Raw genomic sequence first — 143,790 nt, 5'->3', positions numbered from 1 at the left:
TAGCCCGAAGAGCACGTACGGACCCCTGCTGAGCCCATAGACGCTGGTGCTAGCCAGCGTTAGCGTAAAGACGATCAGCATGCTTGTGCTCATGGCGTAAAGGGCGCGGAGCAAGCAGAGACGCAGCAGGGCGGGCAGTGCTTGGCACCAAGCCTGAGTGTTGCGCAGTGAATTGTTGTGGGCTACGTAGGAGCTGTGCTCAGTCAGCTGATCGCTGGTTTCCATCGTCACGGCTTTGGGATATTGCAGGCGGATCAGTGCATCGATGGCCACCTCCTCCTCGCCCTGGATCAACAGCTGCACTGGCGACTCCACAATGAATACGGTGGCCAGGAAGAGTGCAATGGCCCCATAAACGGTACAGAGCACGCCCTGCAGCTGGTCCGCCGTCAGATCATAGTCCGGGCTCCACCTGACGCTGAACACTATCTGCATGAATATGCCCAGGGTGCAGCTCAGTTGCTCAGTGGCGGAAACGTAGGTTCCTCGCTTGTAAAACACCACCAACTCGCCGCCCGTGGACAAGGTGGCGGGCAGCGCGAGTCCGTTGGCCAAGCCATTGAGGTAGCGCGCAGCCATCATGGCCTCCACATTCAGCTGCGTCGCAGTAAATAGAATGCCGCCAACAATGGTGAGCATGCAGCAGAGTTGCTGGAGGAAGTGATACGCTTATCAGTTAGATTATCGACATGTTCAACTAGCTGTTGTACGTACCATTAGCAATTTGTAGGTGAGGCATCTGGAGAATAGAACGCTGAGCACGGAGCCGATGATGGCTCCGATGAACCAAGAAATCCGTAGATGCATGCAGATTACTATTTCGTCTGCCAGATTGTCGAAGCCTATACTCCAGGCTATGTTCATGCCGCCCGACAGGAAGATTAAAGCAGCTGTACAAGGAGTGAAATAAATTCATCAGATATGACAATGTATTTATTTATCGATTGAGTTTTCATTCTACAGGGAACTTGAAAAGCACTTTCTGACTATATAATTACATCAGATGTATGTTAGATACAAAATATAAATTATATTTCACAAATTATTTTGAGGCTTAATAGAGGACTCTTTCTTTTCTGATATTCAATGTGGGGACAGAATTATTATTATTAATATTCCAAATAGTTAAAGGTCTTGATTATAAATATATGCAAGCTCTACAAGGTAGTATTGCTTTATGAGTCATCAGAAATTGCGTTCCTTATGAATGAATCCACAAAAATAATGAGTAGCCTCGAAATCGATGGAAATACTTTTGACCTTCAATTTCCGTTCTACGAACTTGACTTGATGATTTAAGACTTACCGGCGCCCAAGGCATTCGCCTGAGGCTGATTGCGCATATCACGAATGCAACAACTGCTTGGCTGTTCATAGAGTATTTGGCGTCGTGGAGGAGACTCCCGAGCTGTTGGCTCGGGCAGTGGCGAGTAGCCCACGGTGGACTGCGACGTCGTTCGACGATATTCATTCTTTTGTTCCATGTCTATTGTGTGTATGTCCTTCTTCGTCGAGGCACAAGAGAATACTACGCGAGCCGAAATACCAAAATATTTTCGACTCCGAAGTGAACAGGTTTTGATAGTACTTATCCATTGGTAAACGTTTCTTATCGCACTGATTGATAAATGCTAAGAGTCCATACATAGAGTCAGTGGCCATCGTTATCACCAACCACAGCGCAACCCTTCAGCTTATCTATCGATGTTTGTATTGCGTTTTGAGTACATTCAATAGATAGCAAATGTTTCTCTTTGTAAACATAGTTAAATTCGTTTTTGTAAATTTGAGCAGGTGAACACCTGGAAGAAAGAGAAAGTTTTTGGAGTTACCTCTTTATCAGAGTTGAGACCTTTTAGATTATACATGTATTTATTTATACATTAACCAGTTTGCTATCTTTGGCATTTCCTAGCTCTGCTAATTGGCTATTGTTTTCATAAACTACTCTGACTCAATGTCTGTTTTTTACTAATTTAAAGTGGATGTTGCGACCTTTTTATTAGCTCCTAAGTTATTCAAAGAGACATACAAAATCATATTCTCAAAATAATAAAGTCATATTCTCTAATTTACCCACATATTTTTTTATACCCTGAACCCATTGGGAAATCAGGGTATAATGGTTTTGTGTAAAAGTATGTAACGGGCAGAAGGAATCATCGCAGAGCCCATCAAGTATGTATATTTCTGATTAGGACGACGAGCTGAGCCGATATAGCCCTGTCCGTCTGTCCGTCCGTCCGTCCCTCTGTATGAGTGCGTCGATCTCAGAAGATACAAATGCTAGAGAGCTGTAATTTGGCATGCATACTCGTATATTCCATACGCAGTACGAGTTTGCTTTATTTTTTCGAAAACTCATGCGATAACTTTTTTATCGAGAATAATCGAAAAATTAGATTTGTTTTTTTACTCTCATTGCAATACTATTTATTAGACGTGGAGACTTCAGATTTACTGTGTGTATACATATGATGAATACAAACATTTTGTAATCAACAGATTTTGGATACCAAATACTAGAGACTTGTGCTTTGGAATGTACACACATTTTGATTACGCTCTATAAATTTCAATAAGATTGCATGTCTACAATATAAGTTATTCATCAAATAAATTCTCATACTATTGCCCACACTGCAGCGCAGCCCAAGCGCAGTCGCTGCTTACTGCGCAATTGATCAGTTCCACTTTCAACTGATCAAAGTGCACGAAAATACGTATATATTGCTTGTGACAATAGCTGAAACCAAGTAAGTAAACTCTTGTCGTATACGTCTTGCACATATGCGGCAGCATGCGCCTTGCTCTTGATTCATGGAAGAAGAAGGTGAACGTGGCTGTCTTGCTGGTATTGAGAGCGTTTGGTAAGCAAATTATCTAATTATAGTCTGCTGCTTATAGTTGGCTGCTTTTCAATTTCGGCCCATATACATATGACTATTCGAGAAGCTATTCAGATATAGAGTATATTGATCAGGCAAGTTGCCAAATTATGAAGCGTGTTTAGGTTAACCATTTGCTTAAGCTATGTCCTGAGAGACAAATGTGCACTGGCCTAAAGTTAACATGATTGTTTGTTATACTCTGCTTTCTGCATGTACACACAAACATATAAGCGCATACATACGGCACTCTATATACTCCCGTTCTGCCGCTGCTTTTAGCGACAGAACTCTTTATGTAAACTTTATGTACTTAGGCTAAGGCAAAACCTTTTTGAATCGAATAAAGCATTCATTTATGAACACTCGAAACGAACAGTCTAGTTGTTTCCTTTCTTTTTCTACAATTGGTTCAAATGTGTAACCAACTGTGGTAAATTTACCATATGCTATTCAAATTAGAGAATTATATTTAGTTAATAAATATGTACAGAAAAGGCATGCGCAATAAGCTTATCTACATTAACAGTTCAATATAGATTACAATGCTGATTAGATAAATACTGATTAGAAATGCCACAAAGTGCTCGTCAAATGTTTTTAGGGGAATTCGCTCGTACAATTAATGGTTCAGGTAATCGAAGCTGCTTTCGACTTGAGCTTGGTCAAAGCAATCGCCGAAGGTGCTCCGAGGCGCTGATGGTTGTTGTTGTGTGTAGGCGTTGCTCGGCGTGCCTCTGTTAAGGTAGGGTAGGGCTGCTGAAAATCAATGGCTCGGACTTTCTTTCTCATTTGCTTGGAGGTTGGTGATCCAATTCTGCCAAGAGAAGCCCACTCCAGTGGCTCTAATAGTAAATATTTGTCGCCTAACAGCAGGACGTCCATACCTATTTTTTTGTTGATAAGTACTAATATCAAATGATACTAAATAAAAAATTACCTTTTCATGCGATTCGTAAGTGTCGAATCCCACTAGGAACGGACCGTATTTTATGACCTCATATCACTTTCTCTGATGGGTGGGGATTACCCTCCAATAAATATTAGCCTTTTCCGTGAATAGGAATGGTGAAACAATGTTTCATTTGTGTGATGCGATATTTGTAGATGCTGATTCACAGTAAATGAATATGAATATGAAGATACAAATATAATTTCACTATAATAGCAAGTATTTGGGATAATTGAATTAATTAGCTTTTATTTTTAAGCGTAAAAGTTCGTATTAGAGAATATGATAGATGTTGCTGATCGGATGGACAGCCCATTAAAAGCCCTTGCTCAGGAAACCCTTGAATTTTTCCTGTGATTCACGTAGCGTAGTTCGGCGGGTCTCTGGCAGACACCAGAAACCGAGCAGAAAGCCAAGCAAGCAAAGTCCAGCCAAAATGCAAAAGTAAAGCCCATGACCTGTACGGCTGTAGGTCACAGATGAAATGATAATATAGATCAGCATTTCGACAATGAAGGTGAAGGCAATGAAATGCTGCTTGACGCCAAGTGGAAATGCTTCAGTCAGATAGGCAGAAGTGCCCGAGAATGCAATGCCAGCAAAAGCTTGGAAAATACACACGAGGACAAATAAGGTATCCCAGACTGCGTAGGGCCAGTCCATGATTAATTTGGCAATGCCAATGGCCATGCCACCGCAGCCCAGGAGACCCAGAAGCGTAGGTTTCTTGCGGCCCGCAGACTCCACGCATAAGCTGGTGATGAAGGTTGGCACCCATCGACAGACGATGTATACCACGTATTTCCAGGTAGGTATGAATAGAGATATATATAAAGGCGGCAGAGGCATTATTATGGTGTAGAGCACAAACGCGGAAAGGCTCATGGCATTAAGGGCCCTTAGATAGCAGAGACGCAGCAAGGCTGGAATGGCCTGGGCAATGCACTGGCCAGTAGAGAGCTCTGCGTTTTGTGCCAGATAACGCTTGTGCTCCTCCAGCTGCACGAAAGTCTCCGTGGTCATCGTGTAGGGGCGCTGCAAGCGGCGCAGTGCATCAAGAGCTTGCTGCTCGTTTCCATTGGCCAGCAGCATCACTGGCGACTCAATGCACAGCATGCAGGCAACGATTAGGCCAATCAGTCCAAAGACAGTGGACAGGACCCCATGCATATTCTCGCCATTGAAGCTGGTGCTGGACGATGAGTTCCACGATGTCGTATATATGACCTGAACGAAGAAGCCACTCATGTAGCACATATGCTCAATGGTCGAAGCCGTCACTCCACGCATGTAGGGCACTGCGACCTCGCCGGTCAATGCCAACGCTGGGGCGAACACTAATCCATTGGCGATACCATCCAGATAGAGACTCGCCTCAACGGCTTTGATGTTGAAAGTCGTGGCTGCCATAAGGATTCCCCCGATCATCACAAGAAATGAGCAGAAGCACTGAAGAAGAAGAATGTGAGGTTGTATTTGATCATTTAGGCCCTGATGCGGGTATGCTTACAAAGACAATTTTCTTGGGTAACTTGTTAGCCAAGAAGCAGCTAAGCACGGCTCCAATGATGGCGCCTATAAACCAAGCAAGGCGCGTGTGCAGAGGAGCAAAAGAAAAATACAAACCGTGAAAGCCAATGCTCCAAGCAATGTTCATGCCCCCCGAAAAGAAGATGAGTGCAGCTGAAAATATAGAAAATTATATATAGTAATTGCATTGCAGGCGTTAATGGGTAGCTGAAAAGCCCATAATCACGTTAGCCAAGCGCAAGACAGATTGGCACTGTACATCTTATCTTGAGCACTTAGTTTTATGGCAAAATGACTAATTTCAGATGATTCAGCGGTACATACCCGCTCCCACGGCATTGGACTGAGGCTTGTTCCGGTTGTTTCGGTTGTACCAGCCACTGGGCTGCACTGTTATTATGGTGGTTGACATTTGTGGTGGGTTCGCTCCGTAGTTCTGTGGTGGAGTGGGTCCATAGGCGTGTGGTGGCGGCGGTGGCTCATAGCTCTGTGGAGGCGTCGCTCCATAGCTTTGTGACGGAAAGCTTGTAAAGCTTGGAGGTGGCGGTGCGCTACTCTGCGCAGGATATCCTGGTTGGGAATATGCTTGTTGTGGATACCCCTGCGGTAAGTATCCTTGAGGCAGAGACCCTTGCTGGGGGTAACCTTGTGGGGCGTAGCTTTGCGACCCAGCGGGTGGTGCCGAGCTGAAGCCATACGGTGGTGGCTGTGGTGGCATATATTTATCGTTCATTTCGCTATTGATGAACCAGCCTCAACTGCTTCGAATCACTGGTATTTGGCAACTGAAAGCTCAAGTCCACGGTCAGGTATTTTTTGTTAGGCGTTTGACGAATTCGGTACGCGGGACTTGATATGCGCTTATCGCTGTGCTGATAAGCCGCAAGGCCCGGAATCACATTCGAATCTTAAATGTGTATTGGTGACAACAGTGCCTATAAATTAGTTCATATAAAATAGTTAATACCACATTTGTGTAACCGCGCTCAAGTATAAATCGCGGCACTTCAAATTTGTCCAATTTGATAAAAATTCGTATCTGCTTTTATTAAAAGAGAACCTGACGGAACACATTGCTGGTCGACTAAACGATTCATTCAATCAATTTTGACTGAGTCATTATATGAAAAAAAAAATCCCGTTTTATATAAAAATGAGCTCTTCTCAATGATGGCCGCCAAGAGCTACGATCTTACTCGCTCATAGCTCGAGCTCTATAGAAAACTGAAGTTGGCCTGCAACATGGCCGAGTGGTGCCCCGGCTGTGGCTATTCCATCTGCGTCATGCTACTGTGCTTCTTGATCGTTTGCCAGTTGCACCCCCTGAAGCAGCTGGGGGTGCTCTATTTTCCGATCTAAAGCGCGAGATGCTGTCCTTACGCCGTCGACAGTGGAAGAAGATACAGCTTTCGCGACCCATCAATCAGCATATCGAACAGCAGCATCAGGCCGGCTATAGGCCGCAGCAGCAACAGTGGCAACAGTAGCAGTAGTGACAAGGTCAACGGCAACAGCGGCAAGCAAGGAACCGCAATAGGTATAGAGAACGGGAGCGACTGGAATATGTCGTTGACCTTGAAGATCGTCACAGCTGGTGCAGGGGCCGACGTTGACTTCATTATTCAATTGGCTTTTCAGTACTCGCAGGTCTATTGCGGTGCTTGGCGTCTTGACCATCTCTTCGTTCACTTTGGTGGCCGGGAATATGCATCGGCTAAGCCAATGGCTTGAGGTCTGCCTCACAGGATATTAAGTGATCGAATTTCTGTTATCGCGCCCGTCCGTGTTGCAAAACTATGAAAAAAAAAAAAATTGTTTGTTGTAATTAGCTTAAAACGACAGTGTAAGAAAAAAAAAAATAATGAACAAAATATTTCAAGATACCACCAGTTTGGTTTATTTTTTGGAGCATTTTCTCGGCCTTCTGAGATTGATTATCGAGAGTTTTAGTTTATTCAAGACTTCAATTTATGTAAACAAATAATTATGATGAGCAAAGGGAGAGTAGTGTCGTAAAGCGACTTTAATGAAATGGAATTTCCTAGGCTGGCATCTGTCTGTTAATATATGTATATATAATAATAAGATTTGCTAATGGTATATAGAGTATTATTGGAAAGTAAATTCGGGGTTCACATACAATTGATACACTTGATCAAAAAGTAAAATCTATAACAAGTAAGAGAGCTCTAGTCGAGACTGCTCAAGCAACTGATATTTCAATGATAATTCGCACATACACTAGTGCTGTAAAATATCATCGATGCATCGAGCATCGATGTCTTATTACCAATTTTAATTATGTTGAGCGAGTCATCGATGTTTTGCAAAACATCAGTATCTGCAATTGACGCGTTCATACATACGAACAGACGGACGGACGGACAGACAGACGGACAGAATACATATACTTTGTGGGGTCTGCCACGCCTCCTTCTGCCCATTACATACTTGTACACAAAACTATTATACCCGGACTTCCCATTTTCAATGGGTTCAGGGTATAAAAATAATAATAATCTCTTCTTGTGTATTGAAAATTATCTTTTAGTTTTATTAGTAGAAAACAGGTTCTGTCATATCATTGTTGTCTGTTTGTCTATTTCGTTTAGCTCAAAGCTCAAAAGTCCTCGTTGAACCACTTTCGTATCTTAAAGTGCGCCTTTGCCAGAGTTGTCAGCCTCGTCTCGGGTAAGCAAAAAATGCCTAGTAAGAAAAAACTCAAGGACATGCCCCCCAATACATAAAAGTAAATCGATATGTCGACGTGTGTGGGCGTCACCATACAACAGCCTATCCTGATCATCAGCTCAGCGATATAGACGAGCGCCACAAGGTACGGCTTGACGGCCAGTGGAAAGGCCTCGGTCAGATAGACAGCGGAAGCTGCATGCGCTACTCCTGCGAAGAATTGAAAGAAGAACAATATGGTCAGAGCAGAGACCATGCGAGGCACGCGGTCAAGCAGGCTGGCAAAGGCAATGGCGAACACGCCGCCAGCGAAGGTGCCGAAGAGCGAGGGCTTCTTGCGGCCACCGGAGTCCATCAGGAAGACAACACAGATGGAGCCGCTCCAGCGCAAAGTGCCAAACACCACATAGGGCCAAGTGTGCGTGTGGGGCGTTAGCTCCACGGCTGTTTCATAAAGAGCTCTCCATACGACGTTGGTTAGGCTGAGGGCGTACTGCGAGCGATGGGCGATAATCTTTATCAGGGGCACGAGACCCCGCTGCAGACTTTGCCACCAACTCAGGTCTCGGTTGGCAGCGACGTAGCGCTTGTGCTCGTCCAGCAGCAGGAAGGTCTCGCACGTCACTACGAATGGACGTTGCAGATGGCGCAGAGCATCCACCGCAGCCTGCTCACTGCGCCGCAGCAGCAAGTACACCGGAGACTCGACGCAGCAGGTCAGCGCCAGGGCCAGGGCTACAACACCATAGACAATGCTCAGCAGGCCGTGCACCTGGTCGGCCACAATGGTCACATTCCAGCCACTGTGCCAGATGGCTGTGTAGCTGAGCAGGATAAAGATGCCGAAATTGTAGCTCAGCTGCTCGAGGCTGGCGGAGAAGATGCCCCGCATCTCACAAACAGACAGCTCACCCACTGTGCTTAGCGTGGGCACAAAGACCAGGCCATTGGCTAATCCATCCAAGTAGCGGGCGGCAATGATGGCCTTCGGTTGCTCTGGCAACGTGAGGTAAAGCATGCCACAGATAAGCACCAGGCAAGAGCTCGCCACCTGTTGGCAGACGCACTTCGATTAGCCTCATGCCTTCGAGTAGAAGTTGGCCAAGGCATACTCACATAAACGGGTCGCTGTGGTGTCCGGTGGGTCAACACCGCGCTCAGTACGGCTCCAAGCAACGCCGCTCCGTACCAACAGACTTGCATGTGGAGCGTCAGTTGAAGCAGCTCCACATGCATCGAGTGCGCTGCAAAGCCGGCTCCCCAGGCCAAGCTCATGCCACCTGAAACGAAGATGAGCGAGCCAGCCCCGAGCGCGTTCCACTGCGGCTGGTTCTTGTGAGTGCGGCCTAGCCAGCTGCATTGGTCGGGATTGTGGCGTCTCTGCTGGTCCCGCTCCTGCTGGAAGGAGCCGGCCCGCGTTGCTGACTTATCGCCTGTCATTGGCGTACTACCAGGAACCCATTGATCCCATTCATATTTATAAGTCACGCACGGGCCGTCGTATATTATCAGCTTATCGCTGGCAATTACCATTTAGCGAAACTCGCTTCCGTTAAGCCCATCAATCCAAACACGAAAAATCAATATAATACAATATTAAGACTTTTAATTAATAGTGATATAAGCACGCATAAATATGCGATAAGCCAGCTGGGCGAGCTTATTGCGCTGCTGTCATTCAATTATCATGCTTTACAACAATTATATTTATATATTTATATTTATATGCTTAATCAACCGCTACAGCTCATAGCTAAGACTGTCAATTGACAGTAATTCTGTCATTCCTAATGACAAACCTTTGTTTTCATTACATAGATGTTGTCGAGCCTATATGGCTCAGTTCATATCCTGATGATATTATATGGCTTATACATATGTGTATAACCTATGAATTTTTTATTTGTTAAAGCACTTTCACGCTTCATAAACTATATATAATATTTGCTCAACAACTATATGCTGAAAATCAGCAGACAAAAATGAAAACAATGCAATTTTCTGTAAATTAATGAAGAATGTTTGCAGAAAAATAGTTTTATGTCTTTTTGTTTTTATGTCTTTGGTTTTTTGCGATTTGGCATGTCGCAGTACGACTAATCCTAGAGATGAATTGACACTAAAGCTAAGCTTAAGGCTTAAAAACTGTTTTAAAATTTGTTATTTATTTAAATCGAACAGAATAGTGTTTAAACAGAATATTTATATAATACAGAAAAATAGTAAATTCGAGAACACAAAGGAAGCTTTTCCTTATTAAACTACTTACCATATCATAATCATATCTCACATTTTATTGATAATGAGAGCATGGTCGTTGCGTTGTCAAGAGTTGATTAAACTAGTCACGCCGCCTTAATGCCACATTCACCTGGTGCTGCATTGCACTGCAGTTGTTTGGTTGTTTACGGCTTCGTTAGCCAGCCTCACAGTCTCGCGGCCAGCAGTCGGTGGCCTGTCGGAGTCATGCGCTCGTTCAATGGCCCGACTCATGGCAATAATGCCTCACACAGCGAGGCAAGTGGAAAATGGGGCAGAAACTTTTATCGCAGGTGCTTTTCCTGCCTGCCTGCCTGTGGAATCTCTCTCATCTTTTGCAGCAAATTTAAGCGATTTCCGTCCACAACTGCTGCAAAGCGAGGATAGGCAAACGTGGCCAGGCATTGGCATCTAAGTTTTCGACGAGCAACTAAGTTCGCGATAATGTTTGACTATGTGAGCACATGATACGCCCACAAGGCCTGCCCATGGCACTGTCCGGGGCGATGTGGGACTGCTGTGGGTCTGTGGGCTCACATTTGGCTGGCGTTAAAATAAATTTAATTTTATCGCTACATAAATACATGCTCAGCAACAGACTGACTCGCAGCTTGGAGCCGAAGCCAGAACTTGCAACCAATCGACTTTCCGGGTGACACTTCCGTAGAAGTTTCTTTGCCTGATTCTCCTCCTCGTATTTTTGTGTTTCGTGTGCTTGTTGGCAGTGGTTGGTGGCTTGCCACATTTTTACATTCATTTACCGAGCTACATCCCATAAATCCCATTGCTAACCTTTGAAGTTGGGCCATCGTTCGTCTTCTTGAATATTTGTAGATGCCTGTGCGGATATTAATTAGCCAGCTCGGGGGACTCATCGTACGAATTCGCATCATTTTTATGACCACTCAAGGCGCAAATATAAATAAATGTTTTATTGATCGACCATTGGGCCCTCTCTCCTCCGGTTGCCGGACCATTTTTATGCTAACACAAAATGGGCAATTTGCCGTTTTTAAAAGATTTACGACCTTCGGCCAAAATGCCTATCATAAACATTACAAAATCGAAACGCAACATAAAAACGAAACAGAAATAATAAACAAACAGTTTTCGTAGGACTACCAAAGATTAAAAACATATAGTATACGTTTTATTTATTATAATTTACTGTTTGTTAATAAATTGTAAGCCCACATTTTCCCACAAAGATTGTTGGCATGCCTTTGCTTTACATTTAAATGCTTTAAAATGATCAATAATGAGAGATATATTTTGCAAGCTTTGTTCACACTATTTAAATATTCCGATATAAATGCCTGTTGTGTCAATTTAACTAGCTTTCTTTATGATTGATTCTTGCTTTTAGGTCTTCTTTTGCAATAAGATTTTCCAGAAAGACGCTCAGCAACTGGCTTTGTTTGTATTCAACGAAATATACAAATAAAAGTGTACAATAGTAATACCATCGCAACGATAAGAGCACAGTCTTCATATTTTAAATGAATTAAGAAACTTAGAAAGCAGTATTGTATTAATTTTAAAATATTGCGTCAATTCATTATTACTACATATAAAAAAAATATTTTAATTGAAAAAATTTGACCATAATACAATTTTTACTTAATTGTACTAGCTTAATTTTATAAAATTTTTTAGAAAGTTCAAAACTCTTTAAACGAAAAGCTTATGCTACAAACTTATTTTGTACAGTTGCTAGCCATGTCGTTTAAACAGAGATATATATAGTTTTGCTAGTGAAGGATTACCTCTTTTTAGCAAATTCAATTTCCGTTTTACTCAGATTACCGAATATGCCCATCGCACTTCTTGAGCGAGTATTGAAAGAGGAGCTAGGAATCAGAACATATTGATTTCTTCTTTTTGGCTTATTCTATTTATATAATATAGTGGCGACCATTGACTGACAAATAGACATTGTTCCGCCCACTTAAAGCTCTGTCCCGTCATAAGCAATAAATCCAAAATTAATGTACTGAAATAATAATGTTTTGTAGTTTTCTTTTGTGCCCCAGGCTAAGAAGGGCATATATATTTTAGTTCCCTCTGCTCATCGAGTGCAGAGCTTAAGGCTGACTTGCTGCGAGCGCTGCTTGCGTCCGACGAGCTATAGAATTTTTATGTTTTTGCTGAGATTTACATGCAACCCAGGGCAAATTATATTTATGCAAATTTCAATGGAGTTGCCCAAAGTCAGATCACAAATTAATTTATCTTGAAAAGGCAACACAAATCCTGATTAACTTCCAAGCATGGAATATGCGACAGCATATAATAAAAAATAAAAACATAAGATGGCAAGAAGTTTGCCGCAAGGAAAACAAAACAATTGTGAAAGCCATCTACACGGGCGTATTCATGTGTGAGTGTGTGTGACTGTGTATGTGTTGGTTAATGCGTTCTAATAAATTTCAGCAACATTTGTACCTTTTTTGTGGGGCGTGCTTTTATTGTTAACACAAGACGGCGTGATGCCTACCGAATTCCTCGGCGTTCGCCTTTTGTCCTTGTTGCCGCCACTTCGTTGCTGTCTTTATTGCCAGCTATGCGGCTGCGGATCGCAGCGACTTTGCCATGCGCCATGCGCCATCCGCCAACGATGCCTGAAAAATGGCAACAATTCATTTGCAGTGCCCCCAGCAGCAGAAGGGCGAATCTCTCGTCAAAGCTGCAGCTCCGTGGCAGGCATCAGCCTCGATGTGGCTTATGTACGTATAGTTGTTAGTTCGGCAGGCCCAGAGCGGGAGTAGCAGCCGTTCGACCAAGTGATTTGTTTTGCTTCGTTTGGCAACAAATCAGAAGATAAACGACATTGATTGTGGCAAACGACATGGTCGCACCAATCTTAAGCCCGCCCAAAGGGTTGTCCTTGGTCCTTTAAGGCGCAGCGACTGCAGTTTGGCGCCGATAAATGTCACGGCGCTTAGCTCGGATGCCGCTCAAATTGTGAAACAAGATTCAATGTGAAGCGGACATGCAATTAAAATTGCATTATACTGACGGGCAAATACTGACGTTATTTTAGTCGTACCGCAACTGTCTGGCCAATGCAGCACGTAAACATTTTGGTAATCCCTTCGCTTCGCTCCAACTTCCAATGTAATTGTTGTTGCTCTAATTTAATTATGCATAACGAGCGACTTGGGCGCCTGGACGCCCACAGAGCACAGAGCACGCAGCAGGGCCAGCCAAACGCCAAACGGTTTAGAAATAATTGAAAACAATCGGATTAAAATGTGCACAGCGGTGGGCAAAAATTGAACCAGCCCAAGAGCCGGAAACAAAAGAAATAATCAACATTTATATACAAATTAAACAGGTCATTGTGCTGGTGCGTGTGCGCGTGTGTGTGAGTGTGAGTGCGGATATTGTGTTCGTTAAGACCAATGACCCTTGGGATTAGTGAGTGAGTAAATAAATGAAGGTCAGCAGCCCAGAGGCGATTATGTGCAATGACAAACAGTTGCTGCACGCCATGAGCACTTGACCCCAGAGAGAAGCCGCAGCTAATTTCACATTCTCCACTCAACCGTTGAGTAATTTATTCAAGTTCTATCTGCCTGCTTATGTGTATATGTAATTTGCTAAGCCAGCAAGCTCCTCTTCAGCTGACATTGACATTAAGTTCCCATCATACACATAAGCAATAACAAAGTTAAAACAATAAAGGCTTATGCGTTAACGCCTCTCTTGTAAGCACCTGCATTTCTCGAGGGTGAGTAAAGAAGGGGAGCGAGGCAGGGAGAGCAAGGGTAAATGAGTTTGGCATAGAGTTTGATTTTTGAGCTTGAGCTGCCGTCTTTCGTGGCGTATGAGCAATCTAATTAAATGTTATGTTTATGTTATAAGTTAAATATACACACACACACACACACACACATTTACACTTACACTTACATGCCATAACACACATCAGCACAAACATGGGCGCACTTTCAGTGTTAGTTTGCACGCCTAGGTGGGACTATCATCGCGTGGCTTTGTTTTCGGCTCGCATTTGACGAGGCACTCAAAGTCTTACGCATCGCTCTGGGGCCTAGGAAGAGTCATAATTTTTATGAGCACATTGCCTTAAAATAATGGCTGACATTATGTATGACTGGGATTATGTAGAACTTTAATCTTGAGCTACCTGGCATAAAGTTCAACTTAGTTGCTCAGTTGCCATGGCTTAAACTAATGGCCAGGAGGCAGACACGCGCTTACCCCGGCACATAAATCAATCATAATTGTCCTTGTTAACTACAATCATGAATATTACAGAGTGCATAAAGCAAATGACAGTCATGCCATATACAAAACCGCACATTCCGCCGCCCGCCCATCCGCCCATGGGACCATCCGCAATACGATCCTACGCCCTTCTCAGGCGCCTGACCCATTGTTCAATTGCTGCGTATGTGTGCTTGTGCATTTGGGTCAATTCGGGAGGCAGCCCTTCCCCCTGCCCTGCCTCCATGGCTTGACGTTTACAGGCTCTAACTCTTGTCCGGACTTACAGTAAATGTCAGACCGTAAGCAAGGCTCCTGTCTGTGCGACGAAAATACTTGGCAGTCTCAAAGACTCGGCTAAATAGATTTTAATTAATTTCAAACCCACAAAGCATTTGATAGCCTCACATGCTGCAAATGGAGCTCGGCCCGAGTCTGGTCTCTGATCTCATTGTTGGCGGTTACACCGCGTGTTTACCTTAGTTAATTGATTTTCTGTCAATGCGCTGATTTGCATAACAATTTGCTGACCGCTTACCCACCTAACTACCCAACCGCCCAACCACCTAACCATCCTTATCTCACCTAACAGGGCCTAAATAAAAAGCGACAGCAAAAGCGAAGGCCCCAAAATTGTGTTTAAACTAGTGAGTGCTTTAGTGTGTGTGTGTGTAACTACGGGAGGTTTGTATTTTTGGCTTAACGGCCTCAAAAAGAAACCGTGAACTGAAAATAAATCATTTTAAATGAGTTCAAATTAATTTTGAAAATTATTTAGCGCGATTGTTAGTTCGTTTGTGCATTGAACTACGAATTTGTGACTTTTCAATATGCGTGCGATACAGTGTGTGCGTAATCAACTGATGCATACATAAATGAGCCCGCTTTTATGAATTATTAAACTAAAGCAAATATTTAACCATGCTTTATGCGGCAGCCTGGCCATGAGTTACCCAAGAGGAAATCAAAAAAGGAATTCTATTCCAACTTAAACGTTTAATTGATTTTTTATAAATATACTCCAAATTAAAAGTTATATTATTTGCATTTAATATCAATTTTCAATAATTATAAAGTGAATAATCTTCATTTTCATCTTATCCCTCACATGATGAAGCAGAACTGGCATATTTATCTATAATTAATTAATTAATTAATATACTCGCTTAAGCATTTTTATCCCTATAGGGTATACCCATATCCGACTGTAAAATGTTCATTTAAATATTTCAATTTAGTAAGTTGATAAAAATCAGACATTTAAAGCCTGCAAACTTAAAAAAGCTATTTAGCAATTGGTATATTTAATATGCTCACATAAATTCAGCTGGTTTTTATAAAATGCATATACATAACGTAAATCTGTATATCTTAGTATTGTTTAATATTAGCCATTTAGATGTAAAGCATAATGGAAATTATTTATTTATCGATAATCTCAGATTTGCGTAGAAATTAAAACATAGTTTAAAGCAAATGTTTCTCTTACTCTACCTACATATATTTCAGACCTCAGTAAGTCCTTTGCATTGTGCATACGTAGAGCTATATATAGCTACGTCTGCTAGCTTCTGAAATCAGAGGACTTTGCCACGTACGCTAGGTGGCACGATTTGCAGCTCATTAGCTACCAGAGACAGGACACATGTCCAAACTACTAAACGGCGCTCTAAATCACTGGACACGACAGGACTTGACACGAACTGACTGCGACGGTGACTGCGACTGCGGCTGCGACTGCGATGGCGACAGCAAGTGGAAATGGAACTGTGAGGCAGTTGACTTGACTGCTCCTGGCACTGGTCCTGCCAGTGGCACTGGCTCTGCCATCGCCATTGCCCGCTTCAATTAGTCAACAATTACGAACGACAATACAAACTGGTCCGGTCACCGTCAGTCTGCAAGGGATCACAACAACACCGAGCTGAAGGCAGTCGGAGCTCAGGTTTTTCTGAGCACGGCCAGCTAATGGCTTATGAGTAGTCACGTGCCATGGACATATTTGCCGAAGAAGCCCTGTGCGTGTGGGTACGACTGTCTGTGCCATGATAATGTAGCACGCTAGATCGCGACAGCAGTGAAAGGAACAACGAGGCCAATTACCAGAGGCCCGACAAGTTTCCGGCTTATTTTTGAATAATTACCCAAAATTAAAAGTGTTGTCGATGCGTCGACGCCTAGAGTTGCCTAGTTGGCCAGATGAATGCCGGCAACCGAACGTGGGCAGGCAGCCTGGCTGGTAGGCTCTGGTGGGCCCTGTCATGCGGCGGCTTAAACTTTCGCCAGGCTCGCTCGAGTCCGTAATAAAGTCAAATGAATGCGCTTAATCAACACGCGTGGGCGTTAGCAGGAGGCAGGCAGCTCTTGTTCGGCAGACTTCTGTGAGGGTACAGCGCAGCAAGAATGTTCGCCCTGCTCCCTGCGAATTCAGCTACATAATTTGTTTACATGCTCTTTAAATTTCCCTAACCCGCCCACCGGTGCTGAAAAATTAATTAAATTTATTTTCACACACTTGGCGTCGAGCAGCTCGAATATATATGCAGATGATTTTATGCCTTCCAAAAATAAATCATATATATATATATATATATATATATATATATATATATATATATATATATATTTCTTTTATTGCAAGAGCAATAAACGCGGAGTGTAAAAAAGTTGCGTTTGCAAGAAGCTAAAAAGCGGGCGAAGAGCACAAAAGCCGAACTCATTGCCATTAAAAACGCATTATCCTTTGTGCTTCTTTTATTACTTTTCATTTCAAGAGCATTGAGATTAAGAGTGGGCAAGTGTGTGTGTGTGCTTGTGTGTGTGTTAGCTTTCTGGTTGCGTGTTTATGGGCTGTTGAGCTGTAAACGAAACACAGGACAATAATGTTATGTATAAAGGGCGAAAATGATTGCATATGGAAAGCGCGCGAATTGTTTGCCTAATAATAAATTTAGCTGGAAAACGCGGAGATCGACAATATTAAGACACGTCTGCCAAAATGGAAATCAATTGTCTTACGCCCGGAGACACAGATGGGAAATGGCAAAGCCTTAGACGAAACATATTTGATGGGACTTTTCGTGCTGCCAATTTGGGTGCCCTTTTTCGCTTGGCTGGCAAAGGATTACATTGGATTTTTATTTGATTGTTGGAATGAAAGCACAAATACAGACGGCAGGAAAAAATGGTCCTCCAGCCACGGAGCTGGCTCCGGGGAATTGCCAAAGTAGGGAGTAATGATTTACAATGCTGCCAAAATAGAATGTAATCCAAATGCGAGCTATCTGCATCGCTTATCCTAATGGAAATCGGGCTCTGCCGGATTATTAAAGCACTGTTAAAACACACAGGACCCGAGGGCAAAAATAAAAAAAGCAAAAACTCTTTGCATATAATTATACAAAACTGCCCATTTTTTAGTTTACCATTCCACAAATAGTTTTATCATACATCATATAACAATATTGTTTTATACCCTGAACCCATTGAAAATGGGAAATCAGGGTATAATGGTTTTGTTAAAATGTATGTAACAGGCAGAAGGAGGCGTGGCAGACCCCACAAAGTATATATATTCTTGATCAGGGCGACGAGCTGAGTCGATTTAGCCCTGTCCGTCTGTCTGTCCGTCCGTCCGTCCGTCCGTCCGTCCGTCCGTCCGTCCGTCCGTATGTTTGAACGCGTCGATTTCAGAAGATATAAGAGCTAGAGACTTCAACTTTTTTTTAAAATGTCCGTAAAAACAGCGCGCATATCGAGTTTTTCACTAAAAAACGATAACTCATTCCGATACTATTTTATCGATAAAAAACCTTATCAAAGATCACTTAAATAATTATATCTGCTACATCTTTCAAGCTAGATTCTCCAAATTTAAAACGTATATTAAGATGTATTTTAGACAATTTCGGTTTTTGTTAAAATTTATCCCCCACCCCTAAATCCACCCCCTCACCCACATCTTTGTAAAAGTCGTATATCAAATACTAGAGACTTGTGCTTCGGTATACACATACATTTAAACATCATGATTACGTTCTGTAAGTTTCATTACGATCGTACGTCTAGAAATTAAATTATTCAACAAATAAGTTCTCCTAATATTGCCAACACTGCAGCGCAACCCAAGCGCAATAGGTTATAAATTTATAACTCCTACATTTTTAGAGCTATAGTCTCCAAATTTTAAAAGTATATTCCAATGCATTTTATACAATTTCGGTTTTTGTTATATTTTGGATACCGGCTCCAAATTCACCAGAATCCCCAGTGAAGGTCAGATTCTAGTATAGCTAATTGTGAATGATTTGACATGTTTTTTTTAAATGCCAAATATTCAATAGAATATGTAGATCATATGCTGAAAGTTTCATTAAATTCGGTTTAGTCAATCGACGTTAAAAAATAACAAAATGTTTGGCCAATTAACAAACGCACGTGCTGTAGCAACAGCAGTTTTCCAATACGTGTGCACACATACATTCAAATATCTTCTAGCACATTCTTAGAATCACATCAGCAGTTAGTTTCGTTTAGTTCTGCTAGATGGCGTTGCATCAGTGAATCTATTTCAGTTTTGACATTGCAAATGAGAACAGAGGAGTGGCGTCATGGTAGAGGGCGCGGCGCTCGATCGCGAGGTCCCCGGTTCAAATCCTGCTGGGCGTATTGTAGTTTTCTTTTAATTGCTTCAAAACTTTTATATATTTGTGATTAAATTTCTCTTATATTTTTTCAAAAATCGAAATTGAAATTTTAACATTTTTATTAGTTTGGTTGTTCTTGCACATTCTTAAAGTCACATCAGCAGTTAGTTTGACTTAGATTTGGTAAATGGCGCTGTAGCAGTGAATCTATTTCAGTTTTGACATTGAAAATTAAAACAGAAGGGTGGCGTCAAGGTAGAAAGCGCGGCGCTTGATCACAAGGTCTCGGGCTCAAACCCAGAGCGTGTCGGAATTATCTTTTTTAATTGTTTCAAAATTTTTATTTATTTAATTAAATGAGTTTTCTATTTAATTTATATTTTGAAATACATCGAAATTGAAATTTGAACCATACTAAATGTGCTTTTCTATTAGTTTGGTTCAGGGTAGTATCTAGTCGAGCACTCTCGACTAGAGTTTTCTTACTTGTTTTTATCATCATATTGTATTGATTTTGGATAACCCTACATGGGGTTTTTTGTAAAACCTTTTTAAAGGCTTTCCCATATAAATGTTTCTATTATTAATATGTTTGTTTGTTAAATTATTTATATATTCACTCATTTATACTTAAATATTTCTGTATAGCCATTGAGCTCTTCTCAAACTTAATCTTATAACTGACTCTTGGAGTTGTTATATATTCCGATCTAAGTTTCGAAGGGCTTAATAACCGTTGATAAGGATGTCTTGGTCATATTTAGCACATATTTTTAGTCCGACGTCATATTGTCTGGAATGGTGGTCGTTGTCTTATTATTGCACACTTGGCAGTTGGCACGTGCATTGAAAGGTGCAAATTAAAAACGGTATAACTAATGGGACAATATTTGAGGTGATGAAGGGAGAACTGGGGGGATGGGGTCGCATGCAGAACAACAGCAGGAGATATGCGAAAGAAACTGAATTAATCGGCGACGCATATGAATTTATAATAAATGCACAAGCGAGAACATTTTGTGCAGCTGACTTTGAAATAAATTTCTACAAAAGACCGAAAAGTTGAGCTGCTCTGCGGGTGTCTACGGACTGCATGTGTGTGTTTGTGTGGGCAAAGACGCCATTCATAATACACCAGCATAAATTGTATACGGTGGTGAGCACGGGGTCGACGGAGCTGTACCTCGGCGAGCACTGGCTTGTTTTTGGCAGCCCTGTGTTAAGGTGCCACGTAAATTTTGGCTAACGATGCACTTTGCACGGGCAATTCGCTTGAGTTTGGGTGCGGCTGCTGCTGCCAGTGCGCCTCCTGCCTGGTGGCAGCCACAATCAAGTGCGATTCATTTTGTGCCACGTCAGCGCACACATGTGACAAAGCGGCCTTAAAGCCCGACAACAGTTGTTGGCTAGGGACGAAAACAATAGACGCCAACTATTTTTTTGCGTCTCCAATTGGCCGAGCCACTCTGGCTCGTTGCAAGGGTTTTCAATTTTTCAACTCTTAAAGTTGAGTTGATCATTTTTCTTCGCTTTGTTTCCTCACGCTGGAAGCCATGTCAAGTAAATAATTTATTTTATAAATTCTAAAGTAGGATTAACACTGAAATATGCAGATTTTCGCAGGCGCAGTCAAGTGTAGCTCGAAAGGGTTGAAAGCAACAGCTACAGCAACAGCAACAGCAACAGCAGAGCCATCAGAAATAGCATGACAAAACAAAGCATCGCACAAATCCCAAAAAGGTCAGTTAGACCTTTCGCCGAGCGAAACCTGTTCCTCAAGTAGATTAGCAACCAAACAGTGTTAAGCCTATTTATATAAATAAAATGGCTCCAAGTTGCTCTCGTCTAGCTGCTTTCGCTCCCCTTTGGCTGTCAACTTATCAGCAAATTAAATTGAGTTTGTTTTTTTATAAATGTAAAAACATTTCCCATCACTTTGCAGAACATCATGTCAAGCACACACACACACACTGACCGAATCACAAACCAACTTCCCTGATCAAACATATATGAGCTCGCTCTCTCATACTGCTTACAATTATTGAGTTTGTGTCAAAAGTTATTCACACTCGTGAAGGAAATACATATATAGATTGCAAAGCTTTGATTACCGCTCTATATATGGTATATAACATACATATGTATAACTAATGGTAGCTATATAGAAACTTTTTTTATATATTAATTGATTAATTATCTTTTAAGTGGACTGGACTAACTCAACTGATTTTTATACAAATTCGGCTGTTGATTCAAACTGGAATCTTTCGTTGAATTTAAATAACGACTTAATATGAGTAAGTAAATCCAAACCGAAATAAGCAGATTAGAGCCTGTCGCAACAAGTGTATTCAGTCTGCTCTGTATAAAGAAGGAACCGCAGTATAATACGGCTTAAGTATGTATAAGCTAATGAAGTTCCGTCGTTGGCCTTTTAGGGATAAGCTCTTGTGGGTTATCTTTGTATTGTCTGCTCTCAGGGAAAGATAAGATATATAAATAACTGAAGTAACCATATGAATTAAGCTGCATAATTACGTTGTGAAATGTTTTAAATTTATATTTAATTTAAAATCATGTATCAAAAATCATAAATACAAAACTTTTTATTCTTGAGAATTTTGATTATATTAAATAAACACCGCTTCCTTATTGGTACTGATCCAGATTCCAGATCGTTGTTCTCGCACTCAATTCGTATATAATGTTGTATAACATAAATAGAAATTAATAAATTATAATTGAAAAAAAATATATATATTAAACAAAAAAAAAATTTTTTTATTTTTTATTTTTTATTATACTTTTGTCTTATGCTAAATACAACATGGGTTTTTTCTTGTAGGATGTTTTTTTGCAACACGGACATGCGTAACAACAGAAAGCCGATCAGTTAGTAGCCGGGTAGCCAAATCTGAAGCCATTGGTTTAGCTGATGCACATTCCTGGCCACCACAGTGAACGAAGCGAGCGTCAAGACGCCAAGCTCCACAACAGATCTGCGAGTACTGAAAAGCCAATTGACTAAGAAAGTCCGGGGCGGCCTCTGCACTAGCTGCGACGGTCTTCATAGTCAACGCCGCCTTCCACACGTTCGCCTTCTGTATGTCTATTGCGGTTGCTTGTTTGCCGCTGTTGCCATTGACCCTGTCCCTGCTGCTACTGTTGCCACTGTTGCTGCTGCGACCTATTGCCGGCCTGATGCTGCTGTTGGAGATGCTGATTGACGCGCTGTTGAAGCTGTATCTTCTTCCACTGTCGACGGCGTAAGGACAGCATCTCACGCAGTAGATCACCAAATAGCGCACCCCCAGCTGCTTCTGGGGATGCCATTGGGAAACGTTCTAGCAGCGCAGCACCCTGCCGCAGATGGAGCAGCCAATGCTGAAGCACCACTCGTCCGTGTTGCAGGCCGATGGCAGACTTTTCTAGAGTTCCAGCTGCGATCGACTGAGATAGATTAGCTCTTGGCTGCCATCATTGAATAGGGCGTGGATATATGAATCTGTAAAATAACCTGTTGTTGAAACACATAGGAAATTAATATGTAAATGTCTGCAGAAATAATTTACAACTTTGATAAAAAAAGTCATATTTTTTTCATGAATGACTCAAAAATATTTTGGTCTCAATACCTAAATGAGTATAAATCACATTTGCTTATGTATTTATGGGGTGTCAGGTTTGTTTCACTATCTCTCTGATATTCCTCAGATAGTGATAATTGGAACGATTCAACGCTAGAGTTCGGGTTTTGTTGCAGCCAACGTGCGTTGGGCTATTATCGCAGAAAGGACGAGCATAAGCGAGTCCAATTGTCTAATTTTCATGAGTTTGCATATTGAACTTTTGTGCATTCATATTTCGTTGATATCTCTAAGCACAATAAATCAATTGAAGTAGCAAATTTCATATCGTTGTTTTGCTTATTTCTATTAGGTAATAAGCTTAACGAATTCATTTATAAAATATATGCTATTCATGTAATTTGTTCTCTCTTATAGAGTATGTGTTTTAATGAATAATTTCTCCAAATTTTAGCGATTTTATAATCCGTTGCCATCAATTTATCATTTAATAAACAGTGCTGCAAAGGTTAGATATTAATTGAAACACTTGAATATATTGGAATATGAATGAATTCACAACCATGAACTGGGGTAAATACTTAAATAAGTATGTGAAGATTACTACATCATGCTAAGATAGCGATGCTACTTCGATTCACTGATTGGCAGTGGCATGCGCTTGTGAGCGACGTCTTACACGCTTCGATTGCAGGCCAGTCTGGCACATTGACAACACATTCGCAAGGCAAACGTTGGCAGCTTTGCGATAGCGTTAAATTAGACATCAACTTGGCAACAAATATACAAGTCACTCGCTTGATACCCCGTAGAGTCTGACGCTTATCAGACAATGCAAAAAGCAACAACAACATAAGCAATAACAACAACTACAACAACAAAGTAGACGGCTACAACTGCAGCCCGTCATGTCGTTCAGCGCCTTGCAAAAACACAAAGTGCAGCGTGCACAACATTTTGTGGGCGTGGTCGGCGACTGCAGATGCTAAGGACTATGCAGGCGTCACGTCTGCGCCATGGCCACGCCCAATGCACGTTTCGCCACACGCCTCGTTTGCATAGCCAAGTGGCTTGCATTCATATGCCATTATCATAGCCAAGGCATCGCCAGCGCTTAAAACAAACAATGGCTCCCATTACTCAGCGCAAATGTATGACCAGAAGTCGTGTGTCTATGTTTACGACACAGTATGTGTTTGTCTCCTCTGTATGTGTGTGTGTATGTGTTCCTGGTAACACACACACACACTTATACATAAGCTACATTATGCTCATAGCCTATCTATCGCAGTGCGGCACAGATCTCGTTTAAGATGTTTGGCTTGAGGCGAATAGCCGCACGCACAGCGAAACTGCGACCCACGCACATATTTATCTTTAGCTACTGCAAACAGTTTTCCTTTAAAATATGGTCGATGAGATAAGACCGCATGTTTTTTTTTTTTTAGACTAAAAGTAACGCTTTGCTTAATGCCGCCTAAAGTTTTTTAAATATACATATATAAATTTAAAACTTACCTTAATTAACGGTAAACGTTGTGTAGAGGTAACATCGTGATAAGTTATAAAGACTTTTTCTATGAATATAAATTTTATATAAATTTGAAATACGTTTCTTAAAAAGCTTTAGTAAATGGTAAAAGTTACAAAGTGTTAATATAAAAAAAAAACAAGTAAGAAAACTCTAGTCGAGAGTGCTCGACTAGATACTACCCTGAACCAAACTAATAGAAAAGCACATTTAGTATGGTTCAAATTTCAATTTCGATGTATTTCAAAATATAAATTAAATAGAAAACTCATTTAATTAAATAAATAAAAATTTTGAAACAATTAAAAAAGATAATTCCGACACGCTCCGGGTTTGAGCCCGAGACCTTGTGATCAAGCGCCGCGCTTTCTACCTTGACGCCACCCTTCTGTTTTAATTTTCAATGTCAAAACTGAAATAGATTCACTGCTACAGCGCCATTTACCAAATCTAAGTCAAACTAACTGCTGATGTGACTTTAAGAATGTGCAAGAACAACCAAACTAATAAAAATGTTAAAATTTCAATTTCGATTTTTGAAAAAATATAAGAGAAATTTAATCACAAATATATAAAAGTTTTGAAGCAATTAAAAGAAAACTACAATACGCCCAGCAGGATTTGAACCGGGGACCTCGCGATCGAGCGCCGCGCCCTCTACCATGACGCCACTCCTCTGTTCTCATTTGCAATGTCAAAACTGAAATAGATTCACTGATGCAACGCCATCTAGCAGAACTAAACGAAACTAACTGCTGATGTGATTCTAAGAATGTGCTAGAAGATATTTGAATGTATGTGTGCACACGTATTGGAAAACTGCTGTTGCTACAGCACGTGCGTTTGTTAATTGGCCAAACATTTTGTTATTTTTTAACGTCGATTGACTAAACCGAATTTAATGAAACTTTCAGCATATGATCTACATATTCTATTGAATATTTGGCATTTAAAAAAAACATGTCAAATCATTCACAATTAGCTATACTAGAATCTGACCTTCACTGGGGATTCTGGTGAATTTGGAGCCGGTATCCAAAATATAACAAAAACCGAAATTGTATAAAATGCATTGGAATATACTTTTAAAATTTGGAGACTATAGCTCTAAAAATGTAGGAGTTATAAATTTATAACCTATTGCGCTTGGGTTGCGCTGCAGTGTTGGCAATATTAGGAGAACTTATTTGTTGAATAATTTAATTTCTAGACGTACGATCGTAATGAAACTTACAGAACGTAATCATGATGTTTAAATGTATGTGTATACCGAAGCACAAGTCTCTAGTATTTGATATACGACTTTTACAAAGATGTGGGTGAGGGGGTGGATTTAGGGGTGGGGGATAAATTTTAACAAAAACCGAAATTGTCTAAAATACATCTTAATATACGTTTTAAATTTGGAGAATCTAGCTTGAAAGATGTAGCAGATATAATTATTTAAGTGATCTTTGATAAGGTTTTTTATCGATAAAAAAGTATCGGAATGAGTTATCGTTTTTTAGTGAAAAACTCGATATGCGCGCTGTTTTTACGGACATTTTAAAAAAAAGTTGAAGTCTCTAGCTCTTATATCTTCTGAAATCGACGCGTTCAAACATACGGACGGACGGACGGACGGACGGACGGACGGACGGACGGACGGACAGACAGACGGACAGGGCTAAATCGACTCAGCTCGTCGCCCTGATCAAGAATATATATACTTTGTGGGGTCTGCCACGCCTCCTTCTGCCTGTTACATACATTTTAACAAAACCATTATACCCTGATTTCCCATTTTCAATGGGTTCAGGGTATAAAAATATAATAATAAAAAAAAAATAAATAATTTTCAAGCGCAACGTTTGCTTTCCAGTTTGTGTTTGGTTGAACAAAAATAAAACATTGAGGAGAACTTGTTGAATTTGACGTATTTTAGACTGCCGACTGGGCTTAACAAGATTTTAGTTTCAAGAGTTGCCAAATTGAAAGTGATAGTAAAAATATAAGTATAAAAATAAAATCAATGAACTGATTGCTGAGCTAAAAACTAATTGCAAATAAAGCACATGAAAATATATAAAGAGCTCGTAAGATATCGATATCATCAATATCTGAAGATGGGTACAAGAAGAGTGGGAAAGAATCTGCTCTAAGGACACACAAAAAATTACAGCCATTATACCGAAACTTCTAAGGGACAATATTCAAAATAAGGTACACCATACTTTTATTTTTAAATTTTATTAAGTGTAGAACCGGTACAAACAAAAACAGGACCAAAACAACACAGGGAGGTAAATTTATAAATGAGCCGAACCCCATACCGAGTTATGGGGAATTTAAGATGTGGAGGTTTTACTATTATTCAATAGTTTTGGAAAATCCTTGCCGCTTGAGTCTTCGTAGAGGTCTGGCAGGTAATAGACCTCTTGCAAGTAGGATTCGGTGCCTTAGCAGTCTTTCACTGTACCTGCATGTATGCCGGTCAATCTGCTCTTCGACAGTATGCAGCTTTAAATCTTTGTGTAGTGTGGATCCGCGTACATACCAGGGACAGTTAGTTATCTGACGAGATACTCTATTCTGCAATAGTTGTATTTTTTTTGTAGTTGGAATTGGCAGCGATCCCCCAAATCTGCACACAGTCTATGACGACATTTCTTGGCTGTCGCTTTGAGGTTTGGCGCAAAGGTGAGGCGCTTGTCCAAAATGATGCCAAGGTATTTTACTTGTGACGGCTGCTCCAGGGCAACCCCCTCTAGGTGAATTGAATGCGTCTGCAATGCTTTTTTAAGGGTAAACATGGGTTTGTGGTTTTCAACGGATTCATTTTCATGTTCCACCGTTTACACCATGCAGCAAAGGCTTCAAGATACCTTTGTAGGCCTGTACTGGCCTCAGTGCAACTTTTTGAGCTGTAAATGACTGCGATGTCATCGGCATATGTCGCAATAATAGCCTTGGCAGGATCGTCCATATGCTGAGAGGTAGGGCTTGGTACATCATACTTAATATCAAATATCTTCCTTTTTTTTAAATGCAACTTAAATGTTGTCAGTTGTATAAAAAAAAGAAAGTAAGAAGGCTCTAGTCGAGACTGCTCGACTAGGTGATACCCTGAACCCTCTAATCTGATATTCTAATCATTCTGTACTTCTTTCATAAACATAAACATACATACACATGCACACATGCGCTCTGCTAACAGCGCAGTAAGCAGCGACTGGACCTGGGCTGCGCTGCAGTGTGGGCAATATTTCGAGAATTTATTTGTTGAATAATTTAATTTATAGACATACAATCTTAATGAAACTTTCAGAATGTAATCATAATATTCAAATGTATGTACATTCCAAAGCACAAGTCTCTACTATTTGAAATATACAAATTGGGGGCGAAGAGGGCGTGGTATCAAAAATCTGTAAATTACAAAATGTTTGCATTCAATATATTACATTAAATCTGAAATCTTTAGGTCTAAAAGTGTTCAAATGAGGCTGAAGAAACGAAATCAATTTTTCGATTATTCTCGATAAAAAAGTTATCGAATGATTTATCGAAAAAATAAAGCAAACTCGTACTGCGTATGGTATACACGAGTATACATGCTGAATTTCAGCTCTCTAGCTTTTGTTTCTTCTGAGGTCTACGCACTCATACAGACGGACGGACAGACGGACGGGCAGACGGACAGGGCTATATCGACTCAGCTCGTCGTTCCGATCAAGAATATATATACATGATGGGGTCTGTCACGATTCCTTCTGCCCGTTACATACTTTTACACAAAACCCTTATACCCTGATTTCCCATTTTGAATGGGTTCAGGGTATAATAACGCCAAATTTTCTTTTGTAGCTATTTTAAAGTTTTAGTTTCAATTAATATTTTGTATATTTTATTTGCATTTGAAAGTTGAAAAGTAAGCAATAAAACAAAATGAATATTAAAGTTTGTCATTTAATGGAAATCTACAGTTTTTATATAATACAGTTTTATGTCCTAATGAAAATATATTTGATAAACTTTATAATTTTAAAGTTGATTTTACCACTTATTTTTGATTGGAAAACTAACTAAAACTTTCGAAAGTTATCCCAATACTCATATATGTAGGTAGATGGTCAAATCGCTGACTAAATTGCTTACATTTTATACAAGTACATGTGTGTGTTTTCCAATTGTATCTCGAATACATAGCAAACTCCAAATATATTTGTATATATATATTTTTGGCACGCATCACAGCCAGAGATTGTGTTGGAAGCTCAAATTAAATTTTGAGCCAACGCGTGTACTTTGGTGAGTGTTGGGGAGGGGGGGCAGCAGGGAAGGCAAGCAAAAAATAAAGGACGAACAGCAGCATCAGCGAGAATAAAACTTTTGCTGTTTTTATAAATGTTTATTTAGCAGAAAAGAACAAAAGGAAAGAAAAAGGTAGAATATAGAACGGAAAAATGGGCGAGGGCCCAAAAGGTGAGCGAAGCCAGAAGAAGAAGAAGGAAAAGAATAAGTAGAAGCAAAAACAATGAGCTGTCTGCTTTGTCTGTTCGTCCTAATGCCAAGGCCAACGGCTTTGGCTACCGCTTTTCGGATGCCTTTTGCCAGTTTGTTTCGCTCGGCTTCGTCGATTTCTTTTCTTATTTCTTTCAACAATAATTTGGCTACTTAAACGGATTTTTGTATTTGTGTATCAACGTTTTATTCGCTGACAGGTGTAAAATTATTTGTTTTTTTACTCTCTGCCTACGCGCAATCTGTGCTCAGTGCTTGGCGCGGATAATTACCAGGGCGAATACAGCGATAGCGATTAGCTTAATAGTTGCCATTAATGCCGCTGCCATTGCTATCGATTCGCATACGTAATTTGCCTTATCTATGTGTACATTACGTATACGCCACATGGGTTATTGCTTGTATCAATCAAAGGCAGACTTGCGCAACACATTCGAGCGGACACATCCATTTTCCACGTACAGACAATAAATAATGTTTGGCTCTGTTTTCCGCGTGGCACCATTTCAAATATGTTGCATATTTTACACATTGCTGCAAGTCGAGTGCGCTGCAAGCTCTGCCAGCTCTGTCAGTGAAATCAGCAAGTCTTCTCCTTGTCTGGCCTAGCACTTGCAGGAGAACTATTCCCTCAGACTTGGCAGATGTACAGCGCTGGCAATTTTGTATTTTTGCCGTATTTGCTTTTGGCATGAGCACGCAATTTTTTCTAGCATTCCGATCAAAAATGTTTTGATAAATATGCACATCTTGAGTTTTAGAATATCGAGTGTGAGCGAATTTGGCGTATGCAGCTCCAGAAGTGCATGTGTGTGTGTGTGTGTGAGAGTGTTGCTCGACGATGTTTGCGCAATTTGATTGCACAAAGTTGGTTTGCCCCATCCAATTCCAGTGCAGACAGTTAGAAAAATTGGGTGAGCTGCTTGTTTGCCCAATGCCCATAATGAACATATCAATAAGGGAAGTGCACATCTTTGATTTGATATTTCATGCTCCACGTCTACTGAAAGTACTTTCATATATGTATATATTTCGTACAGCATTTCCGATGCATTGGTGCTTATTCTGAGAGACATGACAGAAATACATTTCCCTGCGCATCAGGGCGCACTGCAGTCCCTATTCGAAATCACACTCAATTAAGCATTTACGAATTATTATGCTAATGAGAAAGGGATAGATCAACGCGGAGCAATCTTAACAAAATACATAATTTCGGCTGAAATAATAAAATTAAGTTAAACTCATTACTGATTGCCGCTGCGTAGCGCAAAAGGCAGCCGAGCAGCCACAGCAGCCCGAAAGCTGAGTGAAAGCAGTTGCGCCGAGTGTTTATTTAAAAAAAAGACAGAAAAAAATAAATTACATTTTAAAAGCATCATAATTCAACGAAAACATTGCCAAGGCAAGGAAGTGGAAGACATCCAGCCAGGCGGATAGGCAGACCGGCAGCCACGCTGGCAGCTGGTAGGACGAGAGGGTGAGGGGTGGATGGAGGGTGGAGGGGCAGCTCTTCTGCTCCAGTGGAAATTCATTAAGCATGATATAAATGCTGGAAATTTATAAGTAATTGTAAAGGTTTATGCGGTTTGCCGTGGCCGGAACGTGCAATGTGTCTATCTCCACAAGGCAGAGCCGAAACCAAACCAAAGGAGGGTCACATAATTTATTTAAGCGCCAAATAAAGCGTCGCCTGACTTTGGCCATGGGCACAAAACGTTTAACGCAAATAATTGTGTGCAAATATTTACGACGTAACGGAGTAACTAACCGAAAGCAAGATTCATTCGCCGGCTAAAGCACAGAGCACTTGCAATAGTTACCATTTGACGTACCCTCCTCTCAGACAGGCTCCTATATACACGTCCTATTCCACGCAGACTTCAAAGCGAAAAACTCGCATTCATGCACTGCGGCTTTTAATTACACTAAAGGGGATACATTCGCAGTGCTTAATGTCGGACGGAATGCGAGTCGAATGTTATTCACACACTGAGCCCATTCAAATTAAACTGTATAAACACATCAGGATGTGGACTGGGATATTGGTTTGCTTAATTTCAAATCAAAATATCAATATTTACCCACCAGACTTCATGGTGGGTCGAAGCCTTCTGTGCGACTCAAGTGTTGTTGTCGTTCAGCTGTTATCAAACTATTTGCTTATTTATGAATGTACTTAGGCCCAGGTGTGTGGCAGTCGCTGTGTGTGGGCCTGTGTGGGTATTATAACTCTGAGTAAAGGCATGCTCAACAGTTGATATGTGTTCCATATTGAGCTGCGGTCTGATACATTAAGGCATTAAACGAATTGCTCTTTAAGCAGAATGAATGCAAGCTCAGCTTAAATTTCTATTACGTTTCCAACATTTCACATTTAACGTGAAAGTGATTGAAGATGATTTGAATAATCTTTTCAAAGTGTTCAGCAAAATCTTGAGCTGAGTTTGAGATGTAGTTCCCTTGGAGCCGGACGGAGGTTGGAGATCTTGGGGGCCGCTCCATTCTTGGAAAATGGAATGTGAGTCGATGGTAAGAAATAATTCAGAAAGCGTTTGGCTCAAATTAATGGCGTTACTTTTGAAACCTTTTATGCACGCCAGCAAGGCAAAGCAACAAGAAACAAAGAAAATGCCCACGCAAAGCAAAGCTCGTAAATTTGTTGGCCATAAAAATCAATATGTTAATGGGCAAAAGTTTGCTACATTTGTTTGAACGTGTATATAAGCCCGGCCATGTGTGAGTGTGTGAGGGTGTGAGTGAGGAGTGACACTGCTGAAACATAAATCCTACTGTCAACAATGGCCAGCAGCATTGACATGCGACGACGAGCGACGAGCGACGATGGCGGCAACACGGCTGAAGGACGCAGGACGAAGGACGAAGCGGCTCTGGAGAGGGCTGGACTGCCAGCGGCCGGATTGACCGCACCGCCGAGTTACAATAAATACAATAAATACAGACGCTGACACATGGATATACGTACATATATATGTACATTCATATATCTACCCGCAGCTGTGAGTATTGCAAAACCTCATTAAACTGTTAAATCTTTTGACAGCGCTGATGTCGATGGACGGATGACAGACAGAATGAATTCAGTCATCCAAAGCCATCCAGACATCCAGAGAGCCGTGGGGACTGCGCACTTAATATATGCAAACGCACCAAAAGGAAAACAAATAGCAAAAAAGCACAAAAAATGAAACGAAAATTAAAAAGCGAATGTATAAAATTAAAAATGCAATTAAGCGTGGGAAATATGCGCAAAGTGCTGAAACGCGAACTGACGGCTTCGAATTGAAACTATTGACCAAGCAAATATTCTGCGGCCCGTTTCTGGTGCCACAGCCGGCAACGTGAGCAAATATGCCAAGGATATCTGTTAAATTTATGTAAAGATATGCGAAAACAAGCCCCTTTCCACCGACTGACTTCTGCCTGCTGGTCGCTAAGTCCTGCCTCCCGCCTCCCGCCTCCCGCCTCATGTCTACTGCCTCCTGCCTCCTGCCACTCGTCGCTTTCAATTTGTGGAAGACACTCGTTGAGCGCACGGTCCTGGGCTGGGCCCAACTCGACTCTCTTCGGCACGAATCAACTAAAATTGATTTATGGATATTTTTAGAGAAGAAGCGAGCCGCAACTGTGTAAAAGTTTAAAGCGCGTTGCGTGTCAAGAGCAAATATCAAAAATCGACATTCGACATTCGGGGCGCGGTCGTAAAACCGCTCGAAAATTATAGCTTTCAGGTTTCGCGCGAATCGTAATAAATTTAGAAAACTTATATACACATCGCGAAGCACTTGGCCATTTTTATAAACTTTGCTCGCAATTGCAGCTTAACGCCCCCACCCAGCGCAGCGCTCGCTAGTTGATTGCCCCGCCCCCACAGTTGGGCAGCAAACGGGTTTCAACTAGCAAAGGTCGTTAACAGCTGGGAAGGCTTAAGTCCACCCGACTGCAAAAAAAAAGTTCGTTGGTGCCAACAAGCGTGGAATAGAGCGGCTAAAGAAATATAAAAGTAAAGAGGCAGGCATGTGGCAGGAAGTGCTTGACCTCGACCATGCCACACTCTGCAACGTCAAAAATAAAAAATATGGTAAAAAATGAAAAAAAAAGTGATAAAGTAATGTGAATATTCTGACATTTAAGTCGTAGGGACGTACGTATATCGCCATGGCTACGAAGGAAATTTAGACGCTAGCATCTCAGAGACAAACTAGACAACGGATAAGAAAAATATATATGCTACACAAAAGCAGAAACAGAAATACTTGATATATTTGATGGATGGGTGTGAATAATAATAAAAAAGTAAGCTGAAGCGTACCCAAGGGCGCATAAGAAATGTTTTATTTGAGCTGGCAACAAATATGTCCGACTGTCTATTTATATTTCATGATTTTATTTTTGCTCTCTAGTTATCAAAATTTAACAAAGTCGATCCTGACGCATAACCGGAGACAAAGTTATAATACTCTCGTAATCCTCAACATGCTGTAGGGCATCAACAACAACTTGCCTAAGTAGTAAGAAAGAACTTTCAGGCGACTTAACACGCAATCCAAACGGGGCTTAAAGGTTAAGCATTATAATTTCGAGTACCTTTTCTGCCCTTTTTTGCCCTTCTACTCGTTGTTGTTGTTGTTGGTGTTGGGCGTTTAATATTTTTTATTCTATCAATTGAAAAAGTTAAAAATAGTTTTAAACTTGGCCGTTGGTTCCTGTGTTGGCCAATTGATTTCGGCGATTTTTTTTTTTTCTTTATTTATTTAATTCCTCCCACTTAGGCCAATTAAAGTACGCCAATGCAAAAATGTGTCTAATGTCTGTTATACTCGCCCACAATTTGGAGTGAGCTCTAATTTATGGCCCGCCATCCAATGTGTACATGAATTCCGCTTTTGTATTGCTCGGTTATTTATTGTAAAATACCCGCGCTCTCCAAAAACTGTTAGATCGATAACGCGGAATCAATGGGCCTGGGTGGGGGCTGCGTGGCTGGAGCGGATGGAAGGGGAACTGATTGCGAGCTGCTCGCATTTAATAATAATTTCTACATTTATTTATGCTGTTTGGCGTCGTTGTAATTGTTGCCAGGTCGGGATCGGGGCCAACATGAATGCTTAAGCTGTCGCTTTAGATTTGTAAATTCCTAGCCTGCCAAATTGGGTTTTTGGAGTTGGCTGGGAGTCCGGGTAGCGGGAAGCGGTGTAGACGGGCAGCTGGATTGCTGGGCTGTTGTAGTGCACTGGCGTGCCAAGCAAAAATATTTAACACTTGTGCTATAAACAATTGTCAGATGGCTCCAGGGGAGCCTTCGTTTGCCCAAGTAGGTCTGATGTGAGTCGGGCCCCAGCACTTAAAGCGTAGAATATAAACCATCATTTTTTATAATTGCCTGAAATATACGCTACAATTGTTTGCTCTTAGCAATAAAAACTGTCATTATTCGCTGAGAGCTGCAAATAAAAATACGAGTTATTATTTTAAACGGCCATGCGAGGGAATGCTGACTGCGTGCTTCTCTGCATATTTATTAATTTGAAAATATGAGTTTTTTATTAACAAGCGCAATCCTGTAGAAATTTAAGAAAATAATTATTATTTGCGAAATGCTCTAGTATTTCTAAATAAGAAAACTCTTATAGCGATTGGCTAGCTTCAGGAGTATATACGACGGTCATAGTAACTAATATTTCTTAACTGATATTTGTAATTGGTATATTCGTCGTAGTAACTAATATTTATTTAACTATTATTTGCTTTTGCTACATTAACAGAACTATCACATCCTTTAAATACAAAGATCAAAAAATATGAATAGTCATAATAATAACATAATTTAATAAAACACGCACTATGGATATTTTAATTATTATAATTAATAAATATATTAAACTTACTAAAGTAAACTAAATATTTATTTATCTTCATTCAGCGATATCAACAAGCTCGACAGCTTCTAAAAATCTTTTTATATGAAAAAAAAAGTTTATGCTAAACAAGCAACAGACTAATAGAGCTCCTTATATATATATATATATATATATATATATATATATATATATATATATATATATATATATATATATATATATATATATATATATATATATATATGCAAGTAAATATTTTAAAAAAGGTTCATACTTTTTGCACCAGACACGGCGGCGAATGGTAAACGACTGATAAGAAAGTCGGTTTTACTTTGTTGCTCAATGCGAAAAAGGTTTAAGCACTCTAGAGTACTGACTAAAAATACCTTATATGTGTACAAGAAAATCCATATAAATAATTGCTTATATATTTCTAAATATAATTTGTATGCCAGTATTTGTATTTTAAATTGTGAATGGACGTAACAAAACGTGGAATTATAAAAATAAAAATTATTCAATGTTAAATGAATTTCAAAAGTAATTTTATTATTGTAAACGGTGTGTCAAATATATTGCAGAGCCTATTAAACCCACAGATTGGCAAACAAAGGTTAATGAATTACAATTAAATAACAAATAAATACACTTTTAATATGGCCTCGCAATTGTATCAATTTGTTCGATGCAAAGAAGTGTTAAGTGGCAGTCTACCGGCAGAATTTCCACTGATTTCCAATAGGTAGAGAGTATTCATGGCACATGCGTGTTTATACGGGAGTATTTTAAACATCCAATTTCATTGGCGATTTGCTCGTTTGGCTGCACAAAACAAGCAACATTTTTTTAATAATGGCGATAAGCAACCGCGCGGCAATCCATTCAGAATGTGAGTTATCGAATATGGACTGCTCTGTGCGTTGGTAACGAAATTTGGTGTGTTTGTGTGTGTGAGTGATGTGGTTTTTTTCACACTAATCGAATGAGTAATTTACAATTTGGTGTCTTTATTTTCATTATTTATATTTACATAGTTTAATAGGGGAATAGTTTACGTTGCATAAATATTTAAAAATAATAATCAAACATTAATAACCATATATATATACAAAATAAAATAAATTAAATATCAGTAGTTTCATTACAATTGCATTACACTTTTTATTATTTATGATCTTATCGAATCGCACCTATAAATAGATATAATTAGAGAGAGTAAGCTGGAAATCAGTTGACAGCTCAAAAGTGAATAGAATCAGCTCTGCAGCTTTCAAGCACCCGGCAGGCTCTCAATACGCAATTAATTATACGCCACGTGGTTTGCGATGGCCGCAAATGGCAGCAACCGCAAGCATAATGAGATAATCTGTGCAACGGCCGCATACGCAACGTTTTATGGGGGAAAAAACAGGAGCATCTATCTCAAGCTCTATCTATCTCTCTCTCTCTCTCTCTCTCTCTCTCTCTCTCTCTCTCTCTATCTCTCTCTCTCTCTCTCTCTCTCTCTCTCTCTCTCTCTCTCTCTCCCTCTGTCTCTGGCTGTTTTCAGGCTCAAAAAAGAAAACGGATAGGCGATGTGAACTTTTGGTTTTAATGGCAGTATGCGCTGTTTTTAATTAGCAGAGAGTGTGAAAGGCGAAAAAGAGCAGCGCGATGAGACCGAGAGCATGCCGCAAATGCAACACTTTATATGCAGTTTTCTTTTAATTTTCATTTTTATATGCGGAGGCTGCGACGACACTGCGAATGTAGGTTGCCGTTTCTTTTGGCACTCTCTCTCAGATGCTGCGACAGCCGTATCCACTGCCATGGAAGTGAGTGTCGGCAAGGATGGGCCCCGCTTTCGTTATTGTGTTGGCGTAAGTGTTAGTGTTAGTGTTAGTGCAAGAGCAAGTGCAAGTGCAAGTGCGAGTGCATATAACTTGTAATTAGAGTGGAAAAAAACACGCAATTACCATTATGCACGCCGAATTTCTCTTTACGATTCGGGTGCACACTAAAAGCCATGTAACAGTCGCAACAACAACGACAACAGCGACGGCAACAACGACTGCTAGGACAACGGACAACAACTGCAACGATAATGCCAGCTCTGTCTCTCATTTGACCTCAATTTATTTTAAATCCAAGGCGCTTAGCTAACAACACGCGCACTCGGCTGACAGGATATTGTACTATTTGCCAGAGCTTTCCTGCTCGCCTCCTTCAGTGTCGTTTACTCGGCGTCCTTGTGCGCCCAGGGAACAATATCTTTAATAGTGGACAGGATGTATTCATTACACTCATTATATTAATTGCTATTAAATAGTTGTGCGACACCTTGCTAAAGTCCTTTCAAATTGATCTATATCAAAGTGAAGTGTGTTCTTTTGTATATAGATATGTACTTCAAAAATTATTTTCATATTATTGTATTGCCTTATATACTTATGTATATATATATATATATTGTACATATATATTTCCTAAATGAAGGCATTAAAGTATACGTAAAGCGGTGATTCTAAAAGTTATATATTCTTGAAGAGGAGAATGAACTGAATCGATCCTAGATTCTTTTTTCCCCACGTTCATTCGTCCATCCAATCGAATGCATCCGTCCGCTCACCTACCCTTCCTCCAGTCCAAACAAATATATGATTTTCTGTGATCTCTACTCATATCCATTATTCACATAGCATATATTAATTATCATGTCTGGGCCGACAGCAATCAGCACTGAATAGCTCAAGGTGAAGATGCAACTGACTTTTATGTGGATTTAGATAATGCTGACTGCTGGTCAAGCCGGACAGACAGGCCTATGATGAACTCCAGCAGCCGAAGGTCAAGTTGCGACAGACATTTATGGGGCTGGCGTATGTCAGAGAAGGGGGGCTTTTCACATCCCACATTCTGCTTCGCACATGCCACACGCTTAACAATTCAGCACATGGTTTCACTTATGCTGATGCGCAGTATTCCAGGGCGAACTTCAAGTGGCAGCCGAGAAGCTGTGCATAAAAATGTCTCAGTGTGGTCCAGAAATCGCACACAAAATCCACCGCAACTATTTTTTGGTCACATGCTGAGCAATAAAAGTGTCCCGGCTGCCCGGAGACACTTTTACAGTCCTTGTCTATCCTATAAAAAGGGGCACATGCTCTAAATCCAAGCACACACACGCACACGCACACACTCGCATGTTGAGGTTCAGGACACAGCTGTGTGTGACTGGGCAGACTTACGTACTGAGTCGGCAAGGACTAGCCAGACTGACAATTCGGGCTACAAGAAGTGCAGCAGCGCCCATGGAGAGTCAAGAGAGAGTGGGAGTCGACTGCTAAGCTGTTTTTGTGGCCTCTGCGGCTGCAAGTGTAATATGTTGGCTAAAGTTTTTAGCTGCAGCCAGAGCAATAAATTGCTTAAAAGATTTTGTGGCAGGCAGCAAGCAAGTATTGAGTGGTGCAGAAAGCCAAAGTACGAGTGCATAATCGTCAAGTGGAGCAGCTACTAGGAGTCCAGCAACTAAGTTGCTATTCGTTAGGAAAATATGTTTACCTGCGTGATGACGACACTTTACTTTACACTTTACTTGTTTGTACTCTCCGGTCGTTATGTTCCCCTCTGGTCCAGCTCCAGCCCCACTCGGGAGCAGTACCGCATCGAAGCTGTCCCAGGTGCTAAGAGTGGGAGCTGCAGTGCTCCCCTTGCATTTGCATATAAAACCCAGCATTAGCTGTCTTATTGCCAATGGCAAAGCTCAACTTTATGGCACAATAATTATGCTAATTTCGAATAAAGTTGGCGTCGCTCGCTGCTCGCTGCTTGCTGCTTGCTGCTCTCTGCTGCCCTGTGGGCTGTTGTGTTAGCATTGCAAAATTATGAGTATAAAATCGAAAAAGTTTCAATCATCCATGTGCAGGTTGCAGCCGGGCAGCCAGCAGCTGGGCAGCAGTTGATGTCAGCTGGTGGCTTGTGGGTGAGTTGCGCTCGCAAAGTTGCCAGTTGGCAGGTTTGAAGTTGCAACTTCAACGCCCAGCATCGCTCAAAGTGGAATTCATTTCTGTGCAGCAGCAATAAAACGCTTGAAATGTTTTTTAATATGCAATAGCTTAACCCAAATCGTGCTCAGCCGCACGCCACTTGACCCAAACTTTCAAGCAGATGTTCTATCTGCCCCCAGTCGGGCAGCTGCCGACGACGAGGGGTCCAATCCCCGACTGATTGATTGATTAGACACACTTAATGCTGATTCGTGCAAGCTACGTCTTAATCGCACTTCCGTGAATAGACGACTGTGACACAATTTCTTAATTTCATGCGAGCCGGCGCCACTTGAAGCGCCAAAGCTGCCACGTTATTATCCAGCCAGCGCAGGCGTTGCCATCCATTATAATTGAGTGCAAAATTATGCATCGAATTTACCGAGCCACTGCCGTGCACTGCACTCCACCTCACCCACAACGGCCCACTTCGCCCACTTCGTCCTCTTGCAGCTGATAGTATCGTGTGCTCATAAAACAACTAATAGCTGGGCTCCCAGCGGCTACCGCCCAGCAGGCGGCAGCAATGACCTGACCATGTTATAAACAACATTGCCACGATAAACCGGCGACAACAAAACCAGCAACAGCAGCTTAACAGCAATGCCGGTTAATAACTGCCAACAATGTGATAAGGCGCATGCACTGAGTAGGTGTGTGTGTGTGCCTGTGTGTGTATGACATGAATGTGTATCTGTGCATGGGTGTGTGCCATGCACAAATCAGGTGCATTTCTCAACAGAGTATCAGTCTGATATTGTTAAAGCTTAAGCACGTTTGTAGCATATGGAGATTATAACTGCTTGTTACTCATTTTTAGAGCCATATAAATTATGCGAATACGACAATACATTAGATCCATGTCAGTTTGCAGCTGATCTGACTGAAAAGATCTGATGAGTATATGAATTGAGTTGCAGAACAACATAAAAAATAAATAAAAATAAGTCTAGGATTAAGTTGTAGCTTTAAAACGAAAGTCGAAGTCTATTTAAAATATATAAAATCCATGACGACAAACTATAACTAGTGATGGTAAAAGGATTGTTTACTGACTATTATACCATATGATTAATGATTTACCTATAATCCAATGAATTTTCCCTTTTAATAACCTGACGCGAATTTTCCTGTAATAATCCATTTTTTTTCAATCAATCACAACTTATTTTACTATGCAATCGAAAAGCCAAGGGATGTAAAATAATCGATTATTTTCTATCATATGATTATGCCATCGCTAGCTATAACAAACAAATTATTAATCATAAAAAGAAAATGAAAATAGTAACAGTCTCTTGCATTGTAAGATAAGTTTTTATGTTCAAGATGGGATGTCAAGATGAGACTTGGATTAGACCATAAATCTCTGAACAAAAGCAAATATAGTTTTATAAAGCGTAAAAAGAATGCGTATTCAATTAAATAGCTGTGAAAATAAAGGTCAGAAATCCGCTTTTGAGCTTATTTTCTAAAATCCCTCATATTCCCCTCTTATAATTAACTTTATATTGCATAATTCTAGGCGTAAGAGAGAAGCGGATTTAAAGCTCACTCAGAGCCTCGGTGCCTCACAACGTCGAGCAATTCTCATAATGCAATTCATTTTGTAATGTTCCTCGGGGTATAATTTTTGGTAAACGCTAAAGATTAAGCAGCAATCGTGTCAAAGGCAAAGCAGAAAAGCAATAAAATCTCGGCGCAGACAAAGCCACAGTGGAAGCAGCTAAACGGACTTGGGAATGGACACGGCGAGGACGGAAGAGCCGGATGATAGCGCCGCATTGTGGAACTTACGCTAAGCCAACATTTACAGGCTCATTGCGCAACGGTTGTCGCTATAAAATGGCAATTATGTTTCGCATTGGGTCGCTGGAGGCGTATTCGTTATTATTCCAGCGTTCTAAAAATTTGACAAGTTAAACAGGACCTATTTAGCCAATTAGCTGACTGAAGAACCAAAAACGAACGCTGACGGGAAGCTGCATCTCGAAACTTTCACCTGGTAAGTAAACGGCTAAGAGTTGTTGCCAACTGCTTTGCAATTATTACAGCTATAAAGTGCGCTACAATTTATTCAGTTCGCCTTCGGCATTAGTCCTCAGCATTGCTGCTGCTGCTTCTGTTGCTGCTGCTGCAGCGTAATATTTATATTGTTTGCTTTGCACTTTCGAGCTCTGTCAAAGATTTGCATTTTCAATTCGGATCTTTAGCGTTGGCTCCTCGCTTTGCGCGCTGATTGCAGAGGACGAAAGGCTTATAAAGAGCACAGCACGCAAACGGAAAGTCGTTGAATGAATTTTTGATGCAATGTCATAAGCACAGTCGTGATGTGTTTTGAATATTAGACGTGTCGTAGTCGACATTTAACTGGTTCGTCAAGGCCACTCCACATCACATTTAAAGCAATATTGGATACGACAGTATTAATTTATGCATGATACATATGTACATAAGTGAGCATAGTGATACATTTTTTAAGTAATTTTCTAGAAGGTATAAGCCACTACAGTGGACATATATAGTAGAGCCTCCATCGATTGAGAATGAAGCAATGTAATGACAAATTCCAACAATGAGACAACACACAATAAATTTGGAACTTATCTGATTGTGATAAGGAGATATTTAATAGGCCTGCTATACGCCATTATTTCGAAAAAGTGTGCACAACTGAGCATTCCCTCCTATAAACGTATATAAAATGTTGGGCTGGCCTTTCCAATCACTTGGATCTTATCGGAATCTGCCAACGCCATTGCCATTGCCTCAGCCAGCCCTTTTGCTCTTTTCGGCTACTGATTTGTTCTGCTCTTGAGCCTAATGGCAATGTAAGCGCGTCTAAGCTGGCACATTTTGTTTACTATTTGGAAAAGAACACGAATTTTCTGCCTGCCCTCGTCAACCTCTTACTCCGCTTGGCATTAAGCATACAAATTGACATGTTACGCCAAAAATGAATTGTGTAATTTCTGAGCATATGCAAAGCAAAAAAGAAAAAAACTGAAAAAGAAGCATTTACAAAGTGGAATTCAAATTCGATAGAAGCAAAACGTAAAACGTTTTCTCTTTATTAGGTTTGTTTTTGTGTGGCTCTGCTTACATGAAACCTGATGTTTCTGTTGATTTTTAAAGCTTTTCCCCACAGTCCAGGCATCTCAGCTTGTTTGTGTGAGTGTGTGTGTTTATGTTTGTTTGCTTCTTTACATGTGTGCGTTGCCACTTTGCTGCACTAAATTGCATTTAATTTTCAGATTTGCGTTGTGTTGCCAAGTTGCTCTGTTTCTTTTCTCTTCCTCTCGGTTCTCCTCTCTTCTCTTCAGTTTATTTTTTTAGTCCAGCTTTGTTGTTGCTGCTTTTTGGCATACGTACGGCCTTCACCCAAATAAAGCCATAGCTGCTTATGCATGTGAATATGCATGTATGTGTCTGTGTGTGTGTGTGTCTGTATTCAAAAGTGTTGATGTGCGCTAGCCTAAAATATATGTGCAAGAACAATGCACTCGCATACAAAAATACTTTCACCACGCTGAATGCGACAAATAACACACCAAATTTGCATATTTCGCGCAGCTTTAAAATCCGCGCACATGAAAACAAACGAAAAGCAAAGAAAAAACGAATAAAGAATTCGTATTTTATTGCGCTTGGGGTTCAGACAACAAATATTAACATAATCACGCTGTAATCTAAATGTGGTTAAGTCTCTGAAATGAGGCAACAGCTACAAGAACTCTACTGAATATAAGATACCTACATACGTATACATACATACGTACATATGTGCCAGACAGGTAAGGTAAACACTGTTCCCAATAAGATGTGATATTTGAACATTTCCAATTGAACTTATATAACTATTGTTGCAACTATTATATAAGTAAAGCATTCATATGCATAAATAACGCAGAATGTACCGCTGTGAACCACTGTAAGTGCCACCTCTTTGTCTGCTAGCTTCAATGAATGATGCCTCAGACTTCTCAATTACGCACAATACATATGCATATATTGGCACGTGTTCGTCAGACGCCAGTCAGCGACGCTCTCCATCTCCCTCTAACACATTGCCATGCCACGACTACGCAGAGCAGAGGCCAGTCTGTTACGCTCTCTGTCTCACTCTAATACATTGCCGTGCCGAGGCCACGCAGAGCAGACAAGTCTATTAGGCTCTCAAAAATCAAGTGAGACAAATGACACAAGCAGGAAGAACAGATAGAAAAGAATAACGGACACTTGAAACTCTTCCTCTCTCTGCTCTCACGTTACGCTTGCTTTATTAGCGATGGGACATTAATTAGAGAATTGGAACTAAAAAAAGAATAAATAACTACTTGCTACACCAAAATTGATATATAAATAGGTGCATACTTATAATTTAGGTCAATTGTATTGAATTCCTTCATTTGATTTGTCAAATGAAGCAAGTTGATTAATTAAAATTATGTTACAGGACTAATAAGCTGAAAAAAGAGTTAAGAGTGGTAATGCACTGTATTTGCCATGTTAACGGCTGAAGAGTTCTTAAAGGCCGCGACTAGAAAGAGCTCGCCTCGCTGTGAGTTCAAGCTGGGAGCATCTCAGCGTAGTCGACTCACTTTTATCATGCAGGACACGAACAAGTTTTTCACGGCGATGCTTAAAAAGTTTTCGAACGACTTGCGGAGCGGATTGAGCCAGCTAAGCTCATCACGATAGCCAGAGCGGGAAGCAGGAGGCGGAAGGCAGGCAGTGTGGGTACTTTGGCGAGATTTGCATAAAATTAAGGCTTATTGTAACAGGATTCGGTGAATTGCGAGAAATATTAAACTTTATGTGCATATTGATGGGCCGGTGGCAGCGACGTCGACTTCGGAGGCGACAGCGACAGCGACAGCTTCTGATCAAAGTCAAACGAAAGCCCAATCCTTTGACAAGGGTATCCCGAAATCCGCAAAGTGTTTGCATCAATTTTATTAGGCAAATATTAGCGCAAGCCGATTTAATTTATTGCGACCTGCCCAAACAATAAATCAGCTTACACAAAGGCCCTTTGCAACAATGCCATTGCGCTTGATTATTCAATTGTGAGATTCCGACAGCGGCAATTTCGAGGAAACGCGAAGATGCATTGCCCAGATCTCAGAGGGCGCCCAGTGCACCTCCTGCACCTGCAGCCCTTGACTTGATAATGACATTATAAATGCGCAACGTTAACAAGATTAAGCGGCCGATAACAATGGAACTGCCATTCGGATTCGTCCAGAAGAAAGGGGGAGGAAGAAAGAAGAAGAGCATAAGCTGCAAAGCTGAACGCAATCCACGTTTGCTTCTCTATTAAAAATGAATTATATACAAAGTATGAAAAAATTGTATTGAGGTTACGTATTAAGCCATAAATTTGCCAGCCAAACTGACTTTATGGCCCAAGCCACAGCCAGGGCGGGCAACAGGAGGGCAGCAGTAGGACAGCAAGAGGGAAGGCAACAGGTGCAGCGCGTGCCTCGGGCGTCGGCTACAAATACTTCTGATTCCGGCTGTGCTTCTGGTTTCCGGGAGGCACTGACTGTCCAGAGGCTGGCCCTTGTCTGTTGTTTAATGCATGGCCCTTCACATGACTCGCCCCAAACAATAAATCACACAAAAATGTTTTGGCCTTCGTTTATCTTTTTTTGCATTAAAATTTACAACCTACTAAACAAGGCAACGCAACCAAAACTTGACGGGTGCACGCGCAAGTTTCCCTATATGAATAATTATGCATAATTTTAACATTTATCTTACCATGGAGCAACTGAGGAACTTTAAGTCGGCCATGGACTGCCCGGACGGCGGCCAACCGACGGACAGGCTTCCTCGTGCAGACATGCCTAATTAAGCCGGCCTGGGCAAAACCAATTAGACAAATCAGCTGCTGAGCATCAGTTGCCGTTGTTAGACAATTATTGTAATCACAGGCTAGGCGCTGCATCGGGAGGGCGGTTCGACTGTTCGCCAGTTCGTCAGCTCGTCAGCTCGTCAGTTCGGCGCCTGAGCAGTTGAATGGCTTCTACCAAGGGCCTTTGCTCTAATCAATTGTGCGCTGCTGAGTTATTAGCATTGAAGCCTTCCCGGCAGATGTTTTTGGCTTCTCCTTACAATCACGCAGTGTCACTTACTGTTTCCCGATGGCCTTTGTAGCTCGAACAGAGCTGGGGGCGTGGCCCTCGATGCTGCCAAGCGTTAAAATCAAGAGCAAATAATATAGCAACAACATCTGCCAATATTGTGGCAGCACTTCGATTGCAACATACAAGCTTAAGTTGTCTGCGGTAGCACGTTTTGCTTTTCAAGTATTTGGTGGCTACGTTGCGTATGATAACCTGAAAGTCTGCTGTAGCATCAAAGAGTTTACAGATACATGTATATACTTATTCATATATATATATATATATATATATTTATACATATAGGGGCAACCTTGTAGCGTTCCCACCGAATATGGGCAACACTGTTTGTGTTTACAATTTACCAATATTTCATTTGTATCTACGAATCTAAAATAGATGCATGTATATGCAATAGAATATTTACTTATGTATGTACATTATATGTATAAATATCAGACAATTAGTTCCAAACGAACAATTTTGTCAGGCACATTATTCTCTTGTCGGAAGCAAGAAAAAGCAATCATTAGACAATCAGAGTCAGCCAGAAATGTCTCCAACTCATCGCAATAATATTGCTAGGTGTATACCTAATATGGTATATACTATTCTATACCAGATCTGTTTTTGATTGTCATTCGTAAGACCCTAGCCATGCAACTCATTAATGGGACATCCATGATAGTTAGTAACGTCTTACATTAATAACAATCGATATTAACTCAAAGCAAGTAAGAAGGCTCTAGTCGAGACTGCTCGACTAGGATATACCCTGAACCCTCCAATCTGATATTTTAATCATTCTGTACTTCTTTTATACACATATACATACATATGCATGCATCCGCACGCACGTATAAAAACGCGCTCTGTTAACTGCGCAGTAAGCAGCGACTGCGCTTGGGCTGCGCTGCAGTGTGGGCAATATTAGGAGAATTTATTTGTTGAATAATTTAATTTCTGGACATACAAACTTAATGAAACTTTCAGAACGTAATCATAATGTTCAAATGTATGTACATTCCAAAGCACAAATCTCTAGTATTTGAAATGCAATATATGTATATACACATTAAATCTGATATCTTTAAGTCTAAAAGTGTTCAAATGAGGCTGAAAAAACGAAATCAATTTTTCGATCATTCTCGATAAAAAAGTTATCGAATGAGTTATCGAAAAAATATCGTACTGCGTATGGTATACACGAGTATGCACACAAAATTTCAGCTCTCTAGCTTTTGTATCTTCTGAGATCCACGCACTCATACAGACGGACGGACGGACGGACAGACGGACAGGGCTATATCGACTCAGCTCGTCGTCCTGATCAAGAATATATATACTTGATAGGGTCTGCGATGATTCCTTCTGCCCGTTACATACTTTTACACAAAACCATTATACCCTGATTTTCCATGTTCAACGGGTTCAGGGTATCAAAACGAGTTATTCTAACATATATAGTCTGTATATGGCTAGCATAAAAATATAATGCATACATTTATTTGCCGATAAATAAATTTTATATTTAGGCACTGCTAAATTTATGAGAAGCTTCTCTGATCTGCATGGCCATGATTAGCTCTTGTTAATGTTAGTTCAATCACAACTATTTTGCCACAACTATAGTGCCAGAGCCAATTGAGTGAGGTGGCATTCAATGATTGTACAATTAGCTTAATCATCGACGAAAACAGACTTCAGTATTGACCAACTCGTTAGCCAACTGACAACTGCTTTTGAGCACAGCCAATGCAGAGTTCTGTCGGCGCTGTTGGGCTATAAAACAGCTCGGTGCGAATCATTTCAGCCACTGTTTTATTTAGTCGGCGAATCAAGATGAATGGGCTTATTTCGCTTGCAGCCGTTCTGTGCGGAATGTACTTTCTTCTGGTCGTTGCCCAAGACGAGCTGCCGACAGGACCGAAGAATCCCTACTGCGTGCAGCAACTGTGTCCCAGCGGCAAGCGTCACATTGCCTGCGAGAAGCCGCCGAAGGTGAGTGTTGCGCTTCTGGCACAGCTCGCAAGTTACCGAAAAATTCTCGCGCATTGCAGGACATCAACAAGTCGTGCAGTATTCGGGAGAGCAAGGTAGTGAACCTCACTGACTACGTTGAGAGTATTCTCAAGGCTCACAACGACTTTCGCCAGCGCCTGGCCAATGGCCGGAACATGACCCTGCCCAGAGCTGCGCGCATGGTTGTGATGCAGTGGAGCGAGGAGTTGGCCACGTTGGCTAGCTACAATGTGCGCATGTGCAAGCCGAAGCACGACGATTGCCACAACACGGCCAACTTCAAGAGCTCGGGCCAAAACATCATTGTGAGTAGGGAGTAGGGAGTTCGGGTGGTGCAAGTTCGATTGATCAGAAACTGGCGTTCTCCCCAGATGTTCAACATGACTCGACTGGTAGACAATGACCTGATGGAGAAGATGTATCCCCAGCTAATCACCATCGGCGCCCGCACCTGGTGGTCGGAGCACACCAACAGCAGCCGCATGATGACAGCTGCCGATGTGGAGCACAACCCCTGCTCCGCTATCAAGCCCTACCAGCATCAGTAAGTGTCGGGCACTTCAGCTCAGAAATTAGCCTCTTTAACCGTTCATCTCCCGCAACAGGCCCTTTAACCACTTTGCGGTGATGGCCGTCGAAAACAACACTCACGTCGGCTGCGCAGGACTGCGATATGTGGCCAAGGACATATCCTACTTCAAGCTGACCTGCAACTACGCCGAGAGCTATATGTGCGGCAGGCCGATCTATCATTTCCGCGCCACCGGCTGCACCACTGGGGCCAACGTCCAGTACAAAGCCCTCTGCTCCAAAAAGGAAATATTTGCCTAAATGGATGACAGCTTAAATAGCCGCCGAGCTAAATAGAACTATATATAGCCCCATAACAAGCCGCAAATAAATTGAAATGAGCATCCGCTTGCTGTGTCGGATTGTGAAATTAACGCCATCCATATTTATGCAATTCGAATGGCTATTTCTATGGCCATAGCTCTGTGGCTCGCCTGGCTATGCTGTGGCACGCGCCTTTCATTCGCAATAGATAAATTCCGCATAACAACAGCCGCTGCGCTGCGCTGCGCTATTCTGGTCTCTGCTCCCTGTTCCATGGTCTTTCGTCTCTGGTTTCTCTGCAGTACGAAATCATTACGCATGCAAAATTCAAATGGCGCAGCATCAAAATGGAATTTCTGCAAATTTCCTGCCTATTGCAGTTAACTTGGCACGCAGCGCAGTTGCCGGAGATACCCTAGAATGATGCCTGACTGTGGATGCTGGCTGGCCTTGCTCTGTCGAGCAGGAAGCGAGAAATTGGCTCTGCTGCGTGATGAAGCAATTACCTGGCTAAAAGTGTTCACCCAGTCAATACTGCCTGCAGAGGGCGAGCAGATTTATGATTCCATAATTGTGTGAAATTCCAAACAATTGGCAACGGAGTGCGGGTCATAAAGCTATTTTCGAATAACCAAAAATATCAAGCCCATGCGGACGAATCTCTGCTTTATGCTGAACATAGGAGCAATAAATATTTGTTTATAAAATGGTTTTGCATTGATAATCAGCAATTAATTTTCTCATTTGGAGTTTAGAATAATAATTTACTGACCTTTGAATTGTTCCCCATTTTGTTGGCTTTAAGAGCGAACACCTTACGGTGGCTGTGCGGCCAAGCTGAAACTTAATCGACAGTGAAAATGCGCTACAACGCGCGGAAAGTGCTCTGAGTGTTGTAAGGAAGGTAATTATTTTGATGCCTGTTATGAGGCGCTAAAGTTGCACGAGAGTTTATCTAAGCTTGCAGCATCTACTATTAGAATATCTCATTTAGCACCTGCGAATTGATTAATTAAGCCGCTGAAGGAAATCCGATTAGCCTCTGAATCGCAATTCAATTTCACTCTTTGCTGCGACTTCATTTGATTGCACTGCATGAGAAATGCGCTTTGGCCAAGTGCGAGATTAGCTGAAAGCGAATTAAAAACAAAAAGCGAAAACACTGCGAGATCTGACTTTTAAATCGAATTGCGCTGAGCCAGCGAAAAGCGCACTTGCATTGCATTTGACTTGCCTTGCCGCCTGCCAGGACGGGGTTTCTTCAACGCCACTTCTCTGCACTCCACTCTACTTCGCACTGCCTCAGCCAGTGATTTGCTGTTGCTGTTGGCACCTGGAAAAACTGAAAGTCGCTGCTTCCGCAGCACATAAATTTGAAACGTTGCACGCTTTTAAGGTTTCTTCCGCTCCAATAGAAAATAAGATACACTCGACCATTATCAAGTGTTCAATTTAAAAATACCCTGCGGACTCTGACTCTCTTCAGTGGAGATCTAAGTTTAGAGTATTTTTTCAGGATTATATTCAGGCTTAATAGAGTTGGTAAACTATCGACCAACTGATATTTCAATAATTATTCACACACATGCACATACACAGGCAACGCACGCATAAACACGCATAGACTGCAGTGGGCTTACTATGGGAACATAATTGTCTAATACCTTTTCTTTTGGATGGACTATCTTTATGAAACTTGTAGGTCGTGATTAGAACATAGACATGTACGCATTAACAAAATAACGGAGCTATCAATTTTTGAAGAAATACTCAGAATTTGAAACAAAGTTAAAGTCTCGAGCTCTAGCTCAAACGGATAGACAGACAGACAGACAGACAGGGCCAAATTGACTTAGCTCGTCGCCCTGATCAAGAATATATATACTTCATGGGTCTGCACCACCTCCTTCTGCCTATTGCATACATATAACATAGCCATTATACCCTGATTTCCCATTTTCAATGGGTTCAGGGTATAACGAGTTTGTGATATGACCTTCCAGTACATTTGCGGATCAGTTAAGTTTCAAGAGCTCTTTCAGCATCTACTGAGAGTATCCATACTAACCATGTCATATTACCATGTTATTTACATAATGACATCAATCAATCAACCAGTCAACATCAAAGCATACCATACAACATGATTAACGAACGAATCTGTCAATCTATCGCAAATATTAATATTAATCGATACTATCGAATTAACGCCTTAAGAGCATTAACTTTTGAGAATTAACCAGCTGTACTTGTTTTGAAGTGATGCTACTAAAACTATTGTTGCAGATTAGAATCAAATCTGTGTTAATGAAGTTTCATGTTTAATTAGACATAGATAAACATCAGCTGGCACCAGCAACCAAGGGAATTTCAACTTGCTGCACAATGCTGGCATTCGTAAGCAAATCAATTAGGTAAATTATATGATGGCTATAGCTGGAAGGCTTCTGCAATTATTGTAGTTTGGTTTATTTCAGCCGAATGAGCTCAGACTAGAGTTGTTTGGGTCTTGTTTGGATTACATGTGTTGGTTGCTCTGCCATTGCCAGGCGCCTCAAGTGAGGGCTTCTAGCTTGTTTTGGCGGTTAATAGTTCAACAATTTATTCTAATTTATGATCAACCACAAATGCAACACACACACTCTCACTCGCACACACAGACACAGATGGAAGCATACATAAATATCTATTAAAGCTTTGCAGTCAGCTGCAAGTGAAGATTTACGAGTGTTGTAGGGCAGCTTTTGATAATGGTGCATTAGCGTGAAACGCTTTAGAATGCACTTTTGTCTACGCGCATGTGGGTGTTGGGTGTTGGGGTGCGGAGGGGAGGAAGGTCGCCTCGGCTGAGCTGGGAAGCTGTTAGCATTAGAGAGCGTCTGTCAAGCAAAAGTCGCAGGTCCTTTCATCCTTTTGCTGGTCGTCCTGGCAAAGCCATCTATACATTCAGCCAACATCATTATCATTGTCGAGCAACACGTCGCGCTTATGCTGATGCGCCTGCTGCTCGCATGCCTGCTCGGCGCGGTTGGTGGTTTCCTTTAGCAGTTGTCCTTTGACCCAGACAACTCACGCCAGGCATACGTATACGTACACACATACTTATGCGTTATGCGTAATACGTAAAGTTGCGCTAAAGCGAGCAAATACTTTCTGCCAGCCACTTGGCCCCATTCGCGTTATTTTTTTACGGCCGGCAGCCGACGGGTATTGGAGAGTGTATAAAACGTAATGGTGCAGACTCCTTCGAGCCCCAAAGAACATTTATTCCGTTTATACTGCAGATTAGCTCGACGTGCAATGCGAGGTGTATTAATGCTCAAACAGATGAAGCTGAAGAAGGACTGCTAATTGAGGAAGTTACTTATATTAAAAAAGAGGTCAATTAATCTCATTGAAATTAATTACTTTCTCCATTGCTGTTTTGAAGCTCCCTCCGGCTGGCTTGAAGAGCATCTCGAGGCAGGCGCAGAGCTGTTTATATTTTTTATGGCCAACTTCAGGATGGCTTACGTTTATTAGCATACTTCTATGCTGGGTGCAAGGTGCGTTAAATGGAACGCACGGACATCTACTTGTCGACGGCTCTTTATGACTTCATTAGGAGCGCATTTACGAGGCTGTGTCCTCTGCCTCTCGAGCGCTCTACGCCCGTTCTTTACGGCGGCATTGAAAGCCAATTGATTTCACATAGAATTCCGTACGGCTAAACAATGGGACAACCAAGAGAGCCCTCAGCTAAAATCTAATGAAATTTATGCAGGGGCTGCAATGCGGCTGCACATGAATGGCAACTACAGGACATGTACACCTCTTACACACACACGCACACACACACACATATTGGCTTACACGATGGTAACTTTTACCTGCCTTTGGCCGCAATTTACAATGCGGCGCCATATGCTCTGCGCGTGTATGAGTATGTGAGTGTGTGTGAGAAAGAGTTTTTGTGTGTTTACTGCTGACCTACTTCAGGGGCACAGGACGCGGTGCGCTTTCACTTTGGCTTTGGAGCTGGGCCTGGTCTATGGCTTCGAACATTTTATGAACACTTTGGGGCCGCCTTTGTCTTGGCTCTTAGTTAAAACTGCATTGATGGCCAGCTGGAGTCCGTCCGCCGCCAGCCAGGCCACGCCAGGCCACTCTCACGTCTCTTCATCTTCTGCCCCGTCCCGGCTAAGTGCGCGCGCATGTGGAAGTAACAGTTTAACGCTTAAACATGCCCGAGCTTCGCTCAACTCAAGTGCACAGCGGCACACACGCACACACTTATACATGCACATACACATCTGTGCATGTGTGCTTAGTTTTTACTTTTGCAAACTAAATTTGCGCAAATTTTGCAGCGCACTTGTGAAGTTTTGGGAAAACAAATACAATTTGTAGCGCACCCGAGCAGCAAGTCGGGAAAAGGAAGAAAAAAAGAAGAGAAAATAAAAGGAAACATTGAAAAACGGCTGCTGCTTAAACTGCTGCGGCACTTGGACTAAATGCGGGACGGGTGTGTGCGATGGGATGGCCGAGAGTAGACTGTTAGACTGTTATGGCCGGAGATGGAAAAGGCTGCGGTGCTGGTCTTAGGTGTCAGTCGCCTGCCAACAGGAAGGAAGCTTTTCAAATGCCAAATGATAAATGCATTTTTAATGGAGCGCCGGTGAAGAGAGGCGTGCGCCGCCAGCGGCAGGCAGTGTCTGAGTTTAACAAACAACTTCCTTGGCGCTCATGCCGCCGCTGCTGCTGAAAGCCTGGCTAAACGGCAGGATGCGCAAACGAGCGCCTCAAAGCGTATCCTAATGGGTACCCTAAAGCCAGGAGTTGGCCAGTTGGGAACTGTGAGTCGCTCGTCGCCCGTCGCCCGACGCCCATCGCCCAACGCCCAACGCCCCTTCGCCCGGTTGGGGTACAGCAAAAATGATTTAGTCAACGTTTTATTCGTTCATCATTTAACTTTAAACTCAGCACATTTACGCTTAATTATACAAGCATTTCGTATTTCACGTTCCCAAACAACAAATTGCCTCACTTTGCGCCAAACAAATAACGGACACATTTATACATGTATTAAATAAAAGATTGCGACCCCTGAATTGACGTAATTGTTTAAGCCTTTATGTGAACAATCAGCATTAAATGCTAGCTTGCAATTGTTGGCCATTTCAATTTCAATTTCAGCTTTGGCTGTTGGCCTTTGTTTCGAGACAGCGCTTCGGTTTAATCAATATTCCAAACGCAAACGCCGCTCACAAACATTTCATACGGCGAACCCTTCCCCGATTTCCACTCCAAAATCGTGGTTAAACAAAACTAAATGCCACACAAGCACACACACACACATACAAAGGAATAATATAGATTGATATAAATGGGAAGAGTATGAAACGTGCGCGCCTAAAAGCATGCCACGCAAATTGAAAATACTCGTAAAGGCAGTTGGAACAAAGCCACAGAAAAAAAAAATGAAAAACACCCCAATGACCATTTTAATTTTGTAAGTTTTGATAATGATTAAATATACACACACATATACATATAGACAGCTCTGTGGAATTTACAAAAAAGGAAAATAATCCAACATATAGACAACAGCAGCAGCAGCAGCAGCAGCTTTGCTGCAAATTGTAGAAATTGATATGAAAAATTGCTGGCCCTGGAACCTCGGCTCCTGCTCATGTGTGTAGGTGTTGCGGGCATCTGTTAGATAGTTATTGATATTATGTGGCCATCGTGGCAACCTGCGGGAAAAAGTAATCAATTCAAATTGTAAGCGAGTTTGCTGACGGGGCCCCAGAATTTATGAGCAGCCCGTTGTGATGGAAAGGGTTGCCGTAGAGGAGCAGCAAGAGGAGCAGCGCCGAATTGAAACCTTTTACAGAAAATGAGTAAGTGGCCCAAAGTGTTGGTGGATATGGGCTCACTGTTCCATGGGTAAAACAAAAGCAGTGCCTATGAAATATTCCTCGGAAATTCCTATTTATAATAAATCGATTTTGTATTTGTAAGTTTCTGTGGAGCTCCTAACGAAATGCTCTTCTCTCGGTTTGATTACAACGGCAGCTGGAAATCATCGTTCACAATTACTACTCGGATTTGTTTTTACTTTGCTACCAATTTGCATTTCGGTTCATTCTTCCGTTCGATAAGTTGCTGCTCATTTGTGGCAATAAACAAAGAGGGAAGCTATTTAATTATTTTCCTTTGTTCCGCTCGCTTGATTAGCGATGCCAATAAAATGTTTTCGATTGCAATTTAAGCAAACAGAAAATGGTTAATTACAAATTCTGCCATTTTCTTATATTCTGTAGTATTGTAAGTCAGAGAGCGTGAAGAGCAGTCGATTATTAAATATGCCTGAGGGCATTACATGATTTCTCTCACTAAAGAACACAAAATGTTGGAGCTGGCACAGCTCTGCTGTGGCCATAATGTATATTGGCCTGCTTTGAATGATTCTTAGATGATTCTCCTTAGAGTCTATCGCAAGAGAAGGATACAAATTATTTCATTCAGCCTTTTGCAATTCCGCCCTCTGCCCAAGTAGTGTTTGAATATTGAAGTCTATATTTTCATTTGTATTATACTTCAAATAATATTCTATATGCTATATTGCAGTGAATTGGACACGAGGGTCTTAGTTGTGTCTCCAAACTCTCTAAATTTGTCAAGTGTCTTGCGAGTATATTGAGTTTTTTGAAAGTGCTTAAGGAAATCATAATGAATGGGAAACTTTGGATCAGCTTTCCATTTTAGACGAGCCAGATTGTATGCACACGTATTTCAACTGTAGCTTTCATGTAGTAGTAGGAGTTGATCCTTTTAATTGTGTTTATCTGGGTGAATCAGGGCATGGTGCTCTTTTGCTGCCCCTTTGTAAAGATGCTCACGGACTCTACACTTAGAGCAGTATTGTCCAAGTGCTACAATTTGTGTATCAAGGAAACCTTACTTTCTCCGATTGACACACATTATAAGCACATTTTGAAACTCTAAAATAAAACACAAAATAAGCACAGCAATGGACAAAGGATGCAGGATAAAGGACTCGGCACAGCTCCAATTGGCCTAGAATGGCTGGCGTTGATAAAATGCAACTGCATACAGCATTGAGGTGGGCTAGAAACAAAAACGCGAGCCTCCATTGTTGCAGCTGTCTGACACATATAGACAATGGCTGCTGATGAGGATGATGCCCCGCCAATGCAGCGCCAGACTAAAACAAAGCCCCAACAGGCCCGCCGGCTAATGCTGAGTATCCCATTCTAGTTGCGGAATTGTAGCTCCACAATGGGCATGAAAAATTCATAAGAATGTTTACTGCGCACCGAAATTTGTCTTAATACAGAAGATATAAACAATCTTCCAGAATTATCATACCTATATTTTGAGCTAAACAAAAATTTTTATTTTAACTTGTTTCTTTATCAAACCATGTTTCCAATTTACATCGAAATGTAATCTAAAAAACAAGCTAATATATTAAAAAAAAATGGTTTGGCTTTAGAAAGCCCGCTTACAACATAAACTGCAGATTCTGAACGTAAAATTTAATGATAGCATCAAAGTGGTATTGAAAACTTGATTTGCCTATATTTGAAATAATTTCGTTGATCGATTACATGCAAAATAAAAGTCAAATATTATAGAAATATTTGACATTTATTTTGCATGTGATTACATCGATCGACGAAATTATTTCAAATATGTGCAAAATAAGTTTTCAATACCACTTTGATGCTATTATGTTGTAGGCGGGAGCAATTCGGAGCGCAATTCATGAAATTTGTCCAGGGTTTTCATTGATTTGTGCCACAGTGCAGTTTATCGATTGTGAGCTCGCATTTTAGCTTCTTTGCTATACCCAAATATTCAAAGCATTATATAAACTCAAAGCCTAATATATCTCGATCAACTTCACTTCTTAGCTGTCAATATTAATTCTATATACTTGTTTTAAGTGATTGAAACGTTCACATTTCGTCTCATTGACACTTAGCAAACAAGTTATCAATAGTTAATTCTTCTGAAGCGAACTCCAAACAGTTTCGACACAAGTATTCGTGCTCAAATGCTATACGAAAGTTTCTTCACTCAGAATGCTCTTTCTCTCTAAATATTGGCAGAACAACTATGCGTCTCTCTTGCAAGATAGAGCCAATTAAAAATGATTATACAACATAATAATATTAACAGAAATTTCCTCAATGCCAATTAAGGAACTTCAAGACGTTAGCAAGTAGCTGCAAGCCCAGCAATGAACTATTTGTGCAACTCATACGCTTTGAGACAGCATTAAATATATATAGGTGCACATGCTCCGCGTGTACATAAAGTATCAAAGTGTCTGAGCAGATATGTAAGCCATTCGAGGCGTTGGGTTATGCAACAATTGCGACATTATTGCGACTCTCTTGCACTTGCAGGACTTTCGTTTATTGCCGCGGCAAAACCGAAAACGAGGTTAACGCGTGCACTTAACGACTCGAGGGTCGCTGCTGACGCCGTCGAGGACAACATTATAAATCCGCGCCAGGCATTTGCAAGTGGCAGTCATTCCGAACTTCTGCCGTCTGCCGTCTGCCGTCTGCCGACTGCTGACGTTCGTCCGCCTAAGCGCATTGCCAGCCGTTAGTTTTGGAATGCATTCGCCGGCTTACAACTCAATTTAGTCAGTTTTTAATGAGCAACTGTGGTGCACATGTTGTGGCATTGGGCGTGGCAGGGGGCGTCGCCTTATTTGCATTTGCTGAGCGCTTTTCGCCTGTTCCAGTGCCAGTGCCAGGCCAGTCCCAGTGCCTGTGCCTGTCGTCTCCAAAGGAATTCGCCTGTTGTCTTTCATGTCATTTATTACCGTTCGCAGCGTGGCTGCCTTTATGTCCCTCGCCCCTCGCCCCTCGCCACCTCGTTCCATCGTTGCCTTCCGTTTCATTCAATCGTTAAATATTTCCGGTGCGCTGTCCTTTTTAGAGCGACACTCGCTTCGTCCTTTGTGTGTCCTGCCCACAGCTCACCCGGCCTGGCCGGCTCTGTCCAGGCCTTGCTCTGCTCTTGTTTGTGTAATCGCACAAAGATGGCTCAATAACAACATGACGGAATCGGAATGAGGCTGAATGCCTGCTTCTTTTGGCAGCCAGCAATTTGTGGGTCAAATTGAATTTGTATTGTGCCGAGCTGTACAAAATTGATTGAAACATTTGCGTGAATTTATGTCCTTGAAATGATTGGCCATATCCCTAAGCCCTGCGTCCACTGCGTCGCCCATCACAGCGACACTCTCTGGCCGTGCACTAGCCAATGCCCATTTCTAAGTAAGCTGCCAAGCAAAGCCAGGCGGCTACTGGCTTTGCATTATTTATGGGATTAGTGGCTAGCCCACATACTTGCCACGTGCGCAACTTGTTGGCCTAAAAACTGATTAGGTTCAATGAGATTTTCCTTTTGCCAGTCCCGAGGCACGTCGCTCTGCTTGGATGACTGCCGGCTGCCAACAGCCAACAACCAACAGCCAACAGCCAACAACCGGCTTCATCTATCTTTCATGCAACTTGAGTTGCCAAATAAAACAAATTTACACTTTAATATGAATCCCTTAACCTGCAGCTCCTGTAAATAACACACAGAACACGAAGCACAAAACACAGAGCAGACAGCAAATCCGCTTGTCGGGCAACAAGTTGCTCTGCCTGTTTGCATATGAGTGTCTGTGGGCGTGTTATGTGTCCTTTTATTCTTTTCTAAAAATCAGCAACGCATATAAAAAGCAAACAGCAAACAGCATGATTTAGTACTATCCAACATAATAAATAAGACTAAATAATTGCACTGCCAGGGAATCGCAATTTGTTGTGTTGGTTAGACAAAAAATATACGCGGGTTGAGCGACTGACCGAAACCTAATGCGATAAATATACCAAATAATCCGAGTAATACATAAGCCAAATGAACGTAAATTTTTATTTTTGTTTAGCTTCAGGCATTAAAGATATCAAATAAATTAGGTCATTAAAGATAAACCACTGGAAATTCAGCTAAAATTAAAAAATTGCAGAAAATAGTGAAAAATAAAACAATGATAAAATAAGGTCGAATTAAATGAATACAAAAATGTAATAATTGCTCAAAACAACATTTAGTCCATGTGTAAAATAATGACGCAGGTCTCTTCAAAAAAGATTGCTATATGGAGTATGCGTAATAAAAATAAATATGAATATAAATTAATTGCCATAGATATCATATCATATCCCTGTAAATATATAAGTAAATATAAATATATATTTTATAAAAGATATATAAATATATATTTTTAAATCCTTTATATCTAAATACTTAAACATAATGTATTATATATATTTGTATATATTAATATAGATACATATATACTATCTTATGATTTCAGCCTAGGTTTGATGTTTAGTGTCGGGTGTGTGTAATGAAGCCAATGTCATGCATCAGTATACTTTTTAATTTATAAAATGGCATATTCGCATAGTCGCCCTATACACACATACACCCACAAGCACCTACACACCCACAGACTACAAACACACACACACAAAAACACGTGGCCAAACAGACGGGCCAGACGCACGCAGTTATGCGCAAAGCAGTTTGTTTAATTCGTGTAAGTGCTTATGTGGCGTATGCGTAATGCGATGACTGTGCCAGCAGAGTGAAACCTGCGCCCGACTGCTGTGGGCTGCAACCGAGTTTCAATTATAAAATGCTAGACAAGCCGCAGATAGTAATAACAGCACCAAACAACAGACACAATACGAGATACGAGATGCAACAACATCAGTTTGACATTCTGAGCTGTTGGCTGTGTTATCAAGATGTTTGCTCAAATACATACATGTGTATGTGTGTTTGTGTGCTTTATCATTGTCGGTGTAAAACAAGACAATTAACACACACACACATAGTTGTTTCTGTGCGTGTGTGTGTGCACGCACACTCGAAAGAAGTTGAATTTGATGCTTTTGTTTTCAGTTGTAAAACAATGGCCGCAATTGTAACTAAGTGTGCGTGTGTGTGTGTGTGTGTGAGTGAATATGTGTGTTTATGTGTCTTGCCTGTATCTTGTATCTTTTTGAGTTAGCTCAAGTCAATTGTTTCGCATGTGTGTCGCTTCGTGTGACTGTGAGTGTGTGCGTGCGTGTGTGTGAGTGCCTTATCTTGGCCCTAGGCACGCTCAGCCCTCTGCTATTGTTGTTGCTGTTGCTCTTGTTGTTGTTGGTGGTGTTTCTCTTATTGTCACTTGTCTGCCTATTGCGCACTGATTGTTTGCATAAATTACCATAATTAAGCAAGGTTAAATGACGCCGCCTCGGTGGGGCCTGAGTCGAAAATCTTAAACAAGTACAAGCAATTGTCTCGACGAACACCCCATATGCCACACAAAAACATTCATGCAGCTGTCGAAGCAATTGCGTAACATTTTTCTTCCATTTTATTCTTTTTTCCTTTTTTCGGCGCATACGACGCGACCTTTACGCGCGTGACCAGAGCTGCAAAATACAGAAGAGCACAACGGACAACGGACAGTGGACAATGGGCAATGGGCAATGGTACAAAAATAATGAAAAACAATGAAGGCAACACGAGGCGTATACGCAATGCCATAACCAGGAGCCATTGTCGCTGGCAGTCGTCGCCTTGTTAGCCTTTTACCATTCTACCGCGGCGCCATTCATTTCCATTTTGTATGCGTTGCTGGTTGCCATTATTTGGCTTTAATTGCTGCATGCATGCCGCCACGCCCCACCGCCCACCGTGCCGTGTCTCTCACTGTCTTGGTGTCGTTGCGTTTGTACGTGTTTTAATTAAAATACGCCACACACATCAGCGGGCCTCGGGAAAGCCTTTCCCTTAACTGATAAGTTCGCCAGCACTCGATGCGAGCCGAATGCGCGCCATAATCAGCCGCATTAACTGTAAATACTCGCATTGCCGTTACTATTCGCAATACATCCATGGCGTGTGACAATCAAAAAGCAACATGTCAAATGTCAGAAACGAGTGTTCACATCCGCTAATTCATTCCGCAGCTCCACTGGCAAGTGAGGAAAATTTATGCGCACACATCAGGAGGCGAGGGGCGCTGGGTGGGGCATGCGTAATTAGCTCAGCACCTGGCGCGGAGGCCAACAGCCGGCTCGGTGGCTAGATGGCCAGTCCTCGGGCCGGCCGGTAATAAATAAATTAACATAAAACACACAAAAATTAATGAATGAATAAATGATTGGCCTCGGAACGACTCAAGCGCACGACGAGCCCAAAGGCGAGTCCATAAATTATTTCCATCCAGCCCAGAAATGGCAACTGTCGATCAACGTCAATAGCGAGCTCTGTTGCCAGCAATTTTATTTCGTTCATTTGGTAAGATGCTTGCCAGAGAAATCTCGTTTCTGGCCCTCTATATTATAAGCAAATCAATCAGCCAACAGCTGCCGTGGTAGCTGCTCCCCACGCCCTTCCATCGATTTACAGTCATGATTTATTAGGAAGAACATTTCAAATTTCAAATGTATATATGACTTTTTCTTTATTCCTTCGGCATGGATGCTCGACAAAGGGCATTGTATTGATTTTCCAGGGAATGCCATTTAATGCTGAGCTCCTCCAGCTCGACAAATGACAACGAAGTCAGCCCTGGTCCTTGGTACTGGCCATGTGTTTATTACTTGGCTAAAAGTACAATTCCTGCGAAAGGGCGTGAGCACTTCATTTCAATTAAACACAATTTATGTCAAATTTGGAGAAAAGTGCATGTATATATCATCACATTTTCTCTCTCTCTCTGTCGCTGTGTGTCTGTCTCTCCTTCTCTTAAATACTTCAGGCTTAATACAATAAATACACTAGCAGCGGATGTAATTAACGCGGCGAGCGGAAACAAAGGGCGTTGTAAGCATTTTCTTAGTTATTTCTGAGTTCCTGTAGTGATGATCATTATCGTGATGATGATGATGATGATGATGATAGTGATATCATAAAATGGGTTGGTGCAGCACATTTCACTGTCAGCACTTTTTCACACAGCAATAATGATAGCAAATAATAATAATTAAACGAAATTAATTGATTGGTGGCTGTTCCCACCTGGCAGTGGGCAGACGTATTTAAGGCGTCGCACAAGGCACAAGAAACAGCAGCAACTGTCACAGCCAGCCGTCATTCAATTTGCATTGTAATTGTAAATTGTATCTCATATTTTATTGCTCATTATTAATTGAAGGCGCACAGTCGGCCCTCATTAATGCTGCAGCTGTCCGAGTAAAGAGCAATTAAAGTAATTTAATTTATTATTTGCCATTGATCAACAAACTCGCGCAGCATAAATCAATGCAAAAATTGTATTTATTTCCCTTTTTCATTATTATGTGCAGTTTCATATGCATATGTGTATATATATGTCTATATTGCTGACTTTATTTTTCTGCAAATGCAGAGTATAGAGTATAGAGGGGTTAATGGAATCGAGCACCAAAGCAATCTGGCAGCTATGAGCCGAGCACAAAATGAGCGGAAACTAACTACTCGAATTTATATTAATTAAACCGGAATTAATCGAGTGTTTCGATGAGTCGGTCAATAAATTGAGAGAGTATCAGAATGAAGTACTGAGACAGAAAAATAGTTGAAGTATTCACTCTAGCCTGAAATTAAATTTACAATAAATTATTTTAACTTAGCTTTTCATAGTAGAACAGATAAGAATGTTGTAGCTCCAATAAATAAAAATTAATCTTTTTTTTCTTTTTCTTCTTTTATATATTTCAGTGATTTTAAAGAATAAAAACTCCAATATTAAACAATACTAGAAAACAAAATAATCTAGTGAATATAAAATATTATTATCTAACAAACATTTTCGTTTTCTTTCATAGTTCTTCTAATGGAACACATTTGGCAGAAATCGAACTCTTTTTGTGTGTTGTTTCTCTCTTTTCAGTGGGGTCTGCCTTCATGATTGTCTGCCTTGGCACGTTCTACCTGATACGAAATTATCGCAAAAGATTAAATCTCAAATACTTGGCCAAAACAAAGTACAACTTTTATGTTGCGCTATCAGGTATCATCTGTTACCCGAGCTAGGGTGTGCAGCTATCAACTATCATCATCAATTCTCAGATATTAATTTGTTGTCAGTGCCTTATATTAATTACGAGAACATGCCCCGCCCACCAAATGGCAGGTAAAATGAGTTATGTAACAACAGAGGCAATTTATGGATATTTATGACTGGACCAAGATGCAGACCCAACGATATGAAAAGGCCTACATTTCAATGTCAGCAGCGAGCGCTCCGTAGACGGCATTTTATTTTAATTATGATTTTTAATAAGCAGTTAGCAAAATGCTAGCATTGACTAATCGCCGCCTAACATCTCGGCTTATGGCATCAAATTCGTAATGTTTTCTTGCCGTTGCTGTTGCCGCCTGACAGAGCCAGCAAACATTTAATAACTTAATGCATGTGAGTGTACAAATGGTAAAAGTCGTTTACGTTTACATTTACGTTTACGTTTACATTAACGTTTACGGTTTCGTTGACGTTTTCAGCTCTGTGAATTTAATAAGCTTAATGTGGTGCTCCCGGAACGGAATGGAACGGAGCTGAGCCGAGCTGAGCTGAGCGTGGCAAGCACCAAGAAATTAGATGAATTTCCCAAGATATGCTGGGACACACCCGTAAGACACACACGCACACACACACATACACACACGCAGACAGGTGACTTGTGCGCTCAACAAATGCAATTAATTATAATTTTTAATTAGCTCACCAGGCAGGACCTGAAAACAGCAACAGGAACAACAATTGGAGCAGAATACAAATACAAAATGTTATACAATAAAAATGAGCAGGTTATAGTTTATAGCAAAGCAGTAGCCGACTAACGAATACCCTACATACCTAAAATGTTCTACACATATATTTTATCTGAGCTTTCTATTAGATTGTGTTAAGCTAGAATTGAGCTAAAAGACAAATAGGTTCCATTTGCAAATATTATATAGTTTTCGTTTCTCCTTTTATTCTCTCACCTATGTCCGATAGGCTAAGGTATAAAAACAATCAACTAAAACTCAGGTTAGTAAAATGAACGCATGAAACTTGACACGCGACTATTAAAATAAACAATAAATAAAGAGGACACAAAGGATTGCTTGTCACAGAGATACCCTGCATTAATATTACTAAGATTCTGTACACCTTAGAATCTGTTACTTACTTAAATGTTATGCCAGTCTCTTAATATGGAGACATTATATATTTGAGCTGCATTCATTATCTTTCCTTTAATGGACAATCAAACGATGCCCATCCCATTAAGTCTTCGCAATTGCTGTAGGGTATAAACAGGACACACTCAAGTGGTGGGCGGTTCTCTGTGGGCGTGCTCCTGACAGCACGTGAAAGGTATTTAGTCACGCGGAAAGAAATGTTTCCTTTTATTCAACGGAGCACGACATTGGGAGTCCAAATGGGAAGAGAATGCCTCGCCAAGCTGGACGTGGATTAGAAGCCAATTCCACCAGCATGGGAGTAGGCGTGGCCAAGCGCCGCCACTCAATGCGTTGTTTACGTGCGAATATGAAATTCTCATTGCTGTTATAGCTACGCATGCGAGATACTCTACGAAAGGATTATGCATACAGAAGCCAGCCAGGCAGTCAGCCCCCTAATATATCACTCGAGGTGGCCGCGCGGGAGTGCCAGCACATTGTCACGGCTATTGCCTTAAGTTAAGGCTACTAAAACAATTTCAAGGTCAGAAACGTTTGCCCGGCTCTGGCTTCTTATCCTGGACTCCCCAGCGTGGATTGAGTGCCCGCTAAGGCGTAAATTAGATTTTGGACGAATGTCTGTGGCCCAGAAATAGAAGCAGTAAGCTAGCGACGGACGCGCAGGACAGGCTTAGACACAGCTCAGACGGAAAGAATGGGTCCTTGTTTGTTGCTAATTAGACAAAAATTACATTTTAAAAGGCTTTCAAGTGTAAAATGGAAAAAGTTGTAACCAAAACTCTCATCCATCGCTCACCTCTATGTTGCCCCAAAACACAGAGGGCAGGTCGCTTTTCTTTGTCTCTCTCTCTCTCTCCACTTCTCTCTGTCTCTCTACATGCACACAATATGGGGTCATCGTCAGGAGGAGTGCAGACAACTTTTTATGCCGGCAAGTGCATCGTCTCTTCAGATAAATCTGACATAAACGTGATGCTGCATATTTCTGGAGTGCTCATTAAAGCATTTGCGTCAAACACTGATGGCTAGATAGAGTTGACCGACCTATGATATACATATAAATAAATTGAATACATCATTTTGTATTTTGTGTGTATATAAATAATCGTAATCTCAGTTTGTATATTGAGGAGAAAATTTATCAGCTCAATTAATAACCTTCTCAATATTCTTATTATTATTCCAACATTTTTATCACTAATTATGGTACATGATAAACTAATAATATGTAATCCCTTTTAATATAATATCCTGTACTTTGATATTATATTCTGTACTTTGTTTATGCTTTTTTTTTTAAATTTAATTTGATTCTCGTTTTTGTCAATAGCTTTAAGAAATAAATAAATAATATAATAATATTTTATATTTTTTTTATTATATAATTTATATTTTATTTATCAGAAGCTCTATAAACTCTAACATAGGATACACAACTAACGGAGAAAGAACAGAGGAATATTATTATTACCTATTATTATTAAAAATTTGAATTAATATTTTCCATTTATTTTCTTTTGAATGTTTACTTAGAAATAATTAAATGTAAACATTGCATTGTATTTTATATTCAGCCTGATCTTACTTGAATTGACTAAACTCCTTAATTAAGTCATGCAAATAAAAGAAAAAACAAAAACTAGAATACATTCTAGTACAGAGTCTATAATGTGAGCGGGCGTCAGCTATTTGCGGCATATTTTTCACGCCCCGCTGTCTCACTTACACGCACGAGCAAGGCGAAGGCACTGCTCACTCGCTCCAGAGGCTGGGATGCCACAGCTCCTTGTGCGCTATGCATAGAAGAGAGCTAAAATATTTGATATGTATGAGTGCGCATATAGAGTGAAAACATTTACACATGTTTGATTTATGGGTCAAGTGTGTGATAAAACTACAAAAGCAAGCAGAGCAGCTCTCACAATTCACACCAACACGCACTCGCACTTCGGCTGGCGCCTGACAGACAGATGAGTGTATGATCCTGGGTCGTGCGGGGTGGAGCGGAAAATCAGTATAGCTCATAAATAATATCGCGTGAAAATTCCAGCAAATTATTCAGTCGCAAGCATGTCACAAAAATCTCAAATTGTGCAATGCACTGACAAACAAAATCGAGTTGAAAAGACAGAAAAAATCACTGACTGACTGACCAGTCGATAGACAGAGGGACAGACTGACTGACCGCCTGACTGACGGACTTTCTGAATCCAAACCATAATAACAGGAAATCAACTTATTTACAGCAATTACCTGCAAAAGCTAACTAAAGATTTATAAATAGAGCTCAACCCACGCAAGCAACTCAAACCCGGCTGCGAATGTATTATTTACCATTTGACAGCCTACACTAGTCTGTATTTCAGTGCGTAGGCTTCTGAACGGAAAATTAAATTCGTTTCAGTCTGTTGAATTAAATAAAATCATTTGTATATTTTAGTATTGCTCAATGGTGCTAATTTCATGAATCACTGCAATGAGCTACAAGAAAGCTTAATTTGTTTATATAAAAATAGACTAATCGGCTTTACTGTCGATTCTAATCTCTTCTAATTGGGCATTATGAAATACTAGTGATTATTGCATATATAGTGTTTAAATAATGTTTAAGGTTTATATCTGAGCCGTGATTGGAAATTTCCGGTATCAAATTAAGCTATCAATTGTAAAAGATTTACTCTGTGGTAGTGTCATTAAGAGTGTCCGAGATTGATCAATTCGTGAAGGGGACGGACTGCCGCCTCCTCTGAGGATTTCAATGTAATATATATATTGTATATAAAAGATATTACACTCTTTATTGCATACTTGTCGCCAAGCGTATGACCTATAAAACTGACTTTTACTTAAGTGGCCAACAGCGAATCAGTGCGACGCAGAGAACTGGCCACGCGGTCAGTAAAAATTACATTAAAAGCAGGCGAATTTGTGAAAAGTAATTGCATTTTATGCATCTCAAGAGTGCAGCCATCGACTGCAGCCAGCGAAGTCAATTCAATGGACCAATTTGGCGGCGCACAGATAAAGTGGGAAAGTGTTAAGCAATATTTTATAAGTGAAAATAAACAATTTGCATGCAAATTTATGGAGCCAATAGTATATTTTTACTGTAGTTTAAATACAGCCCTGATTTATGGCGTCAAATGCCAGAAAATGCCATTCCATTTCGGACAGAGCCCAGTGAGCCAAAATTGAAAATGACAAATTGCATTAGGGCTCTAGTCCAACAAGAGTTGCAACGAGCCAACGAGGCAACGAGGCAACGATGACCGCAAAAGTGACAGTGCAAAGAGTGCAAAAAGTAAGCAACAATTTTCGGTCTGAGGGCCCATTTGTGGGCATGCATGAAGACGACAAAGGCGACTGCAAATACAGCTGCAATTGCCACACCAGCAGCAATTGCAACAAAAATAATAATAACGAGGCCAGCAGCAACAATGTTGCACATTTTCAAAATCCGATTCTCGACTACAAGGATTTCTGTGAGTGTGTGTGTGTATGTGTAGGCGTGTGTGTCTCTGTCCCTCCCCCTTTCTCTCTCTTTCCCTCACTCTGTGTGTATTTTGTGTTAATCCTGATACAAATAGGTTTTCGGTCAGTGCTGGTCAAATTTGGCGCAACGCAAGTGAAAACAAATACAAATAACAAACATATGAAACCATAAACACAACAACGACAACAATTTTAAAACGATTTTCTAATCAAAACACATTACTTCACAGCAAAGAGAGAGTCATCTCATACATTGTTTTACCAGAGCTCATGGCATATGAAAATTTAATCATGCGCAAGCCACAAAGTTTTGGTTTGCATATTCCAAATGTACCCTGTCTACCTAGACGTGTTTTTAATGGGTATATTGCCCATTTACATAAATATAATATCTCTATATCGTAATTATCAGATCAGTTGATGGGCCAAGTTTAAGATATTTAAATATGTTTCGAATAATTGCTAGCAGTTGAAAACTCGTTGCTGAATACAAAGCAGCGTCAAGCCTGTCATATCTGCTGAGTGCGTAAAATATATTTGCAACAAAAATCATAGACGTCAGATTGTTATCATTGTCCACTTACCCTCTACCCCATATATCCAAGAACTTTATCATGAACTGGCATACTTATATTATATGATTGATTTTGCAAGGCTGTTGAATTCATTAAATTAGTTAAAATCAGTTTTCTCTTGCCAATGCTGAAAAACTAACAAATATAAATATTTGGAAATTAAAATTTGGAAATTAACACATAAATAAACCAGATATTTCCTGGCATCTCTCTCTCTTGTGTCTGCAGCACTCGCAATTTGAAAACATCATTTGTTAGCCGCTCTAAATAGGTGCAGGGCTCAAATATATAAGTATTCTGCTGAAAATGTATAAGTATTGTGTGATAGCTCTGAGTGTGTGCGTCGATGATGCATGCACGAACGACCACAAAAATTTCATTAGACGAGTAAATTATTTACAAAACAATTTGGCCAAATATAAAAGTGGGAAGCATGAAGTGGAATGTGGCGATAATCCTCCGATGGTAGCTAAAATTATTATTCTTATTTGTTTACACTAAGCTCATTAAAAGCGAACGAGATGCTGAATTTGTACGTTACAAAGAATGTTCCTCGGAAATATCTAAAGAGCTCCTACTGTCCATATAGACAGCTGCCAGCACTAGTAACACAAACTTACAACATAAATCAATGCATCGAAATGCAAAGATAGGCACACACACAAAATCAAGTCACATGCTGGGAATTTACCGTTGTGACTGTGAAAGGAAGTGTATACAGATATATCTCTCAATTGAATCAATCGAGGTTTAAGAGTATAAATATCTTTATGTGACTATTTACTATTCAAAAATGCAATTGAGCTCTGAATCATCGATGGATAAGGTAGTACTTAGTTAGTCTCCCATAAACGAGTATAATCATTCGTAATCTTAAACTGAGCGTGAAACAAACAAGTTTAAATATTCGAGATTCTGAATACAAGTAGCAAACAATTTGTGAGGTCGAGGCCCGTGGCTGATGTGCCTTATACCGTTCATAGCGTTTGTCGAAGGGAGCGTGGTGTAAAAATGTAAATCTCTCCGGGCCTGCCTTGAATGATTTAGATAAACCGCTTTGTCGATGCATCGAAATGTCCATTGCAGCAGTTAAACGCTCTGGAGCGTACAACGGCGTCGGACGCCACAGGCATTTGCTTTGACAACTAACTGGATGACTGCACAGATCCGCCAGCCAGCCATTCGAACACGTACCAGGGCATACAGACACAGGAGTACAGCCACAAATATGGCTGAAAATTCTAGCTGGCAGCTGGAGGACGAGTTACATTTGGCAGCCCGTCCAACAGTACTTGCCAGGGAGCACTTCAATACGATGTCAATAAATTATGTAGTGGATTTTCAGCGAGGCACACACATTAAAGCGAAACCTGTGCTCGTGTTCTCCTCATTGTTGTTGTTCTCGCTGTTGTTGTTGGTGTTTTACATATGCAACATAAGTCGCCTGATTTATGTTCGTTATATGAGGACGACTCAAAAGGGAATCAAATTCGAATGCTTGTGCCTTGGCAGCCTTGGTCCCAATAAATTATAGATGTCGAGCGACAAATGCAAAGAAATAAATGTAAAAAATCAAATCATATTTCTCCACATTAAAAACCCATACAACAATAACAAGAGCAATATTCCGGCCACACAGCACATTACAAGCCATAAAGAAGCGCATCAGCTTGCTGTCAGGGCCATCCAATATACTCCGACCAGGACCAGAGCAAATTCCTCGCCAAAATGCCAGCTTTTTTTTTATTGGCTGCGCTCAGCGCCTCAAAGGTGCACAAATTGTAGTGGGCTTTTAAGCGCCGACGCATTTCGTCGCAAAAAAAAGTAAAGAGAGAGAGGGAGAAAAAAATGCGAAAATGTAACTCAAAGCAAATTACGCTGACAAATGAAAATGTCACAATGATGATAATTTATTTTGCCTTTGTCAATGGCCCCTCGCACCAGCTGGCACACATTCCTCCGGCATTCTAGCTTTCATCTGAAATTGCCAGACCGTACATATGCCAGCTGCTGACTAGCAGCCACACTCTCGCCCTCCATCTCTCTCTCTCTCTCTCTCACTCTTTCTCTCGCTGATCGGGGCCATAAGCCCTGCGCAATTAAAACTAAGGTTGGGCAATTCCCAAACCAGAACATGTCCGCACTCCAAACGTGGCTATGCACTTCCTTCAAGCATTTTCGGTGGTTCGTGGAAATGTTTTGTATATGTTCTTCACAGCCGAATTTCTATATGAGGCGAATATATACATTGTTATTCTGAATAAACTTTATATATAGACTGAATCGTAATGTGGGCAATAGATAACAAAAAAGTACGCAAGCTCTAGTCAGGAGAGCTCGACTAGAAAATACCGGGAACCCCATTCAGTTTGCATACTACTTAGCTCGAGATTCGAGCATAGGTATGCATACTTATAAGCCCACGCAGTTACACGTGTAGACGCACATTTAAGAATCTAAAGGTGAAGACCTAATACACCAACCGGAGAACGTATGAGTAATGGCAAATTTATACAACATTAAACAGTTGCGATTGTATGTAATTTTATCAATTCAAGAAAAAATGAACGGATTTCAATGTATAATATTTTGAGGCTTAAACCTATGTTATCCATATTAACTTACTTTTTATATACATATTTATAATTATTTTTTATATACATATTTATTTATATTTGTAGTATGCAGGCATTATTTATTTATTCAAAGGCGGTCCAGTGGATGAAGTCTATTGAGTCTTAGTCTGTTATTACTAATTTTTTGTTTTGTATTAATTTACTTATATTATTTTGTTGTTGTTTTATAGCAAATGATAATTCCAATAAAATATTTGAGAGACTGAATACTAAATTATATCTTAAGCCTCTATATAACAAGAGCTCTGAGATTGACAGACAGTAAATCAACAGAGCTGTTGTTTCATTTTTTCTTTGCGGGACTACCCTTTATTTCTTATTTTTTTAACTGTAATATACGTTAATAATAGTTAAAAAATAAATAGGTTAAATTTGTTAAGTAAATAACTAATTATTTCGATTGAACAGGGTACTCCACTTTCGTCGTACTTTCCTGTATAGTATTATTTCGAGTTCCGTTTCTTTGTGCGTTCTGGCAAAAAAGTTTACGCTTCATATGCGCTGAGTGTTCCTGGCCGTGCCTGACGTTTTCCAGCCAATTCGCCTTGACGCGTCTTGGGCTATTAAACTTTTTGGCATGATATTGCCGTTATTTGGCTTGTGGAGCGAAGCCTGGCTCGGCACATAGCTGAATACAAATATATGTACTTACTTGTCATATAATAAACTTTTATGCTAACGGCTGCTGATGTCTTACCGGTAGGGCGCACACATGGCCTGGGTAGGAAAGCGGGGAGGCAGGAAGGCAGGAAAGCGGGATAGCGGGATAGCAGGAAACAATGGGGACAGGACAGCACTTTATGCGCATTCTGCACCGTCCTGGACTCCGGCATCCCGCTGAGTCCAGCCGAAAGTTTACATTCTCTTCGGCTGCTACTTTATTAGGCTGAAAAATGAAAACGCGTTCGCAACAGGACCTCGCCTCCTGTACCATTCCGTTGTCTATTATGTGCAGCCGTTAAGATATCTGTGTGCCAAATATTTGCATAAATCTTTTTCCACTGCGAGTCCCCGTGAGCTCCTTCCCAAGCTTACTTGTTCGCAGACCATATATTACCCCGGACGCAACGTGCATGTAATTTATTATAACTTTTCAGCCCGACGATTAGAGTGTCGGCGGAATTAAGAATGAAACGGCAGAGCGTATGCAGTATTTACCATTTTCATAATAACTAAAAACTTTATTTAAATATTTGCGGTTTTCATTATAAACGTAGTTAATCCTAATGCATGTTAACGCTCTGCTGGCGCTACTCACTTAAACATTAAAACAACTTTATAATCCATTATAATGCGTTCTCATTTTGTTTGTAACAAAATATCATCAACGTCATCATTATTTGCTTGTCTGACATTTTTATATTTGTATGCTCATAGTTTTATTTAGTGATTTTATGTTTATCGCTGTTCATATTATTATTATGTCTGATTATAATACTCGATATTACTCTTATACATACACATACAGGGCTTACATACGTACTACATAGATGTACTCTCTGCTCTTAGCTGCATATACTCATGTTTTGTTTTTGTTTGTTTTTGTTTATATATGTATGTATTCGGTTTCGGATTCGGTATTTGTTTTTGTTCTCGCTTTCGCGCTTATGTTTATAGCAACATTTGCATATACTCATTAAACATTCCTTTAAATGTCGCGACAATCTTCGCTGGCGCACATTTATAATTTTTAATTATTAATATTAATATTTATGACAGCAATTGGTTTTTCTTTTGGAAATGGTCACACGCACGACTACCACATCTAGTTGTATAAAGCAGCTTTAATTTATTCGAATACATACATGTCATATATGCGATTTTATTTACAATTTTCAACAGTTTACAGTTTAATGCCCGGCCATGCCCCGGCCATCGCATTTAATAGTCGACCGGCCATTAAAGCGGACAGTCGCATGCATTTTTAAATGGGAGACATTAAGTGGCGCAGGGGACCGCCGGGCAGGAGGCGGGCGAGGCTATCCTGGGAATAGGAGTACCTGGGCAACCATGTGCCATCGATCCAGGACTGAACGGAACAGAGCAGAACAGAGCAGAACAGAGCTAAACTGAACTGAAGTGAACTGAATGCCTGGGTGCTACTTGACTGAAACGAGCTGTTTGGCAAATATAAATGCAAATATTTTGTTGACAGCCATTGGCAAAGTGACTTGCAGCTTTCTGGGGAAATACGGCCGGACACGATGAAGTTGTGACTACAAATAAAGCAAACTGCAGACTTTCGGGACTGTGCGCACACACAGAAAACTTTGCGGAATACTCAAGACAGGCGCATGACATTTTGGAGGAAGGAGATAAGAGCTCCGTATCCTGCCGAAGGAACACAACATATGGCTGGAGAATGTTACCAAACTCTGCACAGACTCGGGCAATGTAAGAAGGGGGAGATAACTGATAGTTTAAGATGGAAGAGGCAAGCGAATAAATTTTGTGCTGACAAGCGAAGAGCCTTTCAAATGCAGCCCTGGTAATAGGAACATATAACAATATACTGGATGAATAAAACTGAATATTTAGCCTTGCAGCTGCACCTGATTAGGTACGGGCAGTAATAGTAATCGTAAGTATTTACATTGCTTATGAAATAGGTCTACAGATATATACAAGTGATTATCATGGAACATGCCCAAGCTACTGTCGATCGTAAGCTGCTTACAGAACTCAATATATACAACGAACACTAGCTTTAGTTGGCTTTCGAGTATTTACTTATTACTGACCAATTCTGAATCTGAACCCGAATGGTTACCTCTATTAGTGAGTAGCATATATGATTTACACATTATTTAAGTTTCTTCGATTACTTAACTTTCTTACATTATTCTACTAATGGGTCTAGTGCTGGCATATGGCGTTAGGTAAGAGTACTATGTACACAGCTGTACCCAGCTCCAGCTAGTCCCAGCCCACTAAATTATACACGCACCTACTTACAACTTAGAGAGTATTCGAGAAGCAGTCGCTGCAGCAGGCCGGAGCAGTCGTCGACGAATCGTATGCAGCGGCTCATCATTAGCGTAATTAGCTTACCTTTCTTGTTTTAGTATTTGGCATTACAGCTGCGGCCAGTGGCACCGGCGCAGCCTCTGCTGCACTGCGTCATCTGCAACGTTTGAGCGACAGCCAGGCCTCACATCTCGATTGCCCTCTAGTGGGCAGCCCACTTAGTTACGTACTGCTGCTTGGCTGGCGGCGCATTGGCGGTGGCGTTTCTGTGGCGCTTCTAACCGGGCAGCTTTAATTTATCACCGCGCAGTTGTTCTGCTCTTATTGACATGGTTGCCCGAGGTTGACGTCGTCCGCTGGCCAACATGGTCGCGGTTAGGGCAGCTGCTGTTGCAGTTGCAGTTGCTGTTGCTGTTGCTGTTCCTGTTCGTCTGCGCCGCTTGACTCTGCTCCGGTGGTGCTCTGTCTTCTTGTGCCTCGCGCCCACCTCTGCCGCCTCCTTGTCCCTGGAGCAGCAGCGTGCAGCAGGCCTCCAACAATACAAATGCCGCAACCATTGTGCTAATTACTTTGACTGCCTGCGTTGCCTGTTTCGTGTGGCCGGCCCAGGCCAAAGCGACGGCAGCTGGCGCCGCATTCGTTTGCATGGCTTCGGGTCGCTCGCCTGTGCGAAATGAGCAAACACAGAAGAAAAATTAATGCAGACATTGCATAAATGAGTTACAATTTGTTGGACCCTTTCACAGACCCCCATAGACCGCCGAGTGGAACCGAAATACTTATGCCTGTTGTGGTTAGCTCACTAAAATGTTTGTTCAAAAATGCATAAAGTTTCGCCGGCTACGACTTGCACAAGCAGTCATTGTTGTCGACTGAGTGCGTCCTCCATCCTTCAGAACATATATTAGATTATATACATATATGTATATGGTAAAAGGTCAAGTAGCTGCAAATGCTTTCAGCAATCGTCATACTTCAAAGCCCCTCAACTGCAGCTGCATGTAATGGGCTTCAGTTGAATTGAATTCCCCGACTTCTTGTTGCTTTGCTAACCGGTTCCATCCACTTATTTGGCATTTAAACTCGTTTAATGTACTTGCCCCATATGTGTTACCCACTGGCCCAGGCTCGCCCATGAAATTTCGCTTGTACTCACCCTGCAGCACGTGGACGCGTATGCTGGCAATTTCTGTGTTTGATGGATAGCAGGAGTATTTGCCAGAGTGCAATAAATCCGCATCGTAGATAAGCAAAATTGATTTGGTCTCCTCCGATTTAATGGTCTTAAATTTCAACCGGCCACCCGCAGTCTCCTCGCTGAGCACCTGTGTGTGTATGTGAGTATTAAAACATTTCCCTGAAAATTTTGCCTTGAAAAGAAATGTTTACAGGGGGACGGGCGGACGGGCGGACAGGCTGGCTGGCAGGCTGGCAACGAGCTAAATGCAAAAGCATGTTTTCTCATAATCATAAAAGCTAAAATTAAATACGTTACGTATACGCAGCGTAAACAAAAGCGCGAACGCAAGTCGCGCCCTGCGCTCGTAAAAGTTGAAACGTTTATCCAGCGGCAATTGGCTGGGCCTTGAGCTTAAGTATTGGTATGAGAAACAGTTTGAGTTTGAGTGCCCGAGTTTTCAGAGAGGGCAAAGTTCAATTATTCCACGATAATTTGATGCGCACACAGGAATTTTAAGTGTATCCTTAAAGCATTTTTGGTTTCGTCTTATGTTGAATATTCACAAATTGATTGCTTACCTTGTCCTGGTGATACCAGAAGATGTGTGTCGGTGGCTCCGGGCTGAACTTAATGATGCACGTTAGATTTATGGTGCTGCCCTTGTCCACATACAGATCGGGTCCGCCGAGAATCGTGGCCGTGGGCACTGCAAAAGAGTTAGCCAACAGGAATCGTCAGTCGCAGCAATGGGAAATCGAAGCGAATTGTGTAGCGCAGCTGAAACGGCAAATTACCGACAAAATATCGCAAGCTACGTGACCGTTTCCAATCAGTAATCTGCACAAACAACAGGGGAGGGGCGGGCGGAGTTTTAGGGAAAATATAGCTCAATAGCACCTGTCCCTGGTTGCCTTATCCCGGCTGAGCTGATGCCTCAGTGAACTAGTTAAATTGGCAGCTGGTCATTTCGAATGCCATCTGGCTGCTACAAAGAACTCTATTTGATGTCGCCCAACGTCATTGTCAAGCGTCCAGCCCGTGCTCTTTGTTGTGGATGCCACTTATGCAACCTGCCAGTGGTCTCCCATCCGTGGCAACCAGTGCACAGCTCGGCATGGCAATAAGAGACGTCTGCGAAATGCGCATTCCTCTCTGGGAAACACAGAAATGAGCAACAAGCGAATCGTGCGACAAAGCTACTCCCCACAAGGTAAACTCGGACTAATTGGTATTGAAGCTAAGAGTAGCAATAGATTCCAGACTCAGCAAGCAATCTCAGCAAAACGAATATGCTGTTTGGGGTGGATGACAATGACTCAGTTGCTTCTGTTTGTATTACATGAAAGCACTCATTGAGTTAGTTTATCGAAGCGCTTGGCACCTAATTGTTTACATTAATGTCAACAAAAATTTAACTAAACAATTTTGATAATCATATTTTATTTCTAATGAAAAACTGTGTACTACTCTCCTTTGAAAGTCATCTGATATTGCCTGAGCAGTGTTTAATTGTGTGAATCATCCTCTCAACCCAACCCGGACGGTAGCTCAATATAAACCACTGCCGCTCGTTAGCCGCCTTCAGTAGATCTCTGATCATAGAATGCAGCGAATGAATAAGCTTATACTCCTTTGGTTTGTTCTCTGCTGGAACGAGTGCCTGGCTATTGACTTTTGTAACATGACTGAGTGCAATGGATTGCGTCATTTGGGCTGTGAAAACGATTTGGTAAGACTGTCAATTATCTAAGTCTACTCTAATTGCCTTTAGACCTTCCATGAGAACTGCCTACGCACCCGCATCCTGCTCAACATGCAAATCTACAGGGAATATCTGCTCAAGATGCACAATAAGTACCGCGAAGAAGTGGCATCTGGAGTCATCAATGGGCTGCCCGAGGCTAGCCACATGCCGGAGCTGATTTGGCATTTTAAGCTGGCTCTGATTGCCGAGTACCATGTCAAGCGTTGCGAGCAGGACCTCAACTACTGCTTAGCCGTTTCTACGTTCACTGATCCCGCGCTGAACTATGGCATGAATTGGCTGGATATTCAGTCGATCCCCAACTACTCACGCTCGACGAACTCCGAGAAGCTGACTGTCCAGACGGAAATATGGATGCACCAGGTCTACAAGCTGGCACTAAGACAATACGAAGTGGGAGAAGTCTCGGAAATCAAGAACATCGTGAACGACCACAACAAATACGTGGGCTGTGCGGCCGCCGAGGACTTCAACCGGAAGGCCAGTCGGTTCGTGCTCGTCTGTTATTACAATAGCCAAATCGACCCAACGTCACACCTTTATACGGCGGGAACATTTTCGGCGGATCACTGTGCCGAGGGCGTCAGCGAAGACTATCCACACCTGTGCAAGACGTTGCCAGATGAATTCGACTGACATACACAGAGCCAGCTCAGCTAAGCAACGTACTATTTCAGGCCGAGATAGCTGCAGCACCACTGCTGGCTGTCTAATTAAATGGGACACGTACTTGAGAAATAAACAAATTTATGCCATAATATTTTGTACGAAAAATGTGTTAGGTAAAATGTGGAAAATAACAAACTGACAAAGTTAGTCGGAGAAAGTATTTTCCAAAGCAATTTGTTCGCTAGGAGCCAGAAAAACGTTGCACCAGGCACAAGCGCTTAACTCGCCTCCACAGCACTTCTACTTCCACCCGACTGGAGGACTTGGCTCAAAAGTGCACATAACTGGCACGAAATATGTTTGAAAAAAAAAAAAAAAAATAAAATAAAATAATAATAAAAACGAGCGAGAACCTTCGTGTGGGGAGTACCCGACTAGGACATACCCTAACCACAGGCCAAGAATACACAAGCCAAGCCAAATGTTTTTACGAACCGTTACGAGTTCGAGTAGCCAGAATCAATTAGATGTGACTCACTGTAAGTAATCAGATTTTAAATTCGTCAGCATTCCTACCTGCCTCTACTATTCCCCTTTCTTTTCATGGAATGTTTAGTTAGAAAGTACAAATAAAGAACAAAAGATAGCAGCTGAAAATTCCAAATTTAGTTCGATTGCAGTAGTTATCGGACTTAGAGGGACGGACTACACTTTGTGTGTTTCGCCACTAGTCGATATACCTGCCGAACTCCAAGTTTCAATGGGTTCAGGGTATACGAATACTATATGCACACGCTTGTCAGCTTCTCGCTTTTCAGTTACCCCATCTGTCTGCGGCAACAGTTAACTAACGCATGTTCCCGCTACACATAAGCTTGTCAGGCAGCTGTCCTTGAGAGTTTGCACTGCTTATGTCGTATTTCTTTACAAACCCGCAACTGTCTGAATGGGGCCAAACATGCCCGCAAACTCGTCATCGCTGGACTGATAGACCCGATCCGCGGCTATGTAGAAGGCATCGTCGTTGTAATATTGCTGCATCACACTGCTAGTCTCCTCGTCAATTAGGTCTTGTTGTCGAGGAAAACAATCAAAGCAATGAAAATATGTGAAAGAAAATAAATAAATGAATAAGTAATTAAATTATATTAACTATTAAATTAAAAAGAAATAATATCAAGAATATTATAAATAATAATAAGTAAAATTATTAAAAATATAAAAATTCTAAATAGTTTATTAATTTTGTTGTGGTCTTCTAATATATTTCCGAGCCGTAAAAATCATATAATAAATAACATAATTAATAAAAAATATAACGACGATAATACTCAAATTAAAAATACAAATAATAATAATAATCATAATAAAATAAAATCATTTTTGTTGGTGCATCATATTCTAATTTTTTCATTTTATGCCATATACAATATACAATATTATCATATGAATCAATATTATCAACTGAATATATACAACTGAAAATAAAATTCAGAAGCTGCACAAACAACAAAAATTAAACACAAATTAATTTAATTGAAAGTCATTTGACTTTCATGTTGAATGAAATGAAAACATACGATTCAATATCTAGCTTTTCCTCACTTTTTTTATGCCCAACTCTCCTGAAAACTTTTCACATATATTTGGGAAATTCGAGCCACATTCGAGCCATCTCTGCTTTCGATCGGCTCTTGCAGCTGTTGTTGTTATTCGTACACGTTTTTATATGAGTATATTGGATGAGCAACTCAACATCGTTGACTAACTGACTGAGTGTCCCAACAAGTTAAATACTCTCGTCTTAGTCAGTGTCTAACGTAGTATAGAGAACTTAAAATCGAATTCTATATTCTATCAATGTTTCATCGATTAATGTATATGTTGCGCTATACAATTTTATAGAAAAATCTTAGCAAGCTTGCTTACTTAAATAGAGTATTGAGCAGTCAGTTACTTACAGCTTTAATAATGTTACTTGTTTTTATTATTTCTGTATATTTTTGTAGCGATATTGCCAAGTGTGCATAATTTACACTTTTGTAAATTGCATGAATATGCAAATAAGAAAAAATGTGAATACCCATACCATCGTTTGTTTTTTTTTTTTTTACGTGTCGAAATATTACGTATACGCTGGGAGAAGTAACCGAAGCTGAAATATGCAAAAGCCCAGCGGCTAAAGCTTCGTCAGCTGCACGGATATATAAACGTTTGCCATTATGTATGTAGGAGTATATACGTATGTGTTTGTGCGTGTGTGTGTGCGTGTGTATAGAGTACACATCGCTTGACACAGTTTTTGGTTTGAACTCACCCACAATGTTCAAGTTGACCGAATAGCTGCGCACCGGCTGCGTCGATATTTGACATTCGTAGACGCCAGCATCGCGCTGCTGGGCCCATTTGATTTGCAATGTCCATTCGTCAATATCGCGATGATAGGAGGTCTGAAAACGCTGATCCGTGGTGTAGGTGTAGGTGCCCACGGTGAGTATATGCAGATCCCGATGACGTATCCAAGCGACCTGTCAAGGTTGTGTCAATAATCTATCAGTATCAGTAATTGATGGATTTGTTGCGCCTTCAACTCGAATAGAACGAGGCGAGTTGAATTAGCTTTTTATATAACTGTTAGCAATGCCTGGCTTATGAGGAATCATATGCATACTCGATTTTAAATCTGTTCATATAATGAGAGGATTCTTTTTGATATACAGTTAAACGCTCTAATAATAATTCTTAATATGTGAGTCGTTCTATCCGTATCTGATCTGTCATCAAAGTCAAATTTTTATCTGCATTCCAAGAACTCACAGCTCCCAGCTCTGTCTGTTTTACCATAAGTCCTAAGCCATCCATTATTCAATTAATAAGTTGTGTTCTCTTTATAATTAATTAAACAGTAATTCTTTGTGCAAATGCGCCCGAACATAGCTGTTGCTATCCTGCACATAATTTAATATAAACGACTTTCTCAAACTTCTTCTAGCTACAGACTATTTAAAGAGGCATAAAATGCGAAAATTTAAATATATTTAAGCGTTTTGCTTCTTTATTTTGCGGTGTTTGTGCTTCCCACGCTGATTTGCATTTTGATTGGGCCAAGACGAAACTTGTGTCAATTTGCTGGCCCCAGCACAGGCCGAAAATTTGTGCAGCTCGCAATCTAAATATTAAATAACTAAAAATTAGTGTGCACCACGCATGGCAGCCCCGACAAATGATACTTCCGTGCTCTTAGCCTCGACATTCCTTTTCCGCATTGGCCACTACATTTTGTAAATTTTTGATGTAAAATTTTTCGTTTTTTTTATATATATTCGAGCTGCCACTGTTTTGGCAAGTTTTTGGGTGCCTTTTTATGCGGTGGCCAACTGCTACACACATACACACAAACACACATGCGGACGCTGGCAGACATGGCAGCAGACGGACGGAACGGCGGGTATATACACAGACAGACACTGCGTCAGAGTCAGCCAACTGTGCCAGGCATCCATCTGTGCAGTTCCAGTTGCCGTCTGTCTAATTCGGCAATAACAGTCCAGGCCTGCAAAACGGAAAAAAACTTGTTTCCGTCAGAGTTTTTGCCGCACTGGCAACATAAATTTACCGTTGGCCAGAAACGAGCCGCCAGTTAACTAGAGAAACTCGCACCGAAAATTCCCCGCAACCTCTCTCACTTACTCTCTTTCTATCTCTCTGTCCGTCTGTCTGCTTGTGTGTGTGTGTGTGTGTGTAGTTTACTGATTGCGGAAGCGGATTTGGTTATGTGGAAATCTATAGACCCCATTCTGGGTGCCAAAACCGACGCTAAATCGCTTAACGTAATCAACGCTGGAGCATTTATAACTTCTGGGCCCAAACGAGGAGCACCTGCAAAGTTTCTCACGATTGCATGTGGATGTGTGAATATCCGCAATGCTGAAGTGCGAATGCGAACTATTCGGCCTATTCGTGTTTTGGGGTCTCTTTAATTGTTAAATCTCATCGTAAATTACGTTTAATGCTTCTCCGCAGCAGATTGTGCTGCAGTGACAACGGCTACAAAACATTGGACTGAACTTGGCCCAGGTCTGGGTTGATGGACTGGCGGAGTTTACGGCCGACGGCTGCCGTATTGCAGTTATGGCAACCCATTTAAATGGTTTGCTGAAATTCAATACTTTGTTAAGCAATTTTGCACGAGGCAGAAGTCTAAGTGCTGCAGCTGCTCGAGGCGGGCCGAGGCAAAGCTTTGAAAACGAGATGTTAATTGCCTGAAACAGAAACAGAATCAGAAACAGAAGCCGAATATAATCCAGGCCAGGAGCCAGGCATGGCTCATATGGCAAGCAAATGGTCAAAGTTTTTTCAGGCCATGGGAAATCAAGTGACGCCATAAAAATAATGACAATATCTGGGCGGGGCACACGGACAACATGTGTTGGCTTGTGCTCTCCAGGCTAAGCTTCGGTTCATTGTTTCAACGTCACGTAGTACATAATAAACGGACAGTAAATTTAATAAGCGTCTGTTATTATGGCACACACACACTAGCACACCAGCGCACCCGCACGCACACTACAGCACATGCTGCCTCTACCAATATCGTATCGTATGGCGACTATCTGAGATGGCCGGCATATTGCCAACACTTGTCGCTACATTTTTGTTTATTAAATGTAAATAAAAATAAACATTATTAAAACAGACGCCCCCGCCGCAGCAGGCGAGCTGTTGTTTTGGCTACCCAATCTGGTTTCGTATAATTTTTGTACCAAAATACATACATAAATGTATATCTGTTTGTGTGGGTGTATTTCTTTTTCATTCGACGTTATCTGAGTGGGACAGGCCCGTTCTTGCGGCCAGTGCTTATTGCACAGCAAGATTGCCATCTCATGATTTGTATTTATGCTTATCTGTGGCTTTCCACGACCGTCCTGCCGTACTCACCGTCTTGTTGCCCAGATGCTTGACCCGGCAGCCCAGATATGCGGACTTGCCCACCAGCGATGTGATATTCCTTGGCATTGTCAAATCGAAATACGGCTCATTCCATTTGTGGCCATGCGGATAGTGTAATGGCGGCAGATGTGTTGGTTTTGCATCTACATTGTTGTGATTGTTGTTGTTGCTCACAGACTGCCGCTGGTAGCCCAATGTTAGCCCTGCGAAACAGAAGCAAAAAAGGTCACAAATCAAAATACGCATTATGTACTCGTATTTATATGTACATTCATTATAGTGAAATGTATTTCTTCATGCGGAATTTGGCATTGCTGTCCGTCAGTGCTGTGAAACGAGCTACTTAACCTCGATGTTTGTGTTACTTGTATTATTAGTTTGTAATACCAGCTAAGCCACCTGAAGGACCACGCCCCAGCTGGCCGTGGATATTGGGCCGTGCCGGAAACAGGAAACGGCTTAACCGAAAATCCAACTTAATTCACACTAATTGCAGTCGCACTGATGGAATGACACACAACTCTATCACCTGCATCCACGCACACCCACTCATCCACCCACACACACATAGTTATACACTGCTGATGTGTGTTGGTGTGCGTCTTGTGTAACTAAAACTTAAATTGCGCAAATGACAAACTCATTGTGCCCGGGCTCAAGTGTCGGTGGCAGCTGCATGAGCCTCGCTGGCTCGTCAAGTGCGACTCTTGCGGAGGACCAGTTGTTGTTGTTGTAGTTGTTGTTGCTGTTGCTAGTGCTGGCTGTTGTGCATTTCAGTTATGGGCCGCTGGCAGGGGCTAATTTTCTAATTACCCGACGCGTCGACTTTCTATGACTCCGCCAACACTCGCGAAATGAGAACGCAATGCTTTTTATGAGGCACCGAGAGGCCTGACTATGAAGTGCTCTGATGTTTATACGAGGCCTGCAAAATATGGTTACTTTTGCAGTTGTAATTGATCGAATTGAAGATGCCCTTTGATCTAGGTTTCATATGTATAACAAATAACCGACTATGCTAAACATAAGAAACAAAACTAACTATGTATGTACATTGAAGACTTTTTAATATACCAGGCAGTGCATTTCTAGTGCTTTCAAAATAATTTTGTATAATCTAAAAAAATATTTTAGTCAGAGAATGCTGAGAAGTTTCTTAATTGCTCACTTTTATATATATATCTATCCAATTTGGCACATATATACGCCCTCAATGTATATACCCCCTTTTACGAAATTTTGGTGGACAGAGGGTATTAAGAGGAAATGGCAACAAAAAGCTCTAAACAGCAAATTTTCGCCAAAAGGCACAGAATGGCAACAAAAATAGAAAAAGGAAAAAAGCTAGCTGCCTATTTGGGAGGCTCGTAAAAATGCCCATGTCAAATTGAGAGGCGTCGTAAAAAAGCTGAAACAGTGTAAAAGTTTTTTAGAGCTGAAATAATGTTAGCAACAATCAGAACGTCAACAACAACCAGCATAACAAATGAATACAAGTTTTGAGTATTTTCTGAAAAGAGTTGACAATTGAAAGTCAACAAACTGCAAAAAGAGCTGCAAAGGAAAGGCGAATTTAACACAATTGCTGGAAATGTCTGCTGGCCAGCTATTATATATATATTCGTGTATTTAAGCTATTTAAAGGTTTTCCATCAACTCAATCGGCAACCGGGAAATTGCATTTATTTGCCAGCCAGCTCCACAGCTCGAGCGGCTTAAATCGTTGTATATCTGTGGTCCAATGCCAATCAAATTTGTGCTACTTGCCTGCACCAACTGTTTTGTTTACTCATGCAGCCAAGTGTCGCTTAGCCAACGAACCAGAGGCAAATTGTCGTTGCTGCTAGTAAATTCCATGAAACTTTAAGAGAGCCGGCCCGAAGCACTACAACCGCCTTTGACAGGATTAAAATGTGCTGGCGACCCAGACGAGTGTGCAGCAGGAGTGGGCAGGCAAACACTGCAACGAAGTGAATGCAAATAGCAGCGCTCGAGTGGATTGTCGGGCATATGCATATTGCTTTCATAAAAGCAGGAGCCAGAGCGCCTACGACCCCTGCAACGCAAATTGAAATGCACTCACAGCAGCCCACGGCGAGGCAATGCCAACTTGGCCAATGGCTATGCTCAGTCCTTGCTTGGGAGGTGAAAGGTGCTGAATATAAGGCTGGAGGTAAGTGTGCGGAATAACTGGGGAATAAGACGCAACAAGAGTATTTTTGGATAACACTGAAAGGTTGAAATAATTACTAAAATACTCTATTTACATTGTATGTAGACTTGGTTCGAGCTCAAATGTGTGCTGCGTAAATATTGCGTATACGACACAACGCACGCAAGCGAAGGGAACGGAAATGACAGCCATAACTATTCCTGATTGATTTGATTTCTGACAGAGAGAAAGAGAGGGAGGAGAGAGAGAGAGAGAGAGAGAGAGAGAGAACGAAAGCGTGGTGTGGTCATTGACGCACAAAACACGGGCAATCATAACAGAACAGAGAGCCGAACACATTGCTCATTTGCATACGCCGTGTTGTGAACCTGGTGGCTGAGCCCTCGACCCTGTGACTCCTAATGAATTATTGGCTTACGGCTAGGGGACTCATTTTACGGAAAATTAGCCAGGGCATCCGTTGCAGACGTCTGACGACAAAACGATTCGCAAATGCTGCAAGATGCACACGTTTTCAACAGGACTTGGGGCTGCACTCCCACTCACACTCACACACACACACATACATACAGACATAATCACATGCCCTGAACTGCGCACAAAGCGCACGCAAAGCAACAATGGCCATAAAACGCTTAGTGCAATGGGTATATGTATGTATGTGTGAATGCCAGCGGAGTATCTAAACGGCTGTCTGTTTAATGCTCTTCAATATGTATAAAGCAAGATGGTAAGCCAGCTTTAACTGAAATGAAACACGCAAAAAGCAAACGGAACAAGTGAGCGAAAGCCATGTAAAAATATTAAGATTTATTGAAAAGAAATGTAAATTTTCTTGAAATTTTATTTGATTTTATTCTATTGCAGTTTGTATCATACCCGAAGCCATATAACTATGTCTATTTGAAACTAGATATTTTGAAATTTTCAAGTGTGCTTACTTCTTACATATCAATGGGAGATAGAGAGAGAGAGAGAGACAGAGACACCCATAGGAAAAGAGGGATATGAGTAAAAGATAAAAAGTTGGTTCAAGGCTCCATTGAATATTGCTCATAGTTAAGACTAATATTGATATTCTACTTATATTGAAGTTTAGCAAAGCTGGCCAAATTCTTCTTAACATATATATATATATATATATATATATATATATATATGTCGAAGCACTAGTATTCTTGTTGAAGCACTAGTATTCTCTTGATTAATCTCCATTGTGCAGCGAGTTCCGGCGGCGGACAAGTTCTAAACGTAACTGACCTCTTTGTCTCAACCATTTCTTGTGCTTGCCACCGAACCACACTCAGCGACAGCTACAAACGCTGTCGCCTAGCTACAACGGGACATTTCCATGCTAAAAATCATATTCCAGTCACAACACATCAAACGGCTGATGCAATACTCTTATGAAATTACAATAGTTGTGAAATAGCAAACAACTCTTATTTCACATACTGACCACCAAATACTCTCAATAATTTCACTATGTAGGTTGCGCTCATGTGTGACCAAAACAACCACCATACACTGTCATAGAGCATTCTTTGTTCAAGGGCATCAAACACACAAGCTCGACTCACACTCGCACAAGTTCGAAGGCACGCATAAAGGGAAATAGAAGCACAATTATAGTGCGCGCCAACAAATTAGTACTACTTGCTCTTCGACACGGCCATCCTGACCTTAACACGGCCTCGTGTAATATTATACCAAGCTTTTCCACATCATCAATTTATTTACCAAATATTAAGCATAAGATTCCGTTTTATCTCATAAATTGATCCATTACAACTGAATATCTTTTTACATTTTTTTCTTCTTACAGTTTTATATAAAATCTTATTTCCGATTTTAGTTTTATTCTTAGGTTGACATAAATTTATCTTCCTACTTAGCTCAAATTCTTCATAATTGTTCGCATTATCATAACCTTAGCTCGTTCTACATCAAATTATCTCATGTGCCACACGCTACGATCAGAACATTTCACCATCTCTTATTTCATTACTGTCTCTTGCAACAGTGTCTCTTTCATTTACTTCATTACTGTCTCTTGCAACAGCTTCCCATTCAATTACTTCATTACTGTCTCTTGCAACAGCTTCTCTCTCAATTACTTCATTACTGTCTCTTGCAACAGCTTCTCTCTCAATTACTTCATTACTGTCTCTTGCAACAGCTTCTCTCTCAATTACTTCATTACTGTCTCTTACAACAGCTTCAATTACTTCATTACTGTCTCTTGCAACAGCTTCACTTTCAATCAATCCATTACTGTCTCTTTCAACAGCTTCTCTTTCAATCAATCCATTAATGTCTCTTTCAATTATATTCAAATCCTCGTCGCAACTTTCCATTTCAATTGTGTACCCCTCCGTCTACCAATTCAAATATCTGCAACGGCCCTCTAAACTTGGGACTTAATTTCGTCTGATGCCTTTCTTCAATCCTCAACAACACAAAGTCGCCTTTTTTATATCTAACTAATTTAGCTTTGGTTTTATCAAATCACGCTTTATTGTAAGCTGCTCCTGGAATATTTTCCGCTGCCCGTGCTCTTGATTCTACCAAATCGACCTCATGTGTCGTGTCGCACAGTGGGAGCAGCCCCAACGGTCGAGCAACCTTACCAATAAACAATTCTAAAGGACTTGCCTTTGTTACACGACTTACTGTACAATTTAAGGCTAACTGAACCTCTCGATTGCTAGTCTCAACTGCAGTTAACAGATTTTCAAGGTGTTCATAGTCCGTTCAACTTATCCGTTTGCTCTACTTGCGCCCGTCGCAATTAAATGCAAGCATATTTTCTGTTTATAACAAACTCGCTAAACTTTGTATTGGCGAAACACCTACCCTGGCCTGCGATTATGAGGTTTGGTACTCCAAACAATGATACAGCTGATGTCACAACAATTATGCAGCTCTTAGCATCAATCTTGACCGTGTGTGTTAAATAGGCAAATTTAGTGAAAGCATCTATTTGGACAATAACATACTCCTTTTGATCAGACTTCCCACTTAGTTTTCGACGAACTTTCGTATATACTTGGACATGATTTCAAACCAGTAATAGTCATAGGCCTTATCCAACGTCTTCTCCCAGCCTAAATGCATAATTGATTCATGAATCTGATTTATTACAGACCATCTGAACGCTCTTGGGACAATTGGCAAGGATCGTGTTCTACCATTCTCTTGCACTCTCTATACTGCAAATCAAACGTGAACGTTTGTGAGTTGCAATCAGTAAGAACGACGAACTCTCTGTCCGTCAAATAATGTCGGAAATGCTTTATAGCCATGACAACCGCGAGAGTTTCTAATTCCTAAGAACGGTATCGTGACTCAGCATATGAAGTTGCCTTACTGAAAAACTCAACGACATGAGCCTTATTGTTGATTCTATGTAATAGAATGGCTCCGTATCCTGGAGCACTTGCATCCATATGCAACTCAATCGGGTATTGGGGGTCAAATATTACTAAGACTGGCTTCTGCGTAAGCAGAGAAACAACTTTTTGTCTTATTTGTTTATGTTCTGGCTTCCAGACAAACTCGTTCTTTTCCAACGTCAAAATATATAATGGCTTCATCGAACACGAAAATTCTTGTATAAATTGCCGAACATATGATGCCAATCCGATAAATTGTCTCAAGGCCAAAACCGACTTATACAAAGAAAAAAAAATATAAGTGTCGTGTCTTCACAATATTATGAATATCGTGTTATCACTATTATAAGCATCGTGTCATCACTATATTTCAAGATTAAGAGCGTAAAGAGGAAAGAATAAAATGTACTTCACAATAACGCTTAAGGTTGTATGTGTGACTATGCGACTGCCGTTATTTCAATTCCATTCGTTTCTTCCCCGATCCGTTATCCTAACCTGGCAGACGTCTCTGTCTGACGCAGTCTGGGCACGACAGTAAATTAGAGCGAGACAGACACAACAACCGCAACACATACATGTATGAGCGAGCGTGCGCGTGCACCCACACAGAACAGCAGCAAGGCCCAAATATATCATCATTTGAACAACGGTTTACAATTTTCGATCTGATAACTTCAAATTTTCCGGGAGACATAATGATATGAAACCCATTAGACAATATTTCTCGACCAATCACGACATCTTTTTTCAACTTTTCATCCCCCAAAACATGAAATAGTATCTCAATGCAAAAAATTGTTAATTTTTACATTACCAAGTATTTGCAATGTACTACAAATACTACCATTGCCAATACCCTTTAAAATTACTACATTATTAATTCTTTTACCAATTAACTTAGAACTTATCTTTTCTTTGACCAATGAAAATTCCGCACAAGTTATGTCAGGATAACATGTTTGTGAAAGCCACTGCGATGCACTGCCATCCAACGCTGCACTCAAAGCCATCACTAATGCACTGCCTTTTATGAGATTTTCCGCCATGATGATATTCACTGTAGCGCACCATGCTGCTGCGTCGGCGCCAGCAACTTCTGCGTTGAGTTTTGGCAACACTATTGTCTTATTATTTGTTGTTTCAGTTGCAATGCTTTACAAGCTCGATTAAATTTTTATTTTGTTGCTCAATTAATATTCATAGAGGCTCATTCAGAGTGGTAGATAGTGAGCCGAATCCCACTTCTGATGTCGAAGCACTAGTATTCTTGTTGAAGCACTAGTATTCTCTTGATTAATCTCCATTGTGCAGCGAGTTCCGGCGGCGGACAAGTTCTAAACGTAACTGACCTCTTTGTCTCAACCATTTCTTGTGCTTGCCACCGAACCACACTCAGCGACAGCTACAAACGCTGTCGCCTAGCTACAACGGGACATTTCCATGCTAAAAATCATATTCCAGTCACAACACATCAAACGGCTGATGCAATACTCTTATGAAATTACAATAGTTGTGAAATAGCAAACAACTCTTATTTCACATACTGACCACCAAATACTCTCAATAATTTCACTATGTAGGTTGCGCTCATGTGTGACCAAAACAACCACCATACACTGTCATAGAGCATTCTTTGTTCAAGGGCATCAAACACACAAGCTCGACTCACACTCGCACAAGTTCGAAGGCACGCATAAAGGGAAATAGAAGCACAATTATAGTGCGCGCCAACAAATTAGTACTACTTGCTCTTCGACATATATATATATATATATATATATATATATAGGCTAGACAGGTCTGATTAAATTTCCCCTGTGGCATATCTCATTCACCCATATGACTCGCTTAAACTCTGAAGCTTTAAAGAACATTTCTCTTTATAATATTTACGCGTGTGCACCAATAAGTTCATGAAGCTCGGAGCAAAGTTATTTAATAACGCATTCTTCAGTGGCTCGTGTTTTTAAACTAAAAGCTGAATAGGCAGAGGTGCACAGCTTAGGGCATGCGTGTGAGAAGGGTTCTTTTTATGCCTTTTCTGTTCTTGTTGATAAAAAAAAGTCGTATATTGTAGGGAGCAGCCCGATCCTGGCTGGGCTGAGTGTATGGTAGATTCAGGCACTTTTGATTATTATTTTACTTGACTAAAGCTCGTATTTTCCGCATAAATCTCAACAAAGTCAGTTGCTAAATAATAAGACTACGCCTTCTCGTTGTTCGTAAATTAGTAAAGTCAGCATGACAAAAAATAAAATAAATAAATAAGTAAATGAAGAAAAAAGCGAGGCAAAAAATGAAACACGACAAAATAATTCTGAGTTAAGTGTAGCGTAAAAAGAAAGCTTTCAGCTGCTCTCGGGGAAAAGCTACCTCAATTAAAGATAAGTATCAAAGTGCATAATAATCAAAAGGCAGCCAGGCGAGAGACGGGCCAATGAGTAACTCGATGGCAGGCGGCCAGGTGCCAGGTGCGGCAGGTGGCAGGTCGCCTGGGCCAGACAGCGTCTAGGATGGGGTGTGGCTGAATGTAAACACAGTAGTGCTACTGTTACTGCTGGCTTGTCAAAATGATTGTCTTACATGCATTACACGTCGCTTGCTTCGCAGCATTCTCGGGCCACGGGCGCACCTGACGTATGTGCAATTTTTCACCTGCTCTTTCTACGCTACTTTTGTTGCACATCGTTTTTCATAGACAGCAAAAACGACAACAACAAATAGCAACAAGAACATGGCTAGTTATTTTCGTGTCGTTTTTACTGCAATTTATGCAGAAAGAGCGAGAGAGAGAGAGAGAGAGAGAGAGAGGGAGTGAGAAATCCAGGCCAGGAGCCCAGATCCAGAGGGTAGGTAATAGCAGCAAAAGCGTAGTCCAAATCCATGCCAGGCCTGCCCTCTTTTGGTCATTGCCTGTTAACACACCCAATGGGAGTTATTAATGTTTGCTGGTCTTTATTTACGGCTTGCTAGCAGGCAGCCGGCAGCCGGCAGCCAGGCAGTCAGGCAGGCTGCCATCGGCATCGGCATCGGCATCGGCATCGAGTCGATTTTTTACCACCGGTCCCGAAGGCAGAACCAGAACTCGCTGACAAGCAGCAACTACGATGGGGTTCTCCACGCAGTTGATTTAAATTTGGCGTAGTTAATTTTTAACCCAATTCCAGCGGCTTTATTTATGTGAAACGCCCATTTAATGTTGCATTTTTTATTGCCAACTGGCATATCAACTCGTTTGGGGCCCGAATTTAAGGTTTTCAGCTATTTTTGCAGTGCTTAAATACGTAAATTTAATCTACACGACTTTAATGCATCTATGAATGCAATGACATTGATCTATACAGATGGAGAAACGCAAAACATTTATGCTTAACCTATAATCTTTACATTCTCATTAACTCATTATATAAACACATAAGCAATTCTTGTGGCCTTTGCATTATTTGTGACCATGATCTATACAGACAGATTGTAAAGACATTCAACCTCAGGTCCATAGGTCCTGTTTGTGCTTCTGGATTCCTTTGGAAAAACATTCAAAAATTTTTCAGCGACTGTTTGATTCGATTTTTTGATGTTTATTAAAACATATCAATCAGTTGCTACATGCATCACAGTTTAGTCCAGCCCGATCAGCTGGAGTGAGACATTGTGCTGGAATCAAATTTAACAAAAGGGTAGGGATATTTCTATTGGTCCTCAGCCCCATAAATTTTATGCGATATGTATTCGCTTTTACCACAAAGGGTTTCCCAAGTGTGCAAGCAATGAAGCATTGGGATTTAGCATATCAAAATAACGAGTGTTAAGTATAAGCTGACTAAAAGTTAAAAGGATATAATATATTTGTAGGACTTATATAATTTATTTGCAGCGGAAGCCATTACCGACTGACATGTAGAGTCTATCTTATGCAATATTACTCGATTGACTTTGCACTGTTTAATTTGTCAATATATATGTCAAGTAGGGTAAAAATCAATACGCAAAACATTTCCAGGAACTTGAAGCCTAATAAAGTATGCATAATTACCAATACAAGGGCCGCACGCATTGTCTATGAGCCGTTGGGGATGTCGATGACCAGAGCTCGCTGATTGTTAAGTGCATGCAACAGAGCTGGTCACAACAGCACGACAGCATGTGAATAATGTGCAGTGGCAACGAACGGAAGCGGAAGTGAATGCTGAGGGCAGTCAAGCAGCGTTCCGCCTCCACGTTGAGTTGGCAGTGCGCTTCATCGCATGTCGAGCTTTAAAGCGAAACTTCCCTAATTTTGTTGTCCTCCTTTTGGCGGTGATGTTTATTAATGTACTTTTCTTGTCGTGTTATTATTTAAAGCAATTACATTGCCAGTCATGGCATCCGGGGACGGGGCGCGACAGCCCCAAAGCACCAAAATCACAAGTTCGAATCGAGGACCAACTATAAAATTGATTCTAATTAAAATTCAATATTTGCGCCACGCGTGAGAATGCGCGCTGCGACAGCAATCACAATCGATTAAATTTAATTTCCAAACTAAATAAATGCTAATACAACAACAATTCCGAAGCGCAAATAATTATTTCACATTTAATACCAATGCGGAAATGATATTGTAAATAAATATTGATATATGATTAGAGCACATGTCAAAACGTCCAATGCCTGCATTAAATTCGACATGGATGAAACAATTACTAGAAATATTTCAAATATCAACGAAGCTCAGTAAAATTTTAATAGCAAAGTCAACAATTTGTATGACTGCGTGATACTCTTTCATGGTCAACGCAGTAATATATAAAAGACAATAATACGCTGAGCTTTATTCATGGGTCTATCTATATTACTAAGCGTTAGAAGACGCACCTTTTGGAACAAGTATAGCATTCGAATGATAAATGATTAATTTTTCCCCCGGCTAAACCGAAACCCTCGATAATATAATTACCCAATATACCTCAAATTTGTTTTTCGAAACCTTTATTCTGAATGCAACGCAAAATTTGTTGTCAGTGAAGCCACTCTTAGTTTCTTTTCGCTATCTATGTGGTCGGTATGTCAATGTACATACTGAATTTTGAAAGATTGCTCAACAGATTAATTAATTAATTAATGCCAAATAAATTTAAGCCCCAATCAAATGAACAAAAATAAATAAATAAATAATTAAATATTATAGTCTTTGATAAGGAAACAAATGTAAACAATGTAAAAAGGCAAAAGACTTTACACATTGATGCTACACAAAAATGCGAAGATCTTTCTCTAGGATATTGAAACCTCAGGAACAACCTAATTGGTTAACAATATTTGTTTGAGCATCACTGAATGAGAGTCTTGAAAAAGTTCAATTACTTGTGCTTATCAATTATTGGGATTTCACTGAATTTAAGTTGTAACTGGTGAATACCTAAGGACTAATCCATTCAAATTACGGTTTGATTTAGAAAAAGCACAATACTTTTGCATTCGTATTTGAAAGGAAGTCAGCTTGCCAAACTCTATTGAATCTTGTCTTGTTTTGCAGCTTGCCAAAAACGCATTTGAGTGGATATATATACATATCTAGAGATTATCAAAATACATCAATCTGCCTATCTAATCTATAGAATATTTGCTATTGCATTTCTCAGTTTGTTGCGTCCCCACCATTGGCTCGCTTCTTGTAGGTCCTTCAATCTTATAAAAATTGAGATACGCAGCGAGCAAATATTTGAAATTTCCACTAAATTGCTCAGCAGGAAGACTGACGTACAATGGGCGGACGGACAACGAGTATGCCATTGTCCGATATACTCTTTTATCTTCGCGAAAAAAAAAGATTTCAGCTTGCTCAAATATGCTAGAAATTTGAATGGAAAGCTGCTCCATGGGAAATTTGTTGATTGCCTTTACAATCATAAATATGTACAAAAATTGCACGCGAGCACTGAAGTAGAAACTTGAACCAGTGGCTTAATTACATTTTTCGCTAGCCAATATACAATAACTGGCTTAAATAAACAGCGCTTTAAGCTTGATTCTCGATCTAATAATATTTGCTGGGGACTTTATTTTTAGCGGCGGCCTGATTTGCTCAAATGCCGGTAGATGTCAGACTCCCACTGATTAGGATTCTTTCTTCCGCATTTTCGCACAACCTTTTCACTATTTTGGGGCCGTTGCTACTAGACAAGGGTACGAGAGGGAGTGAGAGTGAGGTAGACGTAGGCAAAGAGGAAAATAGTCCAGCGAGTTGAAAGCGTCAAGTATTTTCTGTTTGATGTTGTGTAGTGGCGGAAATTGCAAAATTGTAAAGCGCCACTTTCCGGCCATTTGGCGCTGTGCAGGCTCGCAGATTGGTAGTCAATCAGCTCGGCCAGAGGCCCGCGCTTGTTCATGTGTGTGGTGTGTGTGTGTGTGTGTGTGGGAGTGTATACAGTTTCGAGTGTGATTTGTGTGCGAGGGAATCCACTGTGCATCCACTGACCAGGCGTTAATTGAATTATGTTTGCCGCACAATTGGCGCTGCAAGCGCTCGTAAAACAAAAACAGATGAAATGAATCACGCAGAGAGCGAATCAAACATGAAAGTGGCCTTTGGCATGTGAAATCGATGCGAGTCCAATTTAAAGCTGTTGAGGACCTGACTCAGAGCAATAAATTATTGTAAAGCCCCGGGCAAGAAGACTCTCGCAAATGAAATTGTTCAAAGAGTGAATTGATAAATTCGTGTTAATTAATTGAAAATATCAACCATAAATCGATATTAATTAGGCAATTCAAATCGAGATGCTTTTTAATTGAAGTATTTATAAATTCTCTCGGCCTCCCACGCAAAATGTTTCTATGCTACACACACATATTTATGTATGTATGTGCACTCGATTGCTGAGCTGTAAATGCCTAATCAATTATTTCTTTAAGCCACATTTCCAATGTGCATATATTTTATACGCTTGACCTGTTTTTTGGCTTAGCTTGATTAATGACTAGCAGCACATCGTTTAAATTTAAAGCACATACCAAAAAACATTTTCTACACGTTCAGGCAATTTGACATTAAAACTCACTGCCACAGAATACACTTTTTAATTAATGCGTCATAATTAGCTGCGATAATTGGAATCGACCCCTGACTGTCCACAAAATTTTCATTTGTGTTATTATTTTTAATACTTTTGGAGTAGGCATGCCGACGTCATGATAATATATACCCATGGTAGCCACTGAATCGAAATTCGAGTCGCCCCCGCATCGATGTTTTATTCATTTGCTCAGTGGCTGGATGTGTACACAGCTCATTACAAACAATCAAATATCAATAGGAACGGCTGAAATTACACGGTCCGTGGCACGACGGAGCGCCTCAGCGTGGGCCCTCGGAGTGCACGGCCCACAGCAGAAACTAAGAGTCAGCTGGAGTGCCCAATATATATGAAGCAGTAAAACTTAATTTGCTGTTTATGCCAGAGCCTAATGACAACTGTCGACAGCCAAATGGCGAGTGGCGGCCAGGGCCTGGGGCTTGTCTTGGCGCCAGCTCCGATGGGGATTTAAGGATTAATAAGCCAAGTTTGGGACGGCGCTAATGAACTGTGCGCTAAGACCCCAGAAATGAACTGACGAGCTGCAAATGAGCGGACGACGAGCGAAGAGTGGCTGGACGTACAACGGGCCGTATGTGTGATAGCCAGCTTAGGCGACCATTTGACATTTTCCGCACGCATACAGATCCCTCACACACTCACAAACACATAGTACAGCCAGAGAATAGAGAGAAAATTGTTTGGGCAAATAAACGTAACATTTGCGTTGATTGCCAAATGCCGGCGGCTGTTGTCGGACTATGATCCAGCTGCATATAAAATATAATGAAGAAAAATAACTTAAAGCGACGCAGCCATAAAATAAATGAGGCAGCAATGGCAAGTTTGTGGCTCAAATGGCATGTTTGTGGACAACACATGCTAACATGTGTAGGGCTGATAGGTAGCCTGATGTCCTCGGGTGGGACGCAAAATTTCTTGGTAATTTGCATTGCCAGAAAGTTGTGGGCCCTCGTAGAAAGGCTTGCCAATCCTTTTTGCTGATCGGGGGCTTGGCGAAAGTTTTATTTGGATTATTTATGATGCCCTCTATGACATTCGCATGGGCGGCCAAAAAACATTTGCGGCCACTTTAATGTCGCAGCATTCAGCCATGATAAATCAAAGCCCCTTAAGGCCTTTATTGGACTTGTTTGGGAATTTGTTTACGATATGGCCGCCGGAGCAAATGTCATCAAATGCTATTTGTATTTTTAGCGCATATTTCATAAATCAAAACTTTTGTTATCTTCCCAAATTCTTGGGCAACTTTTGATTGCCATTTTAGACATTCGTCGACATGTTCCCCTTGTTCATTTCGCATAGCTGACCAAACAGTTCAAAATACAAATACACATACATCGTCGCTGGCTCAAAAGTTATGAGAGCCCACTTGTCATGCCGTTGCGTGTATTTGTGTCGGCCTGTCCGACTTCTAATTAAATAAATTTTCATTTAGCCTGTTGACACATCTGACTGCTCATTAAACATTTAAATAGCGTTGATTTCGCCCATACTAAATCATAAGCGCTTTGTTCTCATCTCCATGCACGCTTCTGTAATTTATGCTCGTTTCGATCTCATATTATATCAGACTAACTTGTTTAAACTCGACCACGTTTCCCGCAGCAGAAAGCCAAAACAAATCCAATGCCATATTTCGTTGGCTATAATTCGCGCATTAATTTCTATTTTACGACCAGGCCGCATCCAAAGGCCCCAACAAAATATGTCAACAATAAAAAGTGAGAGGCGTCGAGGGACCCCAATTTAAAATATATAAATTTAGTTTTACTTGCGCATTAGCTGTACATATACGCACGCCATTTGCCTAATGACGACTGTGAAATATTTATGAGAAATTTTTAGCTGTGCTAAGACATTTATTTATACATAATAAAGTCATGTGCAAAAATGTGAAAACAAAAAAATATGTAAATATAATTATAATAGAATTTCAATAAAATATAATAATTAAAATAATAAGTAAAGACATTAGCCACAGAGCCTATCCTGAGCTGGAGCCAATCTACTTGCGTCTCAAGCACGTCTCTAGGCAGCATTTACATTTTCATAAATTGTGTCACCCCAATCTCCCAGTTGAAATGAACTCAAGGTAACTCAGAGCGTGGCACGCAGACGGCACCAACTGCGTGAAACAGTGTTTTCATGTATGGCACATGTCATGACTTACATATATACAATGCAAATAGTTGTCCTTCAGTATCGATAATTCGTACTCAAAAATGTATTCTAATATACAAAAACCTTCAACAGCTCTAAGGCATAAGCATTCCCTTTGCAGTATCGTCCACACAGACGCTGGGAAGGAGGTTGATCAGCCCAAGACCTATTATATCTGATTTTTTTATAGTCCCCCACCTAATTTTAGTCTTTGTGCAGAGTATTTGGCAGTTGTTGTCAGGTGAGTTTAGCCTTTCAGCTGCTTTTACGACATAATGCGCCTAATAAAATATGTTGACTGCGCTTTTACATGAATTTAATGAGCATGAAGAACGTAAATTATATTTGCCAAATGAGCACCTCGAATTTAACAACATAATTAACAATAAGTATGCATAATTTTATGAAATGCACTAACAACTAATTTATGCATATATCGGGTGAACTGCTCCCGGTGTACCTTCGTAGCCCTGCTCGGACTCAGTCACCTGGCCAAGTCCGGGATTCTGTTTAATTGGGGCATATTTTATGTAGCCGTCATTTGGGCGACTATTAATTATCTGTAAATGTGACAATGGCAGAATGGAATCACTTTTTGAGAGCTCTTCGCTTGGCTAACGTTGTTTTGGTTTCTTTGCGTTGTTGTCGTTGTTTCTGTTGTTGCTGTTGTCGTTGTTGTTGTTTTTAATGATCCTAAGATTTGACGACATAACGGCATATTAAACGCAGAAGAACGCAGCAGAATGCTTGCTAACGATGTACACTAAAAATAAAGCAAAGCAAAGCAGAGCAAAGCAAAGCAGAACAAAATACGAACGGAAAAATTGCCCCAGCCAGACCAGGGCAACATTATTAATAGGCACTTAAAACTGCGTGGGGGCAGGCTAGAGCAGAGCGCTGCAAGTGATGGGCGTGGGGGCGCGGCAAAGGACGGACGGCAGCAGCAGATTACGAGCCGTGGAACGTTGATGAAGACACGTTTTTACATTGCGTATATTGACGTTAAAATTAGATGCCAACTTGTCGACGACGCGTCGTTGGCAGAGTCTCAGACTCAGAAACAACGCGTATCATATTTTAGCTGATGCTCAAACTGATGATGATAATGGAAAGATGGGATGATGCCAGGCCTACATATGTATATGCCCTATACGCATGCCTGTGTGCTAGTTGCTGCATGTGAATGGTGATGAGCTGGCCCCGCCTCCCGCGCTCCCTTGCACCCTCCATTGAAGGTGGCTGTCATAAAGGCGATGATATATGGTTGCCTCACGCTCCGACACACAAATCAACATGTTAAATGGACCTGGCTAGTGTTGCATGATATTTTTAAGCAAGTATTGCTTTACCAAAGAGACAATGTAGAAAAAATATCGCAAAATTTGTAACACATATTCAACATGGCCTGATTGGATACACATGTGTCTCCCTTTTTCAATATGTTCATTACTTTGGCAATAGTTCATAAAATCTTCACTTCAAATGCCTCAGATTAAATATGAAACTGAGTTGATTTCCAAAGCCTTGCAAAAGCCACAAATAAATAAATAGATGTATATAAAAAGTTTTTTTTTTTTTTTTTTTTTTCAAATAAAACAAACTCTGAGTTGCATTACAGTTTTCAATATGCATTAGTTTTCTGTTGCTGTTGGCTTTGATGAAATTCTATTGTTTAATAACACACCCAATAAACATTCGAGCCCCCCTCTTTAATTGAGCCCAGATGCATGAGTAAATTTGATTGACAGTTGAGCTAAAACGTTTTACGTCGACTTTATTGTGCCGGCACTCTATAGCTGGATAGACTGTATGCATATAAATATTCCATAAATGGCTGATATGAATATTACTTATTTCCCCACATGATGGGCTCCAGTGGCTCGACCTCTCGGTAGAGCTCGCCCGCCTTGCACAGAGCCGGATAGACTCTGTCATAGCCGCCTTGGCAGTTGAGGCTCTTCACCCTATAAATGGCATGCTCGGGCATGAAATTGCTGGCGTAGTTACAGGCCATTAGGAAGTTATCCACAGGTCCCTTGCTGAATCTGATGGCCGCGCAGCCCACGTGTGTGTTGTTATCGCGCGCCATCACCGCAAAGTTGCGCACGGGGCTGTCGAGAGGGGAGAGAGGATTGAGGGGCAAATAGAGAAAGAAATTTCCTTGGAATTGCATTTACGCACTCGCTAAGTTTGGATTCCTTGGGAAAGTAGTCCACTCGCTGCTGTGTGATGTTCTTGTATTGATCCCACCAGCGATCGATGGTGGAGTTGATCAGCTGCTCATTGCTGACATCGGTTTTGTCAATGACAGCCAAAGCCACGTTTTGGCCGGAATTGCGGAACTCCAGAGTATTGTGGCACGCATCGTAGTGCTTCGCACACTGCCTAACATTCAGCGTTGCTAGCATCTCCAGTTCCTCGTTCCACTGCATCGTGGCCATTCTCTCGGGGGCTCTCAGGCCCTCCAGCTTTCCGGAGGCGAGCAAATTGCGTGCCTGGTTGTGCTGGTTGAGGATGATGGCCTGGTACTCGGTAATATTCAGAAGCTTGGCCGTCGGTGGACATGTCTTGGACAACTCCTGATGGAATGGACATGAGATCAGCTAGTGGGGCAGAGCCACTGAGGCGATACTTACGCCATTGTTCTTGCAGCCAATATGCCGTCTCAGAGTGGGACACAGGCCTGGCTGGCAGTAGTTCTTAGCTGCATCCTGGCAGTCAATCTGCTGCAGCATCACCAGTGAAACTATGGCCAACAGATGCTTGGTGTAATGCGGCATGTTACTTGGCTTGTGTTGAGTGCTCGGTGTGGGACTGCGGCTTTTATAGTTGATTCTGGCCACTTAGCCAGCTCAAGCGCTGGAGCTTTACCAACTGTTTTTGGCCAGAACAACTGTTGCTAATCAGTTTACTAAAGCTTACTCATGCCAATGCGGATTGGCTAATTATTCAGCACACAGCAGACACCTACACACACACAAACACTACACTCACACACACAAACTTCATTGGTTCAAATGTCATGCAAATAAATCCAACTTCTGTTCAGGAGCTATCAATGCCAAAGGCATTCAAAGTGCCTCAGTGAACAGCTTGCCGCCTCGACCTGCCACACTTGACACTTACGGAAAAAAAAGGAGACAAAGAAGTAGAAAAAATTACAGAATAACAGTAGAGTAGAAAGGGTAAAGATAGATGAGTGCTGAAATGTCAACACAAAATTTCTTTTCATGCTGCAATTTAAGCCGTAAACAGAACACAGAATGTTCTCTGAATCTCTGCTGCAATTCATGAAAAGACAAAAAGCAAAACGAAGCAAAAAGGATAGAAAAACGCAATGGTCGACAGAGAAATGAAAACGCCGCCCTGCCAGGCCATGCCCTTGCCGTTCGCCTTCTACCTCAATTGAAATAGTTTTTCCTGTCGCCAAGCACCGAACGGACATTCTTCTCCTGCACTTTTTCACTTTCATTAAATGGCACCCAGCTTTTCAAGTTTGCCAACATGCAACACAAAAAAAAAAAAAAAAAAAAAAAAAAAAAAGATAAAGAAGGAATTACGCCAACTTATCCAACGAGCCAGTTACAATTGATAAAGAAATATTCCATTCCATAGTTTTTATATGCACAATTTATTTGTTAAATTTAACATTACATATATTGAATTTCACTTTCATTTATATGATTTTATTGTTGTGCTTTAATAATGATTGCTATAAAAAGCCATTTGAAGTTGACACAATAAATTTATATTTCATTTGCACTTACAAATTCTTCAAAGAAAGGACAAATTAATCAGCAATTCGAAACAAAGGGATGGAAATATGAAAATATATAAGGACCAGAACTTAGAAGACTAATGAACAATACTAAACTGAACACCATGAGAGTCAAGGGTATTCATTTGACGTAATTAATGCAATCTAAATATTAATACAATAAAATAAATGATAATATACCGATTAAGTTACTGCTCAGAAAGAGCTAAATAAGTTTTCCCGCTACTAATTACTCAATGAACGAGTCGTCAGCTGATGCGTTATGGCTAAATTTACGAAGTGAACTTGATGAGTCACACAAGATCATTGATATGAATTGGATGGAACATCTTTCGGCTCAGTGGGTTCAAAAACAAACATGTTCGTATTGCTCGGGCGTCAACCTTCATGTGTTGCATTCGGATAATATATGCCGCACAGTAGAGACACCATTCTCCTCTCTTCTTCTTCTTTTTACCAATGAAAATCGCCTCCTCAGTGTCAATTGGAGTCGAAAATTGAGTTCAATGTCCGGACTTCTGCAAACGTGCCCGCGAAGGCCATGTCATAGAAATCGAGACTCATTCATGGCGTGATCAAATGTCCTTTGATGTGAATAAATAATTTCTTAGATGCCTCAAATGGCTTTTATTAAATTCCTAATAACATGTGAATGCTTGTTATGTGTATATATTTTATATTTCATTTGCCAATAAAAAGACAAATTTGAAGAGTATAGAAAGATTTTATAATTTGGTGAAGGAGCATGCCTTTGTGCTTTCAAGTCTTTAGCTGTTAGTATCACAGAAAAAATCAACATGAATTGTGAGCAAATTAATTTACAACTGTAAACAAGATCTGAAGATGTTGAGTTAGCCATTTAATTTGTTATCAGGCGAGCGAGGAAAATCAACAAAAGAGCAAAAGAGCAACAGCAGCAAAGTAAGTCACAACAATGAAGAATTTTCGCAGATTATTTTTTTATGAGTGCAATAAAACGCGGAGCTGACAAAAAAAATAAATAAATAAAATAAAAGCCTGTAGTTTCCCAAGTCTAATAACGGAAGCTATTATTATTATTTTTTTGCTGACGCCAATTAAAATTCAAGCTTTATGGTCGTACAGGCAAATAAAATAAAATGAAAGAACAGGTGAAAGGAAGGAAGCCGAGTGCACCTGGCTGAAGCCGACTGCACTCTACACTGTTCGCGATTCTCAAGCACAATTTAAATAGATCGGATTGGGGGTATTTCAGAGGAGACTGAAATTCTGACTCATCAGATGTAAATTAAATCAGAGCTCTGCAAAACTTCTCACTTGGGGAGAGATACTGCAATTTTTCCAGGAAACTTTTGTGCACGTTTACGGAACGGTTAAAGCAGAACGAAAGGGAGACAAGAAAAGCTTCGCCTTACACTCGCTTTTCGCTTAATTGGATTTGCTCTGGCACCCATTCCTAGCTAATAATTGCAGTTTGTAATTATTTTTACAGGGATTAAACGCTGCAGCCGACACCAGCTTAAATGTATACCATGAACTAAAACTCTGCTGCTCTCTGGTCTCTTCTTTAAGTTCGCTTTAACTACTCTCGAGTCTACTTCGAATGTCAATTCTCATTTAAAACATTGTTCGCATGCTTTAATCGTGAAATAAACAGAAATTTCTTCTGCATGCAGCTACGACTGACAACATTCCCATTCGCACTCCCACCATATCAGCCCATATCCATATACATATGTATGTATGTATGTGTTTGCACACACTGGTGAACTTTTACACTTGGGGTTAAAATCAATTTCATTTAATTTCCTCAAAAATCAGCAACGCGTTGCCAGCAACGTCCTTCGACTTTGGTTTCTTTTGATTGGCGGCAATTGGCACCATGCTTAGCATACACACACTTGTGCATATCATTCTATATGTGAATATATATATATACATATGTATATGTGTGTGTGTTTGTTTGTGCGTGCGTGTGTGTGTGCCAAAGCGGAAATTGAAATTCTCACACATTCAGCTACACACACACGCACATACACAGACACATGCTGCAGTAGAGTTTTGAATTTTTTGAATTCTTGCCTCACTCCCATCTATAGACTGTGGGCTTCCATTGCTTCCATGGCCATATGCAGCATTTATTTGCATATTTAAGGGTAAAAATTTAAATGTTATGCATGTCAGAGGCAGTCAGGCGTAAATATTATGTACGGGAGTGACACAGTATAAATGAATGAATGTGTGAATGCGTGTGAGAGGGAATCACATTTGGTTGTCAATAAAACAATGACAATGTCGCAATCCTGCATGGCGTTTCTTCAGCTTCACGCGCCATACGCTTCGCTCCTGTCACTTAAAATGCTCAACTCAATTCGTTTTGTCACGTCCACGTCACATCGAACAGTCAAGCAGCTGGGAAGCTGCCTGACTTCAGTTTATGTCACGCATTATTAACACACGCCTCGTAGCCCCGTTGACAGAGCTGCAACAGTCAACCGCAAGACCAGAGACATGTGCAACGCGGCGTATGCGCAATGCCGAATGGCAGTCGAACCCGACTCAGCAGTGACTCCGTCTCACTGGCAGCCAGTGGCTGCCAAGACTTTGACTACAAGTGCCACTGCCACTGCCACTGCCAGTGCCACTGCGAGTGCGTCTTCAACTGCGGGGTCGTGAGCTGATTGCAAATCGTATTGCAATTCCAATATCATCCATTCGTACTGCTTGTGGGCCGCCCACATTTATGGGCAGCGCGTGGCACCAGCCAGTTTCTCTTATTCCCAGTGAGCATTTCAGTTTGGCCAGCAAGACAGCTACACATATGTATTTATGTGTGTATGGGTGTATATTGCATGTTAGCTATATTGAATGAAAGCAACTTCAAAACCTAAGTGTCCAATGAAATTTTGAGCAACTACTAATCTATATCATGTCTCAACTTTAATATGCATCAACGTTCTAAAAACATAAACTTTAATATATTTCTCTCTGTTGAGTTCATCGATGGCACAATCGATAGTATCAATAGGTCTTAAGCTTTATGATAAATCGATTTTGTTTGATGTTTATAAATCTTAAGTGATAGCTGAAGCCGATCTATTAGTGTACCATTGTATGGTATTTCAGCTCTCTAGCCGTTGTATCTTCTGAGATCGACTCGTTCAAACGGACGGACGGACAGACGGACAGAGCTAAATCGACTAAGCTCGTCGGCCTGATCAAAATTATATATTCTTGATGGGTCTGCGATGATTACTTATGCTTTTCACAAAACCATTATAGCCCGATTTTCCACTTTCAGTGAGTTCAGGGTATAAGAATCTTTTCTTATTCCTTAAAAATTAAATTTTTCACTCATAGATTTACTCAATGAACCATCGATAGTATCGATCGTACAATCATCGTTGGGAAAAACCCGTCAATCACAACAACTATGGAAAATTTTTCAGGTCCACTGCTCAATCTATAGAGTATTGAGAGTTCGAGCCACGGAAGGCGAATGTGGATTCTTGTTTTGCTGTTTACATTTTTAACTCTGCCAAGGCTGAGATTTGTTTGCCGTTGTGCGGCGCTGAGGAGCTGGGAACAAAATATTGTACTCGCCGTTCCTTTTACCTTATTTATTTCACATTGTCGTCCGCCTGCGCTTATGCAATGCTTTTTGGCACGTTCAGCAATGCTTGAAGAGCGCAGTGAATGCTCGTGTGTGTGTGTGTGTGTGTGTGTGTGTGTGTGTGTGCGTGTGGGTGAGCTATGCAGCACTTGCACTAATGAAAACTCTTGTGGCTGTGGCAACGTGAATGCTGAAAATGGCATTTAACAGCTCAAAGGCACGCAGTAGCAGTGGCCAAGGGGCCGCAGATGAAACCAAGACCAAGTCCAAATAGAAGAGAAATTGTCTGAATCAAATGCTTAGAAATCTTCACATGTATTTATACACACATGCATCTGGTCTTTCTTGACTGACCAACTGGCCGACTGGGAGAAACTAGAATGAACGCACTTTCCACTCTGGTTAGCCATCGTGCGTTCTCAGTAGTGCGAAACTTTCTGGAAAGTTTTCTTTCGACTTTCATATAATTAGCCTCGAGCTCAATATTTGTTCAGCGCAAACGCGATCAATTTGCAGCCCTATTAAATACATAAAATTAAATGCATTCTATCTAGAGTCCAATATTTGTATCGCAAATCAAGTCGCAGTCCGATAAGAGGTCGATCGACTTTTCCAACTGAAAATGACATTATCAACCTGAGACAATACGCACACGCAGGGGCTTTGCCTGAACAATTTGTTGTCGTTTGTGGCATGTGGCCAGACACCACATTGTCTGCACTACCTTGTTGCTGTCAGCTTGGCGTTGACTTCATCAGCGTCTCCATTGGTGGCCACGCTCGATACACCCAGCACCTAGGAACACAGACAGTCGACGGCCGACCGCCTCAGGCACGCATCGTGGCATATGCTTTAGCTTCATCTACAGCTCATTGGTGTCGTCATACCGACAGTTGCCTCACACACACTCAGACCCGCAACATTGTCGATGTTGCCTTGCCGCCCTGCCGCCTTGCCGCAGTTGGCGCGACTCCCAATCTGATTTCTTGCCAACTGATTTTGTGATTTTCGCAGAAAATCGCGGCAACATTCAAGGATTTGCAGGACGGAGATACGGCGAATGGCGTATGCCATACAGCGTATGGGGTATGGGGTACGTGGGCTCATTAAATACGCTTTGACATTTGGTGTGCGCGTTGCTCACATTTCGTTTATCTTGCTTAGACGGAAGGCAGCCAGACGCACAGACGAGACAATGAGCCACACCCCAGTCGTTGCTGTCGCCCGCCCCTCTCGCAACACGCACTACGCCCCCTGAGGGCTTTAACTACGGCCCCTATCAACGCAACGTCGCGACGTCTACATCAAATCAAACATGTGGCGCGACAGCCGCAGCATTTCGACATTTATGCGAAGGCATTAAACACCCCGTGGCAAAGCGAATCGTATAAACAGCCCACACGTAATTAGCCGCGTGGACTGTAAAAATTTAAACGCACTATTAAAGCATACGGCACGGCAGAGTTATGAATATGCCAACAAGATAAATCTGCTCTGCGCTCTGTGCGTGATGTTTGCCTTTCAAAATTCGTAAATTCGTTTCTTTCCCTCTGCTGGTGCCCCAGCCGAACCACAGCGCTGCCCCAGCGCCACATAATTGTTATGTTGATTGCAAAATTTTTACCGCTTGTGGTTCAGCCAAAGCCCCGACCGTTTGCCAAACAACACTGTTGACGAGTGAGTCGACGGGAAGGGGAAGTGGGGCACTGGAGCTGTGCCAGGACGAATAGCGTCCGACGTCGTCGACGCACTTTTGACATGCAAATTTTATGCATTTTTTATTCGGAACTTGGGGGAAATTCTACTCGAAATGCTGGGGGCTACATTTAAGAGCTTGCTCGGACTTGTTTGCTGATGTTGTTGTTAATGCTGTTGTTGTTATTTTAAGCTCATTGCTGTTTCGTGTTGTGCGCTGCACTGCGTAAGCTCTCTGCCCCACCCTCTTACCCGCTGCTGCTGACACTCGCCCCGCCCCTGCACTGCAGTCGTAATTAATATAATTTCTGTTTTCGTACGCATAAATTAAACAATACGCTGCGTGACTTTTAACGAGCTCTTAAAGCCATTTTGTACAGCAATTTGAGTTGCAATTTTTCACACTTGACAGTTGGTCAGCCGGACTATGACGAAGAAGAGGACGTAGAAGAAGCGGGCGGAGGCAGAAAGATGTGTAGAAGAGTGAAAAGTGAAATGGCCAAGTTTTTCAGGCAGGCCACTGCCAACTAATTAAGAAAATATTTGCCAAGCAATCGCACGGCAAGCCAACACAGGCGTTGACTGAGGAAAGCGACTGAAATACGTTGCTGCGCAAGCTGCAGGAAATGCCGAGCAGAGTTGTGGCCGAGAAGGATTCCGCCGCAGAGGCAGCCAAGCGTGCAACGGCTGCATGTACGTATGGCAATGCCGCCTGCAGAGATTGCCTCTCGGAACGAGCTGCTGCATCCAGAAGTAGCACAAAACATTTCTCGGCGATTGTGTGCCAAGAGCAAGTCCAAGATGGCTGCAGCTGCGGCCTTGCTCCAAAAGGAAACTGTGTAAAAGAAGCAGAGCAGCCAAAGAAGCAGGAGGAGAAATAAATACGGGTCTATGTATGTATTCGTTTGAAATATCACACCATTCTTATGCACTTTCAAACAAATTCCCCAAGAAAGTAAGAGTGTTGAGTCAAATGTTTTGTTCGCAAATTACGCGACAAGACCTAAAAAAGAGCTCACAATTTTCTATGAAAAAAACATGAAAAAAAAACATGAAAGTTATTACGGTCGAAAGCAGGAATGAGTATTGCAAAGCAGTTAAAACCAACGATGGCGCCATCTATAGTATAAATGGATTTTAATCTTTGAGATTGACATATTAATTTCGTCAAGTGCTAGATGTTGTCAGACTGGGCTGATATCTGAAGCAACCGTCGATGGTATATTGTAAGCTGAATTAAGTTACAGTCGAATCTTGATAACTTGTACCCCACTAAATCAAAATCGCGAGAAATCGAAATGTGTAAATCGAAAAGAAAAATTATCCCCTTACGATTGTAGATTTTTTCATGGTATATATCATTCTATTAAAATACCATAAAAAATCGTATATATTATTTAACACGAGGATTTGATAATAATTTTATTGTAGTTTTTTTCATTGGATATATAATGATTTTCAAATAAATTTGATCGATGTCATGGGTAGTCATCATCGATACGGAGGCTGCTTAAAGTGGTTATGCTAGTGAAATATTTCACTTTCAAGTAAGGCCAACGTATATTGCAACAGCAAATGGTCCTAATTAAATTAAATGAAAAGCTCTTGTGTAGACGGAATCTCTTTTGCTTCACAGCAGCTTGACAAAGCCCTGATAATTGCTTGCTGATAGAGTGTATTGACATGTAGCCTTGTCTGATTTCGCATCAGTTTGCTTATTCATCCTGCTGTATCGGCGAGATCAGCGCCGAATTGGGTCAGGTGCGATTGGCAGTCAGTACACACTCACAGCCACAACCACAACCACAGTCACTGGCAGAGCCACTCCCACTTCCTTCTTACGCCCTCCCTACCCATGCAATTTGTCGTTACTGTAAAGTTTTCCTTTTCCTCTACTGGTGGACATCGTTACGTTCATTGCCATCGCTCTGGCGATAAGCAACAGGGCCCCAAATGCATTTGACGCACGCCGTCAGCTTTATGATGAGATTTCGTTGCTGCTCCGCTCTGTAAAGTTATCCATAGAGGAGTGTCCAAATGAAGCCATTGCCCAGGCAGAGCGTCCGCTTTGGCCAAAAAGGGACATCTCAAAGCTTTGTTCATGCAAATTGAAGTGCGTGCTGGGCGCTTTGACTTTAATGAGATACACGCAACAACAAAACAGAGACGAGCTGAACGAGGCGGACAGGGGAGGGGCGAGTGGCAAAGCGGGCTGCCGATGGCGTCAGTGTAAACAAGGCTGCCACATGCCACATGCAGCGCCGCAAAAATTAATATTTGTGTTAATAAAAGCGGCGAGGGAAGGGAAATGGGGAGCAGAGCAACAAAAAGCATATAACCACAATCTGAAGCAACAGCACCACCACCACCACCCAGATCACAGTCAGCACCATTTCGCTCCGGCAGCAGCTGTGCGGTGGTAAGTGTTTGCATTACTTGCTGGGCTCCAAGCACGCGCGCTTAGTCGACCGGATGTGGCAACTGAATTTGAGGAGCAGCTGCCGCGCGGGGATGCTCAGCGAAATCAGTAAAACGTGCCAAAACGCTAAACAGACGCCCTATCTTTAACTGCAACTTCTGCTCCGGCTTGACAGCTGAAATGTGAGCAATGTCGATGAATCCCGCTCTAAGCCAGCCCCATCCAGGTGAGTCCCAGGCCGATCCGATGTCTAGCCCTAACCGAAACGTACTCGCAATTGAAGCTGTGCAGCATACAATTCAATTAAAAAGTTGTTTTTTTTTCCTTTTTTTGTTCCCCCTATCCTTTTCTATTTGCTCTCGTTTCCTTGCTCTCCAGTATTTCCTTTCGGTGCAGTATAATGACGGTGACGTCTCAATTTTAGCTATTTCAGCAGCGCCACGGCAAAAACCGAAAGCAATGAGCAACGTTCAACGAATGGGAAAGCAGGAGAGAAATCGAAAGAGCGGCTATACAAGTGCCTAGTGGCAAGTGAGAGGTACAGTGGGATAGATTTCTATTTTATTGAATAGAAAAGTATAATATATAATGTTTACAAATAATAGAAAATAATAATCTCTAACGTATATATTATGAACTTTGATCATAGATAATGTAATGTATGTTTTACATAATAATAGGTCATAAATTATAACATATCATGGGTAATTTGCATCCACCATGTCCACCATGATAATAACAATAAAATAAGCATATAAATTGCAAAATATCACTTAGGTACATATAAATATATTTAAAGCACATACACTTTTTCAACAATAAAATACTCAAATTAAATCTAATTATTTATGCGAAGAACTCGATCGAGTTGCTGTCACAAACAAATTGAGATCGAAAGTTTTCTGATAAAAATAATTTTCAAAATAATTTGAAGAGAACGCACAAAACTTTTGTGGACTTTGACTTTGGGAAATTAAAATCGCGAAATAACTTTGGGTAAAGTCATGTTTGTGTTGAACCCTTTTATTCAGTCATTGCGGCCATTGTTCGCCAACTGCTGTGGAGCGGCTGCTGCTCGCTGCCCCTCTGAGTGGCAGCCTCCATCTGGCTCACCCGCAACCGAGCTGGGCTCTTCCTGCAGCGCTTCAACTGAGCATTGCCTCTCGGGCTGTGTGCTCTTTTTTATATTTTTATGTTTTGTTTGCCTCTTTCAACACCCGCATCGACGAATGGAACTGAAGTGAAATAAAACTTCACACCATTTGCCCGAGATCCCAGCACCTGTCCGCGTTCCCGCCTCCTGCCACTGCTTGACGCCAGCTGTCGAAGCAGCTGCTGCTGCTTAGCAATGAATGAAATGCAATTAAGTTGAGATGTCGATACATGTTTATAGTGGTTGGCTGGATGCTCGAATGCATGCCTGACTGGCAAAGCAACATGGAGCTATTTTAGGCCACAACAACAACAACAACAGCAGCAGCAGCAACAACGACGTCAAGTACAAGTATAACACCTATGAATTGGCGAAGTGCAAATGAATTTCCAGCACTAATGACGAGTGCTATTGAGTTCGAGTTTTGAATGTAGCTATGCGGGAATGAGCGCATTTGAGCTCATGTGGGTAAGTATAATACGCCGTTGACATGCCAGATCTGTAACTTAATTAACTTAATTTAAAGCATGCACACAAGCAGAGCTCACCTTTATTTTGACTGTTAATTAAGCGAGTGCCGAAGTGACTTGCTGCTAACAAAAGCTGTCAAGTCACGACAACTTTTCAGCCAGCAAATGGCATTTAACGGGCGCCTCCTGCCCAACAACGCCCGCTCAGCTCCAGCCACGTTGGTCCGGAAGAGGCTTTGCATATTTGGTCAGGGCAAACAGTTCGCCCGGGCCAAAGTTGCGCAAGTTTTTCGCAATCATTTCACATGCTGCACTTTTCGCATATGAGCTTGTGAGTGACACGCCCACATACTTAGTGGGCGGTTTGCGGCGTGTCTTCATAATGGATTCCCTGGCCTGCCAGCAAAAAGACGAGCAAATTTGCGGCTACAAGTTCATTTATCATATGCTTGAGTAATTGAAATTTCAACGCTGGAACCATCCGACCATCCGACCAGACCCAGACCAGACCAGAGAGGAAGACAAGCTCGCAAGCCGGAACGCATCCCTACGCTCTACTAAAGTCATTCCCCCCGCACGCCCTGCAGCAGCCAATACATTAGACGCCTCCTCTGACACATTCCGCTTTGAACTTAATGGATATGAAATAAATAAAAAATGTATAAACTCACTTACGTTGGGCATGGGCCGCGTTCTAAGCATATGCATGAGTAATATGCAAAAAAAGTGGGAAAAATAAAATAAAAATAAGAATAAAGTGTGTAACAAAAAAAGTGAAAAAGGTTACCACAAAAAACGCCTTTAGCTCGCTAGCAAAATGGCCGCTGAGCCATTATTGAATGTGCTTGAAAATCGATTGGGGATTACTCTCGAGCGCTTTTCATTTTTACCTCGTCCGGGGTCCTTATGGCATACGCATAGGCATTGGCCTAGGCATAGGTGTATTTATTTTCGGCCCCTGAGACTTATCGCTTCTAGGAGCTGCCAGGCCATATACCCGGCGCCCGGTCTCGCCTGCGCATTGAAGCAAAAATGATTTATAAGGTACACAAAGCAAGAAATGTAGCCGCACCTAGCTCACTAGCTGCTCCCAAAATAGATAGGGCAAGGTGAAGGTGGGAGGTGGATGGTGGAAGGTGGAAGGTGGAAGTGGAAAGCGGAGCAGCGTCCGTTCCTATGCCAAGCCATTATTGGTACTGTATAAATCCACATATCAGACGGTGTTGCTATTTCCGCACCAAGGCTGGTGACACAAAAACGCAACCATTTGACCATAAACATTGAACTAAATTCAAAATCAATTTAGCGGAATAATAAAAGCTAGCCAGGGTCGTTGTGTTCTGGCCATGGCGCAACTGCTGCTGTGCGAATGGGACTGCCAGCACTCTGTTGTCATTTTTATTGTTGTTGTCTCATAAGCCCTAACATGTTCCTGTTATGCTGCAATTATGTCAACAATTGACTCTCTGTCAGCCAGTTGATTTGGTATGGAACGTGCCGCTGAATACGTCAGGCTCCAATAAACTTAAAAACGTAATCAGATCACATACTTAACTAGGATTTGGACGAGTGTGAAATAAAATTTTATATGACTCCAAGTTAAGTTTAGCGGCTTGAAAAATATTGACAGCAATTTGGTAAATGGTTGACTTTCTAGGGAAGCCAGTTGTTGCTGTGTGATGTGAAATATGTACGAAGTCCATCAAATATTAATTCCGAAATTTATAATAGTGTGATGTACTTTCAAGATTTTTAGGGTATCGATTCTTTTGGGCACTGCAAGAGTATTCAGACTTTCATTAAAAATCGCTTCACATAATTATTGTGATGCGAGCAGAGTACCAGCACTGCTCAACCACTCTAGTACTCCTGTCTTGAACACTCTTACTGCGCACTTTATTGTTTGAAAATATTATATTGTCGCAAAAGCTCTTATTTCTAATAAATATAGATGCCCAAGCACTTACGACAAATTGCCATAAATAAGTATGTACATATGTATGTCTGAAACATGTGTGTGTGTGTGTGTGTGTGTGTGAGTGTGTATTCTGCCTACTAGCCACATTTTAAGTTATTGGCCAGGGCCAAAACGCACTCAAGCTGCCAAGCAGCGACAACTGCAGCCGACTCCTGGCTTATTTATGCCTTTAGCCAAGCCCAACAACAAACAGCAAGAAGCTGCAAGGAATACAAAAAAATAAAACTATTGTAGCCAAAAAGTCAAGTGAATTTCCTTTGCTGGCCAAACACACAATAAAAAACCGAAACACACACACACACATACAGAGAACCACAAACACAAATTCACAGAGAGACAGAACACGCAGCCGAACGAAACCGAACAGGATGAACGAGTTGCTCGCATTGCCATGAAATGTACTTTGTTATGAATTTTTGTTACATCCTTTTTCGCTTTTCGTTATTCGTTTTTTCTTTTTTGGGCTGCTCCTTCGCCTCCATTTGCTTCCTTTCTGCAATGGCAGCAACGGCAGAGCCAACAACAAAGATTAGACGAAGGACGCAAACACATCCGTAAACAATTTGTTCATGCCCCTTTATTCTCCTTTTTTCTAGCTACTCTGCTATATCGTCTTTGTGTTTATTTCAATGCGACGCTTTTTGATAAGCAAAATAAAGAAATACACAGAGAAATTGAAAAAGCAGCCACCCACAGACATAAAAAATGTTGGCGAAAAAACAAAAAATGAAATGGAAAATTAAGCAAACAAAGCACAAACACTAATGCAACAAAAGCGATTCATTGGTCAAATGGGGTGTACACAGTGACAATTGGCTTTGCAGATTTAAATATGCTTTACAATTAAAATGAAGCAAGGGAAGAGCGAAAAACAATTGAACCATTGCACTAAAGAGGAGCTTCTGCTTCGGCTCCTGCAACTTTAAGTTTTATTATGTCAGCTCCACTGTGAAGGCAATATAAACAATTCTGATCATTGCCGACCTGACGGATGGGATACTTGGCCTTGGGTAAGTGCGGGGGAACGGCGAATCGCAGCCACACAGGCAACAGCTGCCTGCCTTGACATTAAGATTGCCCTCTGACAGAGACGGATTGCAGCGAAGGGGTCATGCGAAATCAGTTTGCTGTTATTTTATTTTATTTCTCCCCCTTTACCGCCTTTGCCGCCGGCGTGTTGCCTTTCGACCCTATGCTCTTGTGTATTGAGTCTTGTTTATATGCGTGTTTATGTGTCCTTTATGTACATTTGGAAAAGTCAACGTAATTTTTTCATTCGTTTCCATTCGCTTATTTGCCATTTCATTTCCATATGCGCAAGGCAAATAAGTAAACAATTGAAGTTTACTTTTCAACTTGGCGAGTGTGTTGTTCGTCTATGTGTGTGTGTGCGTGCGTGTGTGGGCGCTCAACGTTGTTGGTGCTTTTTTGACAGCCGCGCTCTTATTGCAGTAGGCGTGGCTGGGCACATCCTTGATAGGGCGCACGGCAGCCAACAACTTCACTGGCTCAGTGACATGTGTGAAATGTTTGCCGTGTTCCGTATCAAGTTTTGACATACAAAAGGCGCTTGGCAAATTGACAGCCAGGCCAAGTTGACAGGATTTGCGCGCGAAAGGCTTTCGCGGAAATATCGACTTAGACGTACTGAGGCGAGGTATGTCGGTGCTGCTAGGGATAATCGACAGGCTGTCATTTTGTTTACACTAAATTTCAATTAAATCTTGAGACCTCGTTCACACTGACGTACAGCGGCCGTGCTGGACACAAATGCAAATAGTACTCGACGCCAAAAAACCAAAGCGCGACAGCGACAATAACAACAATGGCAACTGAAAGAACTCGGGAAACAAAAACAATTGCAAATGCTGTCGCCAAACAAATCTCGACAAACTTTGCGAAACAATTTTATGCGAGAAAATGAAGCCACTTTTGGCAGCACAGCAACAACAACTCGCTGCGTGGGCTATGGCTGCAAAGTGAGACTGATCAGCAGAGGCTGAGGTTGAGGCAGAGGCTGAGGCATAGCTTGTGCGGATTTTCTGACTGGATTTAAAATGGAAATTATTTGAGAAATCCAATTCACTTTATTACTTTGGGGCATACGCAAAGTAAAACAAAAGCAGAAGCAACATCAGCAGTAACAGCAACAACAACAACAACAATAATAGCGGCAACATAAAGAACAGCCGCAGCAACAACAACGAGACCAAACGACCATAAAAATTAATGCAATAAAAACACATGGCAAGCGACAACAGAGAAAATTCTCTCCACTCCACTCAACAAAAACTGGCGTCAAAATGAGCCAAGTTTCTGGCGAAGAAAAGCTATAAGAAAAGCCAAAGTTAAAATCTGAACAACTAACAGCTAGGCGAGATATGAAAGTCTACCTTTCCTGCAGGAAGTAAAAACAGAGAACGGAGCACAGTGTTTATGTCATGGCATATATGGACTACATACGACTCCATATACTTCGTTTGTATTTTTGATCAGCCAAGTGGATTCAGGCATTCGCAACTGGCCCTCCTCTTGAAGTGAGTAATATTCAGCACGTGGACTCTCCATTATGTTCGGAATAAGTAGGTTTCTAACCTTCATAATGTGTCACTGCCTGTCAGAGGAGACGACGACTTCCGACAGCCCCAGCTCCAACTCAGTCCAGCTCCACTAATCGCTGCCACGGACTACTCATTTTCTAGTCTACCCATAATTATACCACACTATTCGGTCGCTTTTGATGACTGTAAGTCAGAAGCCTCCAATAATGGGGTTGATGTATATGTATAATCCCTAATGAGCGCTCAAATACAAATTGATATCAGATGTTCGTTTATTTATGGGAATGTGTATATATACATATATACCCGGTCTTATATTCATATATCAAGTGGTATTCGATGGATGAGTTGCCTTAATGACTGCCAGGAATGGCTGCAGCAGAGCCCTAATGGAGACTCAGCCCTTTAATAGTGTGGCAAATGGTTTGTATGACTTTAATTAAAAGCATAAAGAAAAAAATGTTTCTTTTTTTTTTATTAAAATAATTAACAAATCTTTCATTGTGAATGCTAAAATATAGTTACTGTAAGGAATTTTATGTTTTCATTTTAGTATTAAATAGTCTGCTTTACCACACTACGATATCAAACATTTATATATGTATTTACTAAGTTTTTGTCACTCAATACATGACTTTTTTCTGAATCTGTGACTGCAGTACTGGAATTCTAAAAATTATAAAAAAGTAAAAAAAAAACCTTGAAATGAAAGAATATTTTTTCTGTCGAATGGGACATTACCATTTTTATTGGAGCTTTTTATACCGTGATATATAAAATATATGAAATTCATGTTGTAGATACTGGAAATTAAATACTTGAATCAGAATTTTGCATATGTAAAATATTCAAATTCATAAACCAAAAGTATCATAATAAAACAAGTAAGAAAAGTCCAGTCGAGACTGCTCCACCACGAGATCCCCTGAGCCCTTAGAGCTACTGATATTTCAGTAATTTTTACAATTGCACACACGCGCTCACACACCAAAGCATACGGAAGCACGCAGTGTGGTCCTTCTACGGCAACTTAATTGCTTAATACCTTTTCTTGTGGATGGACTATCTTCATGCAACTTTCAGATCACGATTATAACATGAATTTGCATCTCCTAAAACAAAAGTCTCAGGTATTTGAAATACGCCCCAACAAGGGTGAGGGTGATTGATATAAAAATAACGATACAAGTAGGGACACGATATCGAATGCAAAGTATCGATCATGTACTCATAAGAAGCATCAAAAGAAAAGCATCGTACTTATAAAAATATCAAATCAAAAGCATCGATGTTGCAAGGTATCGGATGAAATGTTTATTAAATCTAGGATATCTTTCATGTTTTTTTTTTAATAAAAAGTTACAAGTAAATTTTCAATATTACATAGTACAATGAAGTTATGTTAAGTTATATATTCCATTCCTTCTCTGCACAATCGCCTAAAATAAGAAGTTTGTCAAGCCTTTTGGGTGACAATCGGCTGCGAGTTTTGGTTATGGGACTTCCAGCTTTGGAGAAAAGGCGCTCAGAGGGCACGGACATCGCGGGAATTCCCAAATATTTTTGAGCTAAGTTGTATAGTTTGGGATAAACTACTTTCATATCAGCCCATTGTTTTAAAGGGTCGATGGAAAGTGGTAAAACATGGGTAGATAGGTAGCGACCTACTTCGTCATCGTTCATTGTAGATCTTGTTTTTTTGGTCTGCTTCCCTGCATGCGTCCACTTCTTATAATCACTCCAAAGATTGTTTGCTGAATCTATGGAAGTATCACTCTCATTCTCACTGGAGAGAGAATTAGGACTGGATAATATAAATTTTCTTATATGCTTATGCATGTTTGAGGTGATTCCTGATGATTTAAGAGTTTTGAAGCAAATTTTGCACTTCACCTCGTCGTTGCGTATTCTGATGAATTACTGCCAAACACTGCTGTGGCTTGGTGGAATTCTTTTAAAGAAATATATTTCAATAAACTGCATAGAGTAATTGCTTTATTACTTACTTTAACTATAAATCAAATTGACTTCGATAATAATTCACTGTTTTAACCTTTTTTAATGATTCAACTCAAACTCAGTCTAAAATTTTGCGCAAATTGGCTGGCGAGCTTGACTTGATCCCGCGTATTTTTCTTTACTCGATATGGCTCTAGAGATACTCGATAAGTAAAAATATCGAAACCAAAACATCGAGTAAAAAGTATCGGTATCATCGCCCCAATGTATCCGATACCGAAAATATCGATACTTTTTTCGTGTCCCTAGATACAAGCTATCGAGTTTTTTTTCGCGTGGTATACACGGACCTAAGAAAAAAAGTCTCTGGCTCCTATATCTTCTATGATTGACGCGTTAAAGCATACGGACAGAAGGGCAGGGCTTAATCGACTCGGTTTGTCGCCCTGATCAAGAATATATATACCACGCCTCCTTCTGCCTGTTACAAACTTTTCACAAAACCATTATACCCTCCTTTCTCATTTTTAATGGGTTTAGGCAATAAAAACACCTCAAAAATAATGTAAAGATTTTTTACTCAGTTCAATTATAATTATAATTATCAAACAAAGTGTAAGAAAACTAATTGGTCGCGATGTTGCAATGTAGTTACTGATTACATATATGATAATAATATTTTAGTTCTCAGAGAAGGTAGAGATCATAGAATTGATGACAAACTCAATGCAGGAGGACTCAGCCTTTTAAATGTTTTCTCTGGCCTGTGCAGGGTGGCTGATGTTGGGATTGGGTTGGGCTTGGCCTGGTTTGAGCATCTTGGGGCTGCTGGCCTGTATTTGACAGCAATTAACAGGAGCAGAGGGTCATAAATATTGTGCCTTAGCTGCCTTTTGTTGGCACTCCTGCGGATATTCTTGCCTGTTGTTTACTCTGTCGGCATGCTTGATTGAGCTTGAAGCTGCGCCTCATAAAATCTGCGCTCGAGTCGAGCGCGTAATTATACTTTTCAATTATGCATAATTATGTGCAGAGAGCAATTTTTGTTTTGTCGCTTAAAGCTGAAAGTTTAAAGTGCAGCGGCAACGGCCCGCCCGCTATCCGTGCCCGTTATGCGATATCCCCTGGACGGACTAAGGCGAGGCGACCGCATTCGCATTTTTGTGTGCCTTCCGCTGCCCCTGCTGCGGTTGGCATTGGCCATGTCGTGGCAAGGACAAAAACAAAAGCAAAGACAACATGAACGAGAATGGGAGCGCAGCACAGTGCAGCACAGTGCAGCACAGTGCAGCGCAGTAGGTAGCAGGCAGACATAAATCAGGATTTTCGCAGCCTGGGCCACAAATGTTTTTTAAAGGATTCGCCGTGGGTGCTGCCATAGCTGCCGCAACCGCAATAATAACTGGGTGGGTTCGCTGTAGTCGACAATCGCCGATAATCTTATGCAGTATGTGTATGTGTATGTGTGTGTGTGTGCGTGTGTGCAGCTGGGGCTCAAGTCTGTGCCCCAGACTTGCGACTTACCCATCATGCAGCAGAGCAGCGTCGAAAGGGTCAACATTCTGATTGGTGGGGGCATCCACTGCCGTGTGTTTCTCGCTTATTGTCTGTTGTCTCTTTCTAAACTTTTTCGCTCTCTTTGTCGTTTGCTCCTTGAGTGTCCCGATTACTCGCACTGTATCGCTCGTACCGATACTTTCGCTTGCCCAGCTAGTTTTTGCTTAATTTCCACTATCGAGTTACAGTCTGTTAGCTCCAAGTGTTTTTATATCTGCACTATTATAGTTTTATTCTACTTTTTTTGCATTCTCACTGTAAACGATACTATTATTTGGATGCAGCCACCCACACACACACAACAGCAGCAATAGCAGCAGCAACGATAACAACAACAATTACAGCTCTCCTGCTGCTGCTGCTGTTGCCTCTCCGCCTGCTGCTGCTACTGCTGCTGCTGCTGTCGCCTCTCATGAATTAAACACTCGCAATGACATTTAAAACACTTAATTCCAACGGTAGACAATTTAATCTTTTAACGTTTGTTTGCTTTCAACCTTTTCCCGTTCGCTCTCGTTTGTTGTTGTTGTTGCTGCTGTTGTTGTTTGTGTTGTTGCCTAGGCCAAATATCATTATTTGTTTTTCCATTTCCTTTTTAGCCTTTTATTTATGCCATTTTGTTGTTGCTCTTTGTTGCTTTTTGCCATTCGAGTCTCACCGTTTTTTGTTGCCCCTGCCACAGTAAATTGATTTTGTCAGCTCTCTGAACTTAAATTGATTAAATTTATCATTGTTTTTATAATGCTGTTAGCCTGAACGCATTTACGCATTTCCACCTAATAAAATCAACTGATTGAAATCGTTGAAAAATACAAAAATAATACAATAAAAGGTGTGGCTCAGCATGTGTCTTCGTCTATATTGATCGTATGCATTATTCATACAAATAAAATATTTCTTTAGCTTTCAAAAATAGACTGAGTAGGCGTTGCAGAATATTTTTAATGCACAACTAAAATATCAAAGGTGCTGTAAAAATAAACTATTTATGGAAAAAGCTTAATTTATATTTAAACTATTACTAACACAAGTTTCTAAGAACTTTTCCAGCCTAACTTTCATCTGGAGTCGTTTCTCTCTTTTAAAATAAAAATCAATCGACTTGCTGCACGCATTCAAAGAGAAGCTCTACGCTCCTCTATAATTAGCAAAACTTTTACTTGGGGTGAATATTTCATGAGTCGAACCGACACGCGTGTCTGCCGGGCCAATCCGAAAATAAATCTGTTCACTAATAAAGGAATCAACGTTCCAAACATATCAGATGAATACGCAGTTATTTACATACATATTTGAGGCTATTTTATTGCATATGGGCGCCTGGGTCGAGAAGGGGATGCATGTTAGATTGACCTGGGACGAGCCCCCACGTCTCAAAGTAGAAGCCCGCCAACTGTCGCCTCGCCCCGGGGGCAACCTTTGACTACCCTTGGCTGCCTTGGCAATCCTCATATATATTCGAATTTATTCACATGATGTCGTCTAGGTATCAATCAGTTTGACCTGCGGCAGGTTCAAGTTTTCTGCCCCAGTGCTTGCTCCCTCAGCTCTGCCTCAGCCCTGTCTCAGCTCTGCTTGAGATTTGTTTGTAATTTGTTGATCCCATTGTTGGCTTTCAGTTGAGTTCGCACGGCACTTAGCGAAAGGTGGAGTGCAAAATTAATTAAAAGCTAATTAGTTGCAAATTTTCAGCAGTACCTTCAACTAATTACGAGCTATGGGCGGAGCTGGTCGGAGCGGGGTGGGGTGGGGCAGCGCTGAGGGCCAACTCAAAGGTACAATGACTGACAGCAGCTGATGCTGCCCTATGCTAGACTTCAATCAGCAGCAGAAGCCTCTTAGCCAGCTTAGCCAGTCCCTTGCACCGCGCACCGTCTCCGTTCCCCTGCCCGTGCCCTGTGGGCGCCACTTGTCACTGTTGCTTCCGTAATGGAATTAGAGACAGGACAGGCAGGACCAGGCACACAGCGAACTGACTGAAAGGCACGGGACCACGCTAGTGCTCCTGTGCCACTCAAAAGTGTTAACGCAGTCAGCTTCTTTGTGTTGTTGTTATATATATTTACACACACATACATATGTCGTGTGTATGTAAGTGTGTATGTGGCTTGGTAATTGTTGCCGAAGGCTATGAGAGCTGAAGATGAGTTCACTTGTCGCACTTTCTCTCTTATACTCTCCCTCTCTCTCCCTCTTTCTCTATCTGTCGCTATTTCTCTGCCTCTCTCTCTCTCTCTCTCTCTCTCTCTCTCTCTGAACGTCTGCAGTTTGTTGCTGAGCTCTTGACCACTTTCCTATCCCCTTTGGCGACGCTTAGAATTATGCTTAGTATCCGTGATTAGATGATGCGCCCTTCATTGTCCTTCCCCCACGCGTTTGGCCACTTCCGCATTGCTATTGCTCGGTGCTGCCCCGTGCGGTAGAGCCGCGCATTGTTCATGAATATTTTATTGATACAATGGCTATGTGTGTTGATTTTTGGTTGCTGTCCGTATTGTTTGTCTATTTAGCTAAATTGAAAACAATTTACCCTGATTTTCCTTACCATGCTCCTAATGGTCATGGGCCAATCGGGAGTGCTTTCACACTGCAGTTAAAACTAAATGCCAAGCATAATCAATAGTCGAGTACGACTACGAGACACCTGAACGCTTCGAACAGGGGATATTCGAATAATTACCCGCTTCTTCATACAAAGTCATCACATCGTTCTACAGTTGCTTCTCGAGCTGCGACTGCGCTCGAGTTGCAATTTCGGCTGCGCTATGCGAACATATTTGTTGGAGAACTATTGGTCCATTAGATGGACTTGTTTCATTTAACTTGCCGAGCATGGAAATAATATTCAAGTTTTAAATCTGCCAATTCGAAGTCTCTTTAGGTTAATCTTTGTACGAAATTTGAAGACTAACTTGATTTTTTGATTCGATTATTAATCGACAGTACTACGGAATAAGTTATCGATTATTTTGAATGAATTTCAAGTCTGAGATTCTGCGTTCACACGCACAAACAGGCAAACGGAAATAGGGTTATACCAAGCCCGTTCTGCGCAGAGATCAATATATACATATATAAGGACTACCACGCCCCTTCTTCCTGTTGTATACATTCCAATTAAAAGTATATATTTTCATCTTCCCATTTTCAATGGTGTCAGGGCATAAAAATAAAACGACCTCCGTTCCGAGTGGCATTTGAATAGTAATAAAATATTTATGCGAGCATTGAGCATTTCAATTTATGTATATTTACTGATTGAATTGCAAAATATTCAATTCGTTTTCTGCATCGTACACTTTCCGAGAGCTTGCCACTGAAAGGCTTGTCCCAATTTTCAGCTCTTTCTGACTTTTGTCTTGTGACAGCTCGAGTCCAGATAAAACAACAAAACGAACTTAGCACTTGGGTGTTTGTTTCTCTGTCGCCGCTTTTGCTGATGTGTGCACTTATTTTTAAGAACTCCGCAAAAGTTTTCTCGCCTGTCTTCAACTACTAAGTGCAACAATCAGGAGTAAACTTTTTGGCGAACAAAAGCAGCTTCAGCAGTAGCTGTTACTGTGCGCTTGTCTGTGAGACAACATGACGTATGTGTTATAAATTCGTTTACGCAACGCGCATACGCACTGTGCGCGCACTGATCTCAACCACCCCGCTTAGAGCCAACGCAGCGGCGTTGTTTAGCACATTCTTAAGTTAATTTCTTATGTGTTTTCTATTAATTTTTGTCACTCGTCCGCCACCGCCGAAGGCTATGAAAATATTGAATTACAAAATATTGCCGCTGGGGAAACGTGTGTACACAATTTGTTTTGACGCGCTTTCCATTTATCGGCCGTGCTAAAGATCAAAGACGATTTAGTACACTTTCGAGGTGCTGGTATTGAGTTCTGTTTTTAGTTTGTTAATTTATGTTGGTGTTGTGGAGCTGATGGGCTAAATATAAAACAACTTAATTTGCTGACTGCTAATGAGGCAGACTGCCGCGGAGGGGCGCGAGTGTGCTGCCAGCGGGATGGGGAGGGTAGGGCAGAGCAGGGCAGCAGCAAGTCGTTGTCGTTGTCGTTGTGTAGGCGTAAACACATTTTTATTTATTGTGTGTGAGTTTTGGTGCTTTTATTTTATTAGTTTCGTCTTTTGTCGCCTGCCACTGCTAACAAGTTGCGAGCACGAGGCGGGCACCGAAAAAAAAATCGCATATAATTCGAAACGATATCATAAAATATTCGCGTGCGTCGCGCGCTTTAGTAAACTGCCCCAAAAGACATAAGCTAACGGCAGTAACAACAATTCCAGCAACATTGCCAGCAACAATGCCAACAACAATAGCAACAACAATAGCAACAGCAAAAGCAACAACAATGGAGCCTTCAATTTCTTCTCCTGCCAAGCCGGCAATGAGGCAATGAGGCTTTTCCTGCGTTTTCACACGTTCAAAATTTACGACTTTGGCTTCTCTTTGAGTCGTTCTTGAGATGTTGGTCTCACACACTCACTCACATACATATGCACACTCACACAATCACGTACGATTTGCCACACTGGCGTCGATGCAGATACTTTTTGCTGCTCACGTTTTTATTTTTTAAACTCGAGTTTTATCAACTTGTTTTTGTTATCGAAATTGAACTTGGATCCGACTGGGGATTCTGATTCGCGCGCGTGACCCGCTGCGCCTATCTCGCATGTGCTCACTGTCGCAGTCACACACAAACTGAAACAGAAACTTATTTTGGGCCTTGCACTTGCCAGCCAACGCCGGACGAGTCTTAGCCTCCTCCATTATCAGGATGAAGCTTCGTGTTGTTGTCGGTTGTTGTTGCCCTCGTCTTCGTGCCTAGTGCCCATCGCCAGCCCTGCTGATTTCGTCGCCGATGTGTGACAAATCCGAACGCCAGCCCGTGTCGTCAATTCGCCACAATTTGTTTCTCTTCAGCACAAGTTGATGCTCTTCGTATTTCCCGAAATTGTGCTCTTCATATGTGGAGCCGTTAAACTGTTTAAAAGCATTTGGCAGCAATTGAAATTTTGTTAGCAATGCCACTGTTAGTGTGGAATAAAGGGCATAACAGTCGGGAAGGAATGAAGTCTATTTTTTTTGTTTTTTTTTTTTTTTAAGAGAAATTATAAAATATATTTATTTACAACTTAGCGCACCGCTACCTTATTGATAACTTAATCTAAACAGAATTACAATAATATATCTACTTAAAAGCTATATTAATATTAATATTATATATGGAGATATTTATGGTTAAATATGTACATATATTTCTGACAAATTTGGAGGTGTTAAGTCAGTAGGTGTATCCAGTAGGTCTTGAGGGTGGGAAGTCTATTTTTGATTAATAATAAAGTAGTTTTTATTTAATTATATATAAATAAATATATAAATTTATTAAATAACTAAAAATAAACAAAAATTTTGTTATACCCTGAACCCATTGAAAATGGGAAATCATAAAGTATATATATTCTTGATCAGCATGACGAGCTGAGTTGATATAGCCCTGTGCGTCTGTCCGTCCGTCCGTCCGTCCGTCAGTCCGTCCGTCTGTCCGTATGAACGCCGAGATCTCAGAAGATATAAAAACTAGAGAGCTGAAATTTTGTGTGCATACTCGTGTATACCATACTCAGTACGAGTTTGCGTTATTTTTTCGATAACTCATCCGATAACTTTTTTATCGGGAATAATCTAAAAATTGATTTTGTTTTTTGAGCCTCATTGGAATACTATTAGACGTAAAGATTTCAGATTTACTGTGTATATACGTATGATGAATACAAACATTTTGTAATCAACAGATTTTGGATACCACGCCCCCTTCGCCCCCAATTTGTAAAAAACGTATTTCAAGTACTAGAGACTTGTGCTTTGGAATGTATACACATTTTGACCATATAATTACGCCCTGAAAATTTCATTTAGATCGTATGTTTACAAACGAATTTATTCACCAAGTAAATTCTCATATTATTGCCCACACTGCAGCGCAGCCCAAGCGCAGTCGCTGCTTACTGCGAAGTTAGCAGAGCGCGGGCGCGTGAGGGTGGATGCATATGTATGCATGTGTGCGTGCATAATAGAAGTGCAGAATGATAAGTATATCAGCTTGGAGGGTTCAGGGTATCTCCTAGTCGAGCACGAAAAAGTATAAAATAATAAATTTTAAAAATAATTTAAAATAAAACAGATTTCCAAAGATGTAAAGTAATGAATAAAAGAGATTTATAAATAATTGTCTAAAATACTTGTTTTTTATGTTTACATATAATTTATCCACAATGCAGCGTCAGCGAAAATGGCCAAGGTTCTTTTTAAGTTTTTTAATATATATGCTCCATTTACTATTATTACCACCTCTTTAGAGAATAGTTAAATAATTTAAGTAGTAAAGGCTTTCAATTAAATTAGAAATGTATATGAAATCGTTTAAAAATTATCTTAATTTATTTTATTAATTATAATTAAAATTATTAAAATCGGTATTATTATATATATATATATTAATAATTATATAAATATAATTTATTCATTCAACTATTTTGGAATTTATAATTTTCAAGTTCAGTCTTAATTCCGTTGACAATCCTCCTCTTAGCACCCCCTCAAGCAATCCCATTGACATCAACTAACCTGCGGACTGGGACAACAGCATCAGCTCTAAGTAAACTTTAGGTCAGTGCCAAGAAAACATGAAGAGAACGTAGAATGAAGCGCGCATGAGCAGAACGTGCTCACAGTCTCGATTCTCTTTAGCGGCGAATTGAAAGCATTTTAATGAAATTTGCGTCGCGACTTTACATAAAAAGAGCTAATGACAATATAAATTCACATGGTATTCGGAAACTTTCTGCAGATGGGCAATAAGCGCTGAAGTTGACGATGCTCCCACTGTCAGCTCTGCGGCTACATCTGTGAACCTACATAAATATATATGTGGATATATGTATATGTATATCTATATATACTTGCTTTCAGTTGTATCTCTTGGGATAGCTGAGAACTGGGCAAATACAGCGGCGAATATCAGTAATTAGCGTAAATTGAGTTGGTAAAAAGCGCAAGTGCTTAAATTCCGACCCGATTTACAGCCGGCTGACACCCAACTTACCAACTTACTGTGTGCCACAATAGTCATTGCTTGTTGCGGTTGTCGCTCTGCTTTTGCTCTTCGCCGTGTTGTTGTTGTTGTTGCTGTTCATTATGTGGCAATTAGATGTCGCATTTGTGGCGAACCACGAGCCAGAACACATCCGATCAGAGTGTTCTCTCCTGACAGCAGGTGAAGCTGACTAAAAGCTTAGCGAGCTAATAAAACAAGTTGATTAATTTCGATGCTCCTTCTTGACCTTGACTGCCAGCCAGCTGGCTGTCAAGCCGCCAGGTTGCCACAGCCAAGCCAAGGATATTCGATTTCAATTTCCAACATTAGCTATAAGAATGTTCGCCTGAACTTTCATCCATGCATTATCGTGTGTGTCTCCGCCAGTGTCTCAATATAATGAACAGCATGTGGCACGTCTAAAAGGTATTAAACTTTTCAAAATACCTGCAACTAGATAGTTCGGATTTAAGTTTCGACATTTTTATATCGTACTCCGGAAGTTTTGCAAGTTGGCGAACCGAACAGCAGTTGATCTTAATGTGCAGACTTTCCCGAGAATAAATAGAAACTTTTCACTTGCAATTTCATTTACAATTTCGTGTATTGTTACAGGAGTGAGGAGATATTCTCTTTCCTTGGCATATTGAACCTCATTCTCACCGTATTATGATTTATGAATATACTTTTAGTTTCCTCAAATAAATTGGACATTGGAATCTCCCCCGAGTAACGCAATCAGTTTGAGCATGGAATTTAATTTTCCAAACGGGGTTTCAGGGCAGTGCGTTTTCCCGGGATTGAGCTGCTTTGTCTCTGTTACTGTGGCCTGGCCAGGAGTTGCAACTGGAAAACCGACGAAGTAATTCCAAATGCAAATGAATTCTGAAGAAATTTAGTTACTACAAATTTACGTATTTTTCGCTCTGACAGGCAACTGTGCAAATGAGTTTTTGGCACAGTGCGACCCCTTTCTCTTTTCAGCTCCGTTGACCAATTGAATTGGTTTAATTTGTTGCTGAAATGTTCGTGTGGCATAACTAAGCAACAATTGCATTACGCTACACAATGTAAAACTATCTAAAGCTAAGATTAAATTCGAGCACATCCTCAGATTGTTCTCACTTCCTGCCAGCTAATACCAGTCAACATAATCAAGCTACCAAATGGCAGCCCACTGCCAACAGCAACAGCAACAACAAAGGCAACGACTGCAACAGCAGCAACAGCAAAGCAGATGGCAGCAGCGACAGCAGATGGCAAAAAATGAAGTGCCAATGCGTGTCCTATATGCCAGTGGAGTAGATAAAAAGGCTGGCGGGCAGGGCATGGTGATGGGGTGGTAGGGTGGTGGGGCTTGATCTCGGCACTGATGAGTTCACTTCACTGAGCAAATGAAACGATATTGTTGTCAATTTAGGTGCAACAAAGAACAACAACGAACGTCAGCCCGGACAAAACAAACAGCATGTACGATGGCGACAAAGAATCCAAGAGCTTACTGTCGGCCCCTGGCAGAGGGCAAGCGTGGCGTTGGCCAGCAGCAAGGACTGCATGCGTTGACTGCATGGGGCGTATACCAGCAAAGGCAAACAACAACAAATTGCATGTCCTTCCGCCTTAGATGCAGCACACAAAATACGCACTCATATTTACTCTATCAGGTTTATAGACGCCTGCCGCGCTGTGACTGGGCGAGTGGCTGGCACCGCATTTGTGGCCCACCTGCAGCATTAATGAAAACCTTAAGTGACCTGCTACAGATACTCTTAGGTAAATTAGTTGTTTGAAATCAACTGAAATGCACCTGCAGCAACCAATTGACACAAACACCCACACAAGCACACATACAGACAGAAACTGCACAATTTTGGGGTTTCGCCACATGCACAACGCAGTAATCGTATATTTTCGGCTAAGCTAAGTGAGGGGGCGGAAATCGTCAAGGATATTGTGTCAAGTGTAAATTTATCTTATATCCATTAGCATATTAATATATTCCAGATAAGCATCAGAAACCGATTGAAAGAGGGAGAGAGAGAGAGAGAGAGAGATAAGTTTAACAAGATTGTCGGCGGCATCAACAAAATTCCATATTATTTCATATTACATGTAAATTCCAGATTTTGCAGTATGATAATTTCTAAATTCTGATTAGATGTGTGAACTTTCTTGAATCAATACTCACTAGTTTAATGATTTTTCGATTATAACGACATTTTTTATACCCAGAAAATAATCATATAAGATTGTCCGTACAGCCGTTAGTTGGAGTTGGAGTTCCAAATATCTTATATCTTCTGAGATCGACGCGCTCATACATACGGACGGACGGACGGACGGACGGACAGAAAGACGGACAGGGCCAAATCGACTCAGCTCGTCGCCCTGATCGAGAATATATATACTTTGTGGGGTCTGCCACGCCTCCTTCTGCCTGTTACGTACTTTTAACAAAACCATTATACCCTGATTTCCCTTTTTCAATGGGTTCAGGGTATAAAAAGAAAGCCAAATCTATATCGACTTATGGAGAAAAAGTTAGTATGAGTATTTACCTGTACTTACCTGTGCGCCATATCTCTTTGTCACCCCGATTACTTTAGCCTTAGGGCTCAAGAAACCGAAAACCAATATGCTCGCTTTGCTTTTGTGACTTGGTATTAAAATATCGCATCAATAGTTTTGCTTTTAAGAAACTTTTCTTCAAGTTTATTGGAGTGAAATCCGTAGTAAATTGAAATAAATAAATAAATTATGATGCAGTGGAAGCAAATAAATTAGATAAATAAATTACGCGTTACACTTAGGTTAGGTTAGACTAAATTAATCTGGCTGTGCAAAAGGAGGCAACTGTCCGTCCGCCTGGTCCTTAGAGTCTGACGACCTCAACGCCCTGCGGCGTGAAGAGGGACTCGGCTGCCAATTTGAGCTTCTCGTTGACCAATTTGGCGATTTTGGGTGTGCGGCGCCAGACGAATTCGCGGGTTCTGTCGTGATTGTCCTTGCTCTCCACCTCGACCTGCACATGGATAGGAAAGGGGGAATTGCAAATGGGAACAAAGAATGAAAGCTAATTGCTCAAAGCACAAAGGGGCGTTCGCGTTGACTGGCTCACCTGTTTGGGCTGCTGCACCTTGATTGACATCAGGGTGGCCCGATCATCCAGCACACTGAACTTAATGCGGCCGATCATCTCGTTGGTTCTGGCTGTTGCGCTCTTCACGTTGCGCACGCTGCCCCGCTTGAACGACTTCTCGACGCGCAGAGTCAATGGGCCCAGCGTGAATCTGGCCTTAATGGTCGAATTGCGTCCTTCCGCATCGCTGATCACCTTCACATTGCCCACACGTTTCAGCGATGCCAGGCCGGACAGACTGCCCTCCGCCTTTTGCAGCTTCTCCACTTCCGAGCCCGCTTTGCTGGCCCCCACGCCCGCCGGTTGATTGTAACTGCCGCTGCCCGCCTTCAGTCCCGTCTTCTTCGGGCTGTGCTTATGCGTCGTCTGCTGCCCAACCGAGGATTTCTTTGGGCTGACCTTGCTCGCCGCCTGCTCCCCATTGAACACTGTGCGCGTTTCCGCTTTGCCAGAGCCGGATGCCACGGCCTGTTGCGTCTGCTGCTCCTCCCCCGTTCGCTGCTCGCCGACTTTGAGGCCAAGCTCTGTCTGTAATTGCGTCAATTGCTGCTGCAATTTGACTGACTCCGTGCTACTGGCCATGCGCGGCTCCGATCTGGTATTCTTACTGCAAGTCAGATAGATTGACAAATTTGCATAATTTGACTTTGACTATGACGTTGGCGTTGACTTTGACTTTGACATTGCTGTCAGTTTAATTGGCTGTAAGCTGAATGTCATCTGCCAGAGTATGCAAAGAGCGAAACGCATCTTTCGCTATGAGACTGCATTGCTTTGAATCAAAAGATTTACAAACTCTTTTAGAGCTACATTACAGAATATATGCTACACGTTTCAGATTATACCTTTGATACTTTCATTTAAATGGATTCATATCAATTAACCCTTAACACTTTTTGTCATCTGACCATATTTACCGAGATAATCTATTTTTATCTAAACAATATCTTTACATATAACACATGTGTGTTTATTATGTATTCAATATATGGTCACTGAAAATCTCTTTTTAATTTAGCAATATTTTCATGTATGCATATTTATAATCTAATATTTCTATATAGTTCTTGCAATTTTTCACTTACAGTTTCTTGTGCGATGTTGTCTTGTGGCTTGTAGTTCCCTTGGTCTTCGTTGTGCTCTTCACAACAGTGTTTCCATACGTGGGCGTGGCCGTGGCCGAGCGCCCAGCCAGTCGGACAACGAATGGATCATAATTGTCGGCGACAATGCGGTTTATGCGAGAGAATATGGCATCAATGAAGTGATTATGGCGCGCTTGGAATGCATCCGTGGACATGTCAATCACGTTGTTTTTCAGATCACCTGCCCCGCACCATAGAAGATGTCACGTTAATAAGCTCTCACGGCACTCGCTAAAGGTTCATTTTGTGGCTTTGTGTGTTCGTTTCGGCATGAGGGAAAAGGTGTGGGTATTTGGGTGTTTGTGGTTAGCTTTGTAGTGCGTTAGTGAAGTGTGTTTTCAATTGCGGATGTGTCAACTAGTGTAGGCACGCATAGAGCCCATCACACACAGTGCAGCAGTGCAGCCCAGCAAGTGAGTGGGTGTCTGAGCGGGTAAATGGGGTGGGGAACAGGCATGGATTAAGTAATGTTGCAGGAAAAGCATTAAAGCAGTATACACATATAAGGAATACGGACTATAACACTGACATAAATTATACAATATATAATCATGCAATTGTTAGTATTTAAATATTCACAAGAGCTTATTCAAGCTCATTCGCTATTGACTAGTTTCAAGAATTAATCAAAGACAAACATTTCACATGCGCTATTTTTTTTGCTCTGTTTAAATCTAAATTCGGCTACAAAATGATTTTATGAAACTTTAGCACAATGACTACGACGTAGCTAATGAATTGAAATGTATTTATGATTTCACATAATCCATTCACTATTTATTGAAGAGCGTTTTCTTTTTTCTTCCATTGCTTTGCCAAACACATTCACTGGGCTACTTATCGTTAAATATTTTTAGCTACTTTGAGCTTATTTAGCATGCGAGTGTTAGTAAGATATCCCTCTCTTTCTCTTTCTCTCCTTCTCGTTGTCCAACTATTCGCTAATGCACAATTATAGAGTGCCCCTATTCAGGTGAAACGTTTAACATCTACTTTGTCCTTTAGGTGTGCCAATTAAAGCAAAGCAGAAGTTCATTGAGCCCGGTATACGTTTGACATATTTAAAATAGATGTAATAGTCGCTTTTTATAGAACACCCAGTACCCATATATACATATATATAAAGGAGAGTGCATTGGTGTGTGCCTGTGTGTGGGTGTGGTGTGCAAATATAATATTATGAGAGACAGGAGCCCAGCCACAAAGGGGATAAAAATTATTTACATGTGTCATTGTGTAATACATACTTAATTAAATGCATGACAGGGAGTCAGAGCTGATGCTGCTAATAATAAAAGTGAAGGAGAAAGAAATACAGACAGAGAGAGAGAGAGAGAGAGAGACAGAGTACGTGTGTGTGAGTGCGAGTAGAGAAAGTGGTGCAAACACCTTGACCATTATGCAAATCGTGACGCTTGAAAGTAATCGACGGACTCATTTTAAATAAAACACAAATTCGGATTTTTTTAGTTTTTTCAATTGATTTGTCAGAAAGTTGTACACAAATTTAATTAAAAATTTATTTAAGCAAATCTTTTGTGTCTGTGTGCGTGTGCAGCTTTGTTTTGTTTATGTTGTTTGTTTGTTTTTTGTTTTGTTTTTACAATATATAATAAATAAATAAATAAATAAATAATAAATTACAAATTTAATGAACCTAAACGCAAAGCTTAACAATTTGTGCAGTGAAAATGTTGATGGAAATGGCGTCACTTTTCATTTTGGGATAAGTCTGGCAAATCGTGCGCTGCCTTTCAAGCGTTCAACTTTTAGCTACAATTTACAGTTGGTTTAATTTCGTTTCGGTTTTGGTTGACTTTTTGTTTTCATGTTTTGTTTACTCTAATTACAATTTTACAATTTGCGTTATTTACGTTTACGGAAAGTTATGCGAGCCAGAAAGAAGCCAAAAACGAGAAAAGCCAGCGATTAATCTTTGATGTCAATTGTAAGCCAAATGTGTGAAAGCGTGAGTGAAAGGGAAAGTGAGCGACAGAGGCAGAGACAGAGATAGAGGGAGGATTACACATGTAGTAGAAAATTATATATAGAATAGCACTCTCGCATATATGGAAGATGCATTGATAATTTCTCCAACTGATTGTTGTTGTTTTTGTTGTGAACAGTAAAATTAATAACAAAGTCAATGTGAAGCAAGAAAAAACAAATTAAATTATTATCAATAAATTACACTATGTGAACAATTATTGTTGCTGTTGTAGTAGTAGTTCTTGTTGCTTTACATACATAAATTTAGCTATGTGTGTGTGTGGGAGGGGGCAGAGAGAGTGTGTAGGTGTGTGTGTGTGTGTGTGTGTGCGTGCCACGCGAATGGCAACAAAAATGCCTGCCAAAATGGCCGCTCGCCATTTAGCTCAGCCATTTTTGCCGCATTCCAACGCGCGGCGCACATTTTACTTTTATCTTTTGCATTTTTGTTTTTTGCTTTTCTTTCTTTTTCCATTGCTCATTTTGCTCTGAACATAATTTCAACAATTTGTGCTTCGGCATTAAACATTTTGTTGCTGTGCGGTTGGTTGTTTTTGCTGTTGCTGTTGTTGTTGTTGTGATCTTGGTGGTCATGTGAAACAGTCCGTGCGTAAATAACTTGGAATATAAACGAAACAAGTGTGTGGGTGTGTGAAAAAGTGAGAGGGTGGGGGTATAAATGTTGCATGTGCGTGCAGCTTAAAGTTTTGCATTTCTTTTGCTTTTGCTTTTGCTTTTGCTTTTGCTGTTGTTGTTTTTGTTGTGCTGTTCGCTGTCATTTTGCAGTTAGTTTGACTAGCACCAAACTCTCAATCAACTCATTTCGAGGATGTTGTATAAATATTCATTTACTTTAATATGCAAGTTTTTGCTTGTGTTTTTAGGTTTTAGTTTAGTTTTGTGTAAACTAGAGGTTTCTAAGACTCAGAAATAAATAAATAAATAAATTAGAAATAGGTTGTTGCATTGCAGTGATTGGATTGATTTGCTGTTTCGTTCTTGGGCATTAGGGATAGTCAGTGCAGGCAAAGAGTTATGCAATGTCCAGAAGATTTACATATGTGTGTGTCCTACCCAAAAAACGTTTGGCAGTGCCCTGCAACGTTGTTAGTCATTTCAATGTGGTCTGCTAGTCCCTGTCATTGGCAGTTCCTGTTTTGGCTGTCGTTCTTGTTGTTGTTGTTGTGTGTCGTTGTTTGTGGCAGTTGTTGATTTTGTTTGCGTTTTTAATGCTTCAGCTCTTTTTTGGACTTCTTGGCAACACTTGTTGACTTTTTGGCTTTGGCTGTTTTTGTTGCTGCTGTTGACTTGGACTCACGTGCTTCGCGTCTGGCCTCGATGACGTCGTCGCCAATAATATCATCATCGTCATCTTCATCATCGTCGTCGTCAGCCTCCTCGTCGTCACCTGTCAGCGCACCTGTAATTTCATCGACTCCATCATCAATATCATCATCACCACCATCATCATCATCATCATCATATTCATCGTCCTCGTCGTCGTCGTCGTCTTCGTCATCAGACGCTGCACCGGCGCCACTAATACCAGCAGCAGGCGCTGCGATCGGCCCCGCTGACACGCCCACAGCGCCCACCGCCGACTGCGCCGGAGCGGTGCTGACGACTAGATCGTTGTTGTTATTAATGTTGTTATTCTTAAGAGTGTTCTTTGTTGATGTGCTTGTGACTGTTGTTGTTGTAATATGCTGTTGTGATGATGCTTGATGTTGTGTCGCTTGTTGTTGTTGTTGTGGCAGTTGTTGTTGTACTTGTTGTTGTATTTGTATTATGTTTTGTTTTTGTTGGTCAATTGCATTTGTGCTACTTAAACTATTGGTGCTACCACTACTACCGTCTACAAGTGCATCTTCATCGTAAAAAACATTTAGTTCACCTTCGTTGTTGCTATTGCTCGTCTGTGTCTGGGCGGGCGCTGCAGCTGCGGCCACGTCCTCAACGGCGTTGCCAGCTGCAACGGGCTCGGCAGCGTTGCCACTCTCCGCGGGCAGGTCGACGCCGTCCGAGATGCCCGAGCTCAGCGAGCTGGCGGAGGCGGCGGGCGCAACTTCCTCGAGGGGCTGAGCGGGCGCGGCGGCCACGGGGCTCTGCTGCTGCGCACTGGCAGCGGGCACCACCTCGTCATCGTCGTCCTCGTCGTCATCATCTGTTAAAGAACGGGAAATGTGCTCAATTTGTGCTCACCAACGCCCGCCTCTTCAGCTTCGCGCCTTACCGCCCAAGATATCATCGAAGAGCCTATCTAGGTAGTCATCATCGTCGTCGTCCTCCTCGTCGTCATCGTCACTGGCGCCGGCTGCCGGGGCTGCCTGGCCCTGGGGCGTGTCGTCCTCTTCCTCATCATCGTCGTCCTCCTCGTCGTCGTCATCTGTAAACCCCGAAAGCAAAATAACTGTGTTACCCAAGGAAAGGAGAGCACAAGATATTCGTTAATAACATCACACAAATGGTCAGATATGGTAGTTGCGAGTGGTGGTTGATCGTTGAGTGCCACATGGTGGTTGCAATTGCCACTGCAGCTTTAGTGGTGCTGCTGCTGGTGCTGGTGGTGCATGGTGCTCGGGGTGCTCAGGTGCTTGCTTATAGATCAGTGAGTGAGTGTGTGTGTGTGTGTGAGGCGGATACCTACCATCATCATCATCAACCAAATCTCCCAGATCCGGCTCATCATCGTCGTCATCCTCATCATCGTCATCATCATCGTCGCTGGACGGCGCCGCGGCTGGAGCCACCTCGTTGTTGGCCGTCTGCTGACGGGACACCGCCCGCTCGCTCCTCGAATGCAGCTGCACCGGCGAGGCCTCAATCTGCAGCAGCAGCGCACTCAGTACGCACAGCAAAATCACGAATTTCATTATTGGTTCGTCTCTGCAACAGATGGAAATGCATAAGGAGAGGAGTTAAAAAGGCGGCCACGGCATTCGCACAGAACTTTTACTTTTGCGTTTAACCCAATTCGTTTGTGTTGTCTGAGTGCAACACTTTCTTTTCCATGACTTGTAAATTACATATTTATCGAACAAAGCCAACTCTGGCTGGCCACCGAGCTGCCCAGCTAGTCAATAAGACATCAAAGAAAGCAACCAAATAATTGCAGACACAGCATGAGTGTGTACATGAGTGTGTACATGTGTGTATACATGTCTGTGTACATGTGTGTATGTGTGTGTAAGTGCAAACATGTTTTTGAACTGTGCCTCAAAGTTGCCGCCGGGCTGTGTCCACATGTCCACTTTGTTGGCACTTGACACACAACAACAGCAGCAGCAGCAGCAGCAGCAACAGCAACAGCAACAGCAGCAGCAACTGAGGCTTCAACAGCAACAACAATGGTTTTTGGACAGCTGCAGGCGCCGTTTGACGCCACTGCCGTCGCCGCAGCTACCGCAGCCACCGCTGCGGCAGGTAAGACAGACAAGAGTGAGTGTATTGGAGCGGTACTGCGACTGGGCTGGCAAACGTGCAAAGTCGACTGTAATTGATCGAACTTGCCGAATTTCGCACTTGAAAAATAGAATCAAATTTCAACTTTGATGATGTAAAAAACTGAGCAGTTGTTATCAAAGCGAACCTAATTAAGTTTCCTGCTCGACTTTTATTTTTATCAGCTCTTTGCGAGTAAAGTTGTAAAGCTATTTGCAGGGTATTCACGTTATTTACGTGCCCATCCTCAACTTTCCATTCGCAACGGGTTTGTTGCTGTGGCTGTTGCTGTAGCTGCGATTGCTGTTGGCTCTTTAGCCATGACAATCAGCATGGCCAACAGCCAATGGCTATAACAAACAACCGCAACAATTGCCGTTGCTCTTGTTGCTGTTGTTATTGTCGCACTGTCAAGTGCGACTGCCCCAAGTGAAAGCAACGTCGCCAACGCAGACGCAGACGTCGACGTCGCTGTTGCTGTTGCTGTTGCTGTCGCTGCCTACGTCGACTGCCATGAACAAGTTTTTCTGCGGCGATTTGCTGTTGTGTTGTTGTCGCTGTGGCTTTTATTGTTGCTGGCTGCCTGTTCGGCCACTTATTGAAAAATGAGTAAAACGTTTTTAAAATCGAGTTCAGCTTAGCGCTGATAAGCAAACGTAGCTGGCCATAAAGCAAAGTGAAAACCCAGTGACCTACTGCCCGGCCCAGGCTAGAAGATCGGGCCAACCGAAGTCAAGTCGCCAACTTGGGGTATCTGGCTATGGCTATGGCTATGCCTGCAACTGTGGCTGTGGCTGTGGCTGTGGCTGTGGCTGTGGCTTTTCTTTAAGGGCTTCGCCAAGCCAAAGATAAAGATAGCCCAGATGATAAGCTCTCAGCGCAGTTTCATGGCGTCCAAGTAAGTCTCGCATCGTCACGACGCGACGCGACGCGAGGCGATGCGCTGCTTAATTAAAACTTTTACGATGCCGCGTTTTCTCGAGCAGCATTTATTAAAATCTGAAGCCCCAGGCAATGCAATGGCGAAAAGGAAGCGACATTTTGGGCGTGGCACTCCAGCGGAGATGACATATCACCTTCTCTTGGACCACGCCCCACATTTACAGTAGCTGCGGCTGCCAGGCAACGACAACCAACCAACGGAATGTGGCACACAAATAAATTTCTCTCCCGCATCCATTTGAGCTTGAGCTTGAGTCTTTGAAATTGAGTGGACAGAATCACAGCCGATTTAAGCTATATCTACTCGATTTAATAAAATTTCCCTAACGATTCTGCACTATAATTATCTTGTGTACATGGAATGTTGAGGAATTTCCTCATTCTCTTCCCATTGTACTTGTTGACGTCTCCTCAACTGCCAGCCACGACTGCATCAGCATCTTCGGCTGGGTACTTATAAACTCTGGCTATTGAAGTCTGCGAAATAGCATTTACTCTGTTCGTGCAGAGGTCTTCTCTTATGCTGCTCCTGTGCTCCCGTGCTCCCATGCTTCGATGCACCTTGAGCTGCTCAATGTTCTTCCATTTTCTCACCTAACTCCAAACATTTTACGCATCATGCTATAAGGCCAACAACAGGAAAGAACAAGAACAACAGCAACAGCAGCAGCAACACTGCAATGGGAAAACTTTTGACAAGCACAAGAGTGCGTGGCAGCCTCAGCACCACCCGCCCCACTTCCCACTTCTCACTGCTCCACCAATGGGAATGACAACCGGTTGGAGCTGTTGTTCTCTATTGTAGGCACTAACTCATATGGAACGTTGCTCCCACTATATTTTAATGTTCCATAGAAAAATGAAGCTAACCGTGTGTGCATTTTACATTAATATTCATGCGAGTGGGGGAGTGCCGGCATGTGGAGGCATTGAGTGGGGGAAGCACAACGAGAGTGTTTGCTGTGCACTTGCATGACAGCCAGCAAAATTACTTAAGCTCCTCACTCACACACTCACACACACACGCGCTCACAATGGAGATTATTGAGACCGATGGCAGGGCGCTTCGACTCCTGCTCCGTTCTACGCTACGTATGCATTGTCATATCAGCGTCATATCAATAAATATGTTGGCCGCACAAAAGGCTGCTCGGCGACGCCTAGAAAAGTGTCTCAGGATTTGCATATCAGTCTGTTGCCATCGCTATTCAGGAGCTCTCGAGTCTTTGTTGAAACTTGCCTCCTATGTGGGACGACTGGGCGACTGCTGCTGGTGCGGTTAATTTTCCAAGACAATGGCTGCAGCGGCAAAGTAGAAAAATAATCTTTACACGTGCCGCTTGAACTGCCTCGCCCCATGCTGCAGCACCTGCAGCCACAGCAGCATTTAGACAAGATTCTTCCTCTCTCTCTCCCTCTCTCTCTCTCTCTCTCTCTCTCTCTCTCTCTATTTCACACACTCAGATATTTTGCAATATTTTATATCCATCCCGCTCACATTGTGCATGCACAACGCATGAATTAGAGGCTGCTGCAGTAACACCAGCGCCACCTGGCGGAACAAAAACGCACATGCTGCATGACTGCCAAGGCTCCTTAACCAACTAATGGACGCGCTAGACGTACTTAGAGTTTTTCAGAATGCACACCCTGTGATGCGGAGGCTGATGCTGATTTTCAGGGTTCTCCTCGTATCAATTGATCTTTGATTAGCCTAAACTTATTTTATCTATAATTTTTCTTAGAGAAAACTTTTGTTTTTAGACGTAAGTGTATAATTTTTCCAAATCGAAAATTGAGTTTTTCACTAATAGTCCACAAGATTCAACAGTCACAAAGCATATTCTAATGTTTGCAAAAGCTTTGAGGCAGCATATACTTTTTTATTGCTTTGTATTGTAAACGAAAAAAAAAGCTGTCAAATTTTGGAGTATGTGATTTGTTCAGTGGTTTCACTCAAATTTCTTGGGAACGCCACAATGTCCGTGTCGAATATTTCTCTCTTAATAGCTTCTACTTGTCCTAAGTGCATGGCAGCTGTATTTGTTGCTGCTGCTGCTGCTGCCAGTGATGTGACTCTTTGGAACTACACTTGAGAATGTTTTGTTTTGGCAGCAAAGTGCAGAAGCTGTGCACACTAACGTAAACTATAACTGCGATGCCAGGAAACACTTAAATTAGCCACTGTCTGGAATGTGGGTCAGTTTGTAAGCAGAAACCTGAGAGGAGGCATGAGAGATTACTCAACAAGGCGGCTGCTGCTGCTCCTGCTGCTTCTGCTTCTGCTTCTGCTGCTGACCACAGAGCACACATGAAATGGCGCAGAGCTGGGCTGTATGGCTTGTATGTGGGGCAGAGCACACACATAAAAAAAAGCCGGCAATGGCTCTAAATTGCTGCGCTGATACAATTTATGCCCCAGCCAGTTAAGAGCCTGGGTCCGAGTTTGAGTCGGTTTTGGTTTTTGTAAGCTCTCGAAAATCAATTAAAAGTTCTTGCTCAAGACGCTGCCGGAGCGCTCTCTCTCTTTCTCATTCTCATTTTCTTTCTCTTTCTATTGGGCGTTTGTGAACTGTTTTATGGGTCAGCAGCAATGCGCTTGGCTGGTTTAATCGTTTTGCATGCCAATCGCTTGCTTGTCCTTATCATTCGAGAGTAACACACACACGATACGTTGTAACGATAGTCCTCGGGCTTAAACACAGTTAATCCAATGCTAACCTCGAGCTGCCCTTGGTTTTGATAATGTTGATCGATTGTTTGATGTTGTTCAGCTTTAGTTTCTTCACACACCATACATTAGTTGTCGAAATGTTTGTTTGGTTTAGAAGTTCGTGTTACGAAAACCGATTTGTGTTTGAGTGCAAGTGGCCGTTGCTCACTCCTCGAGTACCCGTCAAAGACTGTCGCTGTTTGAGCTTCTTTCGTATGGTTTTTAGCCTCATGCGATTCTGGACTGACTTTCTTTTTTCAACGTTTGCTTTTACCTGTTTCTCGCTGGGGGAGTTTTTGGTTTCTGATTGTGATTGTGGTTGTTGTTGTTGTTGTTGTCGAGCTTCGATGTTGGCAATTTTCACACCGCCGCGCACACAACTGTCTCGCACGACTGACCGTCTGCAACTGATCGAGGCTGGAATCTTCAGTTACCAGCATAGTTGTAGACGACACCGTGAAGACGCTTTACAGTTCCCCAACAATTTGTTTGCATTGCTTTCTTTGTGCTCTCTTTTCATGACATTCCTCTCTCGCTCTCTATCTCTCTCCCGTTCCCACTCGCACTCCCACTCTCTAGCACACTCATTCTATCTCGTTTTTTGCTGGCCAACTTGATTTTCAATCAATTTTGGACTTGCGCTCGCCGGCGTTCCTATGGGAAAGTATTTGGCACAGTAAACAACTCGTTATTACAGTTAGCAGCCAGGCAGGCTTGACTGAGAGAATTATCAGTCAAGATTGGGTAGTTTATTTTGCTGTAATGCTTCAATATTTTTCAATACTTTCTTGGCACTCCAATAAAGATTGTATGACATAATATTTAAATGCTATTTGACTTTTATATATTTGATATATTTGGTTTTCAGATTTTTGACTTTATAGCATTAACATATGAATGGAATTCTTGCGGACACTCCCTTGACCTACTTTGCGCATTCCTGTGGGTCAACTCTCTTGGCTTGGACCTTTTGAAGAGCGAAGAACGCTCGAGCATATCGCATGTGGCTATGTGCGACTTTTATTGATGAGTTTTTTTTCGCGCTGGGTCAATAAAAAGTGCTAATTTCTGTGCTCGACTGCCAAGCGCAAGCACATTAAAGTGAAATCGCCAGCCATTGAGCAGTTGACTTTAATATTGGCCGAAAAAAAAAAAAAAGAGTATGTAATAAAAAAATAACATTAAGAAAATTGTTACTCATAGCTTTGACAGCTTGTAATGTAATTAATTAAACTTGCATTTCATTTTCAATGTCCGGGATGGAGTGGAAAATGGTCCGGCCAAGGGGTGGGGATTCGAAAGGGGTTAAAAGCAAAGCTTTCCCATACACACACACACACACATACACATGCCGTATGCACACACTCACACATGGACGCTCTCACTAATATACGACAAGCGCGTCGCTGGCCGCGCAGTCGACGCGTACAACAGTAAAACGTGTTCTACTCGTTTATAGCGGTCTATTGCTGGAGTAGTTGTTGTTGTTGTTGTTATTGTTGCTGTAGTTTTTCTAGTTGGGCAAAAGTTGTTTTTACTGTAGACGAGAGCTTGGGCTGTCTATAACTTTCTTCGCAAGTTGTTGTCGCTGCTGTTGTTGTTGGCGATGTTATTGAGACAGCAGGCCAAGTATGTAAGCCTTTGCGAAGCATTTCAGTTAACAGGTCAGTGGAGTTTTCTCAACTTAAAAACTTAACTCGACTTGGCGACGTTTTCAGTCTTTTGCCGCAGAATGTTACGAAATTTTATGTAATGTGTCGAAAAACAGAAACAGAAATGGCAAACAACAAATATATCCAAGAGTATATAATAAAAAGGGCTGCGACCAACGTCAACAACTGGCTAAGAAAGACAACAAACTTTGACCAAGGCTACAGATTTTCGCTTGGCTAATTTCTGGCTATTCTGCCTAATGCTTAAGGGGCTGGTGCATTGCCTGAAACCTCATGTAATTCACCCCCCTTGTGGCTTAATACACTTTGACATTTGCGTTGGCAGCACCAGTCAGGTGGCAAGCCGAGAAAACGAGAAACAAACAACAATTAAACGTAACGCAGCCCGACTTCTGTGTGAAAGGGGCGAAGCAGTTCGCCTGTTGGCTTGTTGCCGGCCCAAAGAGCAGCCAAGATCAAACTTAGTTGCAGCTAATCAAAATGTAATTTGCCATTTGCTGGCTTTGTAAACATTTTCATAAGCAAATCAACGGGCGCACCAGGCAAGCTCGCGCTCCGCCTCGGCTCCAACTCGAAGACGTCGCAGCTCCATTTGACTAATTAATTTTCTCAACTTTCTTGCAGACGGAAAATGATGAAAATGCGGGTATCTGCGGCTGATTAGTTTTCGCAGCTAGCGAAAAACTTTTTTTGGCTAACATGTTAATTTTCGAGTTTGCTTGTGGATTTGCTCATTTCTCATTCGTCAAGAGGGAAATCCACTTGGATTTATTTTATTATTGCGTAGCTCTGACTAATCAAAAATTTGTTACACTTTGAGTTATGGAAGAGGGCCTTAACTTAGCGATAAAGCGGGTCAGAATAACTAGTTCCTATGTGTTTGGTCGCCAGAGAGTCTAAGATAGCCGAATATATTTTAATAGTGTCATACATTATATGAGCAATATAATTAAAATGATGATATCATAATATTTATGTTTATAAGAATATCTATATTGTAGTTACGTAAACGAAGTTACATTTTGATGCAAAGCCATGAGAATGCGAGATATTATATTAATGAGATTCAATATTTTAATCGAAATAATTAATAATAGAGAGCATACAAATTTCACAAACACATTTTCATACAAAATCATTGTACCACAACATTACTTTATATATTTCCGTAACTTCTAGTGTTATATAAATATTTTCTTTTAGCTTAAGCCTTGTTATTTCTAGCGCAATATAATTATTTTTATTAACACTATTTATTTTTATGGTATGTCAGCTCAGCTACTAGCACAAGCTACCTCCATTTCTGTCAAGCGGCAGTCGTCTAAATTAGTTATTCATATGGAAAAGAACTTATGCTTTATCTAATTTTTCCATAGTCTAATAATAATGTATATATAATCTATCTATCTGCCTGACAAAGGTCAACAGAGTTTTCGGCAATTAGAAACGCAATCTAAACTATCGATTTCGCTGCGCACTTAATTTTGGCCAGCCAGCTCGAATTATTTATATCCAGCTGACACTTCGTTCTCATAAGGCCAATATTAATTTGAGTGCCAGGCCATTGCAAACTTAATCGGCAGTTGCTGTGGCTGTGTGGCTGTGAATAGGCGTTTAGCGCTTGCGATATTCGTGGCTGCTTCGCTTAGGCAATCCAATTTGTTGACTCTCTTTTCCGGCTTCGTTAGCGAGCAGTCACACAATATTGACGTTGACAATTAAATGCTAGAAATTATTTGATTACCATCCGTTTTTCTAACCAAGCCACACGGCGGCAGCCCAACGTCTCGAAAAAGTTTCGCTTTTCTTTCGGCGCTGAGCAGCCACGAAAAGTGAAATAGAAATACCTTGCTAGGTTTTATCTCTCTGCACGTGTGTTGCTATTGCTTTTATTGCTGCTGCTGCTGTTGTTGTTGTTGTTGTTGTTGTTGTTGGCTTAGGTGAGATTATGCATGAAAGCGTGGCTTTGTGCCCAGAATAATTAGCAGGGCGTGTGCAGGGGGCGGGGGTCTTTACAATTGTCTGTAAAATAAGAGGCTAGCCACCTGCCATCGAGTGTGTGTGGCTGCCAACTAATCGATTTTCAAAGTGGTTTTGAGATAGCGACTATCTATCTGGTGGTGCCTGATTATATGCGAAATGCGTGCTAACAATTTCATTTGTTGAAAACTCAAATATGCCGTGGCAAGCCAGGCCACAGAAACTGTCGACGCGGATTTGTATTGAGACTCGGAATTGGGTTTAAGTTTGAGCTTGTTGTTGTTGTTGTTGGTGCTGGTGCTGAATTTCATTTGCACATTATATTCAATTTTTCATGCTATGCATTGAACCCAAGAGTTGGGGCAGTTGTTGTTGTTGTTTTTTTGATGAATTCATTCACGTACAATTCCCAACGATAACGACAACGGCAGAGGCAACGGGTACGACATCGGACGGCAATGCTGTTGACCGTTAAGCCAACTCCGAGTGCCAAGCTTCAAGTTTCCAGCTCTAAGTTCCAAGTACCTTCCTGTACTTTTGTGCTGCTCATTTCGCATTCAATGAGCGGCGCATCCATCGAACGAAAGCCGAGTCGGGGCAAGCAATTTCAATACGCACCGGCGAAAAATAATATAGAAAAAAAGAGAAAAAAACCAAATGGTAAATGAAAGTGCCCTCAAAATGTTTTCTAAATTTGTGCGCTTGGCCCGAAGTCTTTTGGGTTGGGCAACGGCTACTTGACCATGCCCATCTCTATATCTATATCTGGCCGATTTAATTGTGTCGCATTGCAATGAATATGCAGAGAGAACTCCGAGCTCCGAGCCGAAAACTCGTCTTTCGTCTTTCAATTAGCGAAAGTCTGCCACCAGAAGAAGCCTTCCATTGATATGCATATTAATCGTTCTACAAAAAGAAAAAGTTGTCAACGACGTCATTTAATTGATGCCCATTTTTAAGTTCGTAGCATCTTATGGCGGGGCAAATAACCAATAAGAAACATACCAAAAAATACAAAACATAATCAAAAATAAATTAAAATAAAAAATAGAATACCGAACAAAGCCTATCGAACAAAATAAGAAAAAAAGAGACGCCGGCCAGGTGGAAGTGGACGCATCACGAGCCACTCTCGAACAGGAAGGGAAAGCTATAGACGAACGTGTTACTTTGTAAGCAGCTGTATATGTGTATGTGTTTGTGTGTGCTTGTATTTGTAACTGAGTTTATGTGGGGCTTGCTTTGCAGCTTCAAAAAAAAAAAAAAAAAAAAAAAGTAAAAGAAAAAATAAAAGCAAAAGTCTGATGTGGCCTCTACATGAGCATTACGGCAAGAAATTGACATTCTTGGCCTCCTCGCTCGCTCGCACGAGCACAGTGCAGGCAATTCGAATAAGTAAATACAACAAACACAGCAACTTAAATACCAAAAACTGGCTACAGGCACTTTCTCTTTCTTTCACTGCCGATAACGGCAACAACAACAACGCCAGCAACGACAACAGGTAACAACAACAACCAAAAGGGAAGCAGAAAATCAACGACTGGCATCCACAGCAAATACAATATAAATAGACCAATTGCTCTTATTACAATTGTTGTTGCTGCCTTCGGGCGATTTATAATTTAAGCATACATAAACGCCCATGCACACACACACACACACACACACACACTGATACATATATTTATTAGATTCTGGGAAGAAATTCACTTCAAGTCTTTTTGGTAATTGACACTGTGAAGGCAATGAAATGGAGGCGGGGCAAGGGCCGTGTGGGCGTCACAGCTGACTGCTGTGGGCGTGACTGCAGCATTAATAAAATACCATTTATGCTCATAAAACTGTCAAGCTGAAGTGTCGGCAACAAAACAAAATTATGATAGCAGCAGCGAGAGATGCGCCGAGCACATTGAATAGCCATATCAATGTCAGATCTGAATCAGCTCTGACAATGCAAACACGACGTGTTTGGCTCTGCTTCCATTCCAAGTACTCAGGCACCTTTCCGGCATAGATAAGGCGTAATTGTGGCTGGAAGATTAAGAGACAACAAGAAATTTAAGACTTGTCTGGGATAAGTCTGTTAATCCAGACCGCGTAATTAGAATGAATTCTCCAAATTCGCCTTTAATCTTGCTGCTCCAAACAATGCGATTAATTTTCCATGGAACGCGACTCTCTAATAGTCCAACGATAATTGAATTTATGCCTTTACTTTCATAATATGGCAACTTAAGCGGAATTCCACAGCTGCGTAAAGCTTTTTTTTGTGATTCACCTTGTTTGCGTCGCATTGTTAGCTTTCCATTTAAACTGATTCATCTGTTTGCTATTTTGTCACTAATATTTGGCAGATAACACTGGGCCAGATTGTCAAATTTATTGTCTAAGCTTGTTTGCTTATGTAAATTTGCTTAATTCGTGTAGTGTCATCGAATGAGAAAAGCTTTTCAATTATCTTCGTTTCATTTAGGTGTGTCCTCTGATTACCTGATACGTTTTTCTTCTCTCCGGAAGCTGCACATATTCCAGCTTATCGCGTTC

At 41.3% G+C, this 143,790-nt stretch overlaps 8 protein-coding genes and 3 long non-coding RNA genes across 22 annotated transcripts in view; 3 read left to right on the top strand and 8 right to left on the bottom strand.

The window, feature by feature from the left end:
• The window catches only part of LOC108652416 (uncharacterized), a 2,797-nt gene extending 1,022 nt beyond the window's left edge, over nucleotides 1–1,775 (bottom strand). The window contains exons 1-3 of the mRNA XM_018102602.3: nucleotides 1,307–1,775; nucleotides 715–890; nucleotides 1–651 (exon numbers count right to left, since the gene is read on the bottom strand). The exon at nucleotides 1–651 is cut by the window's left edge and continues 1,022 nt beyond it. Of these exons, the coding sequence (XP_017958091.1) occupies nucleotides 1–651; nucleotides 715–890; nucleotides 1,307–1,484 (1,005 nt within the window). The 5' untranslated portion in view covers nucleotides 1,485–1,775. The remainder of the gene's footprint in view (nucleotides 652–714; nucleotides 891–1,306) is intronic.
• A 1,565-nt stretch (nucleotides 1,776–3,340) lies between these two features.
• On the bottom strand, nucleotides 3,341–6,185 carry LOC108652415 (uncharacterized). The gene is made up of 4 exons (XM_018102601.3): nucleotides 5,695–6,185; nucleotides 5,351–5,523; nucleotides 3,829–5,289; nucleotides 3,341–3,775 (listed from the first exon to the last, which is right to left on the bottom strand). The coding sequence occupies exons 1-3, from the start codon at nucleotides 6,101–6,103 to the stop codon at nucleotides 4,156–4,158; spliced, it is 1,716 nt and encodes a 571-aa protein (XP_017958090.1). The 5' UTR covers nucleotides 6,104–6,185; the 3' UTR covers nucleotides 3,341–3,775; nucleotides 3,829–4,155.
• Nucleotides 6,186–7,979: 1,794 nt separating this feature from the next.
• LOC108652419 (uncharacterized) lies at nucleotides 7,980–9,798 on the bottom strand. Its single transcript, XM_018102605.3, has 2 exons — nucleotides 9,178–9,798; nucleotides 7,980–9,112 (listed from the first exon to the last, which is right to left on the bottom strand). The coding sequence occupies exons 1-2, from the start codon at nucleotides 9,592–9,594 to the stop codon at nucleotides 7,991–7,993; spliced, it is 1,539 nt and encodes a 512-aa protein (XP_017958094.2). The 5' UTR covers nucleotides 9,595–9,798; the 3' UTR covers nucleotides 7,980–7,990.
• Nucleotides 9,799–12,051: 2,253 nt separating this feature from the next.
• LOC149091521 (uncharacterized) lies at nucleotides 12,052–13,495 on the bottom strand. Of its 2 annotated transcripts, none has more exons than XR_016196804.1 (3): nucleotides 12,766–13,495; nucleotides 12,416–12,680; nucleotides 12,052–12,313 (listed from the first exon to the last, which is right to left on the bottom strand). It is a non-coding gene; the product is annotated as an uncharacterized LOC149091521 (long non-coding RNA). The 2 variants fall into 2 exon arrangements; XR_016196805.1 differs by having other exon boundaries at nucleotides 12,416–12,552.
• Nucleotides 13,496–46,657: 33,162 nt separating this feature from the next.
• LOC108652605 (venom allergen-1) lies at nucleotides 46,658–47,818 on the top strand. Its single transcript, XM_018102831.3, has 4 exons — nucleotides 46,658–46,853; nucleotides 46,913–47,179; nucleotides 47,246–47,418; nucleotides 47,480–47,818. Exons 1-4 carry the CDS (start codon nucleotides 46,695–46,697, stop codon nucleotides 47,703–47,705), a joined length of 825 nt encoding a protein of 274 aa, XP_017958320.1. The 5' UTR covers nucleotides 46,658–46,694; the 3' UTR covers nucleotides 47,706–47,818.
• A 22,994-nt stretch (nucleotides 47,819–70,812) lies between these two features.
• On the bottom strand, nucleotides 70,813–121,846 carry dpr10 (defective proboscis extension response 10). 4 transcript variants are annotated; one of them, XM_089258883.1, is made up of 8 exons: nucleotides 121,631–121,846; nucleotides 117,080–117,367; nucleotides 81,129–81,343; nucleotides 78,505–78,715; nucleotides 77,120–77,257; nucleotides 74,392–74,519; nucleotides 73,790–73,958; nucleotides 70,813–73,297 (listed from the first exon to the last, which is right to left on the bottom strand). In XM_089258883.1, exons 2-8 carry the CDS (start codon nucleotides 117,132–117,134, stop codon nucleotides 72,933–72,935), a joined length of 1,281 nt encoding a protein of 426 aa, XP_089115009.1. In that variant the 5' UTR covers nucleotides 117,135–117,367; nucleotides 121,631–121,846; the 3' UTR covers nucleotides 70,813–72,932. The 4 variants fall into 4 exon arrangements, with proteins under 4 accessions (XP_089115009.1, XP_089115010.1, XP_017958073.1 ...); XM_089258884.1 differs by having other exon boundaries at nucleotides 121,643–121,846; XM_018102584.3 differs by lacking the exon at nucleotides 121,631–121,846 and having other exon boundaries at nucleotides 117,080–119,177.
• LOC108652405 (venom allergen-1) lies at nucleotides 75,274–76,336 on the top strand. Its single transcript, XM_018102589.3, has 2 exons — nucleotides 75,274–75,542; nucleotides 75,585–76,336. Exons 1-2 carry the CDS (start codon nucleotides 75,417–75,419, stop codon nucleotides 76,212–76,214), a joined length of 756 nt encoding a protein of 251 aa, XP_017958078.1. The 5' UTR covers nucleotides 75,274–75,416; the 3' UTR covers nucleotides 76,215–76,336.
• On the bottom strand, nucleotides 97,699–98,759 carry LOC108652404 (antigen 5 like allergen Cul n 1). Its single transcript, XM_018102588.3, has 3 exons — nucleotides 98,587–98,759; nucleotides 98,132–98,529; nucleotides 97,699–98,061 (listed from the first exon to the last, which is right to left on the bottom strand). Exons 1-3 carry the CDS (start codon nucleotides 98,728–98,730, stop codon nucleotides 97,797–97,799), a joined length of 807 nt encoding a protein of 268 aa, XP_017958077.1. The 5' UTR covers nucleotides 98,731–98,759; the 3' UTR covers nucleotides 97,699–97,796.
• On the top strand, nucleotides 108,459–109,838 carry LOC149091520 (uncharacterized). The gene is made up of 2 exons (XR_016196821.1): nucleotides 108,459–109,055; nucleotides 109,114–109,838. It is a non-coding gene; the product is annotated as an uncharacterized LOC149091520 (long non-coding RNA).
• Nucleotides 109,107–110,660, bottom strand: LOC149091519 (uncharacterized). Its single transcript, XR_016196820.1, has 2 exons — nucleotides 110,130–110,660; nucleotides 109,107–110,071 (listed from the first exon to the last, which is right to left on the bottom strand). It is a non-coding gene; the product is annotated as an uncharacterized LOC149091519 (long non-coding RNA).
• A 5,056-nt stretch (nucleotides 121,847–126,902) lies between the features above and the next one.
• Nucleotides 126,903–138,016, bottom strand: ect (ectodermal). 8 transcript variants are annotated; one of them, XM_089260296.1, is made up of 8 exons: nucleotides 137,865–138,015; nucleotides 133,142–133,380; nucleotides 132,728–132,904; nucleotides 132,389–132,658; nucleotides 131,813–131,914; nucleotides 128,446–128,686; nucleotides 127,340–127,967; nucleotides 126,903–127,243 (listed from the first exon to the last, which is right to left on the bottom strand). In XM_089260296.1, the coding sequence occupies exons 2-8, from the start codon at nucleotides 133,365–133,367 to the stop codon at nucleotides 127,094–127,096; spliced, it is 1,794 nt and encodes a 597-aa protein (XP_089116422.1). In that variant the 5' UTR covers nucleotides 133,368–133,380; nucleotides 137,865–138,015; the 3' UTR covers nucleotides 126,903–127,093. The 8 variants fall into 8 exon arrangements, with proteins under 8 accessions (XP_089116422.1, XP_017958261.1, XP_089116423.1 ...); XM_018102772.3 differs by having other exon boundaries at nucleotides 132,728–132,880; nucleotides 137,865–138,014; XM_089260297.1 differs by lacking the exon at nucleotides 137,865–138,015 and adding an exon at nucleotides 137,599–137,816.
• Nucleotides 138,017–143,790: the final 5,774 nt, after the last annotated feature.

The sequence above is a fragment of the Drosophila navojoa genome, chromosome 4, assembly GCF_054131105.1.
Source record: "Drosophila navojoa isolate 15081-1374.11 chromosome 4, UAZ_NAV_1.0, whole genome shotgun sequence".
Classification (NCBI taxonomy): Eukaryota; Metazoa; Arthropoda; class Insecta; order Diptera; family Drosophilidae; genus Drosophila; species Drosophila navojoa.
Note: the sequence above shows the minus strand (reverse complement) of the source record. Positions and strands in the feature narration are given on the sequence as shown.

What these genes read in the sequence shown, in the direction of transcription:
- ect (XM_089260296.1), bottom strand. Translation starts at nt 133,367, where the DNA reads ATGAAATTCGTGATTTTGCTGTGCGTACTGAGTGCGCTGCTGCTGCAG. An exon ending in CGAGGCCAGACGCGAAGCAC is followed by an intron (nt 128,687 to 131,812) that starts GTGAGTCCAAGT and finishes GGTGCGGGGCAG; the next exon opens with GTGATCTGAAAAACAACGTG. An exon ending in ACAACATCGCACAAGAAACT is followed by an intron (nt 127,968 to 128,445) that starts GTAAGTGAAAAA and finishes TCTGACTTGCAG; the next exon opens with TAAGAATACCAGATCGGAGC.
- LOC108652605 (XM_018102831.3), top strand. Translation starts at nt 46,695, where the DNA reads ATGAATGGGCTTATTTCGCTTGCAGCCGTTCTGTGCGGAATGTACTTT. An exon ending in GCTCGGGCCAAAACATCATT is followed by an intron (nt 47,180 to 47,245) that starts GTGAGTAGGGAG and finishes CGTTCTCCCCAG; the next exon opens with ATGTTCAACATGACTCGACT. An exon ending in ATCAAGCCCTACCAGCATCA is followed by an intron (nt 47,419 to 47,479) that starts GTAAGTGTCGGG and finishes CTCCCGCAACAG; the next exon opens with GCCCTTTAACCACTTTGCGG.
- LOC108652419 (XM_018102605.3), bottom strand. Translation starts at nt 9,594, where the DNA reads ATGGTAATTGCCAGCGATAAGCTGATAATATACGACGGCCCGTGCGTG. An exon ending in CACCACAGCGACCCGTTTAT is followed by an intron (nt 9,113 to 9,177) that starts GTGAGTATGCCT and finishes GTCTGCCAACAG; the next exon opens with GTGGCGAGCTCTTGCCTGGT.
- LOC108652404 (XM_018102588.3), bottom strand. Translation starts at nt 98,730, where the DNA reads ATGCCGCATTACACCAAGCATCTGTTGGCCATAGTTTCACTGGTGATG. An exon ending in TTGGCTGCAAGAACAATGGC is followed by an intron (nt 98,530 to 98,586) that starts GTAAGTATCGCC and finishes CCATTCCATCAG; the next exon opens with GAGTTGTCCAAGACATGTCC. An exon ending in AAGGAATCCAAACTTAGCGA is followed by an intron (nt 98,062 to 98,131) that starts GTGCGTAAATGC and finishes CCCTCTCGACAG; the next exon opens with CCCCGTGCGCAACTTTGCGG.
- LOC108652415 (XM_018102601.3), bottom strand. Translation starts at nt 6,103, where the DNA reads ATGAACGATAAATATATGCCACCACAGCCACCACCGTATGGCTTCAGC. An exon ending in GTCCAATGCCGTGGGAGCGG is followed by an intron (nt 5,524 to 5,694) that starts GTATGTACCGCT and finishes CTATATTTTCAG; the next exon opens with CTGCACTCATCTTCTTTTCG. An exon ending in TACCCAAGAAAATTGTCTTT is followed by an intron (nt 5,290 to 5,350) that starts GTAAGCATACCC and finishes CTTCTTCTTCAG; the next exon opens with TGCTTCTGCTCATTTCTTGT.
- LOC108652405 (XM_018102589.3), top strand. Translation starts at nt 75,417, where the DNA reads ATGCAGCGAATGAATAAGCTTATACTCCTTTGGTTTGTTCTCTGCTGG. An exon ending in TGGGCTGTGAAAACGATTTG is followed by an intron (nt 75,543 to 75,584) that starts GTAAGACTGTCA and finishes AATTGCCTTTAG; the next exon opens with ACCTTCCATGAGAACTGCCT.
- dpr10 (XM_089258883.1), bottom strand. Translation starts at nt 117,134, where the DNA reads ATGCCCCCACCAATCAGAATGTTGACCCTTTCGACGCTGCTCTGCTGC. An exon ending in GGTCAACTTGAACATTGTGG is followed by an intron (nt 77,258 to 78,504) that starts GTGAGTTCAAAC and finishes CTCGACAACAAG; the next exon opens with ACCTAATTGACGAGGAGACT. An exon ending in ACGCGTCCACGTGCTGCAGG is followed by an intron (nt 73,298 to 73,789) that starts GTGAGTACAAGC and finishes CATTTCGCACAG; the next exon opens with GCGAGCGACCCGAAGCCATG.